This window comes from Peromyscus maniculatus, chromosome 1 (genome assembly GCF_049852395.1).
Source record: "Peromyscus maniculatus bairdii isolate BWxNUB_F1_BW_parent chromosome 1, HU_Pman_BW_mat_3.1, whole genome shotgun sequence".
In the NCBI taxonomy this organism is placed as follows: domain Eukaryota; kingdom Metazoa; phylum Chordata; class Mammalia; order Rodentia; family Cricetidae; genus Peromyscus; species Peromyscus maniculatus.
The window spans coordinates 152355056-152497457 of record NC_134852.1 but is presented as its reverse complement, the minus strand read 5'-3'; the positions used below and the strand labels follow the sequence as shown (position 1 = coordinate 152497457).

Sequence of the window (142402 nt, the reverse complement as noted above, 5' to 3'; positions counted from 1 at the left end):
TCTTGAGTGCTGGAATTACAAGTGATGCTTGGTTGTGTTTTTAAGCTCATGACCTTATTCTTTGTGGGGTACCTCTCCTTAGAGGTCAGAAGACAAGAGTTACCACTCTGATTCAGTTGTCAGGTTAAAAACTGTCTCAGTCAGACATAGTGGTACACACCTTTAATCCCAGCACTTGGGAGGCAGAGGCAGGAGGATCTCTGTGAGTTCAAGACCAGCCTGGTCTACAGAGCAAGTTTCTAGGACTACATAAAGAGACCCTGTCTCAAAAAAATAAATCTGCCTAACCATTCCTTGGCTGGATGTGGTTATCTCAAGTATACCAAGTTGGCCTCAAGCTCACTGTGGAGGCAAGGATGAATTTGAACACCCAGTCCTCCTGTCTTTAGCTTCCCAAGGGCTGGAATTACAGGTGCTACCAAGCCCAGCTTCTATGAAGTTTTAAGTTCTAGGGAAATACATCTCAAGATTTGATGAAAATGAAGTGGGGTTCAGTTGGTAAAGCTCTTGCCATGTATTCAGGTCCAGAGGACCTTAATTCAGACCCCCAGAACCTAAGTAAAATGTTGGGCCTGGGGGCTCACAGCTGTAATCCCAGCACTGGGGAGGCAGAGACAGGATGCCCTGGAGCTCACGGGTCAGTCAGTCTAGCTAAATCAGTGAGTTCCAGGTACAATGAGAAAGCCTGTTTCAAACATAAGGTATACATAGCTTTGACCTCCACATGGATCTGCAGAGATGCACACATGTGCCTTCACACACATATCACATGCATGTCCACACACACAGGAAAAGAAAATTAGTAGAAGCATAGTCCCTTCCTACCTGGACTACCTTGGCAGTCCTGGCGCTGTGGCAGTCAGCATGCTGAGCTGAATTCGTATCCTCACATCAGGAGTGCTGTGGGTATTTCTGCCAGGGGATGGGTCCTGACACTGGTGACAAGTCCTCAATGTCCTTGGATCCTCCTATGCTAGGGTCACTCATGAATCAGGGTGCGGATCTTTATCAGAACCATCACTTCAGCATCTCATGATGCCACCCACCCCCATCTTACTCTCAGTGTCTTTATCAATGGTCCCCAAACAAAGAAGGCTCTCCAAGGGAAGTTGCAGCCTCTGCACACATGTCCACCTCCAACCCTGATATCCAGACCACTCTCAGCAAGCTGGAGATTTTTCAAATAGGATCAAGTATTCAGGGAGTTCAGACGTGCTGGGGTGTATAAAATGGTAGAGTGCTTGCCTAGTATGAACAAAACCCTGGGTTTCGTCTGCAGCACAGCATAAACATGCCATGGTGACACATGTCTAGAACCCAGCACTTGGGAGGTGGGGGCTGAAGGATCTGAAGCTCAAAGTCATCCTTGGCTCCATAACAAATTTTAAGACACTCAAGTATAGATAAAGATGTGGATATTCCTATAAACCCACCCCATAGCCTCCCCCAGGGCTCACTGTGTCTAGGGGATTTCTCTGAGCTCCACTAGGGCAGATCATTGCATTGGTCTGCCCACCCTACTTAGTTTGCACAAGACCAGTGAAAGACACTGTTTTATTCCCAAGAATTTTAACCTAACAATCAGTCAGTTGGTTAATTTACTGTAATTAAGTCTCTGTTCAAGTCAACAGAGAGGTTCATTCAGGAATCTGGCGACTGGAAAGCACCTGGTCTGAGAACCCACTTAAAGGACCTGAGCCGCTGCTAGAGATGGCATGTGCCACCTAGTGGAGGAGATGGGAAGTGCATGCCTGCCCTGCAGACCTACCTACCAGAAGCAGCTGAGGTAGGTGAGGCTTTGCTTCAGCCACTTTATTGATGGGAAATGTAAAGAAAATGCACTGTCTTGCCAGGCAGAGGAGGGATAGAGAGATGTGGGGGAGGGGGGAAGCAGGAGGAGGGGTGAGAGGGGGATCTGTGGTTGGTATGTAAAATGAATAAAAAAATTAAAAAAAAAAAAAAGGAAAAGGAAAATTCCTCCCGGAGAAGCAAACAGAAAACTGCAAAACAAACAAAGGAAACTACTTAAGAGATTCAGTATTCCCAGCTCATGGTCCAGCACACCAGGGAATCATAAATGTGCAATTCCATGAAGACTACTAAAGTGCAGATTTCATCTTCACTGACTTTAAGAGGAAACTGATGCCCAGAGAGATGTGGAGACAACAAACTCTAGTTGAGAGGGAGGGAATGCCCTAGGTATGCATTCTGAGGTTGACTCGGTTATGCACCTGCACCCTGAAGTTGACTTGGGTATGCACCTCTGCCCCTGTATTGACTCAGTTATGCACTTGCAACCCTGTATTGACTTGGCAGTGTACCTGCATCCTGGGTTCACTCAGCTATGCACCTGCACCCCTGATGTCTCAGTTAGAGTTTCTATGGCTGTGATAAAACACCGTGACCAAGGCAACTAATGAAAGAAAGCATTCAATTAAGTTTAGTATTTGAGAAGCCTTAGATGGCTTGTCTCTTCCAGATTTGCTGCCTGCAAGACACAGCCCGCCCCCTCTCGTTTCACTCCCTGTGTGCAGCTTTCCTTAGCAGATATTTCATGGCTCCATCATACAGAAGATTTTGGGGTATCCAATGTAATCTATAATTCACATTCACAGTGTCATGTAATGATCTCCCAGGGCCTCATGCAGGGACTCCTCCGCCATACACCTAGCCTCAGTGGCTCTCCTCAACTGCAGGGTTAGATTCCACAGTTCACTCCTTTATTCCTGTGTCCTTCCTTACTCAGAAGTCAGAGCCATATGGACAACACTGCCACGGGAAGTCACCCCAGCCCCTAGAAACACTTCCCTGGAGGATTTCATTTGTTGTTCCTTTCTAGGAACAGAAAATTCCTTAGGCCTTTTCACAAGTTGGAAGCTTCACTGGGTGGGGCTTATCCTGAGGGCAATGCTCTCTTTATGCTGATTTAGATCAGGCTTCTCCTTCATTCCCTTATCTCAGCACAAGCCTTGGCTCCAACACTAAATTTCCATTTTGCTCTACATTTTGTATTTCTATTTATCCCACTTGCTCTTTTTCACTGGATATCTGCATAAGACTGAATACTAATTGTGGGGGGCCCCAAAACAGCTTGACCACACAGCTGCCATGATAGGCCTGGAGGCCCAGACACAGCTTCTGTGACTGGCAGGCAACACCCAGATCCAGGAAAAGGTGTAAGCTGACACCACCCAGGGATACACCCAGAGATGGGCCAGGGATAGGGAAGTACCTAACACCCTAAACATCCCAACCATTAGATAAGATAGCCAGATGTGCTTGAACCTAGCACACACCTATTTCCCCTTCTTACCAAGATACCCTAGACAAATGTCAGCCAATCAAGGTTCTGAACACTGGAAATCCCCTCACCCCAACCTCTGTTATGATAAAAACCCTACCCCACTTGGGCTCAGGGCTCTCTGCTCTCACTGCTGCATCAGACAGACAGACAGACAGACAGACAGACAGACACCAAGCTCGGAGCTTGAAATAAAGGCTCTTTGGTTTTACATATAGGATTTGGTCTCCGTGGTGGTCTTTTGGGGGTCCCCATGATCTGGGAATAACATTAATAACTATTCCACAAAGTCAATATTGGATTGTTTTGAAATCTCCTCCAACAAAGAAATTAGTTTGTCCATTGCTTTTCATTGCAGCCTTAGGCAAACTCTTAGGACAAGGGCTGAAGCTAGACACAATCTTTGTTAAAATGCCACAAGAATGGACTTTAGCCCAGTTGCCAATACTCTTCCCTTCTGAAACCTCTTGAGCTGGCCCCCCATGGTCTACATTGCTCTCAGTACTACTATCTTCCAAGTTCCTACTAGGATGGCCCATTGAACTCTGTTTATAGCATTCAACCACTTTTTTAGTCCAAAAATCCCAAAGTCTTCCACGGTCCTCAAAAAAAAAAAAATCACATAGGGCTGTTACTGAAATAACTCACTGCCTACACCAACATCAGAGTTTCTATTGCTGTGATAAAACATCATGACCAAGGTAACTTATAGAAGAAAGCATTTAATTTGGGCTCACGGTTTCACAGTGTTGAGTCAATGACGGCAGAGTTGGGTGGCAGGTGACTAGAACTGCAGCTAAGTGTTGCAGGAATCTTAAAAGTTCTTATTAATAAAATCAAACCCAAGGCGAGTTATTGGGGTCCATGCTGGTAGATCAGAGAGACAGGACAAACCACAGCTACCTCACCTCACCAGTTCCTCAGCTGGTCCTGTTTCCTCAGACTGGAAGCCTCTGAGTCCTCATCCAGAATGTATCTCAGCTGAACTGTGTTGCTCCATAGCCTGAAAGCTTAACCAGCCAAATGCCTAACCAGCCAAATGCCTCTAGTTTCTGTTCCTCACGCCTTATATATCTTTCTACTTTCTACCACCACTCCCTGGGATTAAAGGCGTGTCACCATGCTTGGCTGTTTCCAATGTGGCCTTGAACTCACAGAGATCCATAGGGATTTCTATCTCTGGAATGCTAGGATTAAAGGTGTGAGTGCCACCATTTTCTAGCCTTTGTATCTAGTGGCTGTCTGTTCTCTGACCCCAGATAAATTTATTAAGGTACACAATATTTTGGTGACACAATACCACCACATCTCCTCTCTTTTTGTCTAAAATTAAAAAAGCTTTTAACTAATACAAGAGAAACTATCCAATAAGCATATACAATATATACAGCCAAAATTACATTAATGATGTCTAGTCCATTAACATTTTTCAGATAAAAACTCCATTATATATATTAACAATGTCCAGTCCAGTAACATCTGATAAACTCAGACCAAAAAATTTTCATTACTTATCTTATTTAAAACAAGTAGTTCCTTTTTAAAAGTAGATTCCATAATCTCCCTTTTTATCTTATCATATCCATATTTTCTCTTTTTTCTTTTCATAATAGATTCAGTAGTCTACCTTTTGTCCTTTTTATATCTTCCCCTCTTTCTTCAGTGTAGATTCAGTGATCTACCTATTTATCCTATTATTTCTTTATTTTTTTTTCTCAGAGTAGATTCGATGATCTATCTCATATCTATATTCTCTTTTTCTTTTTGCTTTCTAGGGTTGAAGATATCTTTAGGGAATCTTGAAAAGAAAATTTTGGGGTTAATCATCAAGTCCTGTATCGTTTGTCCAGTCTCTGCATAATAGGAAAGTTCAGGGCTTGTTTCAAGTCCTTGTTTGAGTAGTCTGTCAGGCTGGATCATCTCAACTAGTCCTCTCGAAATTGTTCTGACCAGTTTGTAGTCCAAAGTCGATTTTTCCATGGTGTTAATCGGCTTAATGGCTTTATCATAGTCCACGTGGAATCATCATTGTAGGATCCTGTCATCTTTTTGAAGATTTTAAAGTCACTGTTAGACATAGTAATGGTTTCCTGCGGCTTTTTTTTTTTTTTTTTTTTTTTTTTTTTTTTTTTTGCCTCCTCTGTGGTTTGAAGCAATCACAGTCTGATAAATGTCTGTCTCTCGGAACCATGAACATTCTTCCCTAGAACAGAAAATCTTCACAATTTCTCCCCACCATTTGTCTTGCCAAACTTTTCCAAACTGACCTTTGCCGATGCTTTCTTGTAACACGATGGTCCTGGCAATTCTTCTCTGAACCAGCAGCAGTAAACCCTTCGTTCCAGGTAGCAGCATCACCGCAGTCACCAACATGATGAGAAGGAGCTGGCAACGTGGAGCAGTAGCCACTGCTTCCATGGTCCCACCACTGTTTGTGACTCCGTCCAGGCCAAAACTTCTCCCAAGCCTCCTAGGCCGGCCTCAAACTCGGGATCTTCCTGCCTCTGTCTCCTTCAGCAAATCAACCGGCTGAGTGTAACGTGGGCCTGAGCTGGGGCTCACAAGGCCACAGGCAAACAGCTTTTTCATGAATTCGTAACACGAACGTTGGGCGCCAGATGTTGCAGGAATCTTAAAAGTTCTTATTAATAAAATCAAACCCAAGGCGAGTTATTGGGGTCCATGCTGGTAGATCAGAGAGACAGGACAAACCACAGCTACCTCACCTCACCAGTTCCTCAGCTGGTCCTGTTTCCTCAGACTGGAAGCCTCTGAGTCCTCATCCAGAATGTATCTCAGCTGAACTGTGTTGCTCCATAGCCTGAAAGCTTAACCAGCCAAATGCCTAACCAGCCAAATGCCTCTAGTTTCTGTTCCTCACGCCTTATATATCTTTCTACTTTCTACCACCACTCCCTGGGATTAAAGGCGTGTCACCATGCTTGGCTGTTTCCAATGTGGCCTTGAACTCACAGAGATCCATAGGGATTTCTATCTCTGGAATGCTAGGATTAAAGGTGTGAGTGCCACCATTTTCTAGCCTTTGTATCTAGTGGCTGTCTGTTCTCTGACCCCAGATAAATTTATTAAGGTACACAATATTTTGGTGACACAATACCACCACAGCTAAGAGCTCATATCTTGAGCCACAAGCAAGGAGCAGAGTGAGAAAGAGACAGAGAGAGAGTGCACAGTGGAAGTGGCGAGAGTCTTTTATACCTCAAAGGCCACCCCCAGTGACACACCTCCTCCAACAAAGCCTCCTAATCCTTCCATACAGTTCCACCAACTAGGGACCAAGTATTCAAACAGAGACTCTGTGGGGGGCATTCTCATTCAAACCCCCACACCTGTGTTGACTCGGTTATGCACCTGAATTCCTACTGTTGACTTGGTTTTATACCTGGACACCTGGGTTCCGTATTCATACCCTGGAGTACTCCATTAATTTAAGTGAGTCTGTCCTTCTTTTCCACTTTCATCCTCAAATTGCTTTTGTTATTTCCCTTAAAATCTAATGTCTGTGTGGCCATCTGTTTCACTTCTTTGATCTTCATCTGTCTCTTAGGAAGCTGACAACGGGATACCAGCAAGAAAGGACATGAAAAAACAATGTTGGACGCTCTGTGATTTAAGACAGTCTCCAGAAAGATGATGAAGGGTTCAGGGCTTCCCTGAAGGCAAGTGAAGCAGCAGGCCTAAAATTCTACAAGCTGCATCTTCTGTTCCAGGCCTAGCACGAGATGACTCTACCACAGTCAGTAGAACATTGTTATTTCCTCCTCTTTGGGGCTTTCTGGACAACAGCAAGCCTGCTCACCCTAGATGTCCTGATGTCTGTCAGATTCACTCTCCTAGATGTTCTTTGTCCACAGGGTCTGTGGGCCTGTGCCCAGGCTCACTCTATCTGCTTTTTGCCACTAATCCTCACTGTAAAAACCAAATGTGTTTTTTGTATCTCTGATTAATTTTCAACCTGCTTTCCTGGAGTGGCCCCACAGCTCCAGCAGTAACATGCCACCGCTGGAACTGTGCCGTCTTGACATTTCCTCTGCCTAATTAATTCATTGCTTGTGAACTTGACCTCACTCAAGTTCTCCAGACACAGGCATGTTATAGCCAGACTGTCAGAATGTAACACAAATGGCCTCTAGTTCAGTTCTCAGTGAAGCCCCTGTTCCTCTTGAAATCTCAAGAGCACTGTCTTCCCTGCCCACATCTCTGTCTACATTCTGCTCTTCCAATCTCCCACCAGAACTGCCCCCTGCACTCTTCTCCTTTCACATTAGAGTTTCTCGGTAAGATCCCCCAAATCTTCCATACTCCTGCAAAACAGTTCCAAAGAACTATGTTTCACACAGCAAGGCCAACCAATCAGAGCAGCCAACACATTTCTGTTACCACTTTTCACATAGCTCTGACCTGTCAGGCACAACTTGTAGGATGAAGGATTTATTTGGCTCATGGTTTCAGAGAGATTTCAACCCATCATGTAGAGGAAGGCCTGGTGGAGGGACTCTGTGGCAGTGGGAGCATTTCGGGAGGCTCCTCACATTAAGGGGACCAAGAAGCAGAGAGGGTACTGAGGCTCTAGCCTTCAGAAAGCTACCTCCACCAGCAAGGTCCTTCCTCCTACATAGTTCAAACATTATCAGCAACTGGAAAACAAGTAGAAGAACAAAGGATCAGCAGCGGGGAGACAATTCAGATCAAACCCTAACAGAGGCTGTAAGTTCAAGAGTAAGTGGGAGGGAGAGAGAGATAAGGATGAGGGCTGAGAGATGGCCCAGCAGGTAAAGACACCTGCCACCAAGCCTGATGACCTGGCCTTTATCCCTGGTGAAAGGAGAGAACCAACTACTTACCACAGGTTGTCCTCTGACTTCTACGCATCTGCCATGGCATGTGTGCAAGCAGCACACACACACACACACACACACACACACACACACACACACACACACTAAAATTTAAACATAATAAAATAAAATAAAATAAAATAAAATAAAATAAAATAAAATAAAATAAAATAAAATAAAATAAAGGTAAATGAAAGGGTTTGAGTGAAGCTGAATTGAAAAGCGATTTGACAGAAGAACTTCAGGGCAGAATAATATCAGGACTGTGGTTGGTGTTATAAGCTGATGTTACCCCTTCCTGTCCTTCAGGGCTCAGAAGACTCAAGCCGGGTCACATGAGGATTGTAAACATCACAGGATACTGACAAGGGAGCCGTTAGTGTCTACAGCTGCTGCCACTTCCACCTCTGCCCTCAGTATTGCAAGGGTATCGTAGCCTATGAACCTTGACAAGGAGCAGTCTCCCCAGCACAGGTACCTCTGGGCCGATGTCATGCTATGTTACTCACAGACACAGAGGTTCCAGCCCAGGTTTCACCTCCATTAAGCCACTACACACAGTCATGCTGGTGTCTGAAACACAAACACAAATACGCCATGTGCTAGACTGCCCTCTATGGGAACAGCTGTGAGCAGCTGCCTCTTGCCATGATTCTGTTCTAGTCACATTTCTATTGCTATGTTAAAGCACACAGAACAAAAGGACCATGGGAGAGGAAGGGGCTTATTTGTCTTATAATTGCAGGTTACAGTCCATCATTGAGAAGAAGTCAAGGCAGGAATGCTGTGGGATGGTCTGTATGTTAAATGTGTTGCTCTGATTGGTTAATAAATAAAACACAGATTGGCCAGTAGCCAGGCAGGAAGTACAGGCGGGACAAGGAGAGAGGAGAATTCTGGGAACAGGAAGGCTGAATCAGAGAGATGCTGCCAACCACTGCCATGAAAAGTGAGATGTAAGGTACCGGTAAGCCATGAGCCACATGGCAACCTATAGACTAATAGAAATGGGTTAATTAAAGATATAAGAACTAGATAACAAGAAGCCTGCTGCGGCCATACAGTTTGTAGGCAATATAAATCTCTGTGTGTTTACTCGGTTGGGTCTAAGCAGCTGTGGGACTGGTGGGTGAGAGAGATTTGTCCTGACCATGGGCCAGGCAGGACTGGAGAAAACTCCAGCTACAAAGGAACTCAAACAGTTTGTCACCAGTTGAGAGAAGAGAGAAACAAATGTACCCATGCTTCCTACTGGCCTGCTTGCTAGTTTTCTTCACTCTTACACAGTTTAGGGACCACCTTAGGGAATGGTGCCACCCACAATGAGCTGAGTCTTCCTACTTCAGTTAACAATCAAAACAATTCCCTACAGACAAACATGCCCACAAGTCAACCTGATCTAGTGATTCCTCATTGAGACTGTCCTGCTGTGTGATTCTGGGCTGTGTCAAGTAGACAATTAGCTAACCAGCACACCCACCCTGATTTGGTTCCCACGAGAGTGTCCATGACTATTGAACACCTACTGGACTGGAGGGAAGAGCAACAGTACTCTGGTTTCTGAACTTCAAAAGAAACTTCTCCACCACTTTGTTAATGTGACTGTTATTAGTCCCTCCAATCTTCTAATCTTCATTTACAGTACTCTGTGACACTGTTCTCTGGCTTGGCTCCTGCTTTCATGCACTTCATGAATTATTTCTCCTGCCTGGTGGGTCCAAAACTCCTGACTTCTATCAGCAATCAATACTGCATCCTCTCTGTTCTCTGGCACAGACATCCTTGCCCATGTCATAGGTCCCCCATCATCTGCCTCTCAATGGCCCTGTCTTCCCATGGATGAGACTGATTGCTACAAATTATTTCCTGAGCTTCACCTATGGCTGCTTTGTCTTCATACCACTGTCCTCGTGACCAGTGTAACTCTGAGAAGGGTGCCTCCAGTGTGACACCCAGCACGTCTTGTTCTCTCTCACTGGCTTTGTGTTTCCTTCTAATGTTCCCTCGCACAAGTGTTTGCATGGTTTCTGCTTACACAGGGAGAACACACATCTTGCACTACCGTGTCACTCACTTTGTGGTTAATGCCTTTGCTCCCATCGTCATCAATAACATGTTAAAGTCTAGGATGTTATGCCACAGCTGACCCTCACATGACTAAAGAGAGCAATATATCTATCCCCTAAGACAATTAACAAGGCAAGCCAGTGCCTGCAGAGGGCTAATTACAGCAAATACACTAGGAAAACTGGTGTTTGGAGAAGGAGGATCAGTCTGTAGGAATGTCAACCACACATAGTAATCACATTCATACCTCTGATTGTGGGAGACACTAAGTTCTTTATAGTCTCACTTTTATCACACCACTATGATTTTTATTAATGAGGAGCTGGAGAGATGGTTCAGTTGTTAAGAGTGTGTAGTGCTCTTGCAAAGGACACAACTTCAGTCCCCAGAACCCACACTGGGTGGCTCACAAATGCTTGCAATCTAGCTCCAAGGGAATCTGATGCCCTCTTCTTGTCTCCAAGGTCACTGGCTGCTGGGAACTGGACTTAGGTCTTCTACAAGAGCAGTGTGCATGCTCTTAATTGCTGAGCCATCTCTTGGTCCCAATGTATTACTATTCTTAACTATCTTATTAATTACATAAATTATGTAAATAGGTTATTTAATGTGGTAGTATAGTATGTACTTGATAATATTTATTAATACAAATTAATATAAAGTAATTATTATAAATATTAATATGATCATACAATTCAATGTTTTCTTAATATAATAGTATATTATTACTAATGCATTAATATCTTGTTGCTTACATGTTAATATATTAACATATTGGCTTATATATAAGGTATCAATATATTAGTGGTTATACTATTACCACAATCAATTCTTTTGTTTGTTTGTTTGTTTTTTGAGACAGGGTTTCTCTGTGTTGCAGCTCTGGCTGACCTGGAACTCACAGACATATATGCCTGCCTCTGCCTCCCAAATGCTGGGATTAAAGGTGTGAGCCACCACCACCTGGCCCACCATCAATTTTTATTTTCTATATTTATATCATTTCATAATCATTATGTTATTTGTGTTATAATTATATTGACCATTTATCATATTCTAATTATTAATCATCAGCATCATTAATATTTTTAATATTACTACTGCTCATTATTGTCTAGACACAAGCTCTGGCAGCACTTCCTTGGGCTGCTCTGCCCTCTGCTGGCAGCTCCCAGGGCTACAGGACTCCACCCAATCTTCAGAGTCACCTCTTGTTGAGATTGAGGTTCACTTTAAGACCAGTTTCCTCTTCTCTCAAGAGCTTCATAAGTAGAAACATGTCTGCAGTGATGAAACATCACTTGACACATAGTTTGGACTCACAGGGTAGAGCAGTAAGTCTAGAGAAGCCTCTGGCTTCTCTGGACTTTCATAGCCATCTCTATCACACAGAACAACAGAGTGAGCCAGATGGGCAGGACCTGGTTTAGGGGAGAGTTTCCTAGACAGCCAGACGCAGGGATCTTCCTGTATGAGAAATGGAGATCTGCCTACCCAGCTGGATGACAGCCTAGCAGGGTCCTTAGGCAAGTCTCCAGCTCTGAGCAGATGGCCCCATCTGTTCTGTTCCTTTTTTGTGCTCCCGTTCTTACAGGGAGTCTCATATAATTTGAATGCAATTACTTGCTTCCATTAGTGAGTTAATAAATCCCTAAAGAGTTCCTGGCAATTCTAGTGGTGCCTAGACTCTTACACCATATTTGAGCTAACAGAACATTCTGGTTTCTGCAAACAGCCTATGGAAAGGGAGGGGCATTGAGCAGCTGCAGAGCTACACAAAGCATCTGATCCTATGGTAGCAGGACCTGGCCACAGCTTCTTCTGTGGACCATGGCTTCCTCTATTGACCTTTATAAACTCTATAGACATTTGCAGAATGCCAACGATGTGACTTCTCACAAGGCAGAAGCTCTGAGTTGCTCTAGGACACTTTACTGGGGGCAGGGGTGTTGCAGGAGAATAGATTTGAACTCTTTACAGAAGGCTATGACCAGCCATCCTCAGCTGAAAATTCAACATCTGACCTCTTACTTGGGATCCCATGACCCTTGGCATATCTCAGCAGAGTTATGGAGGATGCTCCATCCCATGTCCAGGTCTCCAGGGCTCTGGGAACCATTATGAGATGTCAATTATGATGAATCCAAATATCCAAAATTGCCAGGAAGACCTCAGGATTCCTAAGAAGAAAACTCTCACGGGTCCAATGTCAAGCTCTCCTGCCAACCTGGATGCTGTCAGTGAACTTTGGTTCCTTGAAGACACTAAACACATGGAGCTTTTGAGAAGTGGAGTAAGCTGGAGAGGGTGTCTCATAAACATGGGAGGGCACTGAGTGAGGTGACACAGAAGGTCACTGTGGAATGGTCACAATGGTTCAGAGTTCAAAGGATGCAGTGAGAGCCTTCAACACCAAGAATAGACTCCCTCCTTCCGACCTGAGGACCACCAGCTTAGGTGAGGACAGAAGAATAGCCTGCAGCCATGGGCAGAGGGCCAGCAGCTCCAAAATGTGACTCCAATCAGGTATGGGCCAGAATAAAGCATCAGAAAAATGCAAATCAAGCCCAGAAGGCTGAGTCAGGAGGGTTGCGAGGAGTTCAGTGCCATCTTGAGCTACATAGTATGTTCTAGGTCAGTGAATGAGCCTGGAGGGCACCATTCTGAAGGGAGTAGCCTATATCTCCAAAGGTTTCATGATTGGAACATGTCCATTTTATACCTTCAGAACAGAATGCTAGAGGGGAGGAAATTACAAAGAGAGAATAATCTCACCATTCTGAAGGCTGGGAAACCCCAGATGGAGCATCCCATAGCTGGGTCTGGTGACAAGCACATACCATCTCAACTACTCAGGAAACTAAGACAGGAGGATCTTTTGAGCCCAGGAAGTTGAGGCAAGTCAGAGCAACACTGTGGGACCCTGTTGAAAGAGAGAGACCCTGCATGCTTCAGGTAAGGTGCAATAGTGGCATGAATGCTATAGGGTAACCAACTGCTGTCTGATTAGATTAGAAGACTGCCTCACAGGAGAGTTTGTACTTGGTGCTGCAAACCTGGCCACAAGTCCATAGCTGGGGAGATAGTAGGCTCAAGTAGGAGAACCTATTACTGTTGTTAAACTGCCTGCCGAATATTTATGTTCATGCACATTGATGGGTGCTGCTCTCAACCCTGCTCAGAGAAGTTTCTTTTATCAGTGGACAATGGTTCATGCAGCAACTCTTAGCTCGTCAAAGTGTTGATATTAAATGACTGTTAAGTACTCAGCCCTAAGAGGGAAATCTCTATCAAACCTCCTTCTCCCAAGGCTCAGGGAACATCACAGAAGAGGGGACAGAATTAACCAGAGCAGGAGGACGGGGAGGAGTGCTGTGCAACTGTCTTCTGGACATGACAGGGATGTTGTACTCATGAACTTACAGCAGTTATGTTTGTCTGCACAAGACCCACACGATATTGAGTCTGAGAACATTTCAAAATGAGTACGGGAGGAACATATAAGGTTCCACGCCCAGCTGTGATGCCACTAGCAGGTAAAGGCTGTGGGGAGGTGGAAAGTCATTTTTCTTCAGCGACATAGTCTCTGGTAAGTTGCCCATGGTTCAGTAAATAAATTCATACTTATGTTCATGCAAGTAAGCCGATTTTAACTCAATAGGTTATTACAAATAAATAAGCTAGGCAGTGGTGGCACACGCCTTTAATCCCAGCACTCAGAAGGCAGAGGCAGGTGGATCTCTGTGAGTTCGAGGCCAGCCTGGTCTCCAAAGCGAGTTCCAGGAAAGGTGCAAAGCTACACAGAGAAACCCTGTCTTGAAAAAAATAAATAAACAGATAGATAGATAGAAAAAGGCCAGTGTAAAGGCACTTGCTACCAAGCATAACAACTGAATTCAATTCCCAGTACCCACTTGGTGGAAGGAGGTAACTAAGTTTCATTGGATGTCCACTGACCTACACACAGACACACACACACACACACAATAAGAAAGACATGTTGGGATGAAGGATCCCAAAAGGAATAGGAGGGAGTAAAAGCATTATATGCATAGATGAAATTGTCAACAAATAAAACATTGTTTTTAAAAAAAAAAAAAAAAAACTACCCCCATGTGGAGTGGCCCATTTGGCTGTCTTCACAGGATAGGCAGAAAACCATACCACCATACCTGCTAGCCCTTTTCACAGCAACAAGGATCCCCTCGTGAGAGTGGAGACACCATCTCAGGGGAACCTCAGCACAACTGCACTGGAGTAGTTTCCAGTACCCGAGTTAGGAGACATGGCCAGTTTTCAACAGAAAGGACCTATGGAAGCAAGCCAAGCAGAGATGCAGGTCTGACTGCAGCAGTGTCAGAGGCGAGGGCACTGAGCAGTGAAGTGAGGAGATGGCCAGAGACTGAGTGGTCAGACAGCCGTGGCAGGGAAAGGGATCCCATTATAGGGGTGAGAATGGGGTGAGTTTGTGCTCACAGGAGAATAGTGGAAAGTCCACCCCCAGAGGCTGGTATAGGCATGGAGAAACTGAGGCAGAACAGGCCTGGGAATGTCTATTTAATTTGTGTATGGCATGCTTACAGAGAGCAACCAAGTGCCATCTGTAGGAATAGGATACTGACTCATTTACTTTCTTTTTTATTGTTTCTAATAAAATACCATGGGGTTGCCAGGCGGTGGTGGTGCACGCCTTTAATCCCAGCACTTGGGAGGCAGAGCCAGGTGGATCTCTGTGAGTTCAAGGCCAGCCTGGTCTACAGAGTGAGTTCCAGGACAGGCACCAAAACTATAAGAAGAAACCCTGTCTCAAAAAAAAAGAAAGAAAGAAAAAAGGAAAGAGAGACAGACAGAAACAAAGAAACAAAGAAAGAAACAAAGAAACAAAGAATGAAACAAAGAAAGGAAGAAATATTTTGGGGGCTGAAGTGATGGCTCAGTGGTAAAGAGCACTAACTGCTCTACCAGAGCACCCGGGTTCAATTCCCAGCACCCACATGGCAGCTAACAACTATCTGTAACTCCAAGATCTGACACCCTCACACAGACATACATGCAGGTAAAACACTAATGCACATAAAATAAAGATAAAGAAATTGTTTAAAAAATACCATGGGTGACTTGAAAAGTTAGAATATGAAATAAATATCATCAGGGAACAGTCAACAGTGAAAGTATGTACATGTGACCAAGATGGTATTCTTAGGGATCACACAGTCAGGAGAGACAGCAGATGATCATTACACAGCCCTCTTGGGGACATTCCTAACTACCTGGAGCCCAGGCTCCAATATGGCGGGGACAAAACAAACAAACAAACAAAAAAACCAGGAACAGCCCTGTAAAAACAGAGAGAAAGATGCTCAGCTAAGCTAACAGGAAGTCACTGCCTGAAGAAAACATGAGGATCTGGAGGACCCACAGAAAGTCACAAGGAAGTGACCACATGCAGACTTGCACCTGACCCTGGGCAGGGATATAAAGGGCCCAGGCTCAGGAGGCTCCACATCTGCACACTCCCCTCTCTATCTGCTCCTCTGACCTACTCCATCCTCAACCAAACACCAGAACCATGAGCTGCTGTGGCTGTTCAGGAGGCTGTGGCTCCAGCTGTGGAGGCTGTGGCTCTTGCTGCTGCAAGCCTGTGTGCTGCTGCAAGCCTGCCTGTTCCTGCTCCAGCTGTGGGGGCTGCAAGGGTGGCTGTGGCTCCTGTGGGGGCTGCAAGGGAGGCTGCAGCTCCTGTGGGGGCTGCAAGGGAGGCTGTGGTTCCTGTGGAGGCTGTGGCTCCTGTGGGGGCTGCAAGGGAGGCTGTGGCTCCTGTGGAGGCTGTGGCTCCTGTGGAGGCTGCAAGGGAGGCTGTGGCTCCTGTGGAGGCTGCAAGGGAGGCTGTGGCTCCTGTGGAGGCTGTGGCTCCTGTGGAGGCTGTGGCTCCTGTGGGGGCTGTGGCTCCTGTGGGGGCTGCAAACCTAGCTGCTGCCAGTCCAGCTGCTGCAAGCCCTGCTGCTGTCAGTCCAGCTGCTGCAAACCCTGCTGCTGCCAGTCCAGCTGTTGCAAACCCTGCTGCTGCCAGTCCAGCTGTTGCAAGCCCTGCTGTTCCTCAGGCTGTGGGTCATCTTGCTGTCAATCCAGCTGTTGCAAGCCCTGCTGCTGTCAATCCAGCTGCTGCAAACCCTGCTGCTGTCAGTCCAGCTGCTGCAAGCCCTGCTGCTGTCAGTCCAGCTGCTGCAAGCCCTGCTGCTGCCAGTCCAGCTGCTGCAAGCCCTGCTGCTGCCAGTCCAGCTGCTGCAAGCCCTGCTGCTGCCAGTCCAGCTGCTGTGCACCTGTGTGCTGCCAATGCAAAATCTAAACCTCCCAACTCGGGCTTTCAGTTTTTCCAATGCTCCATGACATCTGGTGTCCCTGAATTAGCTCATTTCTTCAGACTCTCCTGCAAACACCTGTAATCCCTCCCCACCTTTCACCCATGTCCTAATCTTCCCTGGCACAATCTTCCAGCTAGGTCTTGTCTCCATCCTCCTTCTGGAGAAATGTATTTCATAGGCCCTGGAAATGGACCCCTGTAAAGGTAGCTGGCTATCTGATGGCCACAGGTGATCACTATCTGCCTCTTTGGGGCTTCTGAGAGCCAGAGTCTGACCCACAGGGGTCTGTGCTTCTGATCTGTCAGGGACTGCTTTCACTGGGTTCTCAGCCTTCTGAACCCTGAGTCTTCCAGGCTACTTCCTTTTTCCTGTGACTCATTTTCTACAACCTATTCTAGGACCTTTCTGTTGCTTCCTACTTTGCCTGCTTGAATAAATAAAATAATAAACAAATTTCTTTTGTGTGTGAGTATATGTGTTTAGGGGCAATGTGTACAGATGTGAGTGAGTGTGTGTATATGTGGAAGCCACGGGTCAATCTTGGTTGCCATTCTTCATGGCCACTGTAATGATGAGCTATTGTCAGTTTGACAGAATTTAGAATCACCTAAGATTCAGGCACACTTGCAATAGACTATCGAGATTGATGTTCACCTCTGAAAATGTCTGTGGGGGCTTGTCTTTAACAGTTTAATTGATGTGGAAAGAGCCATCTTAATTGTGTGTGGGACCATTCTATGTGGAGGACTGTATGAACTGGAGAAAATTAGATGAGCATTACCATTCATTCATCCACCCCTCTGTTTCCTGAAGGTTAAGGGGATGTGACCAGGGGCTCCCTTGGCTTCCCCACCATGATGGACTACACTCCTGATCTGTAAGCCAGAATAAACCCTTTCTTCCTAAAGCTGTTTTTCACCAGGATATTTTATCACAGTGACAGGAACTTTCACCTTCCAAGACAGCCATTCACCTTGGTTTTTGAGGCAGGGCTTCCACTCACTGGGGCCTGGGACTCTCTGATTGGGCTGGACTATTTGGTCACTGAGTTCCAAGAGTCCTCCTGTCTCTACCTGATAGAAAAATGAACAATCTCAAATGGCTGGTTAGAAGACAAAGAGGTCTTGGACATTATGGGTTACATGTATCCCTGAGAAACAAGTGGTTCATCATGGTTCACTGTGTGGTGACAAAGAGCTCCCAGCCGGGTGATGGGGTATGACAGGAACAGCTGAGTATAAAGTGGAATGCCTGTCTGCAGTTAGAAACAGCCCACTGTCTTTCCAAAGAACAATGTAGATAAATTTCAAAGACACCCAATTTGCTAAGTGAGAAACAGAACAAGATGTAGAATCACAGCGGATATAAACAGGCATGCTGCAGAGGTGGAGCCAGGTGGATCCCTGGGTCTCACTGTCCAAACAGTATAGCCTACTTAACTAGTTCCAGGACAATGAGAGACACTGTCTGACAAAAAAAAGACAGAAGGAACCAGAGAAATGAAGACCAAGCTGTACGCTGGCCTCTACAACTCTACACACACACACACACACACACACACAAACACACACACACACACACACACACACACACACACACATACACACACGGGGGGGGGGGGGGGAGCAACACAAAACACTAGTGATCTCAGAGACTTAAAACTTGAAACAGTATCAAAATACTTCCATACAACAGGCCTGGCACATTTGGAAGAAAATTGTGGACAGTTTCCCATCCCAGCAGCTCTCCCAAATAACCACACAATAACTTAATATTATTTGTATATACTCGGCCAATAGCTCAGGCTTGTTACTAGCTAACTTTTACATTTAAATGAACCCATATTTCTTATCTACACTCTGCCATGTGGCTTGGTACCTTTTCTCAGTATGGCATGCTCAACTAGCTTATCAATGTGTCTGCTGGTGACTCCTCTGACTCTGCCCCTCTCTCTTCCCAGTCCTTAATTTGGTTGTCCCACCTATACTTCCTGCCTGGCTACCAGCCAATCAGCTTTTTTAACCTTTTTTTGTTTGTTTGTTTGTTTGTTTTTTGGTTTTTCGAGACAAGGTTTCTCTGTGTAGCTTTGTGCCTTTCCTGGATCTCACTCTGTAGACCAGGCTGGCCTCAAACTCACAGGAGATCCACCTGCCTCTGCCTCCCAAGTGCTGGGATTAAAGGCATGAGCCACCACCACCCGCCAATCAGCTTTTTATGAACAATGAGAGCAACACATTTTCACTGTGTACAGGATTATTTCACAGCAGAAACTAGATGAAAAAAAAACAACAACCTTAAAACACAGCCCTGAGAAAACAAGACAGTGACTAAGATGTCAGTTTGTCAGTTCAGATGTGTTCACATGTCAGTTCACATGGCTAACAAATCCACACCATAGTGTCCACCAGACATACAGCCACATAGAAAATGTGGGTACCAGCATGCAGCAGTCTTCCCTATACTAAACAAACCAGGAAGACTCCAAATGTTTACCAACCAGTAAGTGAATGAATGAAATATGGAAGATGAGAATGACAGAATATCACTGAGCAATGAAGAGGAAATACTGACTGATCATTTCCAATAGTGGCACCATTCCTTGGGCAAGGGGTCCTGAACTGAGTAAGGGTAGAGAAGAGGAGCTAAGCATGGGCAAGCAAGCATACATATATTCATTGCTCTCTGCTCTTGATGGTGGATGTGATATGACCAGATGTTTGAAGTTCCTGCCTTGAATTCTCCACAATGAAGAACTGTAACCTAGATCTGCGAAGTGAAACAAAGTTGCATTTTGTCAGGATAATTCATCACAGCAACAGAAACCAACTATAATAGGCAGGTACAATGAGACCCTCTCATGGGGGAAACATGCAAGAACCCCAGATTCACTGTAAATCAACACACATAGACTCAGAACAAACACAGAAAGGCACATTGCCTCCCTGTGGTACAATTCAACTGACCCCCAAAAGAGCATACCAGCAGGGCAATGCCCGGAAGCTCTAAGGAAAACAGCCATTCCTGTGGAGAGGTATCCCCAGCCAGAGCATCATTCTACTTCCCTACAAAGCTGGGACATTTCCTAGCAGGTGGTGGGGTTGAGCTCATGATGCAGGAAAAAAGGAAGCTGAGCCCCGCCACCTGGCAGTGAGGCAGCAGGAGCCGAGTTCTTGGGAGCATGTGAGTGACTCAACAAACAAGGATCTTCATGTGTAGAAAAACAGGAGGGAAACCCCCACATCACGTGGGTAGCTGTGCTGTGCTGTGCTGGGCTGGGTTGGGCTGGGCTGGGCTGGGCTGGGCTAGAACTGCTTTCAATTTGACCATGCCCTCGGGTAGGTTGACATGCACAGTGCTGTTTAAAAGTATGGAGGGTGCCGGGCGGTGGTGGCGCACGCCTTTAATCCCAGCACTCGGGAGGCAGAGCCAGGCGGATCTCTGTGAGTTCGAGGCCAGCCTGGGCTACCAAGTAAGTTCCAGGACAGGCGCAAAGCTACACAGAGAAACCCTGTCTCGAAAAACCAAAAAAAAAAAAAAAAAAAAGTATGGAGGGCTGCCAATGAAGGGGGTCTGTGAGGCTAGGGCATTGCTCAGGGTACAGCACTGGATTCTATCTCAAGCACAGTAAAATAAAATGGGAGAGGAAACTCTGCATGGTGTGTGTGTGTGTGTGTGTGTGTGTGTGTGTGTGTGTGTGTGTGTGTGATTTCTGAATGAGTCACAGAAAAATAAAGCAAGACCACCACCACCACCGCCACCCAAAAAATGCACGCCTTTATTCCCAGCACTCTCAGGAGTCAGAGGCAGGGATCTATGAGATCAAGGCCAGCCTGGGCTACAGAGCCAGTTCCAGGATAGCCAAGACTGCACAGAGAAATTGTAAGAAAAAAAGAAAGAAAGAAAGAAAGAAAGAAAGAAAGAAAGAAAGAAAGAAAGAAAGAAAGAAAGAAAGAAAGAAAGAAAGAAAGAAAGAAAGAGAAAGAAAGAAAGAGAAAGAAAGAAAGAAAGAAAGAAAGAAAGAAAGAAAGAAAGAAAGAAAGAAAGAAAGAAAGAAAGAAAGAGAGAAAGAGAGAAAGAAAAACAAAGAAAGGAAGGAAGGAAGGAAGGAAGGAAGGAAGGAAGGAAGGAAGGAAGGAAGGAAGGAAGGAAGGAAGAAGAAAAAAGAAAGAAAAGCCTCTGAAAATTCTAAGAGAATGGGAAAGTTGAATGTGGTAGCACATGAGTTTAAAACTAGCAGAGGCTACAAGGCAAGACCCTGTCTCAAAAAACCAGAAAGGGGGTGAGGGTTCTGAAAAAATGGCTCCGTGATTACAAGTGCCTACTGCTCTTCCCCAAGAATGCAAATGTGGTTCCTAGCATCCACCCTGAGCAGCTCACAATTGCCTATAACTGTAGTTCTAAGGGATCTGATGTCTCAGACTCAAGTACACACACACACACACACACACACACACACACACACACACACACACACACACAATGTAATAAAAATGAGAAAGGAAAGAAAATTAGAATAAATAGTATTTCATCTTTAAAAGAAACAGATCAGGGGCTGGAGTAATGGCTCAGAGGTTAAGAACACTTGCTGCTCTTGCAGAGGACAGGGATTCAGTTCCCAGAATCCACATGGTGGATTACAACCACCCCTCACTCCAGCTCTCTCTTCTAAATCCAGATACTCTCTTCTAAACGCTGCAGGCACCAGGCATACATGTTGGGCACATACATGTAGGCTGTGATGGCTATTCTTGGTTATCAACTTCATTACATCTGGAATTAACTAAAACCCAAGCAATTGGATACATCTGTGAGGGATTTTTCTTGATTGAAACATTTGAGGTGGAAAGACCCACCCTAAACCCAGATCTTTTGTGGTGGCAAGATCTAAGTTAAGTCTGAGGCCACATCTTCTGATGGCAGCCTATATAAAGAATATGGGAGAAGGAAGCATTTGCTTTCTGCCTACTTGACCTTGCTCTTGATGGCAAGTCCATTCCTTTGCTGGTATTAGAGCCTGCTTCTTCGGGATTCCAGCATAAACTACAGCCTGGTTGAGATGTCCTGCATTGTGGACTGAACAAATATTAGATTCTTAGACTTTCTGTTGGGAGACAGCCATTGTTGGACTAGTTCGACCACTAATATAGATTTATTCTGCCAGTTCTATTCTAGAAAACCCTGATACACAGGCAAAACACTCATCTACATAAAATAAATAATCAAAAATAATAATTTTAACAAAGAAAAGAAGAAAAAAAAAACAGAGCAGAATGGGAGATGACTCCGTAGTCAGTAAACAACACAAGCATGAGGATCTGAATTTAGTCCCAGAAACCACATACAGCAGCCAAAGCACCATGGCATATTCCTGAAATCCTGGTGCTGGTGGGTTGGAGATGGGCAGGTCTCCCGAGCTCACTGACCAGCCAGCCTAGCCTAATCATCAAGCTCCAAGTCTGTGAGAGACCTTGTCACAAAAAAAAAAAAAAAAATAGATATAGGGGTGAAATGAATTTCTAAACGGTCTTACTAAACAAGAAACATGAAGCCAGATATAGGGGTGAAAACCTGGGAGATCAGGGAAATAGGGAAAGCCATAGCTAACCTCACCTCACCAACTCTGCAGCTTCCAAAGAGACCTACCTCCTGTCTACCCGCGCCTATATGCCTTGCTGTTCTGCCATTGAATTTGCTCTCTCTGTCCAGCTACATCACTTCCTCTTCCTGTCTAGCTCTGTCACTTCCTGTCTGTCTGTACAGACCTCCAGACCTCCATGGTTAATTAGTGTTGGAATTTAAGATTGTGCCACCACACATGGCTGTTTCCATTGAGGCCTTGAACTCACAGAGATCCAGACAGACCCTGCCTGCCAAGTAATAGGATTAAAGGCATGTTCCACCATTGCCTGGCTTCTTTATTTACTTATAATGGCTTGCTTTTTCCTCTGATCTCCAGGCAAGCTTTATTTATTAAAGCACAATTAAAATATTACCACAACCCAGGACCGAGTAATTCCTGTCATGTACAAACTTTTCCAGAAGTAGACAATTTGAGATCAGGTTCATCTTCTTACATGGCTGGGGACTTGTGTGCACTGCACACTGAATGTGGCAGGAGCAGCAGGAGGGACCAGAAGCATCCAGCCCCCTGACATAGAAGGCTGCTCAGAAAAATGCATGTCAGCGGAGCCAGCTTGAAATGTATGAAGCAAAGCAAAACACCCTCAAGCAGTATGTGGTACACACAAATAATCCCTGCCCCCAGGAGGTGGAGGTGAATGGATCACAAGTTTGAGGCAAGCCTGAGCTACATAGAGAGACCTATCTTAACCCCTCAAAAAATTATACAACATGCAAGTTATAATAACCTCAGCACCATGTGCCTCAGTAGGACAAGGGCTATCCACTATTTAAAGTCTATCTATAACTCACCACACTGAGTAAAAGGGATACCAGAGTACAGAAAGCCATCCAGTGAAGTTCTTACCTCCTGAGGACAAAGGAAAATGGTCAGCAAGCTAGAGACAAAGGGACCTTCCTTAAACTGATAAAATTTTCCACCCAGAAGTTACACTATCCATTTCATCTTGCAAATGTTAGACATGTCACCTGCAAAATCTGGAATAAGGCAAAGCTGCCATTGTGCCTGTGGGACACTGTCTAGGTCAACCACAAACAAATGCTACGAAGATTAAAAGGGAAAAAATGCTTTCCGATTTTCACTTTTAAAAAAGTGTCAATACAAAAATAAAGAGACTCTACAGGTAAATTATTAATATTAAAAATAAAACTTGGGGCTTTGGAGATAATTCTCTTGGTAAATTGTTTACCTCACAAGCAGAAGGATCCAAGTTGTAGTCCCCAAAACCACCTAAAATGCCGGGTATGGTGGCATGCACATATAACTACAGCCCTGGGAAGGTGGAAGCAATGAGATTTCAGGGCTTATTAAGCTAACCTAGCCTAATAGGAGAGTCCTAGACCAGTGAGAGACCCTGTCTCAAAAACAGGTGGACAACTCTTGATGAATGATACCCAGCGTGGACCTCTGGCCTCTACATACACACACACACACATATATACCTACCTCTTCATACATACAAACATACATACATACATACATACATACCCACATGTGCCTCTGCACGTGTTTGTGCACACACACACACACACACACACACACACACACACACACACACACACATAAAGCTTGTCTAGGGATCAGAGGACAAACAAACCTTTAATCCTATCACTCAAGAGGCAGAGATCCATCTGGATCTGTGAGTTCAAGGCCACACTGGGAACAGAGTTAGACATGATGGCACACACCTTTAATCCCAGAACTTGAGATCTCATGTCTTTGCTTGGGAAGGACATAAACCTTTAATCCCAGGAAGTAATATGGCAGGACACAGAAAGGTATATAAAGCGTGAGGAAACAAGAACTCTTCTCTTGAGGCTGAGGATTTCGTAAAGGTAAGCTAGTGGCTGGCTGTTCTGATCTTTCAGCTTTCACCCCAATAACTGGCTCTGGGTTTTTTATTATAAGACCTTTCAAGATTTGTGTTACAGAACTTTGCAGAGTGAGCATGGCAGCCCACCTATAATCCCAGCATGCCAAAGGCAGTGACAGTGAATCCTCAGCAAGCTGGTTAGATGCACCAGCCAGAATAGCAAGCTCTGGTTGCCACAGGAGAGGTTACCTCAATATATGTAGCTGAGTGATTGGGGAAGACAACTGTGAGCAGCCTCTGACCATCACAAGTATGCACACAACTGAGTTCACTCCCACATATGTATACATATGTACATATACACAAATACATTGCATGTGGTAGTTTGAATGTAATTGGCCCCATAATCTCATAGGGAGTGGCACTATTAGGAGGTGTGGCTTGTTGGAGTGGGTAGGGCCTTGTTAGAGGAAGTGTGTCACTATGGGGACAGCTCAGGATATTACCCAGTATGTCAGCTGACTTCCTGTTGCTTGCAAGATGAAGCACTCTCAGCTCCAGCACTATGTTTGCCTGCATGCCAACATGCTCCCCATCATGATGACAATGAACTAAATCTCTGAAACTCTATGTGAGTTACCCAACTAAATGTTTTCCTTATAAGATTTGCCGTGGTCATGGTGTCTCTTCACAGCAATAAAAATCCAAACTAAGACACATACACAAGCAAAAAAAATTAATTACTCAAATGTTAAGTCTGAATTTTAACAAAATGAGCTGGGCCATTAGGGGCCTTGATCCACTCTGGACACAAATTCAGCAATAAAGTTGGATTTATCAGGGAACAAAAAGCCAAAGATCAATGAGTGGTACATGAGGGGGTGATGACTGCAGGAAAACAAGAGAAGTAGCCCTAAAAATGGCACAAACAGGAACCAGGAAGTGACCATGTGCAGCCTCACACCTGACCTGGGCAGGGATATAAAAGCCCCAGGCTCAGGAGGCTCCACATCTGCACACTCCCCTCTCTATCTGCTCCTCTAACCTCCTCCATCCTCAACCAAACACCAGAACCATGAGCTGCTGTGGCTGTTCAGGAGGCTGTGGCTCCAGCTGTGGAGGCTGTGGCTCCTGCTGCTGCAAGCCTGTGTGCTGCTGCAAGCCTGTGTGCTGCTGCAAGCCTGCCTGTTCCTGCTCCAGCTGTGGGGGCTGCAGTGGAGGCTGTGGCTCCTGTGGGGGCTGCAAGGGAGGCTGTGGCTCCTGTGGGGGCTGCAAGGGAGGCTGTGGCTCCTGTGGGGGCTGCAAGGGAGGCTGTGGCTCCTGTGGGGGCTGCAAGGGAGGCTGTGGTTCCTGTGGGGGCTGCAAGGGAGGCTGTGGCTCCTGTGGAGGCTGTGGTTCCTGTGGGGGCTGCAAGGGAGGCTGTGGTTCCTGTGGGGGCTGTGGCTCCTGTGGAGGCTGCAAGTCTAGCTGCTGTCAGTCCAGCTGCTGCAAACCCTGCTGCTGTCAGTCCAGCTGTTGCAAGCCATGCTGCTGTCAGTCCAGCTGCTGTAAACCATGCTGTTCTTCAGGTTGTGGGTCATCTTGCTGCCAGTCCAGCTGCTGCAAACCATGCTGCTGTCAGTCCAGCTGTTGCAAACCCTGCTGCTGTGAGTGCAGCTGCTGCAAGCCCTGCTGCTGTCAGTCCAGCTGTTGCAAGCCCTGCTGCTGTCAGTCCAGCTGTTGCAAGCCCTGCTGCTGTCAGTCCAGCTGCTGTAAGCCCTGCTGCTGTGAATCCAGTTGCTGCAAACCCTGCTGCTGCCAGTCTAGCTGCTGTGCCCCCGTATGCTGTCAGTGCAAGATCTGATTTTTGGCTTTGCAGGGCTATTACCAGATAGGCTCTATCCCTGTCAGGAGTTCTAGCCCAGGCTTTGCCTGTGTTTCCCAGTACACAGAGCCAATCTCCTCCATTAGCTCCAACCCTCTCTTATCTTCCTTCCTTCCCAAGCATGAAAATTTCCTTTTGGCTTCTTGTTGGTCCAGCTGCTACAAGGGTAGCTTTGGCTCCTGTAGTGGCTACCAGGCCAGCTCTTGCAGGTCTAGTTGCTATGGGCCTTGGGATCAAGAAGAATGACTCCCAGCACCCCCCACCACCCCTGCAAATTACCCCTGGCCATTTCTGCAGGTATCAGCTTCACCCTTTTGCACAGTGCTATCCCTGCAGTTAAGGCCTTCCTCAGCCCATTCACTCTGAAGCCACTAGGAGCTCTGATCCCTGTCTTTTAGTCATCTAATAAAAGCACTACTCCAGCAACCCCATTGCTTTGTTGTGTCTGTTTTCCTCTGGTTGGGGAAGGGTACATTGGGATAGCACCTGTGGCCACACTGCGTTTCCAGTGGGCAGAGTGTTCTACCTGGCACAGCTCCTCCACTCACGACAGCTGACAGGCAGAAGCATCAATGACAGCCACTAAAGCCTTACTGTATAACTTCCCCCATGCATCTGGGGAAACCAGAGAGAATTAAGGGGACACATCGCCATCTTTGCTGATTATCTCAGATAATGTTCCTATCACAAAATGCCACAGACCCAGTGGCTTCTCAACAAGAGAACTAAGTTCTTTTTATACATGGAAGGTAGATCAAGTGTGGCAGAATCAGTACTCATATATCTCTCTTTGAGATGTGTGTGTGTGTGTGTGTGTGCGTGTGCGCGTGCGTGTGTGCGCGCGCGCGCGTGCACATGTCTACAGGTGCACATGCAGAAGTATGCACATGTAGAGGCCAGAGGTGTCTTCCTTGATTTCTCTCCAATTTATCTTTTAAGACAAGGTCTCTCTCCATCAATCTTGAGCTCACCAATTCCACTAGGCCACAGTGAGCCCCAGAGATCCATACCCATCAGTACCCCAGCGCTAGAATTATGGGTGCTACATATAGCTACCACACCTGGCTTCTACATGGTTGCTGGGGATTGAACTCAGGACCTCATGCTTGTGCAGCAAAAGCACTTTACTGACTGAGCCATATCCCCAATCCCATGGGGTATCTCATGTAAGCTCCACCAAGAAGGCTCCAACCTCATGATCTAATGGCCACACAATGGTATTGCCTTCTGATTCCATCACCCTGGGGCAAAGTCTCAACATACAGCTTTCAGGAGCAAACCATTCAGACTGGGAAAATCCTGGCTTGGTGGACTCATGCTGCTCCTCCCCTCCCTGCACTGACTTGAATGTGAAATATCTCCTCGGGCTCAGGTGTTTGAACACTGGATCCCTAGTTGGTAGCACTGTTCTGGAAGGTTAGATATGGCTCCTACTTGGAGGAAATGAGTCCCTGGAGGTGGGCCTTGAGATATTACAGCTGGGCTCCACCTTCTGTCTGCTTTCTGCTTCCTGACAAGACACAGCGTGGTCTCACATCTCTGCCAGTGTGCTGGACCCTGCCCACAGACTATAAGTTTGTTGTTGGTTATTTTTTGCTCTTTTGAGGGGCCCACCACCCAGCTCCCAAATAAATCACACATGGAGACTTATTAGTACGTATGAATGTCTGGCCTTAGCTTGGCTTTCCTTAACTTTAAATTATACCTGCCTGTCTTTTGCCTCTGGGCTTTTTCTTTTCTTACTTCTGTAACCTTACTTTTACTCTTACTCCTATGGCTTGCTGTGTAGCTGGGTGGCTGGCCCGATGTTCTTCTCCTTCTCCAGCTACTTCTTCTCTCCTCCCAGATTTTGCCTTCTATATATTCTCTCTTTGCCTGCCAGCCCTGCCTATCCTTTCTCCTGCCTTGCAATGGGCTGTTCAGCTCTTTGAAAAGTTTCTGCACCCTGATAAGCCTCTCCATCTACGCAGCAATCCAAATCAGACCGAATTATTAACGTGTCTGTTTTCTGGGGTGCAGTTTAAATATCCTGTGGGAGTGGTCTTGAGCATCTCTGGGGGAGAATCAGTGTTTGGCGGGCTTGAGACAGGACAGGGTTTGGGGAGAGAGAGATGGGGGAGGTGGAGCTTCCACCGGAACATTCCAGACTCTTTGGGTATATGGGTGCCAGGGGCTGAGGTGGAGCTTCTACCAGAACACTTTATTAGACCATCAGGTGTTTCAGACAGGCACAGTAACACAGCTTCACAGAGTTAAATAAATGCAACATAAACAAAAGTAACACACCTTAAAATAATATTCCCCAACATAAGTTAAAATAAGCTCTTCCTCCCTTCAGTTGCTTTGTATCTGTATTTGGTCACAGCAACAGGAAAAGTAACACACTCCCTGTCCTGGAACTTCTGCTTCATTCTGAGGATTCTGGGAATGATGTACACAGGGTATTTAGTTACTTGGGGTGTGGGAGAGGGAAGGTCAGAAAGATTAGTGGGGAAAGTGGACAAGGAATCCATTTGTAAGAGGGGGAGCAGAAGACAAAGAGCGGAGAGGAGTTTGGGGAGAGAAGAGGGTCTGCTTCCTGGGACTGATCAGATTTCACTCTCAGTTCTATCTCATGGTTTCTCCCTAATGACAAATCTCAACTGCCTCCATGGAGAACAGACTCCTATAATGTGTTCACATTCATGGTCCAGAGGGTCTTTGCCAGGCAGCTTGGCCCTTACACCAGGTCCTGCAGGGCATATCCTCTAAGGCAGTGGTTTTCAGCCTGTAGGTTGCAACCCCTTTGGGGGTTCCCATATCCGATATCCTGCATATCAGATATTTACCTTACAATTCATAACAGTAGCAAAATTAAAGTTATGAAGTAGCAATGAAATAATTTTATGGCTGGGGTCAGACTACAGTCTGGTCCCCCAAGAAAGTCCTTTTCCCAAGGTCAGACTTTTAGACAAAAGCTACCATTCCCTCAGGGGCTTACAGAAAGTTCCTGTTTGCTAAAAAGGGACTCATTCTTCTTATCTCTTGCAAGAGGCTCTTCCATTAACATATGACATATTAACATATGACTGTGGTGCCTATTAACTTGTCAAGGGCAATGCTAGCCTCTAGGCTCCCTCAATCCCTGCTCACAAGCCCCACCCCAGCTCATAAACCCTTTAACCCTGGAAATCTTTCCCCTGTGGCTTCTTCTTGCTTTCCTGGGAGACAGACTTAACAGTTGGGAATAAACCTTTCTCTTTTCACCCACAGAGAAGCTAATTTGGTTTCTTTACCTGTCTATTTCCATTCACTAACAGCCCACTTGTCCAAGACTCTCTCAATCCACAATACCCAGTGCCACTGAGATCACCTTTTCTGGAGGTTAGCTCCAGAAATCTGTTGTTCCCCAGGGCTTTGTTTTTGGCTTTGGTTTTTTGTTTGTTTGTTTGTTTGTTTGTTTGTTTGTTTGTTTGTTTGTTTTGTGAGACAGGGTCTCATTATGTAGTCCTGGCTGGCCTGGAACTTGCTATGTAGACCAGACTAGCCTCAAATTCATAGAGATCTGATTGCCTCTGACTCCTGAGTGCTATAATCAAAAGCATACCAGTTTTTTTGTTTTGTTTTAATTGAAGAAACCATAAACCAGGTGTGGTGGTGCACAGCTTTAATTCCAGCATTCAGGAGACAGAAGTAGGTGTATCTCTGAATTCAAGGCCACCCTGGTCTGTCTACAGAGTGAGTTCCAGGATAGTCAGGACTACACAGAGAAACCCTGTCTCAAAAATAAAATAAAATAAATGCAAATGACTGAGCCTGGTGAGACTCCAGATATGGTTTTCTTTAGTGGTAGTTTAGACATGGGAAAATGTTAACAAATCAGGCAATTACTTCACGTCTATCACTTGTCATTATAACTGGCTACTACTTGTCATCCACATAATGTCAAAACTTTAGACAAACAGAACTGATGTCATCTTGAGCTCTTTTGTTTTGACCAAGATTTATTTGGAATGGAAGCATTAGTTCCTTAAGGAAAAAAAATATATATGAATTGTCTAAAAATAAAGAGTAATTAAGCAACATACCTTAGCCTGGCAGTGGTGGCTCATACCCTTAATCCCAGCACTTGGAAAGCAGAGGAAGCAGATCTCTGTGAGTTTGAGGCCAGCCTGGACTACAGAATGAGTTTCAGGACAGCCAGGGTTACACGGAGAAGCCCTGTCTGGAAAAACAAAACAAAAAGAGAATACCTTAAGAAAATCATACACCATAGCACCAATTTGGATTCATACAGGAATTCAAGGTTAGTTAAACACACACAAATCAACAAATATAAGATAACACATACTAGAAAGATACAAATAATATGATCATCCCAGTAGGCACAAAAATGATTTTGAGTTCACCTTCACTGAGTTCAACATCTCTTCAGGAATGCTAGGACTAAAGGTGTGTGCTTCCACTGCCTAATGTCTACATCTAATATAGTGGCTGCTCTGTTTTCTGACCCCTAGATAAGTTTATTGGGTTGCACAATATATCAACCACATCAATGCAGGAACCTTGAGGCAGGAACTGAAGCAGAGTCTAAGGAAGAACTCTGTTTATTGTTTTGCTCTTCATGGCTCTTCATGGCTCACTCAGCTCGCTTTCTTGTATAGCCTAAGACCACCTTCTCAGGGGTGGCACCACCCATAGAGACCTGAGCTCTCCCACATCAATCAGTAATCAAGACAATATCCCACAGACATTCCCATAGACCAATATGAGAGAGGCAGATCTTCAACTGAGGTTCCTCTTCAAAAGACTCTAGTCTGTGTGATGTTGACAAAACTAACCAGCATAGGGACTATGGAAGGGCAGGAGAACAAAAAAGGGCAATGAACAACACATCACAAGAAAGCAGGAGCAGGCAGTGGTGACACACACCTTTGATCCCAGCACTCAGGAAGCAGAGGCAGGCAGATCTCTGTGAGTTCTAGGACAGCCTGGGCTACAGAGTGAGTTCCAGGACAGGCTCCAAAGCTACACAGAGAGACCCTGTCTCAAAAAACAAAAACAAGGGGCTGGAGAGATGGCTCAGAGGTTAAGAGCACTGCTTGCTCTTCCCAAGGTCCTGAGTTCAATTCCCAGCAACCACATGGTGGCTCACAACCATCTGTAATGAGATCTGGTGCCCTCTTCTGGCCTGCAGAGATATGTGCAGACAGAACACACTGTATACATAATAAACAAATAAATCTTTAAAAAAAAAAAAAAAAAAATCAAAAACAAACAAACAAAAAAGAAGGCAGGAGGCCCTACTTGAGAGGAAGAAAGAACCAGTTAGAGGGGATGAGGGAGACGGGAAGACATTGGAGGGACTAAAAACTAAGTATAGTGATACATGTGTGTGGAAAATGTCACAGTGAACCTTAGCACCCTCTCTGTTACAACTCTGGCCCTCTACTTAATCTCACCCCTCATTCTAGAATTCCAAAAATGCACATAGTGGTCACTATTAATCTGGCACTTAAAAAAGTACTATGTATATGGATGTTTTGCTTGCATGTATATCTATGTACCATATGCATGCAGCTCCCAGGAGGCCAAAAGAGGGTGTCAGATCTGGAACTGGAGTTACAAAGAGTTGTGAACTGCTCTGTGGGTGCTGGGAATAGAGTCCAGGTCCTGGGAGAGTAGTCAGTGTTCTTAACTACTGAGCTAGCTCTCCATCTCTGGCTCTTAAAAAATAAAGATTTTGCTGGGCGGTGGTGGTGCACACCTTTAATCCTAGCACTCGGAGGCAGAGGCAGGTGGATCTCTGTGAGTTCAAGGCCAACCTGGGCTACAGAGTGAGTTCCCGGAAAGGCACAAAGCTGCACAAAGAAACCCTGTCTCAAAAAAACAAAAATTAAAAAAAAGATTTTACTATTATTATGTGTATGTGTCTATGTGAGTGCATACCACATGTGTGTGGGTACCCAGAGGCCAAAAGAGGGTGTCAGACCTGGAGCTGGCATTACAGATGTTTGTGAGGTGTCTGACCTGGGTACTGGGAGCAACATGAGCTCTTAACTTCTGAGCCATTTCTCCAGTTCCTAATTTGGCTCTTTTAATTGGTGTATTAAGATCTGGCTTGTTAGGGATGCCAAGAGCACAGTCTCTGTCTTTAATAATTCTGGGGAAAAAGCTGGCCAAGTATCCATTGACATAAAAAAGAAGAATACATAGGTCGCTGTAGTGCATTCCTGCTGAGCTCCTGGCCTGATTCCAGAGAGCAGCACCTAGCCCTAATCCTTCCTTTGTTTAACCACACCTTTTGTTTCTCTTATTGCCCTATGTGAATCTTGTATGAGAGTCAAGTATCAGAGAGTCCCCCAAGGACCAAAGGCCTATTCAAAACTTGGTTCAGGAAACCTGGAAGACCATGGTACCTGAGAAATCAAATAATTTGCACTTGGCATTTGGTCTCTGGGAGCTCCTTTTAGGGTGCTTTGAAGGCATAGAAATTAACTGGCTAAACTGTAAATAGAGAGTAAATAAAAATGCCCTAGGCAAAGGCAAAGTGCTTCAGTCCTTCGAGGCTGGACCCCCCTGCAGCCATGAAAGGCTAGATTCATTCTTAAGATGTCTCTGAGTCTTCTTTCCACGGACCCACATGAACCTACACACCGGTGCCTTCACAGTTACAGGTTGCAACATGGAGAGACCTGCCCAGTGTGATGGTGCATACCTTTAATCCCAACACTTGGGAGGCAGAGGCAGGTGGATCCCTATGAGTTCAAGGCCACCCTAGTCTACAGAGCCAGTTCCAGGACAGCCAAGAATGTTACACAGGGAAACCCTGTCTCAAAAAAAAAAAAAAAAAAAAAAAACACGGATGGACCTAGAGGACACTATGCTGAGTGAAACAAGTTGGACACAAATGGACAAATGCTTTGCAACTGTATTTGTAGGAGGTCCCTATATTCAACAACCCCACAGAGACAGAAAGCAGGGTGGGTGAGCCAAGGACTGGGGAGGGGAGAGGAGTCAGGGTGGTGATATTTTATCTGTGTGCTCCAATAAAGTTTATCTGAGGATCGGAGAAAAAAGCCAACCACTACAGTAAACATAGAAGCCAAGCAATGGTAGCACACGCCTTTAATCCTATCACTTGGGAGGCAGGGATCCATCTGGATCTCTGTGAGTTCAAGGCCACAGTGGGAACAGAGCCAGGCATGGTGGCACACACCTTAAATTCCAACACTAGTTAACCATAGAGGTCTGTACAGACAGACAGGAAGTGACAGAGCTGGGCTGGAAGAGGAAGTGATGTAGCTGGGCGGAAAGGAAGTAAGTTGGCAGAACAGAAAGGCATATAAGTGTGGGTATACAGGAAGTAGCTCGTCTTTGGAAGCTGCAGAGTTGTGAGGTGAGGTTAGCTGTGGCTTTTCCTATTCCTCTAATCTCTCAGGTTTAACCCCGATATCTGGCTCCAGGTTTTTGTTTAATAAGACCTTTTAAGATTCCTGTTACAAGTCAGCATTTAGTAGGGACGGAGCTTCAGTCTGGAAACATGAGAAAGGTTTGGAGGTGGATGGTGGGGATCAACATCGGGTGTACTTCATGCTGCTGAGTTAAGTGCACTTGGACATGCTTAAGATGGCAACTTTTAGGATTGCAAGCTGGATTACTCAGCAGGTAAAACCACATCCCTAGAACCCACTTCTGACTGGGGATGTAGCTGGGCAGTACAGTGTTTAACTAGTGCATATGAAGCCATGGGTTCCATCCTCAGTACTACCAATGGGAAATAATGACAATAAAGGGTTGGAGGTAGAATTGGGCCAGTAAGATAGCTCAGTGGATAAAGACACCTGCTGCCAAGCCTGATGTCTGAGTGGAAGGAGAGAACCAGTCCTGAAAGTTATTATCTAACCCCCACCTGCAAGTGCACACAGACACACATAGACATAGATAGATAGATAGATAGATAGATAGATAGATAGATAGATAGATAGATAGATAGATAGATAGACAGACAGATAGAAAGATAGATTAGTTTCATATATACATATTTTACCACAGTTTTTAAATCCTAACAGTCGACTTTACTATATGATAATGTTAAAAATTAAAGAGAATTATGCAAAAGTGAAAATAAAATATTGGACATGTGTGCACATATCCTAGACTTGCTAAAACATAGATCTTGGGTTGTAGGGCCTAGGCAATATAAAACAGGTATCCAGGGAACAGAAGAGTGTCTACCATTCTTTGCCATGAAAGCTAAGTACTCATCAGTGGCCACGTGAACAGAATCAAGCAGCAGTGTGTGTCCTTGGTGACTAGTTTGTGTCATTAATCATAGGGTTGTGCAGGTACACCCATGATGCCTTTCCAAAGGGAAGCCTACATCGAGGAAGGAGCCAGACTCACATTAATAATGATTCACAGACCAGAAGAAAAAGCAAGGGGCCTAAGAATAGTGACAACATCCTTATTTGTGAACACTCCTGACTAGGGACGTGACTCAGTGGTGGAGTGCTTACTCCACATGTGTGAGGCCATAATACTGCCAAAGGAAAAATAACAAAGATTGGAGGAATGATTGGGCTGGCGACATGTCTCAGCAAGGAAAATCAGCTGCTGCCAAGCTCGGCATCCAGAGTTCAAGCTCTGGGACCCACATGGTGGAAGGAGAGGACTGACTCCTTTGCTTTGACTTCTGACCTCCAGACATACACCAAGGCATACCCATATCCTCCCCTCTACAAACATTCACATAAAATAAATGGAAATGTAATTTTAAGACCTTTTAAAAGATTTTTTAAAATATATGTATTTTACCTGTATGTGCACTGTGTGTGTGCCTGGGGCTTAGGGGGCAGAAGAAGGCACTGGATCTCTGAGGAACTGGAGTATTGGATATTTGCAAGCTGCCATGTGGGTGCTAGGAATTGAAACTAGGTCCTCTGGAGGAGCAGCCAATGGTTCTAAGTACTGAGCCATCTCTCCAGCCCCTAACTTTAATAAATTTTATTCACTCCAAAGCACACAACAAAATAAAACTACCTACATAGGGACCGACAGATGCAGTGAAACTGCAAACATAGTACAGGGTACACCCCCCAAACCTGGTATTCTAACCTGGGGTTTCTTTTCTGTTGATGTGACAGATACCCCGATGGGAAGCAACTTTGGGGGAATGGAGTTTATTCAACCCACAACTCCGAGTCACAGCTCATCATTGAGAAAAATTAAGGCAAGAACTCGAAGATGCCTCTGCCTCCTATTCTGTACTCCTCTGATGAAGGAGCTCTGCAGCCAAAGAATCATGGCAGGAACCATAGAGGAACAGCTGGCTGGCAGGCAGGCAGGCAGGCCGGCTCCTACTTCCTTGCTTTCTTTCTGTTTCTTTTTTTCTTTTTTGTTTTTTCTTTAATTTTTTTTATTTTACATACCAACCACAGTTCCCTCTCCCACCCCAGAGTCTGTGAGCTCCCACTAGCTAAGGTCAGCTGTCTGTATGGGTTTCCCCATCATGATCTTGACCCCCCTTGCTCATATAATCTCTCCTCCTTCTCTTCAACTGGACTCCAGAAACTCGGCCCAGATCTCTGTATCTGCTTCCGTCAGTTACTAGATGAAGGTTCTATGATGACAATTATGGGTAGTCACCAATCTGATTAAAGGAGAAGGCCAGTTCAGGCACCCTCTCCACTATTGCTAGGAGTCTTAGCTGGAGTCATCCTTGTGGATTCCCAGGAATTTCCCTAGCACCAGGTTTCTTCCTAACCCCACAATGCCCCCCTCTATCAAGATACCTCTTTCATTGCTCTTTCTCTCTGTCCCTTCCCCAACTCATCCATCTCAATCCCTCATGTTCCCATCCCCCATCCCCTCCCCTCTATCCCTATCCCCTCCCCTCTACCCCCGACCCCAGTTTACCCAGGAGATCGTAACTATTTTCCATTCCTGGGGCAATCCATGTGTGACCATCTTAGGGTCCTCCTTTTCACCTAGTTTCTCTGGGGTTGTGGGTTGTAGCCTGGTTATCCTTTACTTTGCATCTAATATCCCTTTATGAGTGAGTGCATACTGTGTTTGTCTTTCTGGCTCTTGGTTACCTCACTCAGGATGATTTTTTTTCTAGTTCTATCCACTTGTCTACAAATTTCATGATGTCATTGTTTTTTATAGCTGAGTAGTACTCCATTGTGTAAATGTACCACATTTTTATCCATTCTCCCATTGAGGGGCATCTAGGTTGTTTCCAGCTTCTGGCTATTATGAATAATGCCGCTATGAACATAGTTGAGCAAGTGTCCATGTGGTATACATTTTTTGTGTATATGCCCAAGTATTGGTGGGTCTTGAGGTAGTTGGTTTCCAGTTTTCTGAGAAACTGCCATATTGATTTCCAGAGTGGCTATATAAATTTGCACTCCGTCCAGCAGTGGAGGTTTTTTGGTTTTTTGTTTGTTTGTTTTTGTTTTTGAGATGGGATTTCTTTGTGTAGCCTGATCTGTCCCGGAACTTGCTCTGTAGACCAGGCTGGCCTCTAACCCACAGATATCCACCTGCCTCTGCCTACTGAGCACTGGGATTAAAGGTGTGCACCACCACCACTTGGCTTTCCTAGCTTTCTTATACAGTTCAGGACCACATGCCCAGGGATGGTGCTACCTACATCGTGGTGGGCCCTCCTTCATCAATCAACAATCAAGATAATCCCACATGCCCACAGACCAACCTGATCTAGGCAATTCTTCAGTTGAGGTGTTCTTCTTAGATGGCTCTAGACTGTATCAAGTTGACAGTTAAAGCTACCCAGGACACCTAGATAGCACCTGCCTCTGGACACCATAGCCTGTGGTGGGGATCCTTCCTATTGCTTTTCTAATCTGAAATAACAACCAAACAGGACAGTATTGCAATTGCTGCATCTGGCAGCTAGATACTTGCTATTTTTTCCCCATGTTTATCGTTTTAATTGTGTCATAATTTCAAAAGAAATAGTCTGAAGTGCGTACTAAGGGCACATGAAAGGATGACACCCACGATGCTGTATATACTAGCCAAAATATGGGAATAATCTAATATATAAAAATAAATGAGGTCTGGGGAGATGACTCAGTGGGTAAATCACTTGCTGTGCAAACCAGAGGGCCTGAGATGGAATCCCCAGCCCCCACATAAATGCCAAGGAGGCACAGCAGCCTGCTTGTCATCCCAACACACAGGAGGCAGAGACAAGGGATCCCTGGAACAGTTTGGTGAGTTAAACTAGCCAAAACAGTAGCTCTGTGTTCAAATGGGAGACCTTAGTCCAATAAAGGTGGCAAGCAACCAAAAAAAGACACTAGATAATAACCTCTAATTCATGCGTGCACTCCCACACATATATGTGCACACACCTACACACTTTCAAACATGTGTACACATGTACTAAGAAAAAAAATGTTTTAAATAGATAACCCAGAATTGTAAGCCAAATAAACCCTTTCTCCCCCAAAAGTTGCTTTCAGTCGGGGTATTTGTCACATCAACAGAAATTAGAATACCAGGTTTGTGGGTATCCTCCTGTACTGTTTATAGTTTCATTACATCTGGTCCCTATGTGTAGTAGGTATGGTGGCAGAAGCCTGTAATCTCAGCACTCAGAAGATTGAGGTAGTAGGATTACTCTGAATTCCACAGTGAGTTCAAGGCCAGTGTGGACTACAGAGGAACATCTTGTCTCAGAAGTGGGGAGCAGGGAATAAATATTGATTCAAATACCACTGCAAACCTTTTGAAAATACAACACACAGCCATGGTTGTGGGAGAGCAACAATAAGGAAGCATTTCCCCAGCTTGAAGAAGCCAAACAGCAGAATACAAACCATGTTTCCATATCTGTGTCTGAGCACCCATCAGAACAAGCAAGGGGCCCAGCTAGAAGGGAGTCTGTTTTCTTATAAATGTATACAATTGTCAACACATCAGTTTCCATAGTGGCCGCCCCAGTCTACATTCCTGCCAGCAGAGAATAAGGATTCCCTTTCCCCACATTCTCATTAGCATCTCTTGCTATTTGTTTTCTTGATTCAGACTGGAGTGAGATGGAATTTCAAAGTGGTTTTAATTAACATTTCCCTAATGCATAGGTGTTTTTCAAGCAAATAAAAACAGAAGTATCATATAATCCAACTATATCACTCAGTGCCATATACCTAATGGACTAGGTCCACATTCCTGAGATACTTGCACATCCACATTTGATGCCACACTAGCTAGGAAATGGGACCACCCTAGATGCCCACCAACAAATGAATGGCTAGAGAAAATACACACAGAAAAGTGGATGGAATTACAGAACTAAGTGTAACATGTCAGGCTGAGAAAGACAAATATTGCATGTTTTCTCTTATAAAAAGAATCTAGGTATTTTTAGTAGTGGTGGTGGTGTGTGTGTGTGTGTGTGTGTGTGTAAGACATGAATCTAGGAGAGTTGGCTCAGGCATTAAGGATGCTACCTGCCTATGGTAGTTTGAATGTAATTAGCCCCCATAATCTCACAGGGAGTGGCACTGTTAGGAGGTGTGGGTTTGTTGGAATGGGTATGGCCTTGTTGGAGGAAGTATGTCACTGTGGGGATGGGCTTTGAGGTTTCCTATACTCAGGATATCGCCCAGTGTCTCAGTCAACTTCCTGTTTTCTGCAAGATGTAGCACTCTCAGCTCCAGCACATCTACCTCAATGCTGCCATGCTCTCTGTCACGATGATAATGGACCAAACCTCTGAAACTGTAATCAAGTCACCCCGATCAAATGTTTTCATTTATAAGAGTTGCCATGGTCATGGTGTCTTTTCGCAGCAACAGAAACCCTAACTAAGACAGAAATTGGTAGTAGGGACTACTACCTATATATAGGTATATATACCTGGGGTCCGAACCCTAGGTAGTAGGTTATCACAACAACCCTAGGTATTGTTGTGATAAGCCTGACCATGTTTTTGTTTGGAGCAATATGGACTTAGGGAGTTTGGATTAGGAAAGCAGTGGAATGCTTTAAACACTGCTTAATGGGCCATAGTAGTAGGAGCATGGAAAACAATGGTGCTGAATGTGATCTGATGAACTGTGGGGATCAAGAGATTCAGGGAAGAATGTTAGTATGTGGTCTAGAGACTGGTCTTGTGATATTTTGGTGAAGAAAGTGGCTGAGACTACTCTTCAGAATTTTGGATTAATTCTGTTGGCAGAAGAAATCTGAAAACAGCCTAGTATAGACTCTGGTGTGGTTATTAGTGGTAACTCTAATGAACATTTATAATGAAAAGGAGCACACTGAACAAGGTAAATTACAAAATGTCAATTTTGAGGAGAAAAAGAGCACCAGAAAGTGGAATGGAGCTAAGTCCTGTGTTCAAGGAAATAAACAGATTAAGAAATGGAATAAAGGGAGTGGTGACCTCAGGTCAAGATCCCACCCAGCTAACTTGTGAAAAGGAACTAAAGAAAAGCTTAGAACCAGGTGTGGTGGGGCACACCTTTAATCCCAGTAACAGGAAGTCAAGAGGCTGGAGGATCTCTGAGTTTGAGGTCAGCCTGGTCTACAGAGCAAGTTCCAGAACAGCTAAGTTTAGGCAGTGAAGAACAGAAAGCTGATGAAGATGAAGATGTAATTGAACAAGGGGGGAATGTCTGAACCCTAGTAAGCAGCCGAACTTGGCAGCTTTAGCCATGTGGTTCTGGCTTTAGAGTTAAAAAAACAAGTTAAGGAATTTGCCTCTGCACCCCCCCCCACCAAAAAAAAGCTGCTGAAGCCAGGCATGTGTCAAGGGTGTCCCTAAATGAAGGCCTAGGAGAGAGGCCACTGGATGAAGCTGTGAAGTTGAAGCCTGGATTGCCTTAGAGAACTCAAGATTTTAGAGATGCCAGAGCTGTGGGATACCTGCTGAGGAGAGCTGCTAACAGGAAGTGGAATGAGCCCAAGAGAAAGAAGTATGTTGTAGTCCGAAGTTTGCCCTGCTGATTTTCAGTTTTGCTTTGGTCCAATATTTCCTTGATATGTTCCCTTCCCTGCATTTTGGAATGGTAATGTATACCCTGTGACATTATATGTTGGAACTATGTGATCTGCTTTTTTATAGGGGATTACAGGTAAGAGATTGCATGAATCTCTGTGGGAGCCCGTTCTGGGGTTCCTCGTGGCTTTACCCAGCAGGTCCGAATAGAGGATGATCAGGACCACGGGCCTGAGTGCAGGTGTCTGAGATGGCCTGCACTTGGCTGTGCTGGGGGAGGAGGTCTTTTGCTCCACCCCCTTGGCGTCTCTATAAAAACCCTGGACCAGAGACAGTCGGGGCCCGTTGGAATAGGTTCCAGGCCCTCTCGAGGCTATCCTTTATTTTCTATCTGTTTATCTCCACAAGATTCTCCGCTATAAATCCTTCTATCTAATATTTCCTGCTGCTCGCACTCAAGAAAACTCTGGGAAGCTGTGGGGGTGGTGGGTAAACGCCCCGCAAATCTCAGAAGAGACTTTGAACTTTGGACTTTAAAACTTTGTTGAGACTGTGATAGACTACGGGGAGTTTTGAAGTTGGACTAAATGAATTTTGCATTATGATATTGTTAAAAGCTTATGGGCATGGAATGTGGTAGCTTGAATGTAATTGGTCCCCATGATCTTATAGGAGTAGCACTATTAGGAAGTGTGGCTTTGTTGGAATGAATTTGGCCTTGTTGGAGGAAGTGTGTCACTGTGGGGGCAGGCTTTGAGGTTTCCTTTGCTCAGGATACCACCCAGTGCCTCAGTCAATGTCCTGTTGCCTGCAAGATGTAGGACTCTCAGCTACTACTCCAGCACCACATGTGTCTGCACACTGCCATGTTCCCCATCATAATAATAATAGACTGAACCTCTGAAACTGAAAGGGAGCCATCCCAATAAAATGTTTTCATTTATAAGAGTTACCATGGTCATGGTGTCCTTTCACAGCAATAGAAACCCTAACTAAGACACTGCCCAAGCATGAGGACAAGAGTTTGGATCAAAGCACCCATCTAGCAAGGTCTTGTTGATGCCTGTGGCCCTAGCACTAAGAGAAGTAAAGACAGAAGGGGGCTTGCTGGTTTCTAGCATAACTAGAAAAGCAGGAGCTCTAGGTTCAGTGAAAGACCCTGCCTTAAAGGAATAAGGTGAAGAGTGATCTGCACCATCCTCCGTTGGCCTCCACTGTGCCCAAAGGCACATAAACCGCATGCCCATGTGAGCACATACAAACTAAAAAGAGAACAAGAAGGGATCTTAAGGGATGTAGAAGGGAAGAAAGAGGAGAAAATAGAATAGATGTGAGGGAAGCAGAGGAAGCTATTTGGGGGGCGAACATTGCCAGCAAGAGAGAGGCAAGCGGATAGTGGAGGGCAGTGTGTGTGTGTGTGTGTGTGTGTGTGTGTGTGTGTGTGTGTGTGTGTGTGTGTGTGTGAAAGTATCATAATAGAAACCCATAACTTTACATGCCAATTGTAGACTTTAAAGGTGTGGACAGTAGCAGGAGGACTGGAGAGATGGCTCAGAAGTAAAGAACACTTGCTGCTCTTGCGGAGGACCCAGGTTCAGTTCCTAGCACCTATACATCACTCACAACTGTCTACAAGTCCAGTTCCAAGGCATCTGACATCTTCTTCTGGCCTCTGAGGGCACTGCATGCACATGGTGTTCATCCATACAGGCAGAAAAGCATTCATATGCATTAAAAATAAATGAATAAAAGCTACCTCATCAGTTAAAAACAATAAAAATAATAAAGTGTAAGAATAAACCTCTTCCTCATACTGGATTGCCTTTCCCAGCCTTAATACAAGGGGAGGAGCTTAGTCCAACCTCAACCTGATATGCCTGCTTTGTTGACAGCCATGGGAGGCCTGGCCCTTTCTGAACAGAAACAGAGGAGTGGATTAGGAGGGGGGAGGGAGGAATGAAAGGACAGGAGGGGGGAAACTGTGGTTAGGATATAAAAGAAATGAATAAATTTAATTAATAGAAAGAAAGAATAAACATCACCTTTTTAAAAATAACATTATCAGTTTGAACGGTGGTCCATGAGGCTGAGGGGGATAAATTCTAGCAAGGACCACTGCTCTGTTTTGTAGGAAGACAAAGGGTTCAGCAGATGGATGGTGGTGGCAGTGCATAGCAACCTGAATATTCTCAAGGCCTCTGGGTTGTGCTCGTCAACGTTGAAAGTATGTGTATTTGACCATAAAATAGAATTTAAAAATAAGGATGGAGGATGTGACTCTGTGACAAAATGATTGCCTAGCATCCACAAGGCACTGAGTTAGATCCCTGGCACTGCCACACTGGTGATGATAATAATAAATATATTTTTTAATCAGGAAAGGGCCATCTGCTGCACTAACATTTCATTTACTATTCCTTCTCTTAGAAGTCAGGCTGGGCAGCCCAAGGGTACACATGGTTCTCATGCCTCATAGGCTGAAACAGAGAGATGAACATTCACTTCTCTTTGCCAAGCAGTGGGGTCAGCCTCTGGCGACCTAGCTGCACCTCAGGCGGCCAGCCCTCGCAGGGTACTGTTGTGGGCGGCAGAGGGCGCCCGTGGACAGAGCAGAGGGACCCAAGCTCGCTGCACCCGCCGGACCCTGCGAGAACAACTCACTCCAGCCAGGACTGCCTCGTCTGAGTGAGCCCCCAGCACCTGTAGAATCCTGTCAACACAAGGGACTCCAAAAGGTGTCCTTAGGCTGAGGCCGGCGTGGAGCGCTCACCTGCGGGCTCCAGTGCCCACAGGGCCACCGAAGGTTGGATATTGTCCTCCCTTGGCACGGAGGTCCTGCACAGAGGAGAGCAGCACCCTGAGACTGCTCTGCTGGCTCCAGACACTTCTAATCCCCACTCAGTTTGTGAATATATGACTCCAATGACCAGCACTCCAGAAGACTGCCTCTCACTACCGGGGGTGTGAGGGACCCAGCACGCCACTGAGAAGGCATAGGTTTGCAGAGCAGGTAGTCCTGGAAAGGTACATAACTAGCAGCATTTGTATGACATTTGTAGGGCACCTAGCAAGCCCACCCACAAATTGTATCTGCTCCAGCATTACCATACGTGTGTCCCAGCACAAAACTATAAACTTACTTGAAATACTTTGAGTTTATTTTGCAACCTGATTATACTGTTTACAATATTGTGTCCCAGTCTCAAAAGGTTGGGGATAGGCTGCTGTCCATCCCACCCACCTGGGGTTTCCAGAAGGATCTCCAGGTCACCTGTGGCCTGCTGCTCTAACCTGTCAAGAATCTGTGCCAGCATAACCAGAGATCTAATGGGCACTCCCAGAGTGTCAGACCATACCCTCCCACACTGCTCCTCACCTGGACACCCTTTTAGGGTCCCCCCCCCCAGCTCCTCCTGGGTCTGGTAGAGCGAGAAGTCATCTCTCTCTCTCTCTCTCTCTGTCTCTCTGTCTCTCTCTCTCTCTCTCTCTCTCTCTCTCTCTCTCTCTCTCTCTCTCTCTCTCACACACACACACACACACACACACACACACACACACACACACACCAGGAGACTGACAGCTCCTCTATCAGCCCCCACACCTGCAGACCCCAAGCTCTTTGAGGCCCTGCCTCCTCAGGAATCCTACATGTCCATCCAACTTGCCACCTGTCCAGGTCTCAGCCTGAGTTGTTTCCCCGTCCCAGACCGCAGCCTCTCCTTTCCTTGGGCTCAAAGTGGGCAGAAAGCCAGCACATCAGCAATCTTCACCCCAACACTGACCTGAGTGGATCCAGTGGAGTTGGCCAGCTTCCGCTTCAAGGGCTATCTCCAGTAGGAGACCCCTCTTCAGGGCCGAGTGTGAGGCAGGGAGAGAAAGATCTGAACCCAGTGCCAACCCCAAACATCCCTAGGGCTCCTCAGGCTTCCTTCCTGGCAGCACCCCCAAGTTGTTTGTTTATTTTGTGCTATTTCTGAACCAGAGACAACTCTTCCCTCCAACCTGTGTTAATCCCAGGCTAGACTCCCAGACTGCCCCTGGGCTACATGGGGAGATTTCTGCAAGCTGTCTTCAAACACCCATGGTGAGCCGAGCCAAGCAGGATACAGCAGGGTAGAGGAGGTCCCTGCAGAGCCTTGCCCAGCACCCACGGTTGTTTGTAGTATCCTTCACCTAACCCACACTAGCATCGGAGTGAGTGTTCCTTTGTGCCTGCTTCCTTTTCTGTGACTTTTCATTCAACTAGCCTTCTCCAAGCTCCTTCCTTCACCTGGGGCTGGACTCCCAGGGGAAGTTCAGAACCACTCCCCTCAACAACAAGAGACTCATGCTATTTGGTCACCTCACTGTTCACCCAGCAGCCTGGATAGGGGCACTTTTGTGAAATGTCCGAGGTAGCCTGGCATCGTGGTGGGTGCTTGTAATCTCAACACTAAAGGCTGAGACCAGCCTGGAGAACAATATAGAGTTTTAGGCCAACCTGGATTGTATAATAGATCCTGAGGAAGGAGAAAACTAAGGACTCACGTGGTTTCTGCCTGCAGGTGAACCAGAGTGGCACAATACTTCCCTTCCTCTCGGATCTGCCTGACCCCTGTGTATTTCTGCCCTAGTTGTAATTACCCATGTTTTGTTCTGAGTGCTCACGTGGTTGTGCTCGCACAGTGGGATGAGGCCGACAGTCCCCAGCGGGTAGTGATGTCTGGGTGGGAGCAGAGGGCTGTTTCCAGGGGGCTTTTCACTGGAAGCATCAAGGACTGAATGTCATAGGTAGGGGGCAGTGCCGCCTGGGGAGAATCGGTGGGTCTGGAGCACCGCTCCCGAGTTCCCGGGATTAGTGACCTGAGGCAAACCATATAACCTCGGAGCTTCTCCCGCAAGGTAGAGAGCTGAATCCCCACCTCTTCCAGGGGTCGTAGAAAGGACAAACGTGGACGCCGCAGGTAAGACGCTTTGCGGGCGCGGTTCTCCGTGAGCGTGTGTCCGGGCTGCACCGGGGCTAGACGCACTCTTGGAGGGCGTCCCCGCGTGAACAAAGGCTAAGGGAAGGAAAGAAACCGACGACAGCTCCAGTTCAAGAGGGCACACAGGGACAGTAGGCGCGGGTCAGAGTGCCGCTAGGTTGAGGGTTCTTGGGGCCACCAGGAGCCCTGGGCTGGGAAGGCTTCCTGGAGATGGGGAGCCGCGGCATGCGTGGCCCCTTTAAGAATCGGTGCCCGAGGAGAGCGGGGTGCGGGGGACCGAGGGCGGTGGCAGAAAGACCCACGGCTGCCGCCAGGGCTCCGCACCCAGCGCCCGCTCCGCTGACGTCACCTGCCCCCGAGCGGCCCACTCTGATTGGCTGCAGGTGACGTCAGGGGCTTTTTCGCTCGGCATGACCTCATCCCCGCCGGCAGCCCCGCCCTCCGCCCCGGGCCTGTCACTCGCGGCTCCCGCGGTGGCCGAGCCGGCTCCGCGGACCCCCGCCCCACCCGGACGCCGGACGCCGGACGCCGGACGTTGAGCCGGGCCGGAGCCGCCAGCCGCGCCCGCCAAGCTGCGGGCTGGGATGCGCGCCGTGAGCGCGCGTGCCCGACCGCAGTGCGCGCGCTCCGTCCCGAGCGAGCGCTCCCCGCGGTGGCGGCGACGACGACGGCGGCGGCGGCGACGCGCCCCGCGCGCCTCTCCGGCCCTTGCCCCGGCTGTGCGGGCCCCCGACGGGCCCATGGGTGGCGTGACAGAACGGGTGCCCTGAGCGCGGCACCGACGTCGGGGGCACCCCCACGGCAAGCGAGATCCAGGTGAGCCGGGCGCGGGCACCGGTCGGTTTCGGAGCCGGCTGTGGGCCCGGGGCGTGAGGGAGGTTTCAGCGGGCGTGCGCCCCCGGAGAAGGCTCTTTGGAGCACCAAGGAATGGATAGATGGCTCTGCCCTGCGCCCGGCGCGCGCTGCGAATCCGCGCCCGCACCGAGCCGTCTTTCTATGCTCATTCCTTCTTATCTGGAGGGACGTACGTTAGAGACCTAGGGATTCGTGGGGGAGGGCTGAGATCCTGCACAGATCAGTGAGAATCCCTGCAAGGCGCCCCCGCTGGCGGCTAGAATTGGAGAAGGTCGTCCGCGGCTGCAGCCGGCAGCGAGATGCGAACCCTCCGACGCCAGAAGGTCGGCTCCGGCCTGTGGTAGGTTCTGTGTCTGGAGGGGAGGCCCTAGGACCCCCCCCACTCTGCGGCTCTCTGATGGCTGTCCGGTCACCCCCACTTCAGGGTGCTCTACTGGCCTCTGCGGATAAAGAACATCCTTACCCGACGCAGAGGCAGCAGGCGCGATGCTGGGGGAGGGGCTAGCACAGCTGCCTCCTGCAGCCTGTCTTCCTGGCCTATCTGCCCACCTTGGGAGGGAGCGGCCAGTCAGCCGCCGCGGGTACCTGTGGGCGAAACCTTGCAGGTGGAGGGGTAAAGACAGGCCCAGATTCCACTAGATCAGACCTCTTGGGTAAATTTGCCTTTGACTCCTTGCTGACAGGGTGTGCTGCGTCTGCAGCCGAGAGATGGGGGCCCTGATGATGCAGTGATGGGGGTGGGGGACCAGTGTGGCATCTGCAATGCTCTGTTGTGCAGCTTGGGGTCGGGGTGTGGGGGGGTGCCTCAGGCCAGGGGCACAGCGTCTTTCACTGTACGAGTGGGTTCAGAATGGAAATCCAGTGACCTGTAGACCCACCCTCACACTTGCTTGCCCTCCCCCCGCCCGCCCCCCCCCGCGGCGGGGGCAGCTGGGTGGGTGAGTGTAGCCTACAGTGCCAGGCTCTGCTCAAGGAGGTCAGAGTCCCCGTGCATCCACTCCTTAGTTAACAAGCACCTGCTAGAGATGAGCAGATCATATGACCAGGAGCTGTAGGTTCATCTTTATGTCTGACTGCTGCAGTCAGCTTAGAGACCTCAGGAGAGTTGCTGGGCAGGTTCTTTTCCCTGTGCCCTTGGGGAGACTTGAGGCTGCCTCTGAGGACTTAGCACTGAATAGAGATGCAGAAAGATTCTTCAAGTCGGTGTCTCGGACCGCTGCCAGCATCTCTCTTCTTGGGCTGATACTGATGTCCAGCGCAGAAGTTTCAACTGGACAGGTGTTTCAATGTGGTGCATCTGTGGATTTGAGGTGATTCAGATATGCAGCTCATAGAGAAAGCAGGGACAGAGGCTGAGTCCACGACAGAAGAGTTAGTAGGTTGTGGTCCTAAGAACCTTATGAGCCAGAGAATCTGACTGGACCTCTCAGGACCACAGCTTTCTCAGGCCTCCACTGTCTCTTCTTGGCCTGGCCATTTGCCTGAGACAATGTTTCTGTCCCCTCTCCCAGGGGAGCCTGGCCAGAGAAGTCATGGGCTCGCCATGCAGGAGCATTTAAGGCCACCCCCTCCCCCCCCCCCCAGGAGATGGTCTCTGCTGGTCTCCAGAAGTGCCATGTGTGACAGTGAGCTGGCATCTCAGTGTCTTGGGCTCCTAATTGCTGGCTCTTTCCTGAAAGCCTGCTTGGCTGTGGCCAAGGACACTCAGGCTAGACCACTGTGAGGGGGACCCAGTCTTACAGTGGCTAATGGTCCTGGCAGCCATTCCTAGAAGTAGGGAGTTCCTTGTTACTAGGCACTGAGCAAGAAGTAGCTTGGTGAGGATGCCCACCCAGGACTTGGGCTTTTGTTGGTCACATAAGGACTCAGGGACCAGAACATGCTGTATGGGAACCCCAGTGTGAAAGGTAATGGACTGGCACTTGATATATGGGCACCAGGACCTTTGATATTCAGAAGACAAGGATATGTATGCAACTGTATACTTAAGTCATGCTCTCCAGGAGACTATAATGCCGTATGTATGTGCAGATGGACACATTGACACATGTATAATTGCACTCAGGGACAAGAAGGATTGTCAATAATGCACGCATCTGCCAACGTGCAAAGAGGTGTGTTCTCGTGCCCAGAGAACAGTGCCTCAGAGGCTGAACTGTGGACCTGGCCTCTAGAATGGGGGCTATCCAGGACCTCCCTGAGAGGCGTGGTCATTGGTTGAGCATGCCTGGGAGAGGCTTTCTCCTGATTTTGGACTTAGGAATGCTTGCCTCCTGGCTCAAAATCCTTTGATGAAGGCCTACAGCTTCTGCATAGAGGATCTTGACCACCCCTCACTCCATTCAGGGTTCTGGAAGAATAGGCTGATAGCTGCTCTTCCTGGGAAGGTCTGGGCAGGGAGTACTTGAGAGCACATGCTTTGCTCAGATTTTGCATGGTCTATCTGTGCCCTGATGACCTTCTCGGAATTGACCCTGCATCTCTACTTCTAGCCCCAATGAAATTCTAGGCCTGATGCCCAACACTGAGGAAGCCAGGGTTGAGGGTACAAAGAGGTGCTGTCCGGATGTGCTACTGAAGACCAGCGTAGTGCAGGGGTTCCTGTGTGAGGGGGCTCATCCAGATCTTTGCAGTGCAGTATACTGATGGCCTCGGAGGAATGCAGAGCCAGTGAGCTGCAGTATGGGGCTGGGTCCTGGGAATTAGAGCCAAGTGGAACAGGGTTAGAGTAAGGGGCTTCCTTGCTGTCTTTGAGCGATAGGTCACAGCTACTGGGCACCTGCCATGGAGGAGTGGGAGCATAGAGGAGGGAGTCCTGCCTGATCTGCGGAGCAGCCTGCCTAGTGGCTGCTGCAGTAGGAGCAGCCGTTGCCTGGCACCTCTGCTGTTGCCATGGCAACGACGGAGGTGCTAACTTGCTAATGAGTCCCCCTCCGCTGCAAATAACAATACTGTAATGGTTAATAGGGCCCAGCTCCTGTTCTCAGGGTTCCCTGGGAGGTAGAGGAAGGGACAGGTAACAGGCCTGAACAAAGCTGCCCCCAAACCCACCTGCCATCAACCCCATCGACCGGCTCTCCCCTGCCCTTCCCTCTGGGTCTCAGGCTTCCCTTCCCTGACATCCTCGGCCGCAGCCCCTTGGAGGTTCTGTGATGAGGGTCTTCAGAAGGGGCACCCCCAGCACAGCTTCCCTCAGGGTAGTTCAAGGGCTGCGGCAGAGAGGGTGGGGCTGCGTCTTCTAGCTCCCTGGACTCTCTGCGTCTCTTGATGCAGTTAACCCATACCACTCATCTGGGAGGAGGGGGAAACTGCTGGGTGGGAGGGCCAAGGGACTAGCAAAAGCCCTCTCTACCCCAGCATCCTCCACTGTGGTCCTTTCAAGGTCCTGGACTTTTAGTCCTGCTGTCCAGCCCTGCATGTGGGAGGGCCTGCTCCTTCCTCTGGCCCAGGTCCTAACCAACAGCCTGTTGTTCCCTCATGCCAAACACTAAAGAGCTAAGTCCCTCCCTACCCCACTACATTTGTGAGGTTAGATGGGGGACGAGGGGGAGGCACTACTATTTCACCTCTACTGCCTCAAGCCTCCGTGTTCCCATTTTAAGGCAAACTCATTGTCCTGACATTGCATGTGTCCTGGGGGCTGCAGGGAAGACAGCACCTGACAGATGAGGGTCGTCCAGCCTGTTTGATGGGGCTTCTAGAGGTCCCTTGATGCCGTCTATCTCTAGTTCCTCCACACATTCTTCAGCTCAAGAGCTTCTGGGGCCCCATGCAGAAGGTCCAGCAGTTCCATGCATCCCCAGCACCCCAACCTTCGCCCTAGAGCTGACAACCTCCATCCCTTTGTGCAATAGGCACCAACCTCAGCCCGAAGCACACAACAGTTGCAGTGAAACAGGAGCTCCCAGCACCTGGCCTTCAGCCTCCAGGAGCCCAGGAGCAGGGCGGGGTGGTGCTGGTGGGTGGTCCTGCCCTTCTGTCTACCAGCATCCAGATTATGAGCTTAGAGAACCTTTCCTGGAGATGAATTCTAGGAACTGACCATGCAGCACTGTGTCAAGAAGGGGAGGGAGGTCTGAGAGTCTCTAGCTGGGAAAAGAGCAGAGAGACAAACTCTGTACCCTAGGGTCCTGAGAAGAGGAAAATGCAGAGACCAGCAAGTCAGAAGGCACAAGTTTAGCTGCACCCCACAGCCCATACTAAGAATCCTTCTTTGGGTCCTAATTTGTCCTCTGCCTTACACCAGAACCCAGGCAGAGTAGGGGTCTCTTCTATGCACTCACCTTACTGGGGAAGGTGTTGATTCATCCATCCAGGATGAAGGGCCCAAAGGACATGCCAGCTGCCAAACATACAGCCTGCCTGGGAGCCAACTGTAGCTACCCAGATGCTACCATCTGCTGACCATTCACCTTTCCCTCAGGTCTGGCGCCATGCACTAGGGTACCCAGAACGCTGCAAGGCCACGCCCTCCTCACTTCAGGGGTCACTCTCCCCACTGCCTACCACCCCACCATGGCTGGGGATCGGCTCCCGAGGAAGGTGATGGATGCTAAGAAACTGGCCAGTCTGCTGCGCGGCGGGCCCGGGGGCCCTTTGGTCATCGACAGTCGATCCTTCGTGGAATACAACAGCTGCCATGTGCTGAGCTCTGTGAATATCTGCTGTTCCAAGCTGGTGAAGCGGCGCCTTCAGCAGGGAAAAGTGACCATTGCTGAGCTCATCCAGCCAGCTACACGCAGCCAGGTACCTGTGTTCCCACCTTGCATACATCCCTGGGGCTGACCTTTCCTGAGCAAGCATGCACATGTCACCTCTGAAAGAGACTGGAACTCCTAGACCTGGGGCCCAAGAGTCCTCTGATCAAACACTTCCTCTTCTCTGTCCTCTAATTCCAAACTGGGTTCCTTGGGGTCACAGCTGGCAGTGCTGTAGAGTAGTCCCCTCTAGTGAGACCTTCCTCTAGAAGTGGTGGGAAGCCCCTTTGTCTCCCCATCTACAGGGCAGGTTCAGAGGGTGGACTGTTGAATGGATAAGAGAAGTGGGCTTACACAGAGGGTAGAACCGGGTAGATGCAGCAGGCTGGTGCATTCTGAGGACAAGGACAGCTGGGTCTGGCTACTCTGACTAGAGTGAGGCCAGGAGGGGGTGACTAAGGGGATTATACTAGGCAGACCATTTCACTAGCCTCCCCATTCCTCCCCCTACCTCCCAGAGTCTTAAGTAACCCAGAATGCTCTCTGTGGCCCCCAAGAAGGACCATCCTTCCAGGGAGAAAGGGACAGATTTCTCCCCAGGACTATCCAGTACAATAGCTGGAGAGGGACTAGCCTATCCAGGAGCATGTGTGGCCTAGGGTATTACCAACTTCTCCCACCTCCTTTAGGTTCAGGGGCATGCCAACAGACCAGAGGCTTTCGGAGGTTTTTAGTCCCCAAACTGCCTGACTCCACGATATGATGTGAGAGAACCCAGGTGGGATGCCGCTTGTCGGGAGTCCCCCACTCCAAGGCCAGAACTGGCTCCCTGTGGTGCCAATGAAGGGAATCCAGTGATTAATCACCCCCAGCGAGGACTCCAGCCAGACTGCAATCCTATTGGCTGCCGATGACATCATCCAGCCTGGGGTTGACAGCTCAGCTAGCTTAAAGGCTGAGTGTGCTTGGGAGGCAGGGACATCAGCCTGTCTGAGCAAAAGCCCCTCAACATCTGGCCCTAAGGCCACCACAGTGGGGAGAAAGGCAGGAAGAACCCCAGCTTTCAGCTTCTGCTTCCTGACCTGGTGGTGTTTGGGGAGGGGAGTCCTATTGCAGCCCCAGTTTCTCCATCAGGGGCTGGGGGACAACAAATAAGAAAAGAGGTACTGACCTCCCAGGAAGCCTAGGAGCCAGCCCAGGCTATGCGTGTGTGCTCTCTGGGACCACATTATACCCCCCCCCCGTGGTCGTTAACACTTCTGGTTCTGATGCTTTTGCCCATGAGGGGCATGGCTGCCTAGAACTCAAGCCACCCCCAATCCCCAGTCCCTGCCTGGTGCAAAGCCTCTTAGTGGAACCACGGATTTTTTTCTGCCTGTCCAAGGGAGTGGGAGGGAGGATGACAGCAGCCCCCTGCCTCCTGTCCTCTGCCACCTTGATCTTTCAAATGGCCTAACTTCTGCCCTTATGGCCCCCTAGGTGGATGCCACAGAACCACAGGATGTGGTAGTGTATGACCAGAGCACTCGAGATGCCAGCGTGCTGGCAGCAGACAGCTTCCTGTCCATCCTGCTCAGCAAGCTGGACGGCTGCTTCAACAGCGTGGCCATCCTCACAGGTGAACTCCAGGGATGGGCCAGGGCTATGGGATACCTTCTCTTCCAAGCACCCCTGCCCATGCCCTTGGCTGGGACAGGAGTGTCAGAAGAGAAGCAGAAGTCTGGGCCAGTAAGGGGATGCTAGTGCCTCTAGAGTTCTCAAAACGCACCTCCTCCTAAATAAACAGCAGAAGAGGTGGACAAGCAGGAGCTCTCCCAAAGCCATGTTTTTGGTAGAGAGGGGGCCAGGGACCCAGGCCACAACCTGTCCCTGTCTCAAGGAGAAGATGTGGAGGCTTTACCTCCTGAAAACCTCAGTCTATTCCAGAACTGGTCACACAGCAGGAACCTTACTCAGAGAAGGTGCCAGTTGGCCACAGGTTATCTCACAACAGCCTACTCCATCATGGCTACTACTTAAGGGACCAGCAGAGTATCTCTCTGGGCTACCTGTGCTCCAAAAGCAGTCTGGCCAGCTGGCCTCCAGTCTCCACTCAGAGTCATACACACCCGCTGACTCATGTCTCATACTCCCACTCTCAGCCATGTGCTTAGGCACACTCACCCTCAGGCCGTGGCTGAAAGGGCTTTTGTAGAATCTACCTCCCTGGGAGGCAGCCTAGATTCCTAAATAGCTGCTAGAGTGGGCTTGTTCCAGGATGCCTGCTCTGGCTGGCTGGAATCTGGGCCCTTTGCTGATGCCCTGTGCCCATGCTGGTAGCCTCTGCATAGCACAGAGCTGATGGAGTGTCCTCCACACCCACTGCATATGGGGTGGAATAAGTGAGTGGGTGGCCAGGCCAGTTTAGTGGCACCAGAATCCCATGAGTACAGTGACATCCAGCCCAACCTGAGAGGGAGGCTGGGAGGGCCCGGACTGCTTTAACCAGACTGCTAGGTAGATGAACCCAACCTGAGGGGCTTCCAGTGGTTGGGAGGCTCAGTATCATGGGTAGGGCGAGTGTCTATTTGGCCAGTATGGCCCAAGGATATCTGTGTGTCTGTGTGCCCTGAGCCTCTCGTCTCAGCCACATGCATATGTACATGCACCCCACCTCTGGTATCTGTATAGGTGCTAAGCCTGTCTGGGTAGGAATCATGATTTATTGTTGCATGTGAGAATTCTTGGGACCAGAAGCCACATAGCTAGATATACCATAGTTCCAGCTTCCTGGGCTAAGTTTGGGAGGGCGAGGAGTCTGGACCTTTTTACAAGCCCACTAGGCCTATAGGAACACCTCCAGGACCTAACTCAGTACCCTAGTCATAAATGGAAGCATGAGGTCCTTCTGAAAATATGAAGGACTGAGGAGCAGCACCCTTTCTTCCTGGCCCTAGCAGGACAGTTCAAAACCTGGCAGGGCTTGTCTCTTGGGCAAAGGGCAGAAGGCAAGGACAATATTGGAGGCTGGAGTAGTCCTGGGCTGGGATCCTCCCAAAGGGCTCATCTGGACCTGGTTGCGCTCTACCCAGCTCCCTCCAGTTCTAGATATCTGTCTTGCCAAGTCTGAGTCCTTGTCCCCGTTCATCCAAACATTGAGCCAGGGAGTCCTCCTGGTCAATGCAGTGTTGAGACAGACTCAAAGTGACAACACCTTGGCACAGCCCCTGCTGAGCTAGTGTGGAATCAGGAACAGACTACTGAGTCGGGGCTAGGGGTGACTTCACAGCACACATAGTCCTTTGGTCTCCTGGCCAAACACAACAGAGACCAGGCCTTTAAATATCTTCCTCTGGCTGGTGCTCACAGGAAGCTCAGGGAGATGGGTATGGCCAGTGAAGGCAATCAGGAGAGGGTACTGGGAACTCAAACAGTGCCCCCACAGTGGTGTTATCTGGGGGAAGGTGCCTTAGGCTTTGTTCGTTTGTTTGTTTTTTGAGACAGGGTTTCTCTGGATAGCCCTGGCTATCCAGGAACTCTCTCTGTAGATCAGTCTGGCTTCAAACTCTCAGAGATCCACTTGTCTCTCTCTCCCGAGTGCTGGGATTAAAAACCACCTGGCTAGTTAGGGTTTCTATTGCAGTGAAGACACTCCGTGACCATAGCAACTCTTATAAAGGAAAATATTTAATTGGGGCTGGCTTACAGTTCAGAAGTTTAGTCCATTGTCATGGCAGGAAGTGTGGCAGGAAGTATGGCAGCATGCAGGCAGACATGGTGCTGGAGAGGTAGCTGAGGGTTCTACAACTTTTGGGTTTGCAGGCAGCAGGAAGAGTGAGACAGTGGGCCTGCCTTGAGCATTTGAAACCTCAAAACACACCCCCAGTGACACACTTCCTCCAACAAGGCCACACCTCCTAGTAGTGCCACTCCCTATGGGCCTATGTGGGCTATTTTCATTCAAACCACCACAGAGGGTTAATGAACTTAGTCCCTTTTTCCCTTAAGTAAAGTTAGAGTTTATGAAGAAAGAGTTTTAACCTAGATGTCAGTATGCTTTAGGTCCTTTTCTGCTACTGTGATAAAACTTCTAGTCAAGGTAACGTCAGGGAGGAAGGGTTTATCTGGCTCACAGGTAAGGATACAGCCATCACAGTATGGAAATTAAGATTTCAGGAGCCTGAAGTAGCTGATCACATTACATCCACAATCAGGAACAGGACTGTAAATGTGGGTAGGCTGCTGCCAGCTCACTTCCTGCGATTTGTACCGTTCTGAATCCCCTGCCCAGGGAATGGTTATGTTCATAACTGAGATGGGTCTTCTCACATCACTGAACATAATCAAGATAATTCCCCACAGGTTTGCCAGAGAATTCTCTCCCGAGTGAGTCTAGATTCTGTCAAGTTGACAATTAACATTATCCATCACAGTGTGCATTATTAGAGACAAGGGGAGGGAGGGAGGGACATTAGCCTTTTAAACAGCGGGCAGACCCTTAGCCGAGAGTTGGTGCAGCCTACAGTGGTACCATCACTGTGGAATGTGAGCCAGTGATGCCACAGCTGTCGGACAAGCAGGCCCTGCTGCCTGGAGATGCTGACCTGCCCCAGACCCTAGTGGGTAGGTGGCTGTAATAAGAGCAGAGCAAGCCTGGCCATCAGTAGCCTGGGCTGTGCCAAGTTCAGTGCACAAATGAATGCATGTTTCTGCAGATGTCTCCTTGTAAACATCAGGCTTGACAAGGGCACAGTCTCTGGCCTCCCAAGTACAGGGGGTAGGGGCAGTGTATGGGAATGTTCTGTAGAAGAATGAGCTTCAGGGACGGTCAGAGCATTTTCTAGGTGTCCCAGAGACTTAAAAAAATAGCTGAGGTGCACTCACCCAACCTTGGTACCCCCATTTCCACTCACTCACATAGCCTGGGATAGCCCCCCAAATCCCTGAAGCCTCAGACCTTGGGGAGATGGAGTCCATAGGATGGATCCGGAAGGGAACTCAAGGGCCTCAGCTTAGCCTGGGAAGCTTTCTAAGCTGCTGAGAAGTCTGGGGTGGCTATACTTGGTGGACACATTTGAACCTGCCTCCTGTGAGTAGGGTGGACAGGGGTCTCTGGTAGAATGCATACCCTCCCTTGGGCAGGCTGTAGAGGAAAGAGTGAGACCAAGGCTTCTGGCAGAGAGAGGGACAAGAAAACAAAAAGGGCTGTAATCCACGGAAGAGGCTACGCAGAGGCACCATCCCTCTAGGGCCTAGCCCTGAGCGGCACAGACCCCACAATGCCCAACTCAGCCTCCCCTTGGGGTGCCTGCATGGAAGCCGCAGCATTGCTGGTACCACCATGACCAGCCGTTCCTCCCTGCCTAGCCTTCCTGAGGAAGGGGCTGCTTCTCCCCCTAAGGCCACCAAAGATAAGATTTCATTGAGGGAGTAGGGAGCAGCCATAACAGATAGACCGATAGGTTGAGAGGTTGCACGTGTACTGTCTGTGAGCTGGGCCAGTGTGGCAGCAAAGGTAGAAGCTTCCCTGTTCTTAGAGGTTATCTAGGTCCTTGGCACCTGCTTCTTTCCAGACCGGGGGAAAAAGCAGTGTGTGTGTATGTGTGTGTGTGTGTGTGTGGTGTGTGGTGTGTGGTGTGTGGTGTGTGGTGTGTGGTGTGTGTGTGTGTGTGTGTGTCCCCGTCCAGAAAGTGTCCTCACTTTCTCCCATGGGACACATTGGGTCTTAGCCCAGGTGTCCTGTACTTGGATGGTATGATTGAGACCAGAAACTGAGCCCACTTGCTTGTCAGAGCCTGTCATTATGGAGTATAGGAAGTCCCAATCTGCTGAGCCCTCCTCACCATGCTGAGAGTTGGTTTCTGGATGAACCCCAGCCAGGCTAGATGTGGCTGGGTCTGTTTTCACATCTTTATTATTATTTTTCTGAGCCAGTCAACAATGCTGTGTGACAGGCAAAATAAGGAAACTGAGGCCAGAGGCATGCCTTGCCTATGGTCACTGAGTCAGATATACCAGAAGAGCCAGCTTGGGTATCTCAGATTGGTGGAGGGTTTCCTTCCTCAGCCCAGAGTCTGGATCTTGGATGTATCTAGACAGTGGCCACAGGGAGCAGGCTGTTTGTATCCTGTGTGCAGGCTTTCCTGCTTCTCTGTCATCTCCGGCTGGGTAGACTGGAGCCATGGCTGGACCACAAATGCCCTGTGGGCTATGGCAATTCCAGTGGGTGATGTCATGCCCAAAGAGGCCCCACCTCAGAACCTTTCCTCCCAGGCCTGGCACTAGAGCCCAGGCCTGTGGCTTTCAGCCAACTGGAGTCAGGGAGGGATTGCATCAGCATGGAGAGAGGCTGAGTGCCAGCCTGGCCCCAGGCCAGTGATGTACAGGGGCTGGGAAAAGACTTGCCATGCCTGGGGAATAAGAGAAGACCCTGATGAGGTCTGAGCCATCCCCTGCCTGGCTTCCATGTGCTGTGCTGACAGGCCACCTTGACTCCACATTTATGGGCATCAAAGCAGTGCCCCTGAGCCAGTCCCTAATTAGCCTGAGGAGGAATGTGGGCGTAGGTGCCTGCTCTAAATGGGCAGCAGCACACCCCCCCCCCCCCAGTGCTGCAGAGAAGAGCAAGCAGCCTGGCAGCATGAGTCCAGGTGCTAGGCCAGAAGCAGGCTGGGCTTGGGGTCCCCAGAGGAACTCTCCTGCCCTGGCTGGCCAGCCTCCTTAAGAGCCTTCTGTGTCTCCTCCTACAGGGGGCTTCGCCACCTTCTCCTCCTGCTTCCCAGGCCTCTGTGAGGGAAAACCTGCCACCCTGCCATCCATGAGCCTCTCTCAGCCCTGCCTGCCTGTGCCCAGTGTGGGCCTGACCCGTATTCTGCCTCACCTCTACCTGGGCTCTCAGAAAGACGTCTTGAACAAGGTGAGTGCACAGGGGGTCACCGCTGATGGTGTAAAGAGGGGAGATCTGGAATTAGGTCCTAAGATAGTCTGAAGGGAAGAGCAGGTGATAGATGAGTATGAGGTGGGAGCATAGGAGGACCCGGAGCCCCACTCCCTGGACCACAGCATGGCCCAGGGAGGAACCCAGCGAGTCTAGGTGGAAAAGCAGGCTCCCGGACTCTTCTGTGGTGGGGCGCTGGAAGCCTGCATGCCAAACTACTTCTGTCACTGGGCCACTGGCCAGCTCTGAAAGAATCCCGTGTTTTAAAAATGGTGAAGAGGGAAAAGGATGAAGGCACCGCCCAGGCAACCATAAAATTCCTGGGAGCCCAATGCAGGCTGCGGGTGTGGCTTACAGAAGCCATCCTTCCTGTACCCATTCAGCGAGCTCAATGGTTGAGATGAGAAGAAATTCCTAGAGCCAGTCTTTTCCATATAGCAAGATCCTAGACAAAATCTGAGGCTCAGGAGCATCACAAGACTTTAGAGTCCTTCTATTCTGCAGAGAGAGATAGACAGACCACACACACACACACACACACACACACACACACACACACACACACACACAGACAAAGACAGGCACAGACTCTCAGCTCCTCCTCTAGGGAGGGGGCTTTGCTTTTCTCTGCGACCCCATTCTGACCCATCTTCCTCTCCCTCCAGGATCTGATGACCCAAAATGGAATAAGCTATGTCCTCAATGCCAGCAACTCCTGCCCTAAACCGGACTTCATCTGTGAGAGCCGTTTCATGCGTATCCCCATCAATGACAACTACTGTGAAAAGCTGCTGCCCTGGCTGGACAAGTCCATTGAGTTTATTGGTGAGGGGAGGCTCCGGAGGGTGTGTCTGTCTCTATGGGGTGTGGGAGCCTGGCTAGAGGAAGACTGGACAGAGGCAGAGGGGAGGACTACCCCTGGGGCCACCCGGCTCTGAGAAGTCACCTGCACTGTCTGCCATAGAGAGGGTAGGGGCCTACCTTGGGTAGGGAGGAATAGTGTAATCTCAGCCCTCACCTGGTCCCCCCCCCATCCACCTGCCCCCAGATAAAGCCAAGCTGTCCAGCTGCCAAGTCATCGTTCACTGTCTGGCTGGCATCTCTCGCTCTGCCACCATCGCCATCGCCTACATCATGAAAACCATGGGCATGTCCTCTGACGACGCATACAGGTACTCTTCCCCTCCCGGCCCTAGGGACCTGGAACTCCACAACCGATGGCTAACAGCATTGCCCTCCTGTCTTGCCTCCACCCACTTGGATGGTACAACCTACTGCCCTGGCAGGGAGGGAAGGCTGGGGCCCAACACAAAGCTTGGATACCTAAGGGGGCAGTGGGTGCTGCACGGGGAAAATTGGGCAAGACCTGTTCTGACAAATTTCTCTTGCTTGCCCAGGTTTGTGAAGGATCGACGCCCCTCCATCTCACCCAACTTCAACTTCCTGGGCCAGCTGTTGGAGTATGAGAGGAGTCTGAAGCTGCTGGCTGCCTTGCAGAGTGATGGACCTCACTTGGGGACCCCTGAGCCCCTCATGGGCCCAGCAGCAGGCATCCCACTGCCCCGGCTGCCACCATCTACCTCAGAGAGCGCTGCCACTGGGAGCGAGGCAGCCGCTGCAGCCAAGGAGGGCAGCCCAAGTGCTGGAGGGGATGCTCTGATCCCCAGCACAGCTCCAGCCACCAGCGCACTGCAGCAGGGCCTGCGTGGCCTGCACCTCTCCTCTGACCGCCTCCAGGACACCAACCGCCTGAAGCGCTCCTTCTCCCTGGACATCAAGTCAGCCTATGCACCCAGCAGGAGGCCTGACTTTCCCGGCCCACCTGACCCTGGCGAAGCCCCAAAGCTCTGCAAGCTGGACAGCCCGTCTGGGGGGACACTGGGTCTGCCCTCGCCCAGCCCCGACAGCCCAGACTCGGCTCCAGAGGGGCGCCCGCGACCCCGCCGGCGACGTCCCCCGGCCAGTTCTCCGGCCCGCTCCCCGGCTCATGGCCTGGGCCTAAACTTTGGAGACACGGCCCGACAGACTCCGCGGCATGGCCTCTCGGCCCTGTCGGCACCGGGACTGCCCGGCCCTGGCCAGCCGGCTGGCCCCGGGGGCTGGGTCCCGCCGCTGGACTCCCCCGGCACACCGTCGCCGGATGGACCCTGGTGCTTCAGCCCCGAGGGCGCTCAGGGTCCGGGCGCGGTATTCTCTGCCTTTGGCAGGGCGAGTGCTGGCGCACCTGGACCGGGTGGTGGCAGCAGCAGTGACCTGCGGAGGAGGGAGGTGCGGGCCGAACCCCGGGACCTGCGGACCGGCTGGCCTGAGGAGCCTGCTTCAGATACACAGTTCAAGAGGCGCAGCTGCCAGATGGAGTTCGAAGAGGGCATGGTGGAGGGGCGGGCACGTGGCGAGGAGCTAGCAGCTCTAGGCAAGCAAGCCAGCTTCTCCGGTAGCGTGGAGGTCATCGAAGTATCGTGACCCTTCAGGAGTCCCTGAGCCCCCGCTCCAGCCAGGCCAGGTATAAATATATATTATATATAACACACAGAAAGGTAAATGGTTTTACTGCAATTTTTATCAAGAAGTAAATATTTCGATTTTTTTATTTATTTAAGCTAGTGATCTGGCAACTGTGCGGGGCGGTCCTCAAGCTCTGTTTTTACTGTCTGGTATTTAAAACTGAAATAGGTTTCTAAGCAATATGAGGCTACCTTCAATCCCAAGCTGGGTTGACAGGCCTGGGCCCCTCCTCGCCCCTCCCCTCTGGAAACATTACTGACCTTGCAAAAAGCTGCCCAGCTTTCCTGCACTTTTTACATAAGAAAAGGGGAAAAGGAAAAAAAATAACCCTTATTTGCCACAAACTGAGCCGCAGACCCCTTGCCCTTTCCTTTCCTTCCTCTCCTGGTCTCTCCTCTCCTGTCTCATGTCTTGGGCTCTGTAGCAAAGCCATAGGTAAGGGGAGGGGGAGACCCTAGTGTCCCTGCAGAAAGCCCCACAGCAGCCTCTCCCCCGCACACCTCAAGTTGCCAAGTCTTAGTGGCATAGGGGTACCCTCTCTGCTGGTTCATTATCCCCCACCCCAGGGCTGTTCCTTGGCAGGTGTTGGTGGGCACTGGACCCAATGAACCAGAGTTTTCAGGGAGACTTGGACAAGGAGGGCGGGGTTCTTGAGAGCCAGATGAGGTAACCCCGAAGGCAAGGATGGAGTAGACGAAAGAGCTCACACTTCTGTGAGAGTGAGGTCTAGTTCCTCAAAAGGGCCCAGGAGGCCATTCAGAGGAGGATTCTCTCTTTCCTTTGCGGGTGCTCTTGCCCATTGGGAAGCCCAGTAGCACCCCCAGCATGGACTGGGGCAGTGTCAAACGCTGGCGGGAGCAGCTAGGCTAGCTGGGGCTGGCAGGGGCTGGCTCTGCTGGTCAGAGGGGAGCTCTGGGTCCAGTATAAGTGGGGGTAGATCCAAGCTCTCATTCTGGGTTCTTCTTGCCCCTGGTAGGACTTGGAATTCAGGTGCACTTGTGGGTTGAGGGGTCTCTGGAGCAGGCCTCCTTACAGATGGAGCAAAGCACCTACCAAGCCCTTAGGCTTCCAGGAAGTGGGAATCCTCAGCTTTGGGAGAACTATCTCCAAGCAGAGAAAGACCCCATCTAGAGACAGATGCTGGGGGAAGTCCTCAGTGACTACCCCATCCCCCCAGGGGCTTCTCAGGAGAGAGTCCCTCTGTGTGCTCCCTTCCCAGGATACTTTCCCAGTGTCTTCAAGATGGGATGCTTTTTTTTTTTTTAATATTAATTTTTTTTTCTCAGAGCCAATCTAGGAGCAGGGACAGGAGAAAGGTGCCAATCACCCTTGCTGAATACCCTCTTGGACCATTTGGGACCCAAAATTTTGAGGCAGAATAGGGGTCCTTGCCCTCAGATATCCTCAAGTCTAGGAGTGGGGATGTCCTTTAGGAATAAGCTGGGGGCTTGGTAACAGGCAGCTGGGGCAGGACCGAGTCCTGGAGAAGACCTAGAGTGGCACCTTTCTACCCCCGCTCCCTTACTGTGCCCTTCTGTTTGTTCTTCCCACCCACTGCCCTGTGTTCCTGTCATTCTCCTCCCTAAGCAAAAATCCTGTTCCAGTTCTCTTGATCCCACCCATCCTGATCCCTGAGAAAATAAGCTATTGTTGTATTTGCAATCTATGGATTAGAGGTTTAAGTATTTATTATTATTGGTTAATTTTATTATTATTATTATTATTAATTATGTAAATTTGCCTCCTGTCTGTCATTGAATTTCTAAGGTGACCCTGGGTGTGGAGGATGCACTGGCTTCCCCCTCCTTGCCCCATCCTACTGCTGTCCAGGAGACAGTAGTTTGTGGCCACCAGTTGGACCCTAAAGATCCCCCTTGGGTCTGGTCCCTCCCCTCTCTTGGTGGAGATATGGCATCTATCCTGGACACATGGGGCCCATTGGCCTCAGTCTGTCTCTGCTCTCACTCACTCATGACCCTGGTCACTCCAAAGTGAGCAGACAAGATGGAGGAGAAGGTCTCAGCTGCCTGCTTCTGTGCAGGGTAGGGAGAGACGGAGCACAGGCCCACCCTGGTGGCTTTTCACCGACTCTCCAAGCTGTGGAGGGTATAGGGTCCTCTCTGAGCCTCTCCTGTTCTCTCACCCTCCTACCTGGTCACTGTCTGGCACTGGAATGGCCCAGAATGCACCTGCCCCCCTTCTGTTGTTTTCTGGAAAGTCCAGTATAGGAGAGGTAGCTGGTCCCTTGCCCAAGGCTTCTGGTCCCTGAGGACCAGGGTGCCAGCTTCCCCCTTGGGACCTTGCCCCATGAGGCCGCACTTTCCCGTCCCTCCTTTTGTATTTGAAACAATGTGTTGTAATAAATCATGAGAACGATGTTTTCCCCAGGCCTCTGCTGCCTCTTTCTTAGGGCTGGTTGTGGGAGAGAGAGGTTGGGCACTGGGGGGGCAGTCTGGAGGCTCCAGGAGACAAGGATCTGGTAAGTTGTGTCTGCAAAGTGGGCAGAAGGAAGAACCTGAGGTTTATCCTTGGTAGGCCTGGTATAGGACCTGGAATGTACTCTGAGGATATAAAATACCTGTTTTCTCATCTTCTCTTAAAATAACTGAAAACTAGATCACTTTAAATATCAGTTCACAGGCTGGGGAGATGCTTCAGTCAGTATGTACAGTGTTTGCTGGGCAAGTGTGAGTACCTGAGCTGGCTCACCAGAAGCCAGGTATGGTGGCATGCACTTGCAATCCCAGAGCCAGGAGGCAAACACAGAAGGATCTTGGTGCTCCCTGACCAGCCAGCTTAGCCTATTTGGTGCCCCAGGCCAACTTGTATATGTCTCAAAACACACAAGTTAGATAGCTTCTGAGGAATGACACCTGAGGTTGACCTCTGACCTCTACACACATGCACATGTAAATGGCATATACATGTGCACACACAAGAGTTCACTTGTCAGCTGCCCCCACAATACAATCCTTCTGCAAACACCTCATTCCTTGTCTTTTCATACACACATACGTCACCACCGTCTTTCCAACAGACACGGGGTTTATAAGTAATTCTTTTGTGTGACATGAGCACCACAGGCATACTGGAGGGGCTGACTTCTGCAGTACACAGACTAAAACTGGAGCAGCATGGAGATCAGCATGGCCCTTGTGCAAGAATGAGACGGAGATTCAGGACGAAGTCCGTATTTTTGAGATCCGCCTGGTACATCTACCAACTGATCCCTGGAGCAGCCCACCTTTCTGATCCCCTAGAGGATGTACCATTGGCCATGACTATAGCCTCCTCTGCTTCATTCTTTCCCTCATCGCTCCAGTGGTAGGGAATGGTAAAAGGAGTCAGGCACAGACCTTGGGTCATGAGCTTCTCAACAGCCATCTTTTTCATCACCCCGACTGGGACCAGGAGTCTCTCTTTGGCTCCTTTCTTCTTTTCACACTCTCATCCCCCCCAACCCCCAACCCCCAACCACAGATCTTTGGATTGGATGATTTCTGACATCTTCAAATTTTTTAAAGTTTGTTTTTGTTAAAAAAAGAAAAGGGGGGTGGGGGGTGCTGGAGAGATGGCTCAGCAGTTAAGAGCACTGGCTGCTCTTCCAGAGGTCCTGAGTTCAATTCCCAGCAACCACATGGTGGCTCACAACCATCTATAATGAGATCTGGTGCCCTCTTCTGGCCTGCAGGCATACATGCAGGCAAACACTATATACATAAATAAATAAATCTTAAAAAAAAAAAAAAAAAAAAAGAGCAAACGCATACTAAAGTGTCTGATGTGAGCCCATCGTTGTCTCCTGACACAGGGCTCCTCTCTCTGGACAGGCTGCCCCTACACCAGTGCAGACCAGCCAGTGCCCAGGCTTATCTACCATGTGTCATTCATTACAAGCTATGTGGCCGTGGGCATCCATGTACCATTCCCTAGGACAGACTTCCAGATGTGACTTTTCTGGGTCGCCTCAACATTTGGTTCTCATCTTAACAGTCTGTGCATAGACTACCCTAGATGCCCTGTGGGAATTCCTAAGTGAGCTTTTTGGAGGATCTTAGTTCTCATCCCTGCCCCTGGCTAATGCAGAATTCTCTATGTTTGTCCATCCTGTTCAAGAGACCCTTTGTGCTTTTCAGACAGACAGTGACATTGGCCACTCGTGTGTGTGTGTGTGTGTGTGTGTGTGTGTGTGTGTGTGTGTTTGTGTGTGCGCGCGTGCGCGCGTGCCCGCAAGCGTCAAAAGATGGAGGAGGAAGAATCAGGAGAGGAGGGGAAGAGGATGTGGCTAACCCCTCTTCTAGCGGATCTTGAATTCTGCATCCTCAAGAGCCCTCAAAGAAGCTGAAAGCTAGCAGCATAGTCTGCCTCTAGCAAGGCTATTTTTAGCTCAAGAACATCTATTTATAGCCCTGGCAGCCCCTAGGAGTCAATAAAACCAAGGACTGGAAAAAGCTGATGGTTGTCTCAAGCAGGCCGGGTAACTCCTTCCATCCTCGGCGCACACGAGCGCCTGCAGATGCAGAGGGTGAGTGACAGCCCTTCTCCTGCGAGACCAGCTGAGAGCATTGGCCTCGGGATCCTGGGGACAGTGGAAGACTCCACATGAGAGTGAAGGAGGTGCCATTTACTAGCTCACCCAAGGACTCGGCCAAGGGCTGCACAAGAGCAGAATATGCTGGGCTGGCCCTCTGTTCAACTCCTATATATACTACCATACCTAGATACATAGCCTCCTCTAAAGGCCTGACCCCAGCTTGCACCTCTCTCCCCAGCCAGCCAGGAACTGTTAACAGTAAGAATGACAGAGAGAGAAAGAGGAGAGAGGAATAGAGTGTGTGTGTGTGTGTGTGTGTGTGTGTGTGTGTGTGTATGTGTATGTGTGTATGTGTGCAAATGCATGTGACTTTGGAGACAGGTTATAACACATAGCCTCAAGACTAGCCTCAGATGGTAGACAGGTGGGAATGTGGGATGATAAATGAATAGAATAAATAGATGATGAGGATGAAAAATAAGGAGGATGGATGGATGGATGGATGAATGGATGGATGGATGGATGGATGGATGGATGGATGGATGAATGAGTGAATAGGCAAGTGGTTGGGTGGATAATAAAGTGGCTGGATGGCTAAAAGGGAGTGGGGAGTGAAAGTGTGCATGGATAAATAATGTACTATTACAATGGAGCTCCTCTTATATTAAAGGCATGTGTTCAGCCACGCATGGTGGTCCAAATCTATAATCCCAGCACTCAGCTGAGGCAAGATGATTGCTTGGAGTTCAAGGCCAATCTGAGCTACATGAAATCTATGTCTCAAAATTATCAAATAGGGGCCAAGGAGATGGGTCAGCAAGTTAGGGCACTTGCTGTCAAGCCTAATGACCCCAGTTCAATATCTGGGACCCATATGGTGGGAGGAAAATATCAACTCCCATACATAGGTTGTCTTCTGAATTCCACATGCAAATTGTGGCATGGACACACCCACAAATATGCAGGTGCATGGCCACACATATAATAAATAAATGTGAAAAACCCAAGCAAATGACAATAATAATAATGAAGCTGTGTACTTCTCCCTGTTCAACATTGTGCTGTAGACAGGCACTAGCCTTAAACATAGAGGGCATTCAGTGAGTACCCTCTGAGTAAGCCGCACATTAGCAGTTCTAGGGCTGCGTACCACCACAGAGTCCAGTTTCTCTTCTAGGCCCAGAGAGAGGAGACGTTTTGTCCAACGTCCCCCAGAAAGTCAGGGGCAAAGTGGGCTGGACTAGGCTCCCCATTTGCTCCATTGTCATTTCTTCCAAGGCTCTGTGAAAACTCCCTGAAGATGTCCTAGAGGGCTGTTCTCAGTGGTTTTATGTGACCTGTGCTGCCCTAGGTGGATTTGTCAAAGCACTTCTCCACTCGGACTGGAAGGACTTTGGGGAGCAATGTGGGAGGCCAGTTCTCAGGAGGGCATCATTTAGCTTCCGAAGGCTGAGTGGTTGGGAGAAGCTGGGGCATGTATAGGTAGGGGCCATTGCAGAGGGTCACCAGGCAGGAGAAATACAGAGGATACACAGCCAGGAGCCATGGAGGTGCTGGAGGCCTTTGTCTAGGCAGGGTGCTCAGGAGATGGATTGAACCTACCTGGCTCCGAAGGGTCAATAGGGAGGGACTACAGAGGATTCTCCAGAAAGGTGGCTCATCTCAGGGTGGTTTCAGGGGTTTAGGAGCAAGCCCCCCTAGAGGAATCAAATCCTACCTAGAAGTGAAAGCTAGACTAGGGAGGCAGGAACAGCTCCAGGCCCATTCCAGGCCTCAGAGCATTGATCTCTAGAGGTAAGGTACTTCCTGGAAACAGAAGCAGGCACTCTGAAGTGGTGATATCTTTATGAAGGGGTTGGGCCCCTTTTGGATCAGGAATGAGAGCCAGTCTTGCCCAAAGAAGAAGGAAAGAGGAGGCCATCTGAGCCAATTTCCAAAATTGTCCTGAAGGGTCGAGGAACATAAAAGTGCTCTCTCTTCTGCTACCCACCCCACCCTCGCCCCAGGCCACAGAGGAGGAGGATGCAAAGGGCAGGCTTATGCCAAAAACCAAGCAGATGTCTGGTGAGCTCCCTCCAGCCTTTCCAAGTAGAACAAGGCTTGTCTGACTTTAGCATCTGCCAATGCACCCCTTCCCTCTCCAGGAGCCCCTGCAGTAGAGGTGATCTCAGAAAGGGGAGGGTCTGAGACTTTCCCTAAGTGGAAGGATACTAAAGGTGCAGGTGTGGCCTAGAGGTATGCCTCTACATCTTTGCAAACACCAACCTGGGAACTAGATCACTAGCCAAGGGAAATGCTAGCATCCAAAGGCAAAGTTTCCTCTTACCCTTTCCTCACCAGGAGTCACACCAAAGCACGGGGATCGGTGGCACCATTGGCATCCGTAGAGGAAGCCAGACTCAGGCTGATGATGCAGTTAGTGGACATGACTATAAATAGTGAAGGAGAGCCTTAAATAGAAGTGGTGGAGTGAGTCCCCGAAAGGCCGGTGGGGAGGAGATTGGACCTGAGTGCATGCCTAACTAGATCTAGAGGAGGCAACAAAACCAGTCCTGGGCCCTCAGTCTCCCACTGCCCCTGCACAGAGTGTCGGCTCCCAGGAATGTGTCAGGGAAGAGGATAAAGTCGGGGACTCTGTCCATCCACACTAGGGTGGTACCTCACAGCACCACCCTGGAACTGGGGAGGTTCAGGGAAGTGAGGACCTGTGTTCCTTCAAGCTCCTTTTCCACAGCAGCTCCTGGCCTTGGGCTTGCCTGGATAGCAGCCTCCCCTCCCGAGGGCTGAAGGACTAAGTAGAAAGGAGAGAGACTGCCCTACCTCTCTCTGTCCTTTTCTAGTCAAGCCCTTGAATTTGACTCCTCCCACACCGGATAAGGTCCAGATGGATTGGCACTCCACTTTCCCTGAGTCGGGCAGTCAAGTATCCTCCCTGAATACCTTGATCTCCTCCCTCAGAGCCTCCTCCAGGTCAGAGGTGGATCTGGCACAAGAGTCTGGGTGAGACCGCCCACATGTCCAAGAGGACACTACAGCTAATGGAAACCCAGGCACAAACTTTAGGCTCCCGGTGCCTGTCCTGCTTGCTCAGACTCCTCTCCATGTCTTATTCACTCACATAAGCGTTGTGCGCCTAGGCCCAGGCCAAGCACCAGTTAGGCAGACAGCATTGGGTAGCCACACTAGGCTGAGTCCTGGAAAGAGAGAACCCTACAGCCAATTAGAGACTTCCGTCCAAGTTCTCACTGAGCACATACCCTGCCTGGGACTCCCCACCCAGCTACCCAGCTCTTTAATCTCCACCGGTGGGGAGGGAGAGAGAGAGGGAGGGAGGAGAGGTAAGACCTTTTGACATGAGTCAGCGCTAACCTGAACCACAGGCTTTAGGATAGTAGGACCAAGTGGAAAGAGGAGGGGGCATTTGGGCCTCACCCCTCCCTTTGCCAGTAGCTAGCGGCCTTCCGCCCCGCCCTCCCCCCAACTTCTGCATTTGCGGCATGAGTAGAGTGGGGAGCGCGCTACTGTGCCAATGGGAGTGGGCACGGTCTTGTGGGACGTCTGCGGCCACTGGCTGGGTGTCTGCTTGGTTAAGAGGTACCCACGATAGCAGTGGCTAGCGAAGGAAAAGCGAGTGCGCGTGTCCCAGGAAACAGCTTCTTCCTGGGCCCCCAGATGGTGCACAACAGAGGGCGCAGTGCCTGCTCTGGGGCTAGAAGGCCGGGCCCTGTGAGTGCAATGCCTTCAGGAGGCCAGGGCCCGCCCGTTCTCCGCGGCGATTTTCTAAGCGCTGCTGCACCTGGCTCCCAGGAGACCAGAGACAGCCGAGTACGGGTGCGTTGAGCACCAGCCCGCTCTGATGTCTGCACCTCGCGCAGCTCGAGATCCTTGCACTAGGTGGGCAAATGGTTGCCTGCGTTTTTCCTCACACAATCTGCCCTGACTAGGATGGTATTGACGCGCTTGAGTGACCTGCCACTCCCCTCCGCTCCAACCCGGAGCTTGAACAGTAAGGGTTGCGAGCAGCCTGCTAGCGCCACCTGCTGCCCGCTTCTGAGCGGACGAGGGCGGGAGCCCGTATGTGGGTGATAGCCATTCTACTCAGGGTTTCCTACACACCTGGTCTTCAAACTGAAAGGAACAGTGTTGACCACGACTTCCGAGGTCTCCAGACCCGCCTCCTTTCTACCTTCGGTCTGAGGCCCTCCCCTTGGTCTGTCTGCAGCCTCAACTGTGCCGGTATCCTGCACCTCCACCTGCTGTTGGCTCTCTGGCTTCCCTCAGAAAGGTCAGCCACACCCATGGTTTCAACAGTCATCTGCCCGGTTGTTCCTCCAACCAGATTTCCTCCTGGACTTTCAGACCTGGAAATGCCAAGCTCACCTGGATGGTTTTACCACCATCCCTCTATTTGCCCAGCCACCCCCGCCAATCCTCCCACTCAATTGTAGGCCATCTACAATTCCTCCCAGAAAGTGCCTCTCTCCCTGGCCTGCTGCCAGCCTGTGCATGTGCCAGGCTGGCACACCCATTCCCTGCACAGGGGCAAGCTGCTGCCAGGTTCAAGGCTTCACTTAAACCCCTCCATGTTGAGTGCACAAGTCTTGGGGTTCAAGTTCGAGTCTTGGGGTGGGAGTCTGTTTCCACCCATCATACCCAATAGGGCCTGCCTGACATTTGAGAGTTTCCCTCTAAGGTACTGTGTGCTTCCAGGGGCTTCTGTAACAAGCCTCGTGAACTGGGTGGCTTACACAACTCAAGTTTCTTTCTGAATTCTGGTTAGAAGTCAGAGATCAATTGTTGCTTAGTGGATGGAGAAGTGCTGAGAGAGAAGACCCAGCTGGGGCCTCAGTGGCTGCAGTGGCCTCCTGGAATCCTTCATTATGTCACCTGTCACTTTGGATTAACATCCCCACATATTTCAAAGTGGTCTCATCTAAGCTATATGGACAAAGATACACGTTCAGTAAGATCACATGCTGAGGTCCTGGGCATTAGACTCAAATATGAATCTAGGGGGATATACAGCCCAACCAATAATAAGCATTGGAGGGTGGCTACATGTACATTCTGCAGCTGTGGTCATGAAAGCCACGTGGACCACTTGAACAGCTACTAACCCTGATGGAAGCTGTAGGAAGAAGGTTGATTAAGGAAAGCCACTAGTGGTCATGTGGATCTGTGGATTCCCATTTCAGCATTTCCTGGAATGTCTATAAATGCAGGTTCCTTGGGCCCCACCCAGAACTTCAGATTGATACCTAAGGCAAAGGGCTCAGGGATGTGTTCCCAGAGATTCCCCAGAGAGACCTCGTGTTTGGTGGTGTCCATCCATTGGATGGGGATGGGGGATGGACAAGAGTGAGCCCCAGTGGGTCAGCATGGAGCAGGGCAGTCTTTGGGCTTTCTTCAACCTTCTTCCTGCTCTCCTCTTAGAGGGGTCACCTCCCAGAAGTGGCTCGAATACCAGACACTCATGCTTGCTGAAGCACAGGCTATGCCCAGCTCCACACACTTAGCTGAAATGCTGAGTGCCTCCCCTCCCTTGCCCACCCAACCCTTGAGTTTTGTTGTCAGCTTGATTGCAACTAGCATCAACTAAGAAATAAGCCCCTGGGCAAGTCTGAGGGTATTTCCTGGAAGTATTTATCAAGGTGGGGAGATCCTACCCCAGACTAGGTAGACTCTCCAGCAGTAGCCCAGATATAAAATTGGCTGAGAGGAATGCAGCGCTGCTTTTGCCTGTCTGCGTTTGCTCCTTGCTTCTTAGTGCATAGACTATGCTATTGTTGTTGTTGTTGTTGCTGCTGCTGCTGCTGCTGCTGCTGCTGCTGCCGCCATCACTGCCATCCTTTGCTGATATCAGATCCCAGTTACTTTGGCCTTCCACTAAGGGTTGAAGGCTCTCCAGGAATCCTCCAGGCCTTCAGACTCAAACTGCTGAAACATCCAGCCCTGTGGATTGAGTATCGACTGGGGTCTCAGTCTGGCCATTATTGGACTACCCTGTCCAGATTATACAAGCCAATCAAATAAATCCCCTTTGTAATTATATTTATTCTATATTTATATATTTATTGTAATAAATTTATTAATAGAATGTTTAATATGTTATATAATAAATATAAATTTTACTAATATATTTATTCTATCAATTCTGTTCCCTCTAGAGAATCTTGACTAATAAATAGAGCCTCAGCATTGTATGAAGACAGAGGCAGAGGTTGAGCTATGTGTGTGCAGCAGAGAAATGTCAGGAATCAGTGGAGCTAGGAAGAGGTCATGTAGCCCCTTAATCTCATGCTTTTGGCTTCCAGGATTGGGAAAGAATCCATTTCTGTTGTTTGAAGTCAACAAGGTTGTGATCTGATCCTTTCTAGGAATTCCCAGGAAACCCCACAATCCCCTACCAGTCCCTTTAAGGTCTCTCCAACCCAGCATAAACTTGGAAGGGACAGCCAGTGTCTTGCGGGCAGGCACAGCCTCTAAAGTTGAATTGTAAAGAGCCTTTGGGGACACAGAACTTGATGTGCATCGTGCTTCTTGAGGGGCCTACTGCCTCTTCAGACGGCTGCAGCTCCCTGTGAAGTAGACAAGATGCCTTTCAGGAAGCAGTGGGGTGCTGACTGGCATGCTCTGTCATTTGAACTTTGGCTGGCAGGAACTGTAATGAGCTTATTATGGTTCCCTGTAGATGCCAGGCAAGCCACAGCCACCCAGGATGCAGGCCTCTGCTTCTGAGATCCCGGATGGCACAACACACAGTGTGAGGCCTGGGTACAACCTTCCATGATGCCACCTCAGCCAGGCATCTTGGCTGCACCTACCTGGAGTATAGTGCCAGGCTGCTCCAGGGCCTGCTTGTGATGCATTTGCCAAGCTTCTGGTGAGTGCTTGGAAATGATCCCTACTCAGGAGCATCCCCCACCCTGATCTCTGGCTACCCCAGGAGCAGAGCACCATGCCCTGTGAGCCACGAAAGGGGTTTCTTGTGCTCTGCAGAGAATGATACAGGAGTCTCTATAGACATCTCAGTCCTTCCTCTGCCACTGGGCAGAGATCCTGCTGTCCAGTCTGCTCCTGTAGGTAAGCACCTCAACTGTCTTTTCGGGCCTGGGGAGAAGAGTCCCTCTGGGAAGCAGGATGACATAAGAAGATGGAAGTGTGTGGTCTGAAATCCCAGCTCCCTACCTGAGTCGGACTTAGGTAAGCATCTAGCCATTGAGGATCCTCAGTCTCCACCTGAGAATCGTTACCTGGAGCAGCATGAGAATACAATGGAGGCACAGCAGGGACTGGAAGGGGACCTCTGAGGTGCTGACTGAAGCCTTGGGAAAGCCCATGCCTGGCAGGGCTGGGGGAGGGGAGGTCACAGACTATTGCAACCCACAGGGGTCTGGCTCGCCACAATTCTTCCCCCAAACAGATCCCTGGACTTAGAGAAGCTGAAGTAAATACTGCCCTTCATGGGTAGTGAGGACAGAGAGGCCTCTGCAGGCTCTAGCAGCTGTGGGTGCCCTCGGCTTCACTTGGGACAGTCCCAAGCACAGAGCCAGCTCCCGAGGTGAGAGGGAACCATTGTTCCCAGTCTCTCAAGGGCAGGAGAATGTGTGTCACATGGCCCACCCTGTGCCAAGCCCCCGTCCATGGGGGTGGCAGTGAGGACGGGAGGAGATGCTTTGCACCCCACACTGGCTGTGCCTCTGACTAGGGGTGAGGCAGGGCAGCGAGTGGACCCCAGGGAAAGGAGTAGTCAAACTTTTGTGAGAGGGGAGGGCCCAGCAAATTCAGCAAGTGTCTCAGAGTGAGGACAGGGTCACCCTTATTCCCTGAAAACCTGGCCACTTGGTTTGTGTCATCCTGAATGTTTCAGCCCTCCACCCCAAAGGGAGACAGCTACTGGGGTGGGGGTGGGAGACCCATAGGTCCTGACTTGAGGGCTGCCTAGTATGGGGTCAAGACTAGCCCCTAGGTAGCTGGAGACACCTAGCCCCTCACTTCCTATCCCAGGGACCCTCAAAACTGGACAGAGGAAGGGATGTGGTAACAAAGGTGAGATACAGGACGGACCTGTGTCTGTTAGTTCCCAAGGCTGCCATCACAATGTGCCACAAACAAATTGTTTAAAAGTGCAGGCACGTGTTGTCTTAGCTCTGAAGGATTGAAGTCCTGTCTTCAGTGTCCTCAAAATTGGCCCCTTCCCAGGTGTCTTAGGGTTTCTATTGCTGCGATGAAACACCATGACCAATAAGCATGTTGAGGAGGAAAGAGTTTAATAGGCTTACATTTCAGCATTGCTGTTCATCACTGAAGGAAGTCAGGGCAGAAACTCAAACAGGGCAGGATCCTGGAGGCAGGAGCCAATGCAGAGGCCATGGAAGGGTGCTGCTGACTGGCTTGCTTCCCCTGGCTTGCTCAGCCTGCTCTTTTATAGAAACAAAGGATCACCAGCCCAGACATGGCACCACCCACCATGGGCTGGGCCCCTCCACATTGATCACTAATTGAGAAAATGCCTTACAGCTGGCTGTCATGGAGGCATTTTCTCAACTGAGGCTCCTTCCGTTGATGACTCTAGCTGTGTCAAGTTGACACACAAAACCAGCCTGCACACTTGGGCTGGGAGGAGCACCGGCACTGGGTTCCTCTGTGCCTTGTAGGTGGTTGTGTTATCACGCCCCTTCCTCTTCAGTGTCTGTTGGAATTTCCCCTTTATTTAAGGACACTGGATTAGGCCTCTACTCCACAGTGACCTCACCTTCAGTGAATATACCTCCAGTTCCTGTTTCATATATGGTCAGGAGCCGAGGTACTTGGGGTCAGAGCTTCACAATATCTTCTTTTGGACGGCATGCATTAACCTTCAACAACAGGCGTTCTCTGCCCGCTGTGAGCAGTGGCTTTATTCTCCAGTGTGTCCATTACTTCCTGACATGTATATCCCTCCATTTTCTCATCAATTAGTACTCCTACCAGCCAGCTGCTCTTCTAAGGAAGGTTTATGTGTATTTTTCCACTTCTGTTTTCCAAGCACCTTATAAATGCCTAGAGCATAGTTGGCACTCGAAACTTGTTAATTATGAATGGACGGGTACAAAGAAGGAAGGGCTACATGGAAAGCCCTCTGCTCCATCTTCTAGGCAAAATGGTAAACCACAATCAAAACTTCATCTCCAGAGAACCCCAGAGGTTGCTATCACTCTCCCAGTTCTAATAGACACAGAGAAAGGGCTCATAGCATTACAGTTTTACTCCTGGTTTTTTCCCTGAACAGGACAAGGAGTGTTGTTATTAAGTGGGATTGTCATAAGCTGGAAGACATAAATGAGTCCAATTGCAATTGTTTCCCCAGATGTGGGGACTATATTGGCACATCAATAGTTTTAACCTAGCAATCCATCAACACATCTGAAGGGACTCTAGATAGTCCGAGCATGGTAAATATGGGTCTGGCAGGCCTTGCCCTTCCCTCATTCCCTCTGTCTTGCTAAAAAAAACTATTAGATTACATTCCTAAAGCTAGCCACCAAGGTCTATTCTCTTATTTGGCCACTTCCTCTTCCTGAGGCTGACTACCAAGGTTCAGCTATCAAAATATTGAAGCCCACAATCAAAAGACCCCTTGTGGCCCCCCTAATTAACATGCCCAATCAAAATTAAACACCTCATCCTAACATGGTGGTTCCCCTCTTACCTTTATAGATTGGCATTTGCCTATGGGTTACATCTGTCTCCTCTCTATCCAGAGGCAATCCTTTGTCTCTCTAGGACAAATATCACTGCCCCTTGCCCCTTCTCCCCCATCCTCTGTCTCCTGTTTTTGTCTCTTATTCCCCATCCATTGTCCCTCTTGGGCAAATAAATCTGCTTTGTGCTGAGAACTTTGTCTCCGGGTGTCTTGTGCCAAATATTGGTCCCTTCAGTATCAGTGAGCTTTAAGTCACTAAATAAAATATTGAGCCCAGGCTAACTTTGTAAAGAAGTTTTGTTTAGTTCACAGTTTTGGGCAAACAACATGGTACAGGCTCTGATATGGGTCCTCCTTGGCTATAGTGCCTCACAGTATACAGTAATGGTGGGAACATGTGTAGGAACAGATGATCAAATCCCAAACCCAGTGGCAGAGACAGCTGGGAAGGGCTGGGTTTGCTTCTTTTATAACAATTACCTTTGAGCAACCCCCATAATTATCTTAGTCTTTTTCGGAGCAGGGCCAAAGGACCCCCCACCCCCACCCCCACCAAATGGCTCTTAAAGGTTCTAACACCCTGCCCTCACTATCCTGGAAACTAAGTTTCTAACATTTTTACCCCCATTTCAATGGAGTGTGCCAGAAATAGCACGCTATCTCTTGGAGGGATGAACTTCTTGTCCCTACCATCTTGCCTCAGAAGTAAACTAGTTCAAATGCTGTTCCTCTCAAGACATGTCCCAGCATGTTCAGGATGTCACGGCATTCCACTACAGAGATGATGTCCCATGGGTAGACCCTGGAGCTGAGGTACTAGTGAAGGGCTAGATGCAAATATATCCTTGCCAAAGGGCTCCACCCTGTCTTAGTCACTGTTCTATTGCTGTGAAGAGACACCATGACCACGGCAACTCTTAAAAAAAAAGAAAGTATTTAATTGGGAGCTTGCTTACAGTTTCAGAGGTTTATCTCACTATCATAATGGCAGGGAGTATGGAAGCAGATGCTGGGGCAGTAGCTGAGAGCTACATCTTGATATGTAGACAGACAGAAAGAGAGTCTAGGCCTGACATGGGCTTTTGAAACCTCAAAGTCCACCACCAGTGACACACCTACTCCAACATGTCCCACACTATCCCAACAAGGCCACATTTCCTAATCCCTCTGATCTGTTTAAAGAGTTCCACTCCTTGGTGACTAATCATTCAGATATATGAGCCTATGAGGGTCATTCTTATTCAAACCACCACATTGACATGGAGACTTATTATTAATTATGAAAGCTTGACCTTAGCTTAGGCTTGTCTCACTAGCTCTTTTAACTTAAATTAACCCACTTATTTTAGTCTGCATTCTGTCGAGTGGCTTGTTACTTCATCTCTCCATACTGCTCATACTGCTTCCTCTATGTGTGGCTGGCAACTCTGCCTTCTTCTTCTCAGAGTTCTCTCTATGTCCATAAGTCCCACCTATACCTCCTGCCTAGCTATTGGACATTCAGCTTTTTATTACACCAATCACAGCAATACATTTTCACACAATGTACAAATATCCCACAATACCACATACCCCATGAAAGTTTAGGAACTCAGACATTGGTGACATTTGGGGGTTCCCATGGTCTGGGAATACCAAGACATCAGCTTCAATCAGGTGTGGTGGCTCATGATTGTAAACCGTAGCACTCAGAAGGCTAAGGCAGCTGAGTTGCTGCAAATTTGAGGCCAGTTTGGGCTATGCAATGAATTCCAGATCAGCCTAGCTACAGAGTGAGACTCTGTCTCAAACACACAATCTTCTGGATGTGACAGAGCCATTGCACCTATGAACATTCAGCACAAGATCAAGTCAGTCAACATTCCAGCATGGACAGGAGAAGAGCTCATGAGGCTGTACCCCTAGCTGAAGAGCTATTGGCAATTGATTTCCTGCTGGGGAAGGAAGAATTGTTTTTCTTTGGGAGTACAGCTGCTGGTAGGTTGCCCATGCTCCAATGAATAGGCACACACTTGCATGTAGCCAGCACTCAGTGTATTTTTTTTTCAAAGAAGAAAAGAAGGTGAGAGGGGGGAAATATTGGGAAGGTCTAAGGGATGGGGAGGAGGATTTTATTTGAGTATGAAGAAAAATTTTAGGTGAGTGAAATTGTCAAAGAATAAAACACCATTTTAAACAAAAGTCACATACACAAGCACATACACAAAAAGCAAGCAAGCAAGCAAACAAACAAAAATATTACCTCCAAAGAAAAGCATAAACCATCCTTACAGTAGTGCAGGCTTTTAATCTCAGCTACTTGGGAGGCTGAAGCAAGAAGACAATAAGTTCAAGGCCAGCCTGGCCAACTCAATGAGACTATAAAAATAAAGAAGTCTGGGGATATAGAACAAGTGGTATAGTACTTGCCTAGCATGAAGAAGACCCTGGGTTCAGTTCTTAGTACTGCAAATGAAAGTGCTGCATGTTGGTTGAACATCTTACTACTAGGACATAGAGCTCCCAATCAGATGGTATGTAAGGGCCTGGCATGCTGCAAGCCGCAAGAATATATTATAGATGTCACAGGCCATAAGAATATAAAATACAAGAATATATACTGGCACACAGCATGTGATCTGAATTTCCCCCTTTGAACTAGGTGTTGGGTGTGCCCTATAGTGCAGAATTATTCAGGGAAGAGAGGGCCAAGCTTGAACCTGGGAATGCTGCACCAGCCAGTATGCTCAGTCACAGTTTACTCTCCCCTGCTTCCCACCTACACAATGACCTCATAAAGGATTAGTTATGCCATGTTTGGTAGACACTTGTAAGATGTTTCTGTGATCTATAATGTTGTGGGCACAGGTGAAATGCATAGATGATGGTGGTCCCATAGAGTTTAATGAAGCTGAAAACTCCTACTGTCTAGTGATGTTACAACATCTTACATAATCCATCACTTGTGTCTGTGGGTGCTGGAACAAATGATCTGTTCAGGTACACAGACTCCACTGTGTTCCAGTTACCTACAGTGCAGCAGTAGTACAGATTTGTTAATCAGGAGTAACATCCTACACCTTGTAGCCTATGTATAAAAGGCCACACAATTTAGGTCTATGTATGTGCCCTTTGGGACATTTGTGTGATTAAATGGCCTAACAAAGAAATTCTCAGAATATATCTCCATTATAAAGCAACACGTAACTGAATTATTATTATTCTCATTACAATGAAAGAGAAATGGAGGGCTGGAGACATGCTTGCTGCTCTTCCAGAAGAGTGGAGTTCAGTTCTCAGCATCCACATTGGGTAGCTCACAACTACTTACAACTCCAGTTCCAGGACATCAGATGATCTCTTTTGGCTTCTGCAGGTACCAAATACACACACACACACACACACACACACACACACACACACACACACACACAGAGACAGAGACAGAGAGACAGTCAAAAGCAGGCTGGCTCACCAAGGACTGATGCTCCTCAGAAGCAGTGGACAAGGGAACATTATAAGGCAACCAGCTGATGGTTGGCTAAAAGCAAGGTGACTATGATGGGGTGGGGAAGTCATTCAGTATGACCATGGGCACCCATGGAAATGAAAATGGGGGAGAGCACAGACTTGATTGCCTCCTGATATAGTCTTGATTAAGTGACTTTTCTCCCTCCAGATATTTCCTTCCTCACTGTTTCATTTCAGGTATTTGTTGGTGATGAAAGATGCCACCACTCTCCACCCACCCCCCCCACCGGGTGCATGACAGTTTGTGCTATAAAGGAGGAATGGACTGGAAATCTCCCAGCACCCTGGAATGGTTCTTTTGGGAGGATTGAGTACTATTTCAAGTATATGACAGCTGTATTACAGTGGGCAGCTGGCCTGAAGGTATTATCTGTCTGGTGCCTGCTATTCATGACACCCCATTGAAGACACTAGTGAGTTGGGTTGTTGCTATTCCTCTGTTCAGTGAGTTCCTGGTACTGGTCAGGCTCTGGAAAGAGCAACCAATAGGACAGATATCCAGGACCATGAGGAGACTTATGGATATCCTGGATGATAGAGAGTCACCCAAGAGCCAGAAGGTACAGCTCATGGAGCAAGGGAACAAGTGGGGACTCAAGGGGACAAGCATGTCCACATGGGCGGGCAGCTGAGGTGAAAAGGAACAGAAAGCAAAGCAAGGGGACACAGAAGAGGCAGTGTGGTCCGAACAGTTCTGGCAGAGGCACTAGGTGAGGCAAAAGATGATTACAAGGTTAAGGTGGACAGCATGAGGGATATAAATAGTCAGGGATGAGGCTCTGCAGAGGAAAGGGGCACATACTGGGGGGGGGCACTCTGGTGTTCCAGCCTGGGGTTCAGAGTACTCCCAGGTCTGGGACACAGGGTTGGGGCCACTCTGGGATTCCAGGCACTTCTGAGTCTGGGCACTCCCAGGTCTGGGATACTGGAGCAGGGATACTTAGGTTCCAGGAATTTCAGATTCCCGGGGTCTGTGCATTCTGCGGATTGGGGCACTATGGGGGTAAGGGTCACTTCTGGGGTCCGGGCACTCCAGAGTATGCAACACCGGGGTCGGGTGTGCTCCAGGGTCCAGTGCACTGTGATGTTACAGGCACTTCGTCTGGGGCACTCCGGAGTTCAGGGCAGTCTGGGTTTCCGGAGAGCTCTGAAGTTAAACGCACTGGGAATCCGGAAGCTCCGGAGTTTCTGGCAGTCTTCGAGTCTTGGGTGCTTCGGGGTCCTGAGTTTCACAGTTCTGCAGGGTCCTGGCGTTCCAGAACAGGTACTCCGGGGCGGGGCCGCAGGGGCCGCTGGGACTACGCGTCCCAGCAAGCCGTGCGCGCGTCACTTCCGGCAGCGGGCGGGAGCCATCGAGTGTTTACTTCCGGCCGCCGGCGGGGCTGAGGCCGAGCGAGGCGCGGGCCCCGCGCAGCCATGGACTGGCTCATGGGGTGAGTAGCAACTGCCGGCACAGCGCGGCGCTGTGCGGGGCGGCGGCGAACGTAGCGAACGCCGGGCGGCGGGCGGCTGGCTCCAGGAGGGGCGGGGGCTCGAGAGGACGGCCAGCTGCTGCGGGGCGCCGGGAGGCCGGGCGGGCGGGCGGGCGGGCGGGAGGGCGGCCGGCAGGAGCGAGGCCCGGTCCCCAAGGCGCTGTCCCGAGAGGCCGCGGCCCCTCGCCGCGGGGTGACGGGCTGCGTGTGCGGGCGCTGGGCACCGTCAGCCGTCAGTCTTCGCTGGGCCTGCGAAAGTTCTTCCGCCCAAATGACTTTCTTCCAAATTACTTTTGAGGAGAGTGAGAGGCGGGCGCTCCTGGCCGCGCGCGCTCTCCCAGCTTCTCAGTCCCCGATCCCGTCTGTGGTGGTGCCTGCGGCCCTGCTGCGGGGTTCAACGTAACCATGCTGGGGCACTGAGATGCCGCCTTTGGTTTCGGCAGTGCGGGAGGGCTGCGCGGGACCCTGGAGTTAGAAACTGGGGAAAGGCGGAGGGCAGCGTGAGTAGTGGTACTTTCAGGATGACTGAGGCGGTGGAGACGGGCTCTGACCTCCCAGTGCGTGCAACCTGAGAGGGCGGACCAAGAGGACAGGCAGCCCCAGGGGTAATCAGAAGGCCAAGAGAGGCTGCGAGCCACATTGTGCCACTTAGGGTAATAGTGTGGGTGACACAGGGGACCAGGCGTAGGCCCATCTGGTTTGTCCAAGAGGCAGCGCTGTCACTGGCTCTCCTCAACTTACTAGCTGTGTGCTCCTCTCTAGGCTTGCTTTAAAGCATTATCTGTTAGACGGACGCTGTGGGATGTGCAGTACAGGTATATGGAAGGGTGAATTGAGTCAAGGGCCAGCACATGTTTGGCATGCAGTAAGCATGGTAGGGGATATGTCCTGGTCATTTTCAGGGTCTTTGAAGCCCAGGCAGGGTTTTTTTTTTTTTTTTTTTTTTGGATTTTCCGAGACAGGGTTTCTCTGTGTAGCTTTGCGCCTTTCCTGGAACTCACTTGGTAGACCAGGCTGGCCTCGAACTCACAGAGATCCGCCTGGCTCTGCCTCCCGAGTGCTGGGATTAAAGGCGTGCGCCACCAACGCCCGGCCCAGGCAGGGGTTTTAAATGCAGGACACACAGCTGTGTCCGATCTATTCCCAATCACTCTCCCTTTGTGTATTTGTGGAGAGGGCCAGCATTGGAGGTAACTTGGCCTATCTGCAAATATGGTTTCACTGCAAGAAAACTGGATCTGTCCGCTGGGTCACTGAGGAGGCTGCCCACTGTTGTATGTGTTATTTTTACAGGCCCGTGCCCATGAGTAGCAGGTACTTTGTGCCTGCAGACTGACCAGAAGCCAGTCTTTAAACTGACAGAGGACTGTGTTTTGTGGACTGAATCATCGTTGCACATATGCAGACATTAACTCATCAGCCTTTGGAGTCACTGGGTCTTGGGACTCCTTGGTGACAAGGAGCTCTGTGGAAAAGGACAGCTGAACCCTCATCTGTTACCCTAGGATGGGGTCAGTCCAGGCTCTAGAATATAGCTGGGAGCTGCTTCTCCTTTTGGGGCCTTTAGGAAAGGAAGGAATCTCAGCCTCACTGTAAAAATAGAGTTGTGGTTGCAAAGGGCAGTGGAGATTTTTTTAAAGAGGGATCTGGCTGCAGGGTAATTATCTTTGTGTCCGTGTTCTTAAGTGTCACAGATTGCATACTATATTGGCAGTCGCAAGTTTTATATAATTCCTGTCTATCCCCCACCCCCACCAACACCGCCCTGGTCAGTTCCTCCTTGGTGTCTTTGGAAGATAAAGGCACAGTGCCCTAGTATTCATTCCTCATCCCTCTTTCATAGTATTGCTATAAAAGTAGGAAGACATGAAAGTTTCAGAGTGAGCCTCAGAGATCCCCCACCTCTCCACACACATGCAGATCTCATCCACTTTGTCTTCTGATCCCTGGGTGGCAAGGTGGTCACTAGAGAGTGAAGCCATTTTTTTCCTTTCCAATGCCCATTGTTTGCTCAGGGATGGAGCTTTATCTGCAGTTAACCCTTGAACTAGTTTGAACTAGTTTTTTGTTTGGAAGAATTGGAGAAACGTATCATTTTTTACTGTGTCTTGGTCCTTTTCTTAATTCAGACCATTGTCAATGAGGAGTTTAGAATACAGTGCTTGTGTTTTGAGAAAGATTGTTTGCTTCCTTGCTTGCTTTAAAGTCAAGGTTTTGTTGAACGGCTTCATGTTGGGTGGACCAAGTATGGGTGTGAGAGTAGTGTTCTTTTCCAGCAATTGTTCGAGCCTGGAGAGTCGTCTACAGAAATGCAAGTGGAAAACCACATCTTCCTCTTAGCTGGATGAAGATCAAACTGGGACTTCGAGCATCTCACAGCCTTATCTTCTGCATTCAGCTGCTCAGGAGGAAGGGAGGCCCTGCAGGGAAACATGCTTGGGATAGCCAGAGCAGAGTTTGGCACGTTGGAACTTGGTGGTGGACCTGCTGGGACTTTTCTGGAGAATGTTGTAGGTGTGGCTCTTACCCGCCTCTTATGCTGTAGGTTTCCTCTGCTTGGAGAAGCTTTGAGCGTCTTAAGTAGTGTATATAGTCAGACTGCCTTCAGTCCTTACTAGAAAGGATTGCAACTTTTGTGTAGTGAATTTTTGTTCTGTTGTGGACAACCAAGAACAGGGTAACACCCAAGGGGAAGCTGCTCAGGATTTGGAGGAGGGAACCTCAACATGCTGTGTGATACTTTAGGAAACTCTTGAGTCTTTCTTGTCAGAGGCAGGCATTTAAGCAGAAGGTCTGAGTGCAGTTTGGATTTTATCTAGCAGAAAGCAGTCCAGAAGCTCCTGAGCTCTAGGGAGTCAGAACACACTTTCTCCTCTTCCCACTGATGATAGTGAATTGGCCCTCCTGCCTAGCAACCCTTACTGAACCTCTACACTCTCCAGTAGTCCCTCTCCAGCCCTCCACTGTGGCTCCCTTTCTGGTTGTTCCTGACTCAGAGTTACAGGTGCCTTCCCAGCCATGCTCTCCTGTTATTGTTCAGGCCTTGGGGCCCTTAGATCTCTCTGATGCAGGCAGAAGGAGATGAAACCTGATGTTGGCCATTCATACAGTGTACATTGGAAGGTCTATTCTTGCTCAGCTAACAGGTAAAAACTAAATGGCCTCAGGGCTTTCCAGCCTCTCTGGAACAGTCTTCAGCAGACTTGTACTCTGAGCCATTGTGTGTAGGTGTCTACAAGGTTGGCATGGGGGCAAAAGGCTTTATCTCCTGGGAGAGTGTTTCTGGTGACTGACATCTGACTGGGCTTGCCAGAGTTTGGTTTTGTTTGAATGGCCTCATGTGGTATGGTTTACATACTACCAAGTTTGCTTGTTTTAAGTATATGATTAGGTAATTTTTTAGTAAAATTATAGACTTCTGTTACTAAGACCATGATTTAATTTAAAGTGTGTGTGTGTGTGTGTGTGTGTGTGTGTGTGTGTGTGTGTGTGTGTGTGTGTTGCTAGGGGTGGAACCCACAGCTTTCAGCATCTTGGGCAAACCCCCTGCCATGCCACCCTCAGCCCAATATCATTACCATTATTCTTTGAATAGCCTTCTAGTTGATGCAGGTCTCCACCCCTACAAGAGGCAGCATCAATTCACTCTATCCAGTGTAATGTGTAAATGGAGTCATGAGATCTGTTCTGTGATGGGTTCAGTGATGGGTGTCAGCAGTTTCGTCCATTTGTTGCTCCACCAGGCATTGTGAGGAAACTTGAATGTTCTGTTTCTCCCTTTACCTGTGGGTAGAGGTGGTTGTGGAAAGTTTGCAGTCATAACTGATGATGCTGAAACCCAGTCTTTTAGGACAGTGAATTGTACTCTTTCCCCAGCCAAGGATTCTGAGCCCACTTGTGCTGAGAGTAAGGCTTCCAGTGTCTCCAAGGTCAGTGTTTTGAACGCTAAGGCTGCCAGAGGACAGGACAAGCACAGTGGAAGTATCAAGGATCTGAGTGAGTGAGCGAGCATGGGATGTGAAGTAGAGTATAGGGATCTTCCTGAAGGATTTTGGCACAGTAAGTGGAGAGGGTACCTGCAAGAAGCCTAGAGGCATAATGGAGATGCCATCTCTAATAGCCAGGCTCTCCAGTGGATGGCTCCACTGAAAGATGTGATTCTAGGAACACCCTCAGGAATAGCCTCTTTCCATGAGTGGCTGCCCAGGTAGTCATCTGGGTTGGGTTTACAAAGGTGTCTGCTTGGGTCTCTTGTGTCCCCATTCTTTAAAAAAAAAAAGCAGTGATCATAAGTGCTGTGTACTTCAGGACACTGTGAACACTTCATTTCTCTCGTTTGCTTAGAGTGTCCCCTAGAAGCTCATGCATAAGTATCCTAAAGCTGGCCAGCAGTGAGCAGGATGAGGCCAGTGTTGTGTTAAAGAAGAGCTCTCTGTTGACTGGGGACAGTTGGATGGCTTGGCTGTGATTCCCTATAAAGGTGTGTCTGAGACCAGTGCTTACTCTCCTTAGTGGGTCCTCAATCCAGCTGTTGTTTGGTGCTGCCATACTCTGTACTTGCCCAGCAAAGCATCTTCTCAGGCTACCTCCAGACCTTGCTATCATTGTTGCCTGTGGGATTACAGTTGAGAGTGTACTTACTTGCAAGACTTCCTCTCAGGAGGAGCTGTGGTCTGCCATGGTCATCTGGTATAGCATGTATTTGAAGGCCAACTCAGTGGGGAACACCCATATCAGTGGTCCTGGTAGCCCAGCATTTCCTGTATCTTTCTTGCAGTGGCCATGGAAACAGAAACACGCAAACCCCACTTCCTGTGTTTGTGTAGACATGCTGTACAGCCCTGAGGGAAGCTTAGCCTGTTGGCAGGGTGGGCAAACTCAGATCCTAGTGGCTACCATTTGCCTTCCAATGCTCTACTGGGTAACTGAAAGTGCTGGGTGAGGTCGTTGGTCATTTCCTGCTAGGGATTTCTGTGCACCCTGTCTATTATGGGCTAGTCTGGCAGAAGAAGGTGCGAGCTGCTTCTCCGTGCCTTGCCAGAAGTTCCTCCCATTCTGTGCCTACCTCCTGTTTGTTTTTCTTTCTGCACAGGATTTCTCAGCTGGGACACACCCGCTGGTATTCACTGCAGCTTCATGGGATGGTGCCTGGGAACACGGAAGTAGAAACAATTGAAATAAAAACAAAAGGTTAAAGAGAGGAGGAAGGGCAATTCAGGCCACATGTGGCCCCTGACCCCTCTACTTGGCATTGTCAGTGTCAGTGTCAGTGCCGTGCGTGGACCATGACCACACCTACTGGTTTTCTTCTCTTTGAAGGTTCCTTTTGCCAGCGCTGGTACATGATCATCTGGGCTGCAGTTTTCATCCAGTTACTCCCACAATCCTTAGTGGGCACATCCCTGGCAGGGTCATGGGGCTATGTATAGCTAAGTTCATGTGGTTATGTGGTGGTGTTCTACCTTGGGCCCTTGATTTTGGTTGAAGTATTTCATTGTTTTGGTCTGTCAGGAAGGCATGAATACTCACTTCTGTGTATGAGGTTGTACCCCATAGGTCATGGATGGTGGGCAGGTAGAAACAGCAGGGAAGGGTCTGGTCTTCTCAGGGTCAGGCACTTTTCAGTGCCTTTTCAGTGGCACCCCTTTTCTTCCCTCCTTGAGCTAGCAGAAGGGACATAGTCTCAGCAGCCCTCGACAGGTTTGGACTGAAGTGTCCCTCCTGAAGGTTCCAGCCTTCACCTTATGGGGCTGTGTCCCCAGTCTTTGAAAAGGACTGACAGTGCCAAGTGGACCCAAGGAAGTGATGTCTGAGCCTGAGGCTGGCCTTGGGAGCAAGCCCAGGAATGTAAAATTAGTCTAGGCATTGTGTGACATACTGCTTGGCTTGTCTGCATGGGACCTTGTTGTGTAAAGTCCTGGCTGTGTCCCCAGGCCTGTCTCAGGGTTCTCTGCAGAGCTTCTGTAGGCCAGTGGGAGCTGCTGTGCCACCCAGCATATTTGCCTTTCTGCTCTTTAGCCATTTCTTTTGGTGCCATATGTGACAAGGCAGTTTGTGTGAGCTCTGGTGTTGTGAGAGTATGAGCCAGAGATTATAGTGGAATCAAGGAGCTGCCAAAGGTGAGTGCTGTATGACTAGAGACAAGTGGCCTGATACTTAAGGGGGGTAATAAGGAAACTAGGATGTGGTGGATGTAGGGCAGAAGAGTAATTTTAGTAGAGATCCTGGGGTTTGAGAAGGTGTCATGAAGGTGACTGGACTCAAGGAGGGCTGACAAGATGGACATCTGCACAAAAGGGCTTCCTGTGCTGTTCTTCTAGGTCACCGTAGACTTGTTCAGTTTTCTACAGTCAAACACAGTCTTTATCATTTATCTAGCGAGAGTACTTTTTTGTTGTTGTTGTTTTTTTTGTTTTTTTTTTTTGTTTTTTCGAGACAGGGTTTCTCTGTGCAGTTTTGCGCCTTCCTGGAGCTCACTTGGTAGCCCAGGCTGGCCTCGAACTCACAGAGATCCGCCTGGCTCTGCCTCCAGAGTGCTGGGATTAAAGGCGTGTGCCACCACCGCCCGGTGCAAGAGTACTTTTGAATTAGCTCTTTTATCCCTTCAGTAGGAAAAGGGATGAGAAGTGGCTGGAGGGTGAGGGCTCTGAACGAAACTCTAGGGCAGCAGTTCTCAACTTGTGGGGCACGACCCCTTTGGAGGTAGAACAACCCTTCCACAGGGATCGAATATCAGATATCCTGCATATCAGATATCTACATTACAATTTATAACAGTAGCAAAATTACAGTTATGAAGTAGCAATGAAAATAATTTTATGGTTGGGGGTCACCACAACATTAGAGGAACTGTATTAAAGGATCACAGCATTAGGAAGGTTGAGACCCATGCTGTAGGGGATAATGGCAAAGCTATTTTGTCTTATGATTTGGCAACTGTCTTTTTAGATTGTGGGTTGAAACAAGTACATACATCAGTGCCACAGGAAACAAGTTAACTTTTCCTTCCACCTCTCCTTTTAGTTTTTAGAGTCAAGGTCTTGCTTCAGCCAGCCTCAGCATGTGAGTAGTGGAGTTGTAAGTGTCTGAGAGCATGCCTGGCTTTTGATGAGAAAAAAAGCTAGTATGAAATATAATAAATAACAAAAAACCCAAAATGTTTCATCAGAGACACTAGGAACTTACAGTTCTGTACAGGTAATATCCTGAGGGTAGTGGTCCCGGGGCTACCTCAAGTACCAATCTGCTCAAATGCTCAAGTCTCTTATGTTAGTAATATATTTATATGGAACATGGCCACCCTCCTGAGTACTGCAGATCATCTCTATATTTTCTTCTAACACATGACAGGTCCAACTGCTGTGTAAATAGTTGCAAGTTTGTATTATTTAGGAAATAATGACAGTCTGTCACCTGCTCAGTGCAGACACTATCTTTTGTTGGTTGGTTGGTTGGTTGGTTGGTTGGTTGGTTGGTTGGTTGATTTGAAACAGGGTCTTATGTAGCCTGGGCTGGTCTATAGTGTGCTACCACCTCCTGAGTGCTAAGATTATAGGTATGTATCACCACACATGGTTTATGCCCTGTGGGGGATGAACCCAGAGCTTCATGCGGTTAGATAAGTGCTGTACCAAACCAAGTCACATCCCCAATACCATATACTTTATTTTAAAAGATTTATTTTTATTATTCCTTCCCCCCCCCCTCCAGAGTTTCTCTGTATAGTTTTGGTGCCTGTCCTGGATCTCACTGTAGACCAGGCTGGCCTCAAACTCACAGAGATCCACCTGGCTCTGCCTCCTGAGTGCTGGGATTAAAGGTGCATACCATTACTGCCCGGCTATTTTTATTGTTCTTAACGGTGTGTGTGTGTGTGTAGCTATGTGTACATGAGTGCAGGTGCCCAAAGAGGCTAGAGGAATTAAATCTCCCCAAATCTAGAGTTATAGGAGGTTGTGAGGTATTTGTTGTGGATGCTGGGAATTAAACTCAGGTCCTCTGCAAGAGCAGTATGTGTTCTTGACTGCTGAGCTATCTTTCCAGTCCCTTCCAGATAGAAATTTTAAAAAAATTGGTTTTTTTCCCTTGTTTGGGTGACTCATGGATCCTTCAGATCACTGTATTGTTTCATGGTTATGATTTATACTTTGCTTGTACATGAGGAGCATTATGGGTTGGCCTTGGCTTTCCTTGTGCTCCACCAGAACCATCAGCAAAGAAAGTCCTCTCTAGAACCCTCCTGTCTTCTTTCCATGACGCTCTGGCCACATCTCTTTGAAGCAGTGTCTGTTCTTAGCAGAGACCCCAGCTGTACTTATTGTACTCACTGTTTCTGCTGTGACAGGGACACTCACTGAGGCTAAGTGTATGTCTTATGGCAGCTCCTGGGACAGGTGCCTGCCTGACTCTGCATCTCTGACTGTGATTATGGCTCAGCAGCTTCAGATGCTGCTTGTTGGTCCTGAACCTTGTACCAGACAAGGTGTTTTCACCTCAGCTGCCCTAGTGCTTCCAGGTCACCTGTGCTGCCTCCATCAGTGGCTAGTCTGCGAGTCCCGAGAGGGCCTTGCTTTCTTGAGTGTCTTGGTCCTGGCTGTCTACCAGAGCATGTTTCCCCAATGTAGCCTTTCTTACATGAGGTTTCCTCCTGGGCCTAGAGCAGCATTCTCAAACTCTTTGCTCCTAGGACCCCTTTAGACTCTAAGTCTTAATCACGTTTGTGTTAGTTGTAGCTGTCAGTATTTGCCATTTTAGACATTAAACAGAAATATCTCTAACCATTTAAAAAGGATAAAGACTAAACATAATTTAACATAAATAACATTTTTAAATTGAAAAAGAGCTGTTTTCTAAAGTGGAAAAGCTGGCAAGAACAGCCTTGCTTTTTTCCACCCCTGGAGCTGGGTCCCAGGGTGACTTTGTGTTGGTTCTGCTTGGATTTGGTCTTTACCAAGCTTATGCAGGCAGAGCTGTATTGAACACTAATGGGATGAGGTGTGAGAGGCAAGTCATATTCATGGGACAGAGAGGGATTTTTGGTTAACTTCTGAGCCTGGATGCTACTCCGGGCTCTGTAGCTCTGGGGCTCGCCTGCCCAGGGGAGCTTCTCAACACAAGGACCTGGCTGGAAGGGGAGAACAGTGTTCTTGTCAGCTTCTGTTGATCAGAATTACAGCTGCCGGGATAAGGGAGGTGGACTGGGAGGAGAAGCTGGTCTTTGGGTGAAGTGAGATTATTGTTGGTCATGTTAGGCCTTGGTTCTTATCCCTAACAGGAGATTCAAAAGGCACTAAGGATCACCAAGGTGCCACCTCTTTCTTTGGCAGGTGGGTGGAGTTTTGTGGCAGGGTAGCTTCAAGTTGACTTCCAGGCAGGATGAGATAGACTTCCTAGATTTCCTGATACCTAATCCCATCACTAAGTGACTAGTACCTTCTGGTCTGTGCCTGCAGTTGTAGTCCATAGGGTTATTTCTGCTGTAAACAATGGAGAGCCTCTGAGGCCTGACACCTAAGCTCCAGCTCTTACTGCTGGAGATAAAAGCGACAAACTCTCATACTTCTTAGCAGTGTGGCTGGGCTCTTTCATTGGCCCACTCTCCCTTCTGTATCTTTTTGCTGTAACCTTGTGAACTGTCCTTTTATGCTATCATAGGATGTGATGGACCCTAGTATTCAAGGCCCAGTGTTCTTGGTAGCTTAGCAAGGGGAATCATAGAAGAGTCGTGTTGACCAGAGAATAGGAATCTGCTCTGTCTCTAGCCTGCCTGTCCCTGGGCTTTGCTTTTTATCAAAATAATTGTTTCTTAGTGGAAGGTTTAACAATTTTTAAATTATTATGTCTTCATTTATGTATGTGGGCATTTTCCCTGGTTGTATGTGTACTACATGCATACCTGGTGATGTGGAGGCCAGAAGAGGGAATCAAATCCCCTGGAACTGGAGTTACATAGACAGTTGTGAGCCACCAGGGGGCTGGGAATCAAGCCTGGGTCCTCTGGGAAAGTAGCCAGCACTCTTAGTCACTGAGCCATCTCTCCAGTCTCTTTAAAAAGATCATCCTGTATGTGTGGAGCAGTCTCCTGCCAATGCCCCTCTGCCTTTGGGACTTGGCAGCCTTAACATGCTGACCTGCTCTGGTCTTTTGGTGGGAAGACATCCTATATGGAATCTACCCTTCATTCTGTTCTCCTGCTGGGGTCATTGCTTCCAGGTGTCTTCTTTTGGGATCTTGCTGCTTCCCTCAACTTGGCCACTCAGCCCAATGCAGATAGATTCCTTTTCTTCGGCTTGCTTGGTCCACTCAGGATGGCTTCCTCCAGGTACCTGGCTGGGCTCTCTAAGGCCCCAGCCCCCTTTCTTGTCCCTGTTTGGGCAGGGTGTGGCTACTTGCCTTTCCTGCCCCTTATTTCCTCCCTCTTTTCTTCCTCTCTGCTTTTCCTCAAGGTTCCTGTGTTTGCAGTAGCAGCGCAAGGCAGTGAGGCCATGAGTAGCTGCTGTGCCCATTGCTCTCCTGTTCACACTCTTCTAAAAGGAGATACCTCATATTATGATGGGATCACATGCCAGATGGAGGTGCCACTGGAACCACGGAGACCTGCTCAGGATTGGGCCCACGTTGGGGACTCCTTCCCTTATGCATTTTTCATGAGCCTGCCTTCAGGAAATAGTTGCCTTTCATTGTGAGGTTGTTTCTCAGTATCTATCTGGAGGTAGTGAAGAGAGATAGTTACTACCTTCTTTCTTTATACCTGTCTTTATACCTGGACCTCTGTCTTCCTAACCACTGTTGTGAGGGCAATGAACTGATAAGCCTGACTGAAGCGCTACATCTTGCTCCTTGTTCTTATTCTAGAACAGTGGTTCTCACAGGGGTCACCTAAGACCACCAGAAAACACAGATATTTACATTATGATTCATAACAGCACAATTACATCTATGAAGCACAACAAAAATAATTTTGTGATATGGGGTCACCACAGCATGATGAACTGTATTAATGGATTGCAGCATTAGGAAGATTGAGAACCACTGCTCTAGAATGAGAAGTGAGCACAGCCCTACTGCTGTAGAAGGCAATAACATGTTGTATGCATCATGAAGCAGCAGCCAGACCCTCTGTGTCTGCAGAAAGAGTAGAGGCTGGACAGACACTGTATTAGACTTGATGGGTGGGGCCATTACCTTCACCTGGTGCTTTGACTGTCAAGCAGGTGTTTGGTAGGAACCAGGTATCTGAGGAAGGCTTAGTGGATGGAGGCTTTGCGTTAGCCTGTGTAGCTTGAGGGCTTTCTGCATTGAGTAGCCCCTGTCCCAAATGGAGTACTGAAGCACCTATTAGAACCACTTATAGCATCAGTTGAGTTTTGGCTTCTGAACTTGACTGTCTCTCTAAGTGCCCTTAGGTTCTTCTTCAGATACCTCAGAAGCTGGGAGTCAAGGAGAGTCAGCAGAGAATGACCCATCCAGGAGGTAGGAGGAACCTGTGATTACCATACAGTCCCAGATAGTCAAGAATCAGAAGCTTCTAAAGCAAGTAGACTGTTCTTCACAGAGGGCTGTCTTCCCTCTTTGTGAGTCAGGTGAGAGAGCATTCCCATTTGTAGGGCTAGTGCCTCAAGAGTATGCAAGGCTCACTCATATTAGCAAGGGTACTGCCAGCCAGTGCCTGTCAGTGGGTGAGATGGGCATGTAGTCTGAAGCCACCATCCAGCCTGAGTGCTATACAGGTATATGGGGTCTATTTCTGGTCTGATTTAATACCTACTCTGCGTGGGGCCTGGCATGGCAGATTTGTAACTTGAAGTAGAGTTCATCTGACTTCCATATGGCTCCACTCAAGTGTCATCTCCCTGGGACTTTAACAAGGTCAGGAATACCCCTAGAGATAGGTGCAGGGATTGCCCATTTAACAAGAGTTCCTGAGCCTCCATCCTTGGTCTGGATACTTAGCACCTCCTCTGGGTCCACCTGCTGACTGTGCTGCCTGGCACCTAGTAATTGGCAGAGTGGTGCTGCTGAAGGAGGGAAGAACCTGTGACAGCCAAGGCAGGCAATTGGCTCCTGTGGGACAGTATGCCTCCACTTAGTGACTGTATCTAGCCAAGTTTCTTTGGGAGTTGCTCACCCTGGCTATGGGCCTGTACACGATAGGCTTTGCTGTCTTACTGTGTTCTCTGCAACGGCAGAGCCCACAGGAGCTTACCAATGAGTAGGATCTGTATGAGGGTTCAGTGGCCTCACAGGGAGGGGAGGGTGGGGTGCATAAGAGACTGTATCATTGAGCTGGACCTGTTATAGCAGGGTAGAGGACACCACAGATGGCAGGCAGCCAGACACTCCCTGTGCTCTGGTGTCACCTGAGTGGGTGGGCTGAGATGGGAGGGGTCATACTATAATCTAGCATGTGGTCTCTCTTCAACCTGCATTTCTTCTGTAAAATGAGAGTGAATCATTTTTGCCTTATTCAGGGTAGAAAGAAGTCAGTCCTTGCAGTGGCACCCCACACAGTGTCTAGCACCTGGAAAGCCAGCAGGGGAAGTTAGGTTGCCATTTTGCCACGTTGCATTGTTGCTGTTTAAGACAAAGAACAAAGGGTACAGGAAGGGCACTGGGTCCTGCTTATGTGTTGACACAGAGGGAGAAGAATCTGAGCCAGGAATCTGGAGGGCACTGCCAGTCCTGGGTGGAAATGGGGTCAGGTCTGGCCATTTGAAATGTGGGATTGAGGCACATGTGTCCTTGGAATTTGAGTTTCTCTGTCCTGATGAGCTGTTCTCTAGTGGTCCATGGTGCTGCCATGGGGTTTTGGTGGGGCTGGACCTGGTGGGTGTTCACAATGGGGGCAGTATTGATTTCTCTGCCTACCTCTGAAGAGTAGAGACTTGCTGGTGGTCGTGGGAACTGGGTACATAGGCATGTTTAGAGCCCTCAGTTGGATTCACAGTCCTGTCTCCCCAGAGCTTGTGGAATTCTGGTGAGTGTGCTTTGAAACCTTATATAGGTGTCATGGGAGAGGGAGCAGGATCTTTGCTCTTGTGAAAATTGGTATTATGTGTCTATTGTAGAAAGATGAAGCAGAGCAAAAAAACCAGAAACCAAAAGCTAATGATCCCACCACTTAGGTGGTTCAAGCTGCCACACTCTGTCCTGTTTCCTGTGCTGGGTATTTAGGATGTTTCCAGACCAGGTGGTGCCACACTGCTGTACCTGATGCTTCCATGGGTTCTTGAGTGGCTGCTGCCATATTCCACAGCAATTTTCCCATGCTTCTCCCATCTTTCGTGCTAGCAATAAGCAAAACAGTGTCATTCCATAGCATTGGGACCATGTGGTTTTCTTTTTGTGATCATCTGCTTTGCCTTTGCCTACTTTACCTTCATTGGTTCTGTCTTCATTTGATGGGCATTGAGTTCTCTGTATGGACAAGGTCCTGAATATTAGGAGTTATCCATGAGTAGGTTCCTAGAGACAAGTGAAAGTCAAGGCAGGAACCATGGGGTGGAATAGGGCCAAAGAATCCCTGCCACTCAGAGCTGCCATGAAACAGAGGATCTATACCAGAGGCAGAGATGCCTGGGGCCAGGCAGTGGTGGCTGGAGGGATTAAGGATAGCAGGGATAGGTCATGACACACCTGGCGTCTGCTGGGCCCTGTGTCTGCCTTTTCCTTCATTGACCCTTGAGGGGTGCTCTTGCTTTTGTTGTACCTTACCTTCTTTACAGCCTGCTCCCCTCCCCCTAGTTGTTGAAAGTGTGTACTGTTTAGTTCCTCAGTCAGGAATTCAAGGCCTATTTGCTCTTAACACGATACTGCCCTTATGTGTTCAGTGCTGAGGCTGCAGAGAGTTTTGAGAAAGTGCTGGCTGGGTACGGGATATTATGGAAGGCCTACAACAATTTCTCATTGTCTTTCAAGAGAACACTTCCCAACTGATATGATCAGGTGAGTGTAGTGGGCCCTGGATACATCTAGGAAGCTCAGTGGACTGTGGTAGTAGGGCTCTGAGCCATTCTTAATGACAACCAAGGTTGATTCTAACCAATGGCTCCATTGACTTCTGTCTTCTGTTTTGGCCACTGACATTTACTCCCATCCCAGGGGCAGGATTTTCTCTTTCCAGTCCTTTGTCCCTGTCCTCTTCTTAGCTGTTGGAGGTGATACTGGAATGGTAGAAGGGACAAGAGACCTTCAGGGCCTTGGATGGCACACAAACACCCTCCCATTTGTCTGTGCTTATGGGGTACAGATGAGTATACAGCCTGGGTATTCCCTCGGTGGTCAGAGGTATTTACTTCTTGCCATAGATTGTTAGGCATTTATCACCCAGTGATTTTCCTTCTATCCCTGGGTAAACAGCGTGGTGGCCAGTGTCACAGGGCCTTCTTCTGATCTGAGGCTGCTTTCTGGCTGCCTCTCTGTACCTGACTGAGGACTCATACCAGCAGTGGCTCTGTCTCCTAAAGGTAGCATCTCTCCCTCTGTGACAGCAGTACTGGTTGTGATCCCCTTTTCTATGCCATCCTTGTCTTGATAAAATGTCTTCTGCATGCTTGTTTTGTCTTTTCTCTGGACTCACTTCCTTTTATCTTTTCCACACTCAGGCAGACCCTGTGCTGTTGCTGCTATGCAGGGAGTGGTGTTGGTTGAGTCCTTTTGTCTGCCTGCCTGCCCCCCCCCCCCATGGTAGGCATCAGGGCTGCAATGAGTTATAGGCAGGAGACTTGTCTCCTTTTATGCCTTAGAAATGCAGGAACATTTATTGCAACATCTTCTTATCCAAAATGGGAGGCCAGGGCCCTCTCCGGAAGTGACACTGTCAGCAGGAGGGTCACAAAATCTTTTTTTCCAGTACATTCTGCTGTGTCTGTGAAAATGTCTTCTGTCTTGGTTGAAGTGGTGCTTGGCACCCTTAGTTCTGCTACAGTTTCAGGCATGGGTTCTCTGTATGGTAGGGTGTTAGTTCTGAATATTAGGATTTAGTCATAAGCTGATTCTTAAGAGACAGATAAATGCCAAGGTAGATACTGTAGGTAGGTTAGGCAGAGAGCATCTGTCTCTACTACTCACAGCAGCAGGGAGAGTCATGGGGAAGTCAGTGAAGTCTGGCTGTGCCATGTGATTGTCATGAACTTCCAGGGCCACCATATTTGATGGTTGACTAAATGCTATGGTCATTGGTCCATGGGTGTTTACACTTGACTTTTTCCCTATGGGATGGTCTGTACATCATAAGGAGTAGGTTTGAGAGCAGTCTGCTTGCTGGATCAGCTTCTGTTTTACTGGACACTCTGGTCTTAAGTACCATTCCTAGGAATGTAGCAGGGCATTGGGTTTCCTAACCAAATGTTCCCTGTCCCTCTAGATGGCTATGTGGGAAACCCCAATGGCACAGGCTCTGCTGCCATCTGGGTGCTCACCAGGAGCCCTTGGAGCTCACATTTCTGCTCATACAGGATTTAGAACGACTGTTCTGGGCCTTGAGCCGCCAGCAGGACTAGGTAGGAAGCCTGTTCTGTCTATGCCCATGATACACAGTACAGTAAAAGTGCAGTCTGGCAATACTAGGTGGGACCTACAGCTGCCTTCTCCCAATAGGCTTCTTCCTGTCCTAGGTGTTCTGTGGGTTGAATGGATCAGCTGTGTGCATTGGTGTTCAGTGTTACAGGCAGACAGTGGTTCAGCTTGGGGCATGTGTTGGAGTGATGCAAAAAGCAGAGCAGTGGCAGAGTAGGGCAGGGCAACTACTGGTGCCTTCCACTTGTGTCTGCCTCTTTTTTTTGTTTGTTTGTTTGTTTTTTTACAAATAGTAATACACTTTGAGGCGGGGCTGGCCAGTCTAGGAATACAGAGGTTCTGCCTTGTCTGTTCCATGGAGAGGCTACAATTGCTTGTCACTCAGGAACTGTGATGTTGGGCTGTTGGGATGGGTCTGGGTCTCTTACCATACCTGCTATATAGGTCCTTAGATGCTAGATGGTGATTGTCTCTGCTCCAGTAGAGGTCCTGGTTGTAGAGGCAGGTGTGATGATGAAGGCCTCAGTAGCTGTTGTTTCCACAATGGCTGGGAAAAGAGGGGCAGTATTGGGGGCTCTTTGTCAGCCCTGGGTGTGATGGTGGAGGTGTTGTGCAGGATGGCTGTGCCCACAGATACAGTGAGGTAGGGTGTTGGATCACTCCAGTGATGCTGTTGCCCTGCTCTGCCTCAGAAAGATGAATGTCTCTTGGACCTCTCTGTATACCTCAGCTTGGTGATTCCTAAGTCAACCTGCCTTGACCACAGACCAACTGCTGCATTTTAGCTAATAGTCCAAAGATGAGATTAGGTGACACCTACAGCTGCCCCAGGTCTCTGTTAATGGTCTCTGCTGTCTCTGTATCATCTAACTCATGGACCAAAAAGGGAAAGGACCAAACCCCTCCTTCCTGCACTTCTGAAGCTACTGTCTCTGCCAGATGTGGCTGACAGGGACATTAATATGAGTATAGTTTTGTCTCAAGTTGTCCTTAAAAATTTTTCTTACTAATGAATTAACTTACTTATGTGTTTGGGTGTGTTACCTGCATATTTGTCTGTGTACTATGTGTATGCCTGGTACCTAGGGAGGTCAGAAGAGGACAACAGATCTTCTGGACGTAGAATAACAGGTGATCATGAGCTGCCATTTAGGCAGTCCTGGGCCAAATCCTTTAAGACTGGGACTCTAGATGTGGGAAGGTCCCTGGGTTGTATAGTGCCCTGTCTGCCCTGGGCTGGGTCCAAGCCACAGACCCAGTCTAGAAACCTATAAGGTCCACTGTTTCCTGGGATGACCCAATCTGTGGCTCCAGGCTATCACAGACACCTGGAGTAGAGAGGACCTATGTCCTGATCTTTGATTCAGGAAGCCACTAGAGGGAACTGAACACACCTCCTTCCTGCTTAAAAGACTTGATAAATACTTTTGCCTCCTTCACCCTCATCTTGTATACCCCAATCACACTACAGCCTGGCTGTCAGGACACCTGGTTTATGCTTATGTGTGTCCTCAGCATTTTGTCTCATGAGTGAAGACCCTGTGTGGACTTTTCTGGCTCCCAGTTGCTTTACCTCTAGTTCTTCTGTTCCAGGAGCCTCAGGACCAACACAAGAGGGGGCACCTGAGTTGAAATTTGGCCCAACTTTGTCCTTCCTCTTTTCTGGGTCCTGCACCTCTCGGAAAGGTGCAGAGTTGCCCTGGTGGTGAACTGCTGAAAGATGTTCGAGAGCTAAGCACTCTATCTGCTCAGTGATGTAAGGGTGGACATCACTGCTGAGGAGGGACCCTGTCTGGCAGCTCAGTTAGATCTTCTTCAAAGTTGGTAATGAATTGACAGCTTGTTGGCCACACTCCTTCATGCACTCAGGAGCATGGACCCAAATGGACCAGATCTCAGCAAGCCTCAATGGCCCGAGATCATGCAGAGTGGGTTCCAACCAAATTATTAACCTAAAACTTGACAGAGGAAATTATTTACATAGGAAACCAAGTGCACTTCCTATAGTGACAAAGGATCTGTGATGGGAAGTAGGAAATGTCTTTAGCCAGAAGATAACATGTACAGTACATGCCCAGACTTGCAGAGTGATTCTCTTACTAAATTACCCTTCTTCTTAGGCCCTGTTACTTTTCAAGTTGTGTACTTCTCTATCTTTTTTTGCGGCCATCTGGCCATGTACCCTGAACCTACAAAAGCCATTTTAGTAAACAGCATGTCTACCTCCCTGTGGCTTCTGGGATAGGAGAGCACACTCAGGCATTATCGTCTCCTGGAAATTGGAATAGACATTTTAAAAACCTGTGGGTGAGTTGGGTGTAGTGGCATACACCTTTGATTCTAGCACTTGGGAGGCAGAGGCAGAGAGATGTTTGTTTGTTTGAGGCCAACCTGGTTTACATAATAAGTCTGAGGACAGCTACATAGAGAGATTCAGATTATATTTAGGGATTTATATGTATATGCATGTAATAATAAAGAAGAAAGAGACCATAACTTGAAAGAGAGTAAGGAGTAGTATATGAGCAGGCTTGGAGGGAGGAAGGTAGAGGGAAAAGGATTTAATTATATTATAATCTCAAAAACAAAAGAAAATTATTAACGAATTAACAAAAGTAAAACAACAACCATTGCAGCCCCCAGATGTTAGTGTTGGTTAGTTTCCCTGGCATTTATGCAAATGTCCTAGAATCTCTCTGTTCCTGGACTTTCTGACCAGTCTCTCTACCTTCAGCAGGCCTTCTATGCCTTTCTGATGACACTCTGCTTGTGGGCCTCCCTCAGTCCTACAGTCTTGAAAGCTACAGTCCATGTGTGATGTTCTTTCAGCCTGTTCTAGATGTCACTCTGTGGTCTCCTGGCTTTAGCAGTGATGTTGAGGAGTTAGCTGTCAAGGAAACTGGTGTGTATACATATATACATACACACAGACACACACACACATACACATGTGCACATGTGAACAACCCTTTCTTCCTTAAGCTTGAGAGTGACTTTATTGCCCAACGTGGAATTGAATGTGTTGTTCTGGTATGTAAATGTCTGAGGGCCATGACACTGAAAGACCTAACTAAGGGATCAGACTTTCTTTCCTTGTTCAGTACAACCCCCACTCAGACTAGAATGACTTTGAATTTGATCTGAAGTCACTTTGAAGGCTCACAAAGGAGGGTAGGGTATGGTGTTAGAGTAGGGCAATAGCCTCAGTGTGTCTGTTCTTGTGGTTGAAGAATGACAACGGGGGTGGGGAAGGAGGAAGAGCACTCACGCACAGGGGTCCTTAGGAATGGAAGAAGCCAGAGGGACCTCTGCTCTCAGTCCTACGGGCCGTTGCCGAAGGGCATATCCATTGTAGTGGCTAAGGGCAAAGCTGCTCCCTGAAAACTGCACTAACGTTGAAGTATGTTCACACACTAGTATGTGAGACCTTAGAGGCCAGTCCCTGCTCTGGTGACAGGAAAAGGGAACAGAACAGAAGGGAGAAAAAAGATGGGATGTGCAAGATGCTTGTATAGTAACCCTGGGCCACCTTTGCTGCTCTTGTGAATCATGGCAGTCCTTGCATTGTTGATGGTTAAACCAAGTGTGAGGCTAATGGTTCTGAAATCCATTTCTGGACACTGTCCTAGTTGAGATTCCTTTTCCAGTACAACTTTATCATGAAGTTCTGGTTTGTTCTGTCTGTCTGTTAGTCAGTCTGTCATCTATCATCTATCTGAGACGGGGTTTCACTATGTAGGCCTGGCTGTCCTGGAACTCTCTACGTAGGTTGGCCTCAAACTGACAGATTTACCTGCTTCCGCCTATGATTGAAAGTATGTACACCACTGCACCTGACCTGAAGTTTGATTTCACTGAGACCTTTCTTGTTTGTTTTTCTTTGAAATAGCATCTAATGTAGTCCAGACTGGCCTCAAACTTGGTAAGTATTTGAGGCTGGCCTTGAGCCCCTGATCCTCCTACCTCCACCTCCGAGTGCTATGGTTATAGGCATAAGCCATCACATATGGCCTAGTATAGCTTTTCGTTTGTTTTTTGAGACAAAGTGGTCTTCTGGTCCTCCTACCTTTGCGTCCCTAGTGCTGAGATTACAGGTATAAGCCACCTCATTTGGCCTTATCTAACATTTATTCATTCATTCATTTATTTATTTATTTATTTATTTATTTATTTATTTATTTATTTATTTATTTATTTATTTATTAGATAGAATCACCCAATTGTGCCTCTCCCTCCTCATTGCTGGTATTATAGGAGTGTGCATCATGCCCAAATGTTACATAGCTTTTATGAAATCTGCTGTGACATACTTGCACTCTGAGAGCCCACACTAATCTTGCTGGTGTTCCTCAGCCTGGCACAACCCAGAATACTTTCCAGTTTCCAGAATGCTCACTCATGTTTGGTAGTAGCTTACCCTCTGACTTGTGTCCTGTGTCTCTGGCTAATGCCACAGTCTGTCTTTACTATTATTTTGTTGGCATAGCCAGAGACTGTCCAGAAATGATGCAGGTCCACATTCCCTTGCTTGCTTGTATCCACTGTGTGCTCAGATTCTCTCTCTAGCACTGGAACCTATACTTGTAATATTTCTTCCTGTGGGCTTCACATGCCAGCCTCCCCCTGGAAACTGGATGAAACAATTAATTCTTGGGTTCTTTGTACCATGGTCTCATGGTGCTGGCCTGGGGAAGACATGCATCAATGCTTCCTCTGTTGCCATTGCCCAGCTTTGGCTGGCACTCTAGAGAGGCAAAAGGGCCCTTCCCATACATGTAGCTAGTTCAACGTGTCTGATAAGACAGAGCCTCACCATCTGTCTTAGAGGGCTCCTCAGGTATTCAGGAGAGCCATGCCAGCCTCTGGTAACTAGACTCTGGTAACATGCAGTTCATGGCTACCTTCTTCATAAATCCTTGTGAATGAGAGTTAAGGGCCTTCTTGAATGGTTTGGAAAGACACCAACTCACTGCAGAGGTTGAATATAAATGGGCCCCAGGGCATCAAAACTACCAGGTTATAAGAGACTCTGCCACCTGTGGTGGATATGGTGTACAAAGACTTTGTCCTGTTTGTAATCCATAGCTTAGGGCCTTGGTTCTTCCTTGCTAGCACCGCACATTGCTGCAGTTCATTGTGCACTGCCTGGTACGCAAACTCTTACGTTGGGGCAGAGCACAAAGTCAGCTCACTACTTTGACCACCTCCTCTTCCCTCATTCTGAAGGTCTCTGTCCACATGGGTGACAGGATAATCTATGGCAAGTTTTTGCAGTGGCTGGGGCTGAAATACAGCTCCATTGGGAATATAACCAACTTACCTCCCAGGTCAGAGTTGGACTCAGGTTCTCATTCACTTTGTGTCTGGTCTGGTCTGTGTTCAGAGAGCAAGCAGGTGCATCTTTTACCTTCTCTATCTTCACCTTTCTGTCTAGATCCTGTGGGCCACAGGTGCTATGGTCTGATCTTTGTGCATAGGGGTCAGCTCAGGAGGAACCTGAGGTGGATCCTGGTTCTACTCATGTCTTAATTCTTTCTCCTTCCCTGGTTAGGGTTGCCCACCTGAACTGTTCTGTCATACCTCCTCAACTCTAGACACTAACTTCTGCCTTCACTCACCCACTGCCCTGAACCATTAGAACTCAATTAGGGCAAGTATGTGCATAGACTAGAGCTTGTGAGAAAACAAAAGGGAATTTGCTGTGTGAGTACTAGGCAGATATGGACCTGTTAAGTGTGTTAGATCTCCTACAGGAAGCTCCTCCCCTGGGAGGCATTAGGAGAGCTAGGGAGGTATCTGGGAGCTCTTCAGAAATGAGAGCCTGTAAGTCTTAGGCCAATTGCTTGCATAGGATGGAGAGCCTTCAGGAGTCCAAATCATATTTTACCCCAGGCCCTTGCATGCCTGCCATGGGACTACCTCTGGGTCCTTGGTTGCCACCTTTTCCTAGTTGGAGCTCTAGTGACTTCAACTGTGTGTATATGGGTGTGGAAATATATTAATGCGAGAAAGTGCTGCTTCTAGATTTGTCATCCTCTGCATACACCCATGGTAAGTGTTTCCACAGCTGTTGTTCAGGAAGTGTGGTGGATGTGACTGGCTACATTAAGTTGTGTCCTGAAGTTGGTGGGGGTGGAGGGCTCAGAAGGGTCTTTTCTTCTGTGGAAGCTGCTTGTGAGGAAGGAAGTGGCTGTGGTCTCATTACAAGGCTAGCTGTGAGGGCAGACCAGGCAGGGTCTTCAGGTCTGTAATGAGCTAATTGTGCTGGCAGAAGAGTCACTAAATGGGTGTCCTGGGTTCAGGAGAGCTGTGTCAAGGTGTATGGTACAGTGGAAAGGTGAGCCTGAGAGAGTTTTGGACCTGCCCTCTTTTTTCCCTTCTCTTCTCCTCCCTTGATACAGTGCCACCCTTTGTAGACATGTCCAGATCATATCTCTGTGGGAGTCTAATGAAGCCCAAGAAGCTGAAGGGCACAGCCCTAAATGTGGAGTGTTGCCTAGGCCACAGAATCAGAGAATGGTGTTGATGGCATCAGCTTGTAGCCAATTCCTGCTCTTTTGTCTGTAGCTCTCCCTTCCTGTCCAAGCATTTGGTGAGCTTTATTTCTATATGTGGTCCTGGGAAGCAAACGCAGGGCCTTACAAGGTGAGCAGGTACTTTACTACTGAACTATATGTCCTCCCAACACTGCCCAAACATATCGAAGTCTTAGTGTTCTCTTGTAAGTGTTTCAGTGTGCATCTCTGAAAGATGAAGAGTGGTTTTGTTTTTGTTTTGTATTAAGATAGGATCTCAATTTGTCACCCAGCTTGGCTAATTCTCCTGCCTTTGCCTGCTTTAAGTAGTGGAATTGCAGGTGTGTGCCACCATTCTAGTCACAGGAAATCTTCTCTCAGTGTTCACATTTTCAAGGACCCTCCCATGTATCTATCTGTCCCATTTCTTTCTCTCTTCCAGCTTTTCACTCACTTTTCTTTCCCTTTACTCATCCCTCCCTCCCATGTTCACTCTCTTCTTGCCTCCCTTTTATCTGAGACCCAGATAAATCCCATGGGTGGCTCTGTTGGTGTTGCCAGGTGCCATCAAAGCTGTAGGAGCAGCTCCTTTGTACTTTTCTGTTGAGGAAACTGGTTTTGCTGTATGACTGCCTCTGTACTTTCACAGTGTTTCTCTTTGCTTGGGCTAACTGTCCATAGGCATCTTGGCAAAGAACCAGACTCCTTTACCAGTGTAGGTGCTTCCTGTTATGGTGGTGCTGTTAGCCACTGGTCATTGGCAGGATGCATGAAGTCTTTGGATGCTCCTGGATACCACAGGATATTTCCCTTGTCTGCTTTTCTCACTAGGTAGATATCTATGAAGAAGTGTCTCTTGTGGCTCCCTGGCACCCCCAAGAAAGTCAAGGTACATGTTGTCTTTTCTCTCAGTTTTCCACCTCTCCAAGTGAAGATGCTGACCTAGTTGCCTTTCAGAAGTGCAAGTTTAAGATTCATATATCTATAAGCCATTCTTTTTTTTCTTTTTTTTTTTTTTTTTGGTTTTTTGAGATAGGATTTCTCTGTAGCTTTGGAGCTTGTCCTGGAACTCACCCTGTAGATCAGGCTGGCCTCGAACTAACAGAGATTTGCCTGGCTCTGCCTTCTGAGTGCTGGGATTAAAGGTGTGTGCCACCATAGCCTGGCTGTACGCCATTCTTGGGTTGAAGGTCTGTCACCTGGTATGGTTCTCACTATACTTATGAACACCTTATTGCATCTTGAGCCAGTCTCCTGCTCAGCTCCAGTGCCTACTGGAGCCCTCATGTATGTGTCCCCTGGCCCTGCCCTGGCTCCCTGCTGCTGTCTGCAGTTTGCAAAGTGGTCCCAGCATGTTTCTTAAGCCTTGCCTAGGTGCTGCAGGGTGTAGGTAATGCATGTAGTAGATAGACATCAAGGCTCATAACTTAACCCTTCTGAAAATGGAAACTTGGGAGGTATAAGGAGGAAAATAAGCTAGATCTAGTTTTCCAAGACAAGTGAAAGCCACATGCAAAGGATTACAGATACCTTGGCAGACACTAAAACAACAGCGTTCCTGGGTTCAGCATGACCAGATAAGTGTTTTTGAAAGACCACGCTGATGCTGCAGGGAGAGTTCTACCTCCTAAGTGAGGCTTGTTGGGGTTGTGATTACTTTCCACACACCTACTGTGGAGGCAGCCTCTTATTGTTCACTGTGGCATGAGATACCTAGACAGGGAGATGTCAGTTGGGCAGTAAGCATAGGAAATAGGTCTAGCTGTGCTATAAGGCAAGAGTAAGACGAGCAAGGGTGAGGTAGAGAAGGAGCACAGAGAAGTTGGACACAGAAGGCCTGCATGATCAGGAGTAGGGTACAGGGACGGAAGATGAGAGCCAGCAGGTGATCATAGTGCTTCATAGGTGTGTATCTCTGCAAGCAGAACTGGCTACTGGTACAGAGGTGGCTTGTTGGGTTAGGCTTGCCTTGGGGAAAGGACATTATCTGTTTGGCAGCTGGAAGATTCCTTTTCATGTGACTGTTCAGAGGTAGCTGCCCAGACAAGTTACCTCAGCTAGGGTTCTGTTAGATTTGAAATGCTACCTCAATCTGTCCAGAAACTCTTCAAGTACTGATGGCCTTTCCATTTCCAGGTCCAGGTCCAGCCAAGGTTGTCCAGGGATGTTGCCAGATTTCTAGAACAATGCTGAGCTCTGCTCCCTTGAACACACCTGAGCCATTGTTCTCACTTCACAAGTGGGAAGGTGAATCACAGAGGTTGATGAGCACAGGAAGTCTGGTTTTCCAAAGCCCACCTAGCCTGCATGGAGGGCTTCTGAAGAACATTCAGTCAGTGTCCAAGAAATGACTAACCCAACCTTATTTTTTCCTCAGGACCCTGCAACCACTGTATATCAATGCCTGTGGTCTCAAATTCTCTGAAGGCCTTAAAGGATTGTAGGCTTTGAACCTGCTGGCCCAGACCAGGGTGGCCCATGTGGAACCCACCAAAGCTGATTGAGAAGGATTGGCTATTTATCCACATGTCAGCATGTCCCATCCCTATGTGTGTCACCTCACTCCACACTAGGGTGTCCTTGCAAACAGGCTAGTCTGGGCCTTGTTTCCACTAGAGGGCACTCTTGACCACTTAGGACCCCACAGTGATCCTGTTCACAGTACAAAGAATAGTTACTCTGTGGCCTAACCTATCGGAACGTGACTTTTCTATGTGGTTGGTGGCCTCTCCTGAGTTGCTGTGGGGTTAATGAGAGAAGGCTGGAGGAAGCTCTGCATAATGAGAACATATCCAAAACAAATGTGGAGCTGGCATCAGGGTCAGCGCCTAGCAGCCCACACCCTTAGGTGTGTCTGTACACATATGCACATGTGACCCAGGAGCCAGGCCCCAAGACCTTGTCCCCGCAATGGTGAGAGAGACTCAGTGCTCACCTGTGCCAGCTTAGGATGACACTAGTATTTTCATCTCTGACAATTGAGTGAGTGAAAGAGATTATTCTAATCGGATCATTTTGGCCTTGTTAATTTTGATCCACCATCCTCATTGCTTGTATTTTGTTTGGTTCCAGGCTGCCTGTGACCACTTCTACATCTCAAGAGCAGTCAGGATAGTCAGAAAATATATCCATTCTATTTGTGTATGGTTCTTACCCAAGTTCAGGGCTCTGTTATGCAGGCACAATCCTCTTGTCTCATCATGGGAATGGCATTTAGGTGTTTTTTTCTGAAGGGAGCAACCAGAGGAAGGCCTTATAGTTTACTATATCATTGACCCTATTTAGAGAGCAACCCTGTTTAAGATTATGGTCAGCTATTATCCCCTTTCACAGAGTGCCTGGTGGCTCTGCACCAGAGGGAGAAGGGGCTTCTGAACCACAAACCCACCTGAAAGTGGTTGCAGGACTTTGGGTGTGACGGATGTGAGATGGGTACACAGTAGTGGCCTGTGGTGGGTTTGTGTGCCTCATCTCCAGTGCCCTGGCTTGCTGCATCCTCCCCTTTGTCTATCAGAGAGACTGATTGGCAGCCCTGCCCAGGGGACAGAGAACACACTTGGGTGTCAGAGCTGTACTCTTGGTCCTTGGTCACTGGGGCAAATCTCTATGCAAACAGTATATTAGGGTTTTGATTTTGTTTTGTTTTCTTAGTTTCTTTTTTTTCTTTTGGTGCTGGGGTGGGAACCCACGGCCTTGTGCAAGCGAGGAAAGTACCCTACTACTGAGCTACTACAACTACATCAGTTTTGAAGTCTTAAGCCAGGACTCTGATGTGGTCCATTAACTTGGACAAGGTGGCGTCCCTGACCTTCAGAGTCACAATAGCACTTATTATGGGATAGATCTGGAGCAAAGCCTCTGCTTTAGGCCTGGTTGCTGACTGGGAAATGAGGCAGATGTGGAGCTAACCCATCTGCCCTGGACATCTGCATAACAGGTACTGGATGCACTAGAGTCTACCTGAGTGGGGATGGATGTCCCTGATAGCCCAGACTTACCACATGGCACAGCCTCCTCACCAGCTTCTATACATGTGAAAAAGCAGACTTGTAGCCCACATGAGGGGAAGGGCTCTCTTGCTCTTTCTGGTGTATCATTCTGTAATCAGTGCTTTATTCAGTCTCATTTGTAAGTTATTCTGAGTTTGAATGTTTATGATAAATTGCTAAAAGACATGGGTCTTCATGTTTTGCATGCTGAAGCATTCTGTGTGGTAACCTCTGGGCGGGGAATACCTGGCCTGCTGTAATGGAAGATAGTGATAGCCATTATCTTTAGTTGTTTCTTCTTTTCTTTTGTTTGTTGGCCTTTTGCTTGCCCCATCCTACTTGTATATATTTTCTTCCTTGCTTTTTATTACAATTTTTGGGTGGGGTAGACATCTCTTTGGTGTTGATTTGCAAACACTTGAACCTGTGAAATTGTTCCCCTGCTGCTTGGGCCCTTCTCTAGGATGCAGTGACAACCTACAGATCAGGCAGGATAAGGAGGACAGCATTCTTGTGTAACCTTGGGAAGATTCATAGAGATCTGCAGGAGGGAAGTGGGAGCCTTCTGGGCAGAGGGTATGGCAAATGCTGGGGTTTGAAGAAGGCCTGTGTAGGCTAGCACATGTATGTCATGGTAGGTCTTAGAGACCCTTGGGAGTCTGAGTAGCCAGAGCAAGACAGGCACTGCTCTGGTTTAAGTGCTAGTACTATGCATACTTCTGCTTATTTTCTGCCATTTTTGCCCTTCTATTTTCTGCTATGGATGCCGTAGCATGGAGACCCTCACCAAATGCTAGCTTCTTGGACTCAGGAATGGGGAGCTGAATGAGCCTATTATAAATTTCCTAGTCAGGTATTAGTGTGTTACATCAGTAGGAAAAGGATCAAGATTGGCTTTGGAGATGTGGATCCAAGAGAGACTTGAGCAAGCTTGGCTTTGAGAAGGCTTTCTCTGGCCAAGGGCCAAGGCTGGGCCAGGGTCAGTGAGGTGGTGACTAGTAAACTGCCCTGTCGTGACTGGCTGGTGAAGTGGCTGGCAGTGTTATCAAGCCCTTCCACAGGTACTGTATGCTAAGAATCTCCTCTGGAAGCCACAGCCTCTCGGTTGCTGCCTCCTTGAAAAATGTGAAGGATAGTCCCTGGCACCTGCTCTGCTGTTCCCCTCATTTTCAGAACACAGGCAACTCCCACATCTAATGCCTCCTCTCCATCTTTAAAGACAAAAATATTTCTAATTAGAGAGGAATGTGCCTTTGAGGGGACAGCCTGCCGCCTGCCTGGTGACCTGCAGCTGGTGGAACAGGTGGCCAGTGAAGAACCAATGTCCTGTGTCTTTGGAGTGCCAGCCTCCTCCTGTTCTGCCCACCCAGTCTTTCCCTGTACAAAATAACCAAGACTGGTAGAGCCCTGACAAGGCCTGTTGGTTCTCCTCGGCACCTCTCACCTAGTATTTGTGACACCACAAATAAGGACAATGCCAGATACTAAGTTAACCTCTCAGGTCTTAGAATCCACTTGGTGGTTTGTGACTTCTCCTTAGAGCCCCAGGCCAGGCAGAGCCCTTGAAGGGGTGTGTATCATGCTGTGTGATTGAAGCTGCACTGCCGCAGCCGTGGGCCTGGGTTTTCCCACCTGCGTCAGGTCATGTTCCTGATGGGAGAAGGCAGTAACCAGTCCTCAGTGGGGCTCTCTGCATTGGAATCCTCTGCACTCCCTTCTGGAGATGCCTCTTATCCTTCCATGAAGATGCCCTTTCCTTTTCCTTTGATAGGCAGTTTCTCTATATTTCTCTCTGAAAGTCATACTTCTCTGTGTTTCTGTATTTCAGACTTTCCTTTTGGAAAAAATAAAAACCACCAAATCCCTACTGATTTTCAGTTTTTTAGGTTGGAGTACTAAATAAAGCCTCTGTGGGAGCTTCCTTGTCTGGCATGTAATGTGGAAGGACAGAACTGGAAGGGCCTCATAACCCAGTACTCAGGGAGCAGGCACCTGGCAGGCTCTGAGCAGCTCTATCCATCTGGCCAGTTGTGTCAGAGCTGCTGCCTCCCTCTTGTGTAGGGCTCTTTGCCTCCTTCCTGGGGACTGAGTCGGGCTAAATTTTGCAGCTGAGGTTTTTATACCACCAGGCAGGGAGGGGCAGCTTGGCAGAGTTGGCCATTACCCTTTCCTGGCTGCCTGTGCTCAGGGCCTGTACATCTTGGTGACATGCCAAGGGTGTGTGATAGGCAGGATGTTACAGTCTTCCTGCAGTGAATGGACTTGGCTTTGGAACCTACAAGCTCCTGGGAATATGAACAGTCAGCTTGGTGGGTGTAGGGCCCACGTGTGATTGTAGGTGAACCTAGAGCTGGTTCTGTGCCTCTCCAGTATAAGGCATGCTTTAGCCATGAACACAAGTCTTCCTTCCTCCCTAGACCTCTTTCTCACTTGTCATGTGTAGTAGTCTGTGAGTGTAGGGCATCAGAAAGGAAGAGATGTGGAGACCCCTTAGTACCCCTGCCCTCTTGTTGGTACAACAGCTGGGTCAGACAGGATGACTGTAGCCCCTAACAGCCTCTTTAATTTTCCAATTTTGGATGGGACATGAGCTTGAAACAGGATTTGGGTAGCATGGTGGTATATTTTCCTGTCTTCTAAATTTGTCCTAGAATTCTGGCCTTCCTCCTCTTCCCTCTTGATTGTTCCAGGCAGTACTTTCTTTCCAACCTTACCTTGTTGCTCACAATCAATGCCTCACCTTTAGGAGGGTGTTTGGCCTGTAGCCTGGCCCCTGTGAGTCCTCTACTTGCTGCCTTGGAAGTGGGGCTCTTCCTAATTTCTTGTGGCTGAGTTGTGTCAGTTTGCAAGGCACACTTGGCCTCCTCTTGGAGCTGAGGTACTCTGGCTTGCTGCCCACTCCTTTCTGTATTTTACATTGTCCTATCCTCTCCAGGTTCCAGGTTGACAACTGTGGAAGGGAGGCTCCTTCTGACTTGGGAAAGGATGTCCTTGTCCTTGTATTCCTCAGTTCAACACGTGAAGAAACAGGTGCTGAGTTCCAGCATCACTGGCTGGCTTGTGGGAACAGTGGTAGGTTTAGGGGTGGAGCTCACAGCAGCTGCTCCTTCTGTAGGATATCTATTCTTGAGTAGTAGTGGAGTTGTCTCATGAGCCAAGCACAGGATTTCTGGTGAAGGACTATGGAGTTCTGGCACAGGAACATTACCCTGGCCACATGAATGTAAATATGGTTGCCTCCTTTTCCTGTGTGCTTGTCTCCTTGGAGGTGGTCAAGGATAAAGGCTCCAGTGCTGCACTGCCAGTATAGGAAACCATGTGGAACAGGTCAGACCCCAGTGTAAGGGAAGGCCTGCCTTAGCTACCAACCTCTGCCTCACACAGTTTCCTCTCCTCTGGTGAATGATGGTGGTAAGTAAGCTAGTTCTTAAAAGCTCTCCCTGTGTCTCCCTCCAGCCTGTATGGCAGCTCCTTTTCTTGTGACTTCTAGGATGTTGGTAAACAGTTGAGGCTTTTCTTAGGTTGCTTCTGGGCCATTGTTCATCAGTGGGACAGTGACTTCTCACTCAGGATCTAGCCCAATTGTTTTGAGTATTAGTGTTTGGATACAGGATGTCCCATCCACCCCTGAGGGCATCTTAGTTAGGGTTTCTATTGCTGTGAAGAGACACCATGACCACAGCAACTCCTATAAAGGAAAGACATTGAATTGGGGTAGTTTATATTTTCAGAGGTTTAGTCCATTATTGTCATAGTGCAGTGACATGATGGCTTGCAGGCAGTTGTGCTGAAGCAGTAGCTGAGAGTTCTTACATCTTGATTCACAGGCAACCAGAAGTGGTCTGAGACACTGGGTGGTATCTTGAGCATAGGAGACCTCAAAGCCTGATTGCACAGTGGCACATTTCCTCCACATCCAGTCCAGCAAAGCCACACCTCCTAATAGTGTCAGTCCCTCTGGGGGCCATTTTCTTTCAAACCACCATAAAGGGTATAACCTAGAGGGAGTACTGTTGCCTTTAATATCCTTTTTCCCCTTTCTTCTATCTTTGCCTCTGTGAATTTTTTATCTGAAAAATCACTTAGAGAAGAATGGGGCACATAGCTGCAGGTGGAGCTCAGAAGTAGATCATTGATGTAGTGCATGCAAGGCCCTGGGCTCCATCCCGGCACTGCAGAAAAGCCACCATCCTATGGCTCTAACACCATCATTGTGAGTGTTAGGTTGTGCAGAACACAGCAGTTCCCACATCTCCCTCCCTGATCTCGCAGTGACCCTTCTCAGACCTCAGAGGAGCCAGATCTGCAAGTCTAGTTTTGTGGGATCGCCTTGCCTATCCTAGACTCTTGAGTGAACTCTATACTGTCCTTCCACTTGCCACTGTCTCTAGGCTGTCCCCTAGTGGAAGCTGTGCTGCGTGTCCTTTCTCCTGGAGTGCAATATATGTTTAGAACAACTTAGCAATTTAAGGCATATGCTTGGGCACACATACTGACAAGCCCATGTAGCCATGAACCACACCCCAGGAGACAATATAGAATAGTAAGAGCTTCTGAAGCCATCCCTAGCTTTGCCCTTAGCCACTGCCCGCCTACCTTCAGCACTTCATTTGCTTGTGATGAAATGTCATAGAAAGGGACTCCTAGGTTGCCTTGGTCTTGATGCCTCAGCTTGTACTGTGCAGTTGGTGCTGATTTTGCACTTTATGCCTGTGGTTGCTGTAAGCCTACCGGGAGGCATGTAGAGGTGCTCTTCTCTTTGCATGGGCAAACTGGCCGCATCTGGAGCCTTGTGCTTTTGGTGTCATTTGTGTGCACAAATGAAAAAAAAAATAGGCCAATAAGATTTGACCATTGACGCTGTCAGTGGTGAGTCCTCTTTAGCAGGAAAGTTGACAGAAGCCTAGACAGTCATGTACATAGGGGTCAGAAGTTAGAGTGTGTCTAGAGTGCCACTGTGTAAAAAGCTCAATGAGAAAATTTGCCAACAGCACAATGAAGTCAGTTTACACACTCATGGTACCACCTCATCTCCACTGTTTCTGTAGGTGTTGGGGTGGTCAGGAGGAAGCAGGTGATATACTTCCTCTTGGGACTTACTGGTGGGGTGATGAAGGAAGGCAGATAGTGTGCGTGCAGCCCCTGAGTGTGTGACTGTAGTGAGGAGAGTGAGGGGCTTCAAGATGTAGTAAGGAAAACACTTGAGAAAATGGTTCAGAGCCGACCTCAGTCCTGGGGGAGCCTTCACAAAGCCCTCAGAGCAAAATGACTTGGGGTCTTGGCCTGGCTGTATGGCTTCATGGCATGGAGAGAGCCTGAGAGGGAAGGACACACATAGATGCACACATGGGCATGAGTACAGCTTTGCATACAGCTTTGCCATATACAGCCCTCCCTGAACACCACGTGGAAGAAAGATGAACTGATCTAGTTTTGTTAGGACACACTTTTAAGAAAAAGATTATAATGGGGATTGGTTGATTAGAATTAAAACACTGCTTCTCCAGATGGTTGGAGGTCTGCCATGGACATATGTCCACTGCCCTATTCTATATGGTTAGAAATTTAAGAAATTGGGTGGGTGATAGCTGTAACTGTCTACTTGACACAATCTAGACTTAATTGGGAAGAGAGTCAAGTGAGGGATTTTGTAAATAAGGGTGGCCTGTGTGTAGGTCTGTAAGGGATTTTGATTATCTTAATTGAGGTGGGCAGACCATTCCTTGGGTTTGGATCCTGGACTGTATAAGAGTGGAGAAATTGAATAATAATAGTGCATAGATTCATTCTCTCTGTTCTTTACTGCATATGACTGGGTGACTTGACTTCCTCCACAGTGATGGACTGTAACCAGGTAAGCCAAATAAGCCCTTTTTTCCGTGTCTTAGTTAGGGTTTCTATTGCTATGAAGACACCACGACGCGCCGAACTCTTATAAAGGAAAACATTTAATTGGGATTGCTTTCATTCTCAGAGGTTCCGTCCATTATCATGGTGTGACATGGTGGTATGCAGGCAGACATGGTGCTGGAGAAGGAGCTGAGAGTCCTACATTTTGCTTGACCTAAAGGCAGCAGGAAGTGGTCTGGGACTCAGGGCATGGCTTGAGCATATATGAGACCTCCAAGCCCACCCCCACAGTGACGCACTTCCTCCAACAAGACCATACTTATTGCAACAAAGCCACACCTCCCAGTAGTGCCACTCTCTTTGGGGGCTATTTTCTTTCAAAGAACCACATCCTGTAAAGTTGTTTTTGCCCAGTATTTTTATCACAGCAACAGGAAAGGAAAGTAGGACAAGACTGTATGGGTTTTATTGTTGTTGTTTTGCTTTGTTTTTTTTTGAGACAGGGTTTCTCTGTGTAGCCTTGGCTGTCCTGGAACTCACTCTGTAAACCAGGCTGGCCTCAAACTCAGAGATCCATCTGCCTCTGCCTTCTGAGTGCTGGGGTTAAAGGCGTGCACCACCACCGCCCGGCAGTGGGTCTTTTTTTAAACACCCATTGTGGGTATGGAAATGCCTGCTCTGATGTTCTTACAGGGTTAGGAAGATCCACTGAGATGGAAGGGTGCTGTGCATGCATTTCTGACAGGAGGATGTTCCTCCTCAGTGCTAGCTCTATGCCAGCTGCTATCGATACAAGACAAAGAAAAAGATCTTTGTTCTCATCTTCCAGTTTTCTTTGCTGGACCTTAGGATTCAGTGTTTATACAATGCCTGTAAGACTGACGACCATGTCAGAGCCCTCACACTTCTTCTTTGGGTCAAATGCTAGGTAGAGTCTTCTCATTTGGTGTGTACAGCTCCTCCTTGGACAGTCTTGCTAAGCCCTCCACCCAGGTGTCTGCTGGCATCAGGGTTCTGGGACCTGAGTTCATAAGCAGTGCCTGTTTGCTTTGAAAAGAGGGCAGCTTTCCCCATTAGTTATTTTTCAGTGACTTCAGATTGTTTTTTGTTTTTTTGTTTTTTTCCCTGCCAAGGGCAAACTTGAGAGGAAAGCAGTCTGTTCACTTTCCAGGGGTCCTGTGTGAGCCCTGGGGGGCTATGGTGAGAACTAATGTGTCTGTGCCCATTTTTCTTTCTTTTTTTAAAAATGAGATTTAGCTGAGTTTTAAAATTATTTTTTAGATTAGATAGATAGATAGATATAGATATCACTTTTTCCTCATTTATATCTGTGCACCATGTGTATGCATAGTGCACAAAGAGGTTAGAAGAGGGCATTGGATCTCCTTGGAACTAAAGTTACAGGCAGCTGTGAGCTACCATGTGGGTCCTGAGAATTGAACTCAGATCCTCTGTCAGAACAAGTGCTCTTAACTACTAAGCCATCTCTTCAGCCTTGTGCCAGCTCTTGTGCTGCCTGGTATATGAAGGAGTCCCAAGAAGTGGCTTTCTTCCCCTTTCCTAGAATTCCAGCCTGTAGTTTGTATAAAGCTGTCAGAAAGCAACTGCTTGGTGTCCTTGCCTGACCCCTGCACAGAGAGTATTCCTTCCTACCCAGACAGACCAGCCTGAAGTTACTCTGGGATTGGCAACTAGTTGGCAGCAAGGTTTGGGTCTGGCCCAGGAGCCTCTATGTAAAGGATAACCTCTAGCAGAGCAGGTGTGAAGCCCTATATTCTGAAGTTCCATGGGGGTCTCCTGCTGCTGCTGCTGTAGTCATATTGGCTACCTCCACCCTTCCATTTACTCAGGCTACCCATTCCCCCTAAAGGGAGCTGACAGGCCAAGCCCCTGAGTAGGATGGTCTTCTGCTACCCAGAATCTCTTAGTGTAGTCACATAGGGTGAATGAGGTACTTGCATGCAGGTCAGGTTGGAAGCATAGAGAGGCTGGTGGCAGGGCGGGGGGGGGGGGGGGGGGGGGGGGGGGAGGGGGGAGAGGCGTGGTTCTTAGGGAGCACTCCTTTCCCAGCAGGAAAGGTACAGCCCACCATGGTGGTTTTGAACCTTGTGGCATACCAAGAAAAGACTGCACTGTCTGGAAGTAAGCAGAACAGAGACTCTCACCTTTCACGGCCTCAGGCACCTGTGTTCTGGAGGAATGCCTGCCAGGAGACTGGGACCACATACTTTTCTGCTGAGGAGTTCTTGCTCTTTGGCAGTGGGCAGGCAGTGCTCCTTCTGCCCAGCGTTGGCTCTCTGGCTGCACTGCCTGGGAGTTGCCTCTAATCCTTCAGGCTCTCCATAACTCAGGAAGGAGTGGGGAGCTACTGAAGCCAACAGGACTGAGCAGAGGATAATAGGATACTACTGTTGGTCACTCTGGATTTCTATCTAAGCGTTTTTTCCCCAGGCTTGTGATTTGTAAGAAATTGCCCCTACAGCCTGACCAGGTGTGTTCCCAACAGACTGGGGCCTGGCATGCCTCCGCTTTTTCCAGGCTAAAGTTGCATGGCTAGTGGGAGCATTTATTTACTTGACCTGGGGGCAGTTAACTGGACTGTCCAATATAATACACTTGCTTTGCTTGGGGTCAGTAGGGCACTGAAATGGCAACTGTGTTATGGAATCTGTGCTCTTGGCCAAAGTAGGTCTGTGGGCCCAGGAGCTTCTCAATCAGGATGTTGCCTCGGGTGTATAAGCTGAATGCAGATGTGAACATGAGGGTGATTGCTTCCAGGCACCTCTTCTTATGGATAAGGGTTTCTGCATGAGCGTCTGCTGCACCAGAATCTGCAATGTGAGAATACTTTATAATGACACCTGCTTGTTGGTCATTCATAAGTGAGAACTGCAATCATCTGGATGCTAAGCCCTGAGTCTCAGGAGGAAGCTCCCTGGGGGCATTGCTCAGCTGACAGGTGCAGGTCTGTCTCCATCTTTTGTGGGGCTAAGGGAGGATAAGGTTGAAGCCAAGGCAGATGCCTCTATTATCAGGATGTCACCTGAGGTAATAATGTTTCTACTGTGTGGCTATCTAGGATGTCTGATTGTCCTTGCATCTCTGGGTCCTTCTACCTCTCACCCCCAGGGCCTGTCCAACTTTGCCCCATGGTGCCAGTGAAATCTCTGCTCTTCTAATTAAATTCTACAGGGCCTTTCCAGGTCCTCAAATCATAGTTCAGACTTTACCTCAGTCTCTAGAAGTTCCTTCCCTATTATGCATTCCAATTAGCCCTCCATTGACTCCTCTTCCCCTGAACTCCCATCCCAAGACTCCTGTCCCTGGTCTTTTCCTTTTGAAAGCCTGGCAGAGTTGAACCCTCAATATAGGCTGATTGCCCAGTCTAACCAGCATGGGATGGTCTTTGGTAAGCTTTTGAAAAAAGAGCCTGGGACCTGGACACAGGGTGGAAAGCCAAATGTTTCACGAAAAGGACTATACATCCATGATGCAAGGCCCTATCTTATTCTATGGGGAGCTGTGTGCTGTCCTGTCTGATGTACTTGGGTACCAGGGGTTGCTGGTTGGAGTTCTCTGGCTGGGCTAGTGTTGTTCCGTGGTACAAACTCATTTCTGGAAGCAGTTTTAGGAGCTCAGATGCTTTGGAACCTCAAAGGCAAAAACTAGTGAAAGGCCTTATACTTCTAGGTGATTAACAGGAGACTCTGTATGTCAGGGTTTGCAGATTCTTGTGATTTTTCTTACTTTGGGATTGATCTCAGCACTGACCACCAGACACTCTTTTCCCTAGTGGTCTCACCCCTATTCCTGCTTGTGAGACCAGAGAACAGACTATTCTATGGAATGGGCCTCCTAGCCTGGGCCTGAGGGTCTTGGCTGGCTGTGTAAAGCTATGTGTCTGCCAGCTACAGTAGCCTGGCAATAGAACCCTGGAGGTCTTCTCCAGGGTGGACACAACAAAAAGATATCTCCATGTTTCTCCCCCATTAGTTTGCCTGCCTCAAGAAACATTTCAGCACAAATAAGTACTTTCATTATGTTGTGTGGTGAAACCCTGAAAAGTGGCAGAAGACTCACTTGCCTCATAGTTTTGCTTATCATAAATTTTTGCTTTATGGGGCATATTTAACCCACCCTAGGGATTTTGCTTTGGAAGATAGCTATGTCTTCTATGCCCTGCTCCAGACTAGTGTGTAACAGCTTCAACACTTGTCCAGAGGGTAAAGGGGTGTGTGTGTGTGTGTGTGTGTGTGTGTGTGTGTGTGTGTGTGTGTGTGTGTGTTTGTGTTATGAGAGAATGAAAGAGAGCAAGGATGAATGGCTAGAGCTGTGATCTGAGCACCATGAGTCTCCCATTTCTCTGTTACTAACCACAGTTGCCATCAGTGATAAAGTTCAGTCCCCATTGTCTACTGAATCACTGGTACAGAAATCACTATTGTGACTGAGTGGTAGGTATCCTGGTGATTCTGGTTTACATGGAAGGTAGCACAGAATTAACCTATCAACATGACAGGCACTGTGGGGTCAGAGGCAAATCACAGAAGGGAAGAGACTCACTGGGGAAGTGTTTATGACTGAAGAGCTAAGGTGTGGCATCCAGGTATGTGTTTGGGAGGGCAGCTAGGCCTGTGACTCACAGGAACAGACCTGGTGCCTACCTTACTGGAGTGGTCCTTGAGCTAGTTAAATCCTACTTTTTCATAGACTTTCCCCTATCCCCTTAACACAGCCATTGGGACCATGCCTCAGATTTCATAGGGAACAGATACATGGTTTCTAAGGTCAGCTTTTCCCAAATACCAGTGTGGCTAGTTTGGGGATGTAGTACCCTTCATCTGGATCACTGTGGGCATCCCAGTCCAGGCAGCTGCATATGTCACAGAGGCTACTGTCTTGGAAAAGGCCACCCTTTCCCCCATTCCTACCCCAGTGAGCCTATAATTAGAGCTTTGGAGCTTTGTACCTAACCATGTCAGTCTGTTGCCAGAACTGTTCTGGATGCCATCAGGGAACTGCAAGGATGGAGCATAGAAGTAGATTCAGGCCTCGTGAACTGAGAACACATTGAAGCAGGGAAAGCAGTCTCATTTGACTCACTGTGGTTTGACTCCCTCACCTGCCCATATCTACTCTGTGCTATGTTGATAGAAGTTTCTCTCTCCCGCCTAGCCTTGAGGTCCAGACAAATCTCTCCCATCTGAGCTCTCATAGCTTCTTATAAAATAATTGTTCAGAGGCTTATATTAATTACAAACTGTTTGGTCTATGGCTCAGGCTTCTTGCTAGCTAGCTCTTACTTACAACTTAACCCATTCCTATTAAGCTATGTTTTGCCACGTGGCTTTGTGGCATTACCTGTTCTCTTACATCTTGCTTCTCCTGGCAGTGACTTGCAGCGTTTCCCTGACTCTGCCTTTCTTCTCTTTCTCTCTTGGATTTTCCCACCTGGCTCCATCCTGCCTTGCCATAGGCCAATGCAGCTTTATTTATTAACCAGTGGGAGCAACACATACTCACATTACAGTATACAGAAAGATATCCTACAGCAGTGCTATTAGAATTCATTTTCTGAGCCAGGTGGTGGTGGTGCATGCTTTTAATTCCAGGTAGGCAGATCTCAGTTTGAAGACAGCCTGGACTATATAGTGAGTTCCAGAACAGCCAGGGCTACATATAGAAACCTGTCTCAAGAAACCAAAAAGAAAAAAAAAAAAAAAGAGTTATTTTCTGGCTATAATACTAATTTGGAATTTCTTTCATTCACTGCCAAATATTGACTCCCTGCTGGTGCTCCATTCTAGGTACTGGGAATACAATGGACATAAGGTCCCTGCCCTAAAGTCTCTTTTCTGATAGGACAGATGTGGCTGTTGGAGGGTACTTTCCATATCTGACCCCATGTAGCTTCTGACATCAGACAGGATCAGAGTGGTAATGGTCCTAGGCCCTTGCTTTCTTTGATGTGGGCCTGCTGAGCTGTTTGATGGCAGAGAAAGGCTGGGTTTTGACACAAGAAGAGTTCTCTTTGAGGTGCTGCAGTGCTCCCACAACTGCAGCTGCATGTCTGCTGCACTTCCTGGTCACATGCTCAGAATCATACTGCCTGGAGCTGGTTTGCACTAGCTCTTCAGCTGAACTCGACTGGTCATGGGCAGTACCATTCCAGCAGCAGGCCTCACTCCCCCTTTAGAGTAAGGCTTCTGCTTTCTAACTGCTGCCATGTTCTTGCCTGAATCTTTATATGGACATTTATGTTTTCTTTTGGGTTAGTCTGTAGCTGTAGAGTTACTTACTGGCTTGGTATAACTTTAGAAGAAGCTGCTAGCTGTTTCCCAAAATTGTCATTCCACTTCCTGTCCCCACCAACGTTGTGTTCCCTCTCTGGTTGTCCCCCTCTTTTACCACCCTGTCATGTACTTGCATTCTGTTTGGCTTGAGCCATTCTGTCTCAGATAGCATGCACTTCCCAGCAACCAGCCCTGCTAAATAAACACTCTTATGCATAGCAGCCTATGTCTTAAAGTTTCTATTGCTGTGATAAAATACCAAAAACAACTTGGGGAGGAAAGAGTTTTATTTTCATCATACAGCTTGTAGTCTATTAATCCAGGGAAGTCAGGGAAGGAAATCAAGGCAAGAATCTGGAGGCAGGAACTGATGCAGAGGCCATGGAGGAGTGCTGCTTGCCAGTTTGTTCCCCATAGCTTGCTCAGTCTGCTTTCTTACACCATCCAGGACCTACCCACGGTGGCACCACCCACAATGGTCTGAGTCCTCTCATATCAATTATCAATCAAGTAAATGTCCTACAGACTTGTCTACAGGCCAATTCTATAGAGGCATTTTCTGGATTAAGATTTCCCAGATGTCCCTAGTTTGTGCCAAGTTAACATAAAACTAACCAGAACACTGGACTTGTTGCCTTTATAATGTGTCTTGTTCAGCATTTAACTCTTCTTGAAAACAGGATTGTCTTTTCTTTAAATCACTGAGTTAAAGACTTCTGTACTTAGTGCAGATAAGAGTCTTTTGTTAGGTACATGCAACCTATGGTTACCTACTATGTTCATTTTTTTAAAAGATTGATTTATTTTTATTTTATGTGTATGTATGTTTTGCCTGCATGTATGTCTGTGTACCATGTGTGTGCCTGGTGCCAGTGGAGGCCAGAAGAGGGTATAAGATACTCTAAAAGTGAGTTTCAGGTAGTTTTGAGCTGCCATATGAATGCTGGGAATAGAACCCAGGTCCTGTGGATGAGCAACCAGTGCTCTTAACAACTGAGTTGTCTTTCCCTCCCCAAGTGTCTTAGTTAGGATTTTATTGCTATGAGGAGATACTATGACCATGGCAGCTCTTATAAAGGAAAACATTTAATTGGGGCTGGCTTGCAGTATCAGAGGTTTAGTCTATTATTGTCGTGGTGAGAAGCATGCAACATGCAGGCAGAAGCACGTGGTGCTAGAGAAGGAGCTGAGAGCTCTACATCTTGATCTGTAGGCAGCAGAAGACAGCTGAGACACACTAGCTAGACTTGAGCTTCTTAGACCTCAAAACCCACCCTCGCAGTAACACACTTCCTCCAACAAGGTCACACCTGCTAATAGTGCCACTTCCTATGGGCCAAACATTCAAACACAGAGTCTGTGGGGGCCAATTCTATTCAAACCACCACACCAAGTCTGTTCATTTTTTACAAACATTAAAAAAAAAGTTTGTTTTTGTTGGTTGTTTTCTTTACTCTTTTGTTCTTAGATCTTTTGGGGACCTGCCACCCAGCTCCCAAATAAATACACACAGAGGCTTTTTTCCTACTTAAGAGTACCTGGCCTTAGCTTGGCTAGTTTCTTGCCAGCTTTTCTTAACTTAAATTATCTTGTCTATCTTTAGCCTCAGGGATTTATCTTTCTCTATTCCTGTATACCTTTTCTTTATTTCTTTGTGTCTGGCTGTGTAGCTGGTTGGCTGGGTGGCTGAGTGGCTGGCCCCTTAAGTCCTCCTTCTTCCTGTCTTGTTCCTTGATCTTTCTTCCTCTTCTCCCAGATTTCTCCTTCTATTTATCCTTTCTGCCTGCCAGCCCCACATGTCCTTTCTTCTGCCTCGCCATTGGCCATTCAGCTCTTTATTAAATCATCAGATGTTTTAGACAGGCACGGTAACACAGCTTCACAGAGTTCAACAAATACAACATAAAGGAATGCAATATTTCTTTGCATCACTAAACAAATGTTCCACAGCATAAACAAATGTAACACATCTTAAAATAATATTCTATGACAGTTTGTGTCTGTTTAAATGTTGGTGAGATTCTTTTTTTCTCCTTTTAATGTTGTTTGTATTTTGAAAAGCTTTGCCCGCTCTGAGCTTGGCAGAGATACTGCTAAGCTTTGTTTCTGTTTTGTTCTCTGATGCATCTGGCTGTGAGGTAGGGCTTACCACTGTTTCTTACCAACACATTCCTTTCTCCACTGAATGATTTCATACTTTTGTTTTGTCATAGTTCTCATTTTTCTAGGTCAGGAGAGAAGTGGTTGAGTCACATGGTAATTGTATGTTTAACTTTTTAGAATACATTCAAACGGTTTGCTAGACTAGTTGGCCATTTTGGATTCCCTCCAGTAAATGATTCAGGAATCTACTCACTCCATGTTAGCACTTTTTTTTAGCCATTCTGACAGGTGCTGCTGTGGTCTGGATATGGTTTGAGTATGCCTCCCAAGAGCCTAGATGTTGATTTTAATTTCCACTGTGAGACATTCATCAGTGGAGACTGATTCTTACCATGGTGTTCAGAGGAAGGAGCTTCAGTGGGTGAGTAGGGTTAGAGAACTCTCTTAGGTTGGAACCCTAGGATACAGTTCTGCTGACCAAATAAGAGTAGAAGTCACACAGACATACTCTCCCCATCTCTTGTTGTGTGATGCTCTATGACGTCTTGGACTTCAGTTAGCAAAAAAGGCGGTTGATGTGAAGCTGGATAAAAGGTTAGGTGCACTAGCTGCTCTTCCAGAGAACTGGAGTTTGGTTCCCAGCACCTACATGGCAGCTCAAAACCATCTATAACTCCAGTTCCAGGGGATCCTATGCCCTCTTCTGTCCCCCTTGGGTACCAAATACACATGTAGTACAGATAAACACCCCCCCCCCTCAAAAAAAAAAAGGAATAAAAATAAAAAGGAACATTTTAGGTTTTCTATTTTTAGGCAATTGCCAAGTGGGGATTTCTGAACTTCAGAACTGTAAACTAAACAAGCCCTCTTTTTAAGATTACCTAGTTTCCAGGCTGACCAACCCTGCAACTACCCAGGCGCAGAACCGGGGTTTAAGTGTTGGCCCATCCCAGCATCCACCTTGTCTGTGATCTGCTGGAGCATAGGTGTGTGTGGGGGAGTGTTGTCCTGTGGACCCAGGACTATAGGATCTCCACGACACAGGACAGCAATAGGATGTCCAGGAAGAGTCCCAGTTAGGGCCCAGTGTCAACAGTGTAGCAGAGACCAGGTACTCGAATCAAACCAACAATTCTTTGCGATGAATGCCTGTATGTAAAGATGTATGGATAAAGGGGTTTACTGTGTGACTCACTGTGTCACACTACAGCTTCCATATGATGAGATTTTCCCTTTCTTCCTTTTTTTCCTTTTTTATCTTAAATTTTATTTTGTTTTGGTTTTGGGGGTGAGGTTGCAGGGCAGAGGGCGAATGCAAGGGACGGGAGATGGGTGGGATTGAGATGCATGATGTGAAAGACACAAAGAATAAAAAAGAAAGTTTAAAAAAAAGATTACCCAGCTTCAGGTTATTTTTAATGGTAAAACAGGCCTGGCGTTGGTGACACACGCCTTTAATCCCAACACTCAAGGCAGAGGCAGGCAGATCTCTGTGAGTTTGAGGCCAGCCTGGACTACAGAGTGAGATCCAGGACAGGCACTGAAACTACACAGAGAAACCCTCTCTCAAAAAAACAAAAACAAATAGTAAGACAGAATAAAGTGATGCAGATTGCCAGAAGCCATACTGGATGCCATCTCTTCCATCATTGGTACCAGGCTCACCATCAGGCCCTGGTGCTATCTCCAGAGCATATTGAGCAAGTGCTTTTTTCCACCCCACATCCTTCAATGTTTGCAGAAGCTGCTAGCCCAGATTTCTTGTTCCATCCCCATTAGTACATTCCACCAGAGAACCAGAGAAACCTGTGAGGAACATAAATTGGATCATGCCACTGCCCGGAGTAAATCTTTTGATGCTTTTCTGTGCTGATCCCCACCCAGGACTTTGGGCCCTGTGCCATTTGTCCAACCTCTTTCCATGTCTCCACCAGTGCACACTACTGATGCCCCTTTTGGGTTCTGGCTCTCTGTCTGTTCTTTAGCTAGCTGGTTGGCTTGCCCTGCCTTCTCAGTGTCACTAGGGTCTCATTTCACAGTGTAACAGTTTGACTTACATGTTTATGTGTTCTTGTTCATTTGGATGCTGCTTTTAAATTCTAAAAATTGACACATAACCTGCTTGTGGGATTCAGTTACTCACTATGGCTGGCATCTGAGTCTGTTTGCACTGGCTTTCTTTCCTGGTCATGGTTTGTTTTTCTGCTTCTTTACATATCTAGCACTTTTTAAATACTACTCCCAGGAAGTATATTTATTATTCAAAAGCTCAGCTTGAAACCAGGCTGCTCTCCAGGAGATAGGACCAAGCTTCTCAGCCATCACCTATTCACTTGTAGGTGAACAAAGCCTCTTCCTTACTGAGAGAGGCTCTGTGAAGTAGAGACCTTGCAGGCAACCCAGCCAGGACAGCCAGGGCTCCTGGCTCAAAGACAAGTCATGTGGGGACCCTTGGTGGGAGGTTACGAGAGGACCGTCTTCCTTCCTCATCCCACAGGCTCTGTCTAACTCTGGGGAAAATAAAACACCCAAGCCTGGCCTATGTGGAGAAGTTCTGCAGTGCCCATCCCTTGATTGGCAGGAACATGGGAGCTTGACTGGCACCCAAACCATAGTGGATCTGGTGGAGCAGAACCTCCCTATCAGTCCATATTGACTACTCTGACACTCCAGTGGAGTCCAAGATGAGATAAGGTGGTAGTACCACTCCCAGGTATTTGATTTTTAAGGCTTGGCAGTCTCCTATGTATAGAACAGCCACAAAGAAGACCTTGGCTACACAATTTGGTTGCCTGTGATATGTTCCAGATATTTCTGATGCCATAGTGGCAATGGTCCTGACTGGCAGGCCTTAGCAGCCCTGTCCAGCTTTGTGCCCCCTAGATTCTCCAGAAGCCTGTTGATCCTTTTCAAAAAGCTTGTCTGAAACTCACCTGCAGAGTAGCAGCAGTTGTGCCTGTTCTGGAGGGAACCTTATGGCCTGTTGATCCCTGTCCTGAGTGTGCTTGCTGGAGAAGCCTTGCCTGCCTGCTGGTTTCCAGGCTTCACTCATCAGGGCTGTATTCAGCCCTAGGCCTAGATGCAAGGGAGGGCCTCCAGGTGTGACTTGGGTCTCTCTGACAGGCCCTTCCCACTGCTGAGTCTGCCCCTGTCTCCTCCCTTTTGGCTTTGCTGATCCTACCCTGCCTAGCCAGCTCTTCACCACTTTGAAAAGGCTGTTCAGGCACTCCCCTATTTCGCCAGCCTGGGCGGCCCTTGCTGTGTAAAGGGAGCAGCTGTTTGTCTCTACCGTGGTCCTCATTGGCCTAGAGCAAGGGCGGAGGGCACTTCCGAGGGAGGGAGCCCAGAGCTGCATTGCCTGGCCTCCACTTTCCCTCACCAGCTCTGCACTCCCCACATCATGTTTGGAGAGCACTGCAGTCTCCCTTCAGAGCAAACTCTGCTCAGCCACCCCCCAAAAACTGGACTCCGCTGCAAAATGGTGCTTCAGGCAGTCAGCAAAGTGCTCAGGTAACAGTCGTCCCAAAGCAGTCTAACTGGGAGGCAGTTAGCTGTGGCCCTGATTGCCTTCTCAGCAAAGCAGCCTGCTGTGCAGAGCCTGCAATGGGGTGGGTGTGCTGTCCCTGGGCCCGATGCTGGGGTAGTTGACATAGCCTGGCCAGCCTAACAATTGAGTTTACTGCATGTTGCCCAGGAGCAGCCATCCGCATTAGACCTTTGCTATGTGTGGCTTTCCTTGATGTTAGACAGAAGTCCTACCTTGCTCCCTTTGGAGAGTGCTGGACAGTAAGTGACCTTTATCACAACAAGTGTGTCTGCCTGGGCTTATGTTTTGGCCAGTGGCTGTCTCTTGAGCATGGGCCTTGGCTAACCAAGGCAAGGATTTCCTGGAACCTGTCCTTGAGTGTCCAGAGAAGTGACATGGGGTATACCCCAGGTGCCTGCTGTATGTTAGCTGCTACTTGGTATTGCCAGGCAAGCTTTTCAGACTTTTCTAACCTGTAGTGGTGCTCTTACCCCAAGCCTGGGGTGTGTGTGGAATGCAAGTGGATGGGTGAGAGGGTGTGTGCATGACTTGTTGATGGGGTGGCAGTGTCAAGGCAACTTGAGGCTGGATTCCTCAGCCTCGCGGGAAGAGGCTCTGCCTTTTAGAGTCCAGTCAGTTTTCCTTCAGTGCAGGAATCTTGTGTTTGCCTCCTAACTCAGTGAGTCAGTCTGCCTTTCTCTCTCTCTCTCTCTCTCTCTCTCTCTCTCTCTCTCTCTCTCTCTCTTTCTTTCTTTCTTTCTTCCTCTTCGTCCTTCCATCCTTCCGTCCTTCCTTTCTTTGAGACAGGGTCTCAATATGTAGCCTTGGCTATCTTGAAACTCACTATGTAAGACTGGCTGGCTTTGAACTCACAGAGATCTGCCTGCCCCTGCCTGCTGAGTCCTGGGATTAAAGCTGTGTGCTGCCATGCCCAGTAGGGCTGTTATTATTTAAAATGAAAGCAAATAGCATTTACTTTTCCAGTACTTCTTTTAACTGTGAACTCCCAAAACAGAACTCTTGGTGAGGCTTTTGACATGAGTCCAGCCTATGGTAGCTCCTTGCAAGTGGCTGATGAGTTTTGGGATGCATATGTGTGTGTGCACCAGCCTGTCCCTTGTCACCTCTGACCTTACCTATTCCCCTGGGCCATTGCCACTACATCATTACCTGAGTGCCTGAATAGGGAATGTCAGCAAAGTGGTGGCATCATCTGCCCTGATTTAGAATGTTATTGATGATGATAGTAAGTAGAGGGCCACACACATGTTAATGTGTGTGTTTCTGCATGTGTGTGGATAGCAAATACCATCCTCAGCTCCAGGAAGGTTAAAGAATGGCACTCACCTGCCAATGAATCCTGGCTGTCTATACTGGGGAAGTTCCCATTGGGAGACATCTTAGCCTGGCCTTCTTGAGGATTACATTGAGTTCAGTAGGATAAGTGGGTACTGTCTAGGCATACCTCAGGCCTGATGTGTCTGTCTCTCTACTGCCTTGTTCTCCAGGTGAGTGGGTCTTTTACTGGGTCAAGGACACTGGTGAAAGTGTGCTGTGTCTGGGACTACTAACCTTTCTAGATAGGGAGCACAGTTACTCTTAAGAGAGAGCTCCAGTGACCCTCTCTACTGCTTCTGACCCCACCCCAACCTGTATAGTGAGGGCTGGGAGGGTCTTCCCATTTTGGTCTCTGAAGCCAAGCATTGGGCAGTGGAGTTAGTGAGGAGTTGGTCCAGATATGGGCTTCCCAGTATTAGAAATGAAATTTTTAGGTCCCACAGAGATCTAGGTCTAGATAGATGCTTCAGAAGAAATGGCAACCAGGGGTGAGTGTCTTCCCTATACTCACAGTCCAGTGGTAGGGTACCAGCTGTTGAGGGGCTGGGGAGAACCTGGGAGTATTTGGCTGGGCTGTGAAGGCCATTCTAGCTTGTACCTTGTTGTCACAGAGGCCCTACAGTGATGAGAAAAGATACCATTATAAGCTTGGAGTTAGTGCTTTGCGTAGACTGTAGCTTGGACATTTGCCATGACCAGGAGTGTGGGAGTCCCCAGTCATACCACTCTCCTTTTAGCATCTAGTTGTACTCTGCCTAAATAATAGTGTTTCTCAGACCTGGCCAGGGAAGGGCTTGTATCTTCAAACTCCTCATGCCCTGCCCCTTGCCATACCCTCCTCCAGTGCTATCCCCCAGCCCCTCAGTGTCAGCATCTCCTTCCTTAATGTTGACCACAGGCCTCTAGATGTTAACTTCTGGTCCCTCATTGCTAATCCCCACTCTGTCCAGCCCCTCAATGTTAACCCAACTGGGACTGGTCAGGTGGCAGGGTGGAAAGCAAACACATTCTGTTTCTCTAGAGGCCTGGCATATCCACACTCAATGTTTTTCACTTCCTTGGAGTGATGTACTTTGCCACAAGACTCTTGTATCCCCTCCCTACCATCCTCAGACCTTAGTGTTTTTAAGCCCTTCATCCTCTTGACTTTCTGTGTATGCCTCCCCCAAGTCTGAGCATCCTTTTCTTGGAGCACTTTGCTTTGTGAGCATCTGTGTTGGGTCAGAGGTTGGGGAAACCCGGGTGGCATGCCAAATGGAGGCTTGTGGGGAGGATGCAGGCTAATAAGCCTCAGTTCAGGGCAAGAGCACATGCCAACATAGCATCTTACCATCCTGGTCCCAGAAAGATGCTGCTAGCCTGGCTCCCACAGAACACTCACAGCCACCCCAGCCTAATGCTTGGCACCACAGATGTCACAGAGATTGATTTTTTTTTTTAAATCTGTAAATTTCTATTACTCCTCAGAGGTCAGACTGTCAACCAGGATTGACTCATTCCTGGTGCTGGGGGTGCCAAAGAGTCCAGTGTCATGGGGTGTGGCCAGCTAGAATAGAAGATAATGACATTTGGAGGACCAGGGGAAGTTTGCCATGTGGTCAGGGGGTAGACAGAGCACTATGGGCAGCGGAAGTGCTGGAGCAAGGAGGAGGCGGCTAAGGCCAGATGATTATGTGGGAGGCAAGAAGAAGGTGATTCTGATAGAGCATGGATACCTCTAAAGTAGTCAGTTTACTTTATGAGTAGGCCCCCTGCTCATTAGGGGCCAACCTCAGCCTCACTGTTGGTGGTTTTGTTTTGGGGATGCCTTCCCAGGAGCTCATAGCAGCTCTGTGGATATGGTGGTGCCTGGACTCCCTAGTCCCTATAATACAGTCTCTGTGCTGCCCACTGAAGGCCTTGTCTGCATAGTCTTCCCTCCACATGAGTAACAGTGGCGAGTGGTATAAGGGAAGCAGGAAGAGCCTCTGACCTCAAGCCTAGTATGCAGGCATGGCCAGCCACTGACATCATGGTCTCTTCAGCTTGCCCCAGAGCCCATAAGATATTTGTTTGCTCATCTTACTAGGTGAAAACAGAAACACTGGCAAAGGAGCTAGAACTGGTCCTCTAGATGAGTCTCGTGCCCTGGCTAAGCCCCACTCATTTAGGGAAAGGAGAGAAGTTGGAGTTTGAAGTTTGATGTCCTACAGAGGCCCTTCCACTAGCATCTACCACATTCTTCCTCAGGCAGAACCCGGGCCCTGGGCTGCCTCTTGTTCCTTTTGCCAGAGTGAGGGCCCTGTGACTAGGACTGGAAAACTTAGGTTGGCAGGAGGGTGTCCCAGAGTGCACTATGCTCTGGGGCCCAGGTTGGCCCTTTGTGATGGGGACAGCAACTAAATGGGGATATGACTGAAATAGGGAAGGCTTGGGGCCTGGTGTACACATGCTGGTGTCTAGCATGGCATCTATTTGCTGCCTTTTGACTTCACCATAAGCCCCTGGGACCCATTACAGAGTGAGACAGGCCTTTCAGGAACCTTTTCCCCATCAGGTTTGGGCAGTAGCTTCTGCCTGAAGGAACTATCCCCTCCCTTGTGACTATGAGTGGGAGTGAGGACAGGATGCTGTTCATAGGATACCCTCCCTGAATGGGTCCTGAACAGTGGGTGTTCAGGAGCCATGGTGATGGCTGGTTCCTACCAGCAGCTCTTCCTAGTTGTCCTGTTTTCATTCCTTTTAGCTTGCAGGTGATCATCTCAAGCCACAAAGCATGGAAATTGTTTGACAGCTTGGCCCTCACCAGCCCCTTTCTTTGTAGTCTTGGCTTTCAGGACAGGATACCCAGAAGACAGAAGGTAGCTTGATAGTCTTGAGGAAAACCTATCCTTTGAGGACACTACTGGCCTGATCCAGGATTAGCGAAGCAGACCTCTGCTTTCTGACTGAATAACAGGTGAACCCAGCCCATATCACTAGTGGAAGATGAGGGTTCAGAGAAGTGCCCAGGACAGGGAGTGGATGTGTCCCAAAGACATGGGCAGAGCCCCTCCTGGGGTTTGTCCACAACTGCTAGAGAGTCTGGAGCCTACACTGCTGGTCTGCAAGGCTCAGAAGCCCATGCCAGAGAGGCTTGAAGTGCCCACTTTCTATACGGTACATCCACACCTATGTTTCAGCCCTAACAGACTTCCATGCTATTTTCCTTAGAGCTTGTGCTGTGCCAGAAGCCTCAAGGCTGGGCTGTGCCCTGCCCTGTCCACTGCTTGGTTCTGGCTGCTCTTGGCCCTGCCCCGGAGGCCAAGCACACATTGCCTTTTAAGGCTAAGCTCTGCCATGAGAAGCTGAAAGGAAAACATTTCCCTGGCATTCAGGGAACATTTTTCTTTCCTCTTTCTCTTAAGTAAACCATCAGCAACCTTTCAAAGCAACGAAAGGAAAAAATAGGTTACAGTCAGTTAGAAAGACCTTTCACCCTACCCCCATCTAGCCTCCCAGGGCCATGGAAGACAGGATTCAGAGCCAAGTCAGACTGCCTCCTGATGCCATGCATGGTAGCAGGGCTAACTGCCTATGTTCTCAGGTCAAAAAGAAAGGTATATAAGAGGTACCCTGGTCTGAAGCCTACACTGTACCTCATCTGGACAGGCAAGGCTAACCTGGAGTAGGCATGGTGGGAATCTGAGCCAAAGGCCACCTCCAACACACAGCCCCACCAGTCCACCTGTTTGCAAGGAGGCCATGACCCTAGAGGTATGCCTTTAATGCACTGTTCTTCCCTGCTGGGTGCTCAGGCTGCTTCTCATCTCTGTGGAGCATGGTGGGCACTCCTAAGGAGACTGCTTCTGAGACAGGACCCCTCTGCTGGATCTGCTCCTCCCTTTAATCCCCTGGTCTGTTGTAGGCCGTGTATAGCCTGGTGCTCCTTGCAATTGGTTGCCTTGTTAGAGAAGGTCTCTTCCTGTCCTTGGGCCTTCAACTGTCCAGCACCTCCTACTGAATTCCATATTGAGAGTTCCTGATCAAAAGCATCCTTTTCTGATCATAAGGCTTCATGCCAGTATCAGTTTACCTCTTACATTTTAACTGAAGAATTCATTTGATTATGTGAGGACAAGACTCAGCTTTGCTGTGGGAACATTCATTGTGTTTCTCAGATTTCTCATCCAGTACTCTCATTCTGAGCCTGAACATGTCAGACATGTGTGGATGCCAGCTAGCAGGTCAGAGATTGGTAGAGGCTCCTTTGTTTCTAGCATTGTGTGGTCAGCGCCTAGAAGAACCTGATATCCAGTGTGCTGGTCTGACCTGGCCAGCCAGGAACACCTACAGACTCTTTTACTTGACTTCCTCGAGGAACTCACCAGGGAGACTTTAGGTCAAAAAGCCTTTCTGACCAGGCACAGACTTAGCTACATGACAAAGATTTCAGCAAAATCATCTGTCTTCTGCTGGGCTAGCACACCATCAAGAACTCAGGCCAGGTAGTTACTGCCAGTGGAGCACTGTCGTCTCCTCTCTTAAGGGGCACACTATCTCTGTGTCTGACTAGAAGCTTGTTCACCAGCAACCAAAGGCACACAGACTAAGTGTTACCACCAACATTTGGGGCATAACTGGCCTGGAGGAATTGAGCATATATGCGACTGGGGTATGCCATTCCATGGCTTTAGGATTTCTATTCAAGTGAAAACAAAACATTTAAAAAAATGTTTATTGTTTAAAAATAGACATAGTAAGCCCACTGTTAGCAAAGCAAAACAATCTTATTAAAAAACTTTAAAACAAGGTAGAAGCTTAACAAAGAGTCCTATGCTGTCTGGCTTGGGAAGAGGCTGGATTCTCTTATTGCCTCTGCCTTTACATGGGGACTAGTGGAGGGATTCTCCGTGCTGAGGCAGAGCCTTATCCCTGGGGGTTGTTTTCTCTTGCATTCACTCCATGAAGGGTGACAAGGTGTGGGTGTTGTGCCCAGGCTGGGTGGGGCTACACCCCAGCAAGAGTATGTTGCTCAGTGGTAGAGCACATCAGCAAGACCTAAAGGAGGAGCTAGCCCTCTACTGGAGAGAGTACTCTTTCTTGGGGTGCCCTCCTATGGGTTAGCAACCTGGTACCTCCCATGGGTGGTTTTCCCTCTGAAGCTTTGATGATAGCTGTGCACCCTCCTGGAACTGGCATGCCTGGAAGGTTAGAGCCTTGATGTGGCCTGTGGGTGCCACTGCTCAGAAAGGCCCTTGTGTAATGTTACAGCTCTGAGGGGAAAGATTTCCCTAATGCAAGTGTTACAGCTCTGAGGGCAAAGGTATCCTGGCAGTTGGGAGTCAAGGAATACTACAGAGTGACATCACACAACGATCTTCACGCAAGAGATTTATTGGAAAAGACACAAGAGGGTGGCTGCCTCTGCTTAGTTGAGAAACAGCAAAGAACTGAATGGGATGCAGGCTTTATAGGGCAGTGGTTTTCAACCTGTAGGTTGCAATCTCTGCAGGGGTTGCATATCAGATATTTACATTACGATTCATAGCGGTAGCAAAATTACAATTAGGAAGTAGCAACAAAAATAATTTTCTGATTGCGGGGAGTCACCACAACGTGAGGAACTGTATTAAAGGATCACAGCATTAGCAAAGTTGGCAACCATTGATATTGGGTTTCTTGGGGGGCAGAACTTTCCAGGGTGGAGATTGGTGGGATTTCAAGTACTGAACTTGGGGCAAGCTCAAGGCTTGGTGGATTTTCAAGCCCAGGGATTGGGATTTCAAGACCAGAGCTTGAGCTTTTTAGTCTGTAGGAAGGAGCTTGGCCACCTGCATCTATAGGGTCTAGGTCAAGCCATCATGGCCATTAGAGTGTTCTGTGGGTGGAACCTGGTGGTTGGAAGTCCTCAGGGGCCAGCCCTTAGAGTATTCTGGGGGGTGGGGCCTGGCAGTTAGAGGTCCTCAATGGAGAAACCTGCCTCTCACACACCTCAAGGGGTTTACATTATCCCCCTTTTTTGTTTACAATTCATAAACAATCAGGGGTCAGGAAAGGGGGGCAACAGTATCATCAGACTTATTCCTGTTGAATGGGGGGCATCCAAGTACTTGGGGCAAGCTTGATCTTCACCATGGGTGTATCAGGAGTTGCAGGCCTCTGGCTCTGTAGCTAGGGGCTGATAATCCTGTAATAGCAACTGATTAAAAGTCTGGTTAGATATCTTTTGGATCTGTTGTTGAAGAAATCTAGACAAGTTTATAAGGCAGGATGTGACTAGTAGGATTAAGAAAAGGAGGAGAAAGGGGGTTAAGAAGGATACTAGCCAATTCCACATTGGACTGTCAGTGATCCACTAGCCAGAGACATTGAGCTGTTTCTTACAGTTTTGGAGGTCCGTCTGGAGTTGTCAGATCTTATTTTTTACTACACCCAATTGGTTGACATAAAAGCAACATTTCTCCCTGAGGAAGGGACAAAGACCACCTCTCTCTGAAGTTAGTAAATTTAACCCTTGCTGATTTTGTAGTACTATGGTGGCCAGTGAGTCTGTTTGGCCCTGGAGGATAAGGATGGTCTGAGCCACCCATTGGAGATACTGGATGAACTTAGGGGAAACTGATGGTAAATAGCAAGGAAAATAGTCACTCCCACCCCCCTCAGTGGCGATGCCAGTGGTTATACCCAGGACTTCGAGAAATTATAGGACCTGAATCACTCATTTGTCATGACATGCCGCTATAAACTCTGTGATGTGAACTGGCAAGGGTTCTTCACCTGATATTAACCCTAGTTTTGAAAAAAAGAAAAGGGCACAATTTCCAGACCACCCAGTGGGTAGTCACTGGGAAACTTGAGTGCTTCGGAGAATCGAGACATTTTTGGGCATAGGGCTTGGGTGATAGTACTAAGGGTTAAGGTGTATTGCAGTCTGTAGAATCCAGTAAGCCCACAAAGGCATGTTCTTGGAGTTAAAGCAATCTGTGATGTCAAAGAGAGAGATGTGGTAGAGATAAGGGATGGGTAGTGATATTTGATATTATTCAGTAGCTGATATGTAGAGGTTAAGGTCTGAAACAAGAGATGGTGTGACAAGGAGGCAGTATCAATGTTGTCTAAGAGAGGTGATATTAGGGATGTAAGGACCTTTGAGGAACGTTGGACAACTTCTACTATGTCTATACCTAGGGTTTGAGAGAATGGGGTGTGAACCTTTTGTATTTTAATCATGCCCGATGGACAGCTGTGATAAATACTATAGTAAAGTCTATCAATGACCCCCATCTCCTATCTAGGGTGCCATGGGTTCTTACTTAGGATATAAAAGATCCCCCATTCTAAATAAAAGGTAGAATGCCTTCCTGAATATGCATCATGTCTCCTGCGGGACCAGGAGGCAGTCTCCATAAGTATCTGGCCAACATCGTCAGTAATCTCTAGTTTGATCATAGAGAAAACAAACATAGGGACAGCTGTTTTAGAAATAGATTTAGGTGTTATAGGGATAAGTATCTCCTTTTGGCAATCTGCTGGTGAGCAGTCTCCAGACCCCACCATAGGAGTGGTCTGGTAGAACCGTTGGGTATGGGTTTCCTGAACCTTTGAAATCTTAATACAGTAATAGCATAGAGGGGAAAAGAAATCTGAAACATTTTTTCATTACCTTAAGTCACTTCCTTATATACTCAGGACTTTCATTTGCATGCCTTAAAAACTTTCTCAGACTTTATTACAGTTATACACTTTCTTAGACCCTCAGAACTTTCTTAAGTTTTCATTTTGGAAGAGCAGCTTTTTGAAAGATGTTTATGCTTCAGGCATCAGGTGCTGCCCCCTGCTGTCACACATGTGTTGCAGCCCAGGCCCACAGTGTTTTCCCCCAGGGTGTCTATAGAGTCATGACCATTTGGATTGGCCACCCAATTGCCCTGAGCAGTCTGGCCTTTGGTCTCTCTCCTTGCCTGCATCTGACTTAATTAGCCCAATGTGCAGGGTTCTTCCTCAGACCCCTGTGGTTTGGGCCCAAATGGGACATGCGGTGACCTCAACATCCTTTCTTTTTTGGCAGGAAGTCTAAAGCTAAGCCAAACGGCAAGAAAACTGCTTCAGAGGAGAAGAAAGTGTACCTGGAGCCAGAGCACACCAAGTCCAGGATCACCGATTTTGAGTTCAAGGAGCTGGTAGTGCTGCCCCGGGAGATCGACCTCAACGAGTGGCTGGCCAGCAACAGTGCGTGCGGGTGGGGAGGCGGGTGCAGCAGCTGCAGGGCAGGGAGCCTCCCCCATCTCCAAGTACCCCCAGAGCAGTGGTCCATGGACAGGCTGAACTCAGCTGAACCCACTCCCTGTCACGCCAGCTGGAGCAGGGGTGTTTACTCACCTGGCCCTTTGCTTCTCTTCCAGCAACAACATTTTTTCACCACATCAACCTGCAGTATAGCACAATCTCAGAATTTTGCACAGGAGAGACGTGTCAGACAATGGCCGTGTGCAACACGTGAGTAGCAGCCTGGCCATAGCATCTGTTGGGAGTGTGGGATGGGTTATGGTTGACCTTGCTATCCTGGCTACTAGCTTCTTGGACTTCATTCTTAACTGGATTCCTTGCACAATCTCAGGCTATGCAAAGTCTGTACTTAAGGGGCCAGGTGCCCAGCGTGTAAGTGTCTCTGCTGGGGCATAAAAGATGCTCAGAGTCATCAGAGGCCAAATGCAGGCTATGCTTAGATGGTCCCTGAGCCTGCAGAGTATTCAGTGTCCTGGGAGCTGCAAGGCTAAGTGGGCAGGCTCATTCTACTAGTAGAGGTGTCTTGTTGGTAACTTCTGAACATCTCTAGTGCTGACAGCTCTCTTCTGGATATATGTGTACATTCAGTGCCATAGTATGCAGGTGTCTTCAGGGTCTCCAAGGTAACTCACCTTGCTTTGTGCATAGGAAAGCCATTGAGTGGCACATATTTGCCAGCCGCCCTGGGTTGATGGTAGGAGTGGCTATACTAATGTAGGCAGAAGGCTGGGTCTGGCAGGGCTCAGCCTTGGATGGATGTGGCTAAGGAGGTGAAAGATCTTCCATGATGACCCCTCAAGATACTGTGTACACATGGAAATGTGTGTGTATACGCACGTGCATATGTGTATGGTATACACTCAAACAGTCTTCCCTGTAGGTACAGATCTCCCCAGACAGTAGCTCTGTTTTCAAGAGTCTGCTGTAAGTCCTGGTACAGCAGGTGACAGGAGTCCCCTCTGTGTCAGGCCTGATCACATAGCTTTAGTGACTCTAGCTCAGTTTCTGGCAGTGCAGGGGGAACAGAGCCAGCTGTCTGTTCCCCAGGAGGGTCAGGTATCAGCTAAGCATTGCCAGGGAAGGTGAATAGGAACAAGTTTGGTATGCATAGGACAGAGGCGTGGTCTCTGAAGGACAGACCCATGACAGATTCTGAGGTAGCACTTGAGAGCATGTGAGTAGCCTAGACAAGATAGCATGGTACCCTCCCTAGCTTTTCCCATGTGCCTTTCAGAGCTGAGTTTGTTTGGGAGAAGCTTTCTTGAGAGCATAGGAGGTAGTGTTGTACAGACCTTCATTTAGTGCATGCTGGAGAGCCTGGGCAGCTAAGCTTGCCTTTTGCTCACTTTGTAGAATCATTTAATAATTCCTACTATAGTCCCTTTGCAGGAATCATATGAGACCAAGGGATTTTGGAAACTCAAAATTAGTTTGAAAGGAAAAGCGGGCTAGTCAGAAATCTGCAGAACTCCTTGCTGTGCACCAGTCCTGGAGGCTTGCCTAGGAGAGGATCTGCATTAGGCTAGGTCTCATTTCTATCCTTGCAGCACCTGCAGGATAACTCCAAAAGGCCAGCATTGGGACCTAGGGAACCAAGACACATTCAGAAATATGGCCGAACAGGTCCCTCCGAGAAACTCCTTTACATTGACAGAGATGAGTGAACCCTTAAGGACTGTCCAGTGAAATAGCCCAGACACCAAGCACTGTAAAGGCCCCGTGGCACCCAAGGCAGTGCTGCAGGATTTGGGGAAGCACCCCCCCCCCAATGTCTCACGTGCCACAGGGAAGAAGCATTACTCCACATTCCACACCCAGCAGCCATGCCCTTCAGGAGCATAATTAAATGGACCACTGCAAGCTGTCTGACCTACTGCAGGAGAGTTCCAACCAGTTCTTCAACTATGTGACAGCACAAAAGAAGAGTGAGCATCAGGAGAACTATAGACTCTTCTCTGGAGCGCTCAGAAGTAATTTGAGAGTGAAATGAAGTGTGTGATCTGACACATTCTCAGGGTTCAGAGAAGTGACATGTGAGCAATGGTGGTGAGAGGAGTGAGGTGCCCACTTTCTGTTAGTGACCAACTTTCTCCAGCTGATACCAAACTCAGTGAAATCTTGAGCATGAAAAGCCATGCATGTACTTTGAAATTCTTTAAGCAACTTCAAAAATGACATGAAAACATACAGCCAGAACATTAATGGGTAAATTGAAATGGAATAGTTAAAAAGATGCAGGTCAGGGGATATAGCCACAAATACAGCAAGACCACAGAAGTATAAAGATAAAAACAGAACAAGCAGAAAACCAACAATGGTAAAGTAAATCCAGCAGATGAGTGACTGCCACAATGTGAGCATAAGAGTTTCCAAGGGATTTTTATGAAAATATTCTTGTAGAACTAAATCTGAGCCTTCCTGTGAGAAACATCATCGTCAATCTGGACTGCCATAATCAACTGCTGGTAATGGAGGCTACTGAACAGCACTGGTATATTTCTCGTGGTTCTGAGAAGAGCTTCTTGGTTCATGAACAGCAGCTCTTTTTGAAAGGCAGGAGTACTGGTCTGGGAGCTCTGCCACTGTGGCTTTATCACCTCTAGAAGCCCACTTCCTAATACATGACCTTGGGAGTAAGAATTCATTATAAGGATTTGAGGGACTTGTATACACCAAAGTGTTCATTTTGCTTGATTGGTTGATTGACTGATTAATTTATGCATTATGCATGCTAGCAAGTGCTCTGCTACTGAGCCATATCCCCAGCCCTGTTTAAAGTTTTATAAGAGACAGAATTCTGCCATTGCTGTCCAAGCTGACCTGGAGCTGGCATCCTCCTGCTTTTATCTGCCAAGCAGCTGAGATCACAGGTGCACTCCACCCACCTGCTCCTGGCTCATTGTAGCACTTTAAATGCAGTAAAGTAGGAAAGTCAACCATACAAGATGGAAGATGACAAACCTAGAAAACACTGACAGATGAAAGCTAACGTAGCTGTGTTCATAGCAGCAGAGACTCAAAGTCAGCCAGGTTGTGAGTTGGAAAGGGCTGGTCATCAGGCCAGTAGTGTTCCTCAGTGCCTGTGTGCCAGATGGCAGAGCTTCACAAAGCATACCACCAGCTGCAGGGGGAAGGGCAGGGGCAGAGGGGTTGAGGTGCCATGTAAGGACATTCTAGCCCAGCAGCAAAATGAACCTTCTTTTCAACTTTACAAGGAGTGCTCACTAAACATAATGTCCCAGCTCCCAGAAGAGTCCTTGGCAACTTTTAAAGAGTTGAAGTCACACTAAGTAAGTTATCTGACCATTGTGGAGTTAATCTGGAAATTGGTGTCAGAGAAATAACAAATTTCCAAACACGTTGGGACCAGTCCACTCCTGAATTATCCTTGGGTGGGTGGGTGGGTGACGACAATATCAAGGGCAGTGAGAAACTCATTTGAACTAAACACAAGTAAAAATGCAAAGTATCCCAGAATTTGTGAGCTCCAGCCAAGTATGATAGTTCACATCTGTAATCCCAGTACATGGGAAGTTGAGGCAGGAGAATTGCTGGGAGTTTGAGGCCAGTCCTGGCTACGGAGTGAACCTGTCTAAAATAATGCAAAAATAAATAAAAGAAAGAGAGAAAGAGAAGAATTTGTAGGTTGTAGCAGGGCAGTGAGAACAGTTTACAACACCAAGTGTACATTTCAGACAAAGACTTCAGAACAAAACCACCTAAGGTAGACAGAAGAAAGGAAATCAAAAACAAGAGTGGAAGTCACTCAAATTGAGTTATAGAAACAATAGGGGAAATACATGCTTGCTTGGAAAGAGCAATAAAATTTATAAGCCTTAGCAAGACACAAAGATGAGACAGAAGATAGAAATTATAAACATAAGAAATTGGAACAGTTCACTATGAATCCAACAGTTGTTACAAAGGTTGTTAGGAAACTACAGGATCCTCTCGAGCTGTTACACAGCTGGCATGAAGTCGACTGTTCTTTGGAGAAGAAAACTTGAGAGCTCATCCAGTTCAGTGGAGAAGGAGGGAAAGTTTGCATCCGAAAAAAAGAAATCAGCTGTCCCTCTTTGCAGAGAACACAACTGTGAGACTCTGAAGGAGTCCAGTAATGAAATAAATTCTGCAAGATCAGCACACAGAAACAGTCAAAGGTCTCCATGCTAGCTATGTATGATTGAAAGCCTAACTAATCAGAAGCAACAAAATGCTTAGGTTATAAACTTAGTATTCACAGGGTTCTGTTTCTGGAAACCACAGAAGTCCAGGACAGTGAGTCAAAGACAGCACATGAACAGCCACACTGTGTTGATGGATTGGAAGACAACAAGCTGAACATACAGCTCTATGCTGAATGAATCTGTGGTTGAGTGTGTTCCCAGTTAAAAACTCCTCAGAGCTCTTAGCTACTAGACTAGTGTGTTTGGAATTGACATGTAAGTGAGTAGCTGGAGTAGCCAGCTGGAAAGAGGCCCAGAGTTCAAAGATACACTGTTAAACCACAGGGACAAGACAGTGGAGTGCTGAGCAAAGGTGAGGCAAAAGTTAGTGGATCAGAGCAGAGTCCAGGAGGAAACTCAAAAGCACAGTCTTTGAATTTTCATGAAGTGGCCAATGAAACTGAGTGGAGAGAGGACAGTTTTGTTTCCCAACAACTGCTGCTATGAAATGCAACTTTACACAGAGGAAAGGAAAAGTACCTCAACTTTAAGCCTCACACCTGATGCACAAATGGGAAAATGCAAGGCTTTTAGAGGGCAGGAGGAAATCTCTGTGACCTAGCATTAGGCTACTGGACACTATGTCAAAGGAGCCGCCCACTGATGAAAAGCACTCAGCCCATTGGACTTTATGATGATTCAGAACTTTTGCTCCAAGAAAGACAACTCTGAGGAGAAAGAACAAACACAGACTATGTGGAAACATCTGGGAGGCACCTGTTGCACAAGAACTAGTATCCAGGACATTCAGCGACCTCTCAGTGCAGCAGCATGCAAATAGCAGTTGGATTGACAAGAATGGGAAAGGACTAGTTGCCATAGTGACAGTATGGCAGTGAGCCACTAAGAAGATACTCAGCACTGGGGTGTTAAACACCAGTGAAACCCACACGGAGTATTGCAGAACACTACGTGCTGGGGAGCACATGCCATACTGGTGAGGTGCAGGTGGCACAGCACATGGGATAACGCTGACACAGTCTCAGGAGATGATGCACAGACCTTGCTGTGACCATAATCCCGTCCTTGGCTTTTGCTTTAGAGATGAAAACCTACGTTTACATAGAACAGCCCCCGGTGGGAACATATGTAACAGTGTGGTCTATAATCGTCCCCATTTGGAAGGAATCACAGGCCCTCAGCAGGAGCTTGGAGGAGCATGCTGTGCCCTTGAATCCAGGGCACTTAGGTGGTGTGACATCCCCACAGCATGGCCAGATATCAGAGGCTTGTGAGAGGCCCGTGTGATTCCTTCATCCAGGATCTCCCGAGGAGAGATGCCTGAGGGGGCAGCAGGTAGTGCACCAAGGGTAGCACCAGCTCCTCTTGGCAGAATACAGAGTGACTGTGCCACTGCCCATGGTTAAGACCCAGGGGCTCTATATGCTCAGTATCTCCCTGTCTCTGATGCTGGTCTTCTCAGAAATGGCAATCATGTGAGGACTGGCTACCCCATGCACAGGCTAAAGAGTTTGGGGTGGGCCTCCAGGGGTCAGGTCACTTTACTGCAAGCATCTACTATTCTCCATGGGGAAAGTGTGACTTCTAATTCTGGGAATAAGACACCACCAAGGATCTAGGTTCTCTGACCAGTCCCAGGCCACCTCCTAGACAGATACTTGTGCCCAATTAATTTTAAGAGACTTATTTAAAATAAATACAGATTTATTTAAAAGAAATAAAATCTGCAGAACTAGGCAAAAATGAAGGTGTCACATTGGGCTCCCTGCACTCTTGGTTCTAATACATGAGGCCCTTGCTCTCTTCAGATGCTGCTCTGAGCACTCTATGTGCTCCCATTGGAACAGTTGTATATAGCTTGCCCCACCCGACTGCCACTGCCTTTGAGTTTGTGCTGTATGAGTGGGAGCCTGCACTGGGGCGGGTATTTGGCAGGGTTGGCACCCTGACCAAAGTCTCTGTCCCTACAGACAATACTACTGGTATGACGAGCGGGGGAAGAAGGTCAAGTGCACTGCCCCCCAGTATGTTGACTTTGTCATGAGCTCTGTGCAGAAGCTGGTAACTGATGAAGATGTGTTCCCCACAAAATATGGTATGTCGCTTGCAGCTTGTACCCCAATCCTTATCAAAGCCAGCAGGTTCTTCAGCACTTGGCTAGAGTCTCTGGGGTTTGATTGCAAGTGGGGTCTAGAAGGGCTACAACACTGTAATTCTGGCTCCTGCTCAGCAAAGGACCCGGGCGAATGAGGGAGGGAGGTTCCCATGTAGGTTCAGCTCAGCTAGGGTCAAATACCCACCTGTACTCTGGGACCCACTACTTGACCCCTTTTAGCCCCTCCCACCAGCTCTGCACAATGAGGCCATCATAGTCCATCTTGCTGGGGTTGGTATTTTCAGATCTGTCAGGTTCTGATGGGGGCTCAAAACCCATCCTGAGCAGCAAAAGGCCAGCACTGGCCTACAAGGATTCCCATGTACTTGTTACTGCTCCTCTACCTGGTCTCCAGATAGCCCTGGGGTGTCTGCTGGAGGAAGCATATGGAGCCTGAGGGCTCACCACATATTCTTTGCCATGCAGGTGACCAGCATGGCTTAGCTAGTGCCTATTACTCCGGGCACATGCCACTCTGGGGGACAGGTTGCTGGGAACTCTGGAGGAGTGGTAGCAGGTGTGAGCACTTCAGGCCCATCCAGGGAAGCCTAGTTGTAGGAGCCTGGCCTCCTTTCAGGTCTATGACATGTGGCCTCCCCCTAGGCAGAGAATTCCCCAGCTCCTTCGAGTCCCTGGTGAAGAAGATCTGCAAGTATCTGTTTCACGTGTTGGGCCACATCTACTGGGCCCACTTCAAGGAGACCCTGGCCCTTGAGCTGCACGGACACTTGAACACATTGTACGTGCACTTCATCCTCTTCGCCAGAGAGTTCAACCTGCTCGACCCCAAAGAAACCGCAGTCATGGACGACCTCACTGAGGTGCTGTGCAGCAGCCCGGGTAGCAGTGGTGCCACTGGGGATGGGACCAGCAGTGGAGCTTCCGGAGCACAGAACCACGTGAAGGAGAGATGAGCCTCCAGGGCTAGATGGGTGCACATGTGCAAAGAGACAACTGTGTGTCTGTGTGTGCGCACACATGCCCGGGCGTGCTGGTGGCAAGGTCTGAGGGCCCCAGGCTGCGCAGAGTGTGGGCTCCATGGATGCCGCTGGAGTCAAGGCGTGTTTCCTGACTTTCCTGTTGGATGGATGAGTGCTGTTTGTAGTGAAGAGCCTTTGGAGTCATTCATTCATTCAACAAACATTTATTGGACTGATGTTTTGATTTTTCTTCTGTGGGGTTTTCCTTTCTTGGGTCTTCCATGTGGCTCTTGCCCTCCCCTCCCCCATCTCAGGGGGCCTCTGCAGCTTTGAGAGAAGCACCTTGTGAGAGGTGTCTCCCCCTATGGGCCTTGCCCTGCAGACCTGAAGTTCTGCTGTGCTTTGGGGATGGGCTTTACAGAGGCCCACCCTGCAGCTTCCCTCCCTAGCCCTTGCCTGGATCTTGGCTCCGAGTCCCTGGGGGAGAGAGGCCTGGGGTGACCCGTGAGGGCCCACACCTGCTGCTTGCTCCTGTCACCCCTTCTTGCTGCCTCCTCAGTGCCCATGCAGGTCCCGTTTGTGCATAAGGGCCAGGGCAGCGCCAGGACCTGGCTGAGGCCCTGTGTGGAGACAGGGCTGTCAGTGAAAGGCAGAATCTGCTTTAGTTCATCTGTTCAGTCATAATAAAAGAATTCTCTCAGGTCAGAGCCTGTGTCCTCTCAGCCTGCTGTTTCATCTTACTCTTCTGAGTCTTCTCTGAGGCTTCTGGGAAAGGAAGGGTACAAGCACCTTGACCTTATCCTCACTGGTTGTACCTCCTTGAGTGAGGATGGAGGCCTTCAGACCTGTTTAGAGTTGGCTCAGGAGGAGGCAACCTGCTGCCTAAGTGGGGACAGGGCCTAAGTTCCAGCCTGTAGCTGACCCTGGGCCTAAGTGGGCTAACAGGGATATGGGGGAGAAAGACATCATTATGGTTTGGTCCTCACAGATAGCAAACTCAGGTCTTTGGATCCTGGCAGCCTGCTTGCTGTGCCCCGACAGGTTTCCTTTACATGGTGGGGCCTTCCTGGGTTTTGGTATTCGCCTGGCCTCTTCACTTCACCTCAGCAGCCCCTGGGAGGTGGGCTTGAGACTGGAGGCTCTTCTGTTAACTCTGGTGATTTAGCTCCTGTGAACACCTGAACCAACCCCACCTACCTTCTGACATTCTCAGCAGCCATCTACCCCTATCTAATGATTACCAGAAAATTCCAGGTACATGGAGTCTTCACAGCTTGGTCCTACTCCCTCTTCATAGGCATCTTCTGAGCCTGAGGCAGGAAGATTTTAAGTTTGAGGCCAGCCTAGGGCTACACAGGGAGCTCCTGTTTAAAAAGCAAAAACAAAAACAAAAAACCCTCCCTGGACCAACTTCAAGCCTTTTGTCTTAGTTCCTGGGAGTAGGACCCACCAGACTATCAGAGCCTCTGCCCCTGGGTATTGCCTACCACATCTCCTGTCTCAGCCAGACCCCTTATGTTGAAACCACAGGGTGCCCACACAACTGTATGTGTAGGATCCTGTGGTGGCACCTCAGCTGACTGAAAGTGCCACTGGGGAGTCCTGGGGGCAAAGGACAACAGGAACAAAGTGGAGTTTGACTAAGTGAGACTTCCTCTTCTCAGCTCCTAGGTACAGGAAGCTGGACTAGGGCTCCCCAGGGAACAAAGCCCTGGCCATCCGGTAGAGGGGAGGGTACCCAATGCAGACAGAGTCCTTAGCTCTGGCTGCTAGGAAGATGGGTTTCTAGCTGGAGCTGCTGTGAGGAGCCTGAGACAGAGCCTAAGTAGAGTGGTATGCCTCCACCCCCTTGTGGGGTATGTGTGTGTGTGTGTGTGGGGGGTACATCTGATAGGAAAGAGTGGCAGGACCTCCAAGTACATGGTGTCAAACCTTTGGAATGTATCCATGAAGGGATGGACATCTAGGTAAGGGCTGCCATCTGCTGGGCTTGTGCTAGGGCCCAGCTTCCATGCCCTAAGACACAAAGGGCAGTTTTGTGTGCTAGGGCCCAGCTTCCATGCTTTAAGGCACACGGGGCAGTTGTGTGTGTTCTCCAGCTTCATGCTCTAAGGCACATGGGGCAGTTGTGTGTGCTCTCCAGCTTCCATGCTCTAAGGCGCATGGGGCAGTTGGCTCCTTGCTGTCTCCTTGATCCCTGTGTCATAGTGTTGTCATCTGTATAGGGAGCAGATCTGTGAGGCAGTCCTTGGATTCAACCTTTGGTGAAGTTGAGCTCAGCTCAAGTTGAACCAACCTGGAGCAACAGATAGAGGCTGACTGCTGATAGAAAGGCACACGTGGAATGCCCAGAGGTCCCTAAATGGTAGCAGAAGTATGGCTGTCAGTGGCTGCTACCAAGTGAGGGTCGGGAAGTGAAGGAAAGGGTGCAGCCGGGAAAAGCCACTCCATCCCTAAGAATGCTCAAAGTTGCTGTGACTAGTTGGTAAGTGGAAATACAAATGTGAGCAGCACTGCTAGTGAGGGCTCAGGAGAAACACATGCTACTGGGAATGAAAGATGAGATGTGGCGACAGAAGGTAGCTGAGCTATTGCACAGCTGTATGGGAAACAGGATTTGAAAGCAGGCAACTTGAGCATCTGCCAGAGGTTTCCAAACAGCATGAAAGGCAAAGCATGGTCTTGCCAATGTGTATTCTGAGGGGAAGAAGACAGAAGAGCTATAGCCCAGTAGGGAGCTAACACTTAATGCTGTGAA

General features: G+C 48.3%; 3 protein-coding genes across 8 annotated transcripts; all 3 read left to right on the top strand.

Annotated features, from left to right (window-relative positions):
* The first annotated feature begins 14682 nt into the window (after positions 1-14682).
* LOC143271147 (uncharacterized) lies at positions 14683-25883 on the top strand. Its single transcript, XM_076563114.1, has 3 exons — positions 14683-14687; positions 16195-16548; positions 25523-25883. Exons 1-3 carry the CDS (start codon positions 14683-14685, stop codon positions 25881-25883), a joined length of 720 nt encoding a protein of 239 aa, XP_076419229.1.
* A 19590-nt stretch (positions 25884-45473) lies between these two features.
* Positions 45474-62187, top strand: Dusp8 (dual specificity phosphatase 8). 2 transcript variants are annotated; one of them, XM_006977244.3, is made up of 7 exons: positions 45474-45647; positions 50110-50432; positions 51863-52001; positions 57112-57278; positions 57965-58124; positions 58348-58471; positions 58697-62187. In XM_006977244.3, exons 2-7 carry the CDS (start codon positions 50202-50204, stop codon positions 59760-59762), a joined length of 1887 nt encoding a protein of 628 aa, XP_006977306.1. In that variant the 5' UTR covers positions 45474-45647; positions 50110-50201; the 3' UTR covers positions 59763-62187. The 2 variants fall into 2 exon arrangements, with proteins under 2 accessions (XP_006977306.1, XP_042113596.1); XM_042257662.2 differs by lacking the exon at positions 45474-45647 and adding an exon at positions 45941-46026.
* A 16649-nt stretch (positions 62188-78836) lies between these two features.
* On the top strand, positions 78837-140351 carry Mob2 (MOB kinase activator 2). 5 transcript variants are annotated; one of them, XM_042257656.2, is made up of 6 exons: positions 79523-79923; positions 80108-81519; positions 132165-132325; positions 132499-132592; positions 138540-138664; positions 139332-139515. In XM_042257656.2, the coding sequence occupies exons 2-6, from the start codon at positions 81350-81352 to the stop codon at positions 139361-139363; spliced, it is 582 nt and encodes a 193-aa protein (XP_042113590.1). In that variant the 5' UTR covers positions 79523-79923; positions 80108-81349; the 3' UTR covers positions 139364-139515. The 5 variants fall into 5 exon arrangements, with proteins under 5 accessions (XP_006977305.1, XP_042113590.1, XP_015851587.1 ...); XM_015996101.3 differs by having other exon boundaries at positions 79529-79923; positions 139328-140351; XM_006977243.4 differs by lacking the exons at positions 79523-79923; positions 80108-81519 and adding an exon at positions 78837-78966 and having other exon boundaries at positions 139328-140351.
* Positions 140352-142402: the final 2051 nt, after the last annotated feature.

Coding starts and splice junctions, on each gene's coding strand:
- LOC143271147 (XM_076563114.1), top strand. Junction 16,549..25,522: donor TCCAGCTGCTGTGCACCTGT/GTGCTGCCAATG, acceptor CTGTCAGTCCAG/CTGCTGCAAACCCTGCTGCT.
- Dusp8 (XM_006977244.3), top strand. CDS start 50,202: ATGGCTGGGGATCGGCTCCCGAGGAAGGTGATGGATGCTAAGAAACTG. Junction 50,433..51,862: donor AGCCAGCTACACGCAGCCAG/GTACCTGTGTTC, acceptor ATGGCCCCCTAG/GTGGATGCCACAGAACCACA. Junction 58,472..58,696: donor TCCTCTGACGACGCATACAG/GTACTCTTCCCC, acceptor TTGCTTGCCCAG/GTTTGTGAAGGATCGACGCC.
- Mob2 (XM_015996101.3), top strand. CDS start 81,350: ATGAAGATCAAACTGGGACTTCGAGCATCTCACAGCCTTATCTTCTGC. Junction 81,520..132,164: donor TTTTCTGGAGAATGTTGTAG/GTGTGGCTCTTA, acceptor CTTTTTTGGCAG/GAAGTCTAAAGCTAAGCCAA. Junction 132,593..138,539: donor ACAATGGCCGTGTGCAACAC/GTGAGTAGCAGC, acceptor CTGTCCCTACAG/ACAATACTACTGGTATGACG.